The following is a 144,179-nucleotide window of genomic DNA, read 5'->3' as shown; positions in this document are numbered from 1 at the left end:
TCTCTCTCTCTCTCTGTCTCTGTCTCTGTCTCTGTCTCTGTCTCTGTCTCTGTCTCTGTCTCTGTCTCTGTCTCTGTCTCTGTCTCTCTCTCTCTCTCCCTCTGTCTCTCTCTCTCTCTCTCTCTCTCTCTCTCTCTCTCTCTCTCTCTCTCTCTCTCTCTCTCTCTCTCTCTCTCTCTCTCTGTCTCTGTGTCTCTCTCTGTCTCTGTGTCTCTCTCTCTCTCTCTCTCTCTCTCTCTCTCTCTCTCTCTCTCTCTCTCTCTCTCTCTCTCGGTGAGTGCGTGCGGGTGTGTGCCTCTTTGATCTGTCCGACTCCCCCTTTCCCTTTCCAACAGCAGATAGCCATTATACACACTTTGTGTACTGATACACTTGTCATGCAATGGCTACCTCAGATCCCAGGTGTATCAAAGGTGTGGATTCTACCTCCAGCCCTCCATCCCTCCAACCCTGCAGCGCTGCAGCCCTACCATCCCTCCAGCCCTCCAGTCCTCCAGCCCTCCATCCCTTCATCCCTTCATCCCTCCAGCCCTCCAGCCCTCCATCCCTCCAGCCCTCCAGCCCTGCAGACCTGCAGGCCTCCATCCCTCCAGCCCTCCAGCCCTGTAGCCCTCAAGCTTTACAGCCCTCCATCCCTCCAGCCCTCCAGCCCTCCAGCCCTCCAGCCCTCCAGCCCTCCAGCCCTCCAGCCCTCCAGCCCTCCAGCCCTCCAGCCCTCCAGCCCTCCATCCCTCCAGCCCTCCAGCCCTCCAGCCCTCCAGCCCTCCAGCCCTCCAGCCCTCCAGCCCTCGATCCCTCCAACCTTCCATCCCTCCAACCCTCCAGCCCTCCAGCCCTCCAGCCCTCCATTCCTCCAGCCCTCGATCCCTAAAGCCCTCCAGCCCTTCAGCCCTCCAGCCCTGTAGCCCTCCAACCCTGCAGCCCTCGATCCCTCCAGCCCTAAAGCCCTCCAGCCCTTCAGCCCTCCAGCCCTCCAGCCCTGTAGCCTTCCAACCCTGCAGCCCTCGATCCCTCCAGCCCTCCAGCCCTGCAGCCCTTCAGCCCTCCAGCCCTGCCATTAATATGTATGAGAGCCTTGCAGACCCAGTCCACCCTGTGATGTTATTGCAGTAGCGGGGAAGGTCAGTGCCTTCGACAACCCCACACAGACGCGGTATCAAAGCACAGATGTACACACACCACTTTGGCTTGTTTATCAAATAAAATAAAATTAAATGTTATTTGTCACATGCGCCGAATACAACAGGTGAAATGCTTACTTACAAGCGCTTAACCAACAATGCAGTTTTAAGAAAAATAAGTGTTAAGTAACAAATGGATAAGTAAAAAATTACAATTAAAAATAAATAAAGAGCAGCAGTAAAATAACAGTAGCGAGGCTATATACAGGGGGTACCGGTACAGAGCCAATGTGCGGGGGCACAGGTTAGTCAAGGTAATTGAGGTAATATGTACATGTAGGTAGCGTTAAAGTGACTATGCATAGTTAATAAACAGAGAGTAGTAGCAGCGTAAGAGAAGGGGTGGGGGGCGGGGGTGAACAATGCAAATAGTCCGGGTAGCCATTTGATTAGCTGTTCAGGAATCTTATGGCTTTGGGGTAGAAGCTGTTAAGAAGCCTTTTGGACCTAGACTTTGCGCTCCGGTACCACTTGCCGTGTGGTAGCAGAGAGAACAGTCTATGATTAGGGTGGCTGGAGTCTTTGACAATGTTTAGGGCCTTCCTCTGTCACCGCCTGGTATAGACGTCCTGGATGGCAGGAAGCTTGGCCCCAGTGATGTACTGGGCAGTATGCAGTACCCTCTGTAGTGCCTTACGGTCGGAGGCCGAGCAGTTGCCATACCAGGCAGTGATGCAACCAGTCAGGATGCTCTCGATGGTGCAGCTGTAGAACATTTTGAGGATCTGAGGACCCATGTCAAATCTTTTCAGTTTCTTGAGGGGGAATAGGCTTTGTCAAACCCTCTTCACGACTGTCTTGGTGTGTTTGGACCATGATAGTTTGTTGGTGATGTGGACACCAAGGAACTTGAAGCTCTCAACCTGCTCCACTACAGCCCTGTCGATGAGAATGGGGGCATGCTCGGTCCTCTTTTTCCTGTAGTCCACAATCATCTCCTTTGTCTTGATCACGTTGAGGGAGAGGTTGTTATCCTGGCACCACACGGCCAGGTCTCTGACCTCCTCCCTATACGCTGTCTCATCGTTGTCGGTGATCAGGCCTAACACTGTTGTGTCGTCGGCAAACTTAATGATGGTGTTGGAGTAGTGCCTGGCCATGCAGTCATGGGTGAACAGGGAGTACAGTAGGGGAATGAGCACGCACCCCTGAGGGGCCCCCGTGGGCCCCTGTGTTGTTACCTACCCTTAGTACCTGGTGGAGGCCCGTCAGGAAGTCCAGGATCCAGTTGCAAAGGGAGGTGTTTAGTCCCAGGGTCCTAAGCTTAGTGATGAGCTTTGAGGGAACTATGGTGTTGAAAACTGAGCTGTAGTCAATGAATAGCATTCTCATCTAGGTGTTCCTTTTGTCTAGGTGGGAAAGGGCAGTGTGGAGTGCAATAGAGATTGCATCATCTGTGGATCTGTTGGGGCGGTATGCAAATTGGAGTGGGTCTAGAGTTTCTGGGATAGGGGTGTTGATGTGAGCCATGACCAGCCTTTCAAAGCACTTCATGGCTACAGACGTGAGTGCTACGGGTCGGTAGTCATTTAGGCAGGTTACCTTAGTGTTCTTGGGCACAGGGACTATGGTGGTCTGCTTGAAACATGTTGGTATTACAGACTCAGTCAGGGACAGGTTGAAAATGTAAGTGAAGACACTTGCCAGTTGGTTAGCGCATGCTTGGAGTACATGTCCTTGTAATCCATCTGGCCCTGTGGCCTTGTGAATGTTGACCTGTTTAAAGGTCTTACTCACATCGGCTACGGAGAGCGTGATCACACAGTCATCCGGAACAGCTGATGCTCTCATGCATGCTTCAGTGTTGCTTGCCTCGAAGCGAGCATAGAAGTAATTTAGCTCGTCTGGTAGGCTCGTGTCACTGGGCAGCTCGCGGCTGTGCTTCCCTTTGTAGTGTGTAATAGTTTGCAAGCCCTGCCACATCCGACGAGAGTCGGAGCTGGTGTAGTATGATTAAATCTTAGTCCTGTATTGACTCTTTGCTTGTTTGATGGTTCGTTGGAGGGCATAGCGGGATTCCTTATAAGCATCCAGGTAAGAGTCCTGCTCTACCATTTAGCTCAGGGCGGATGTTGCCTGTAATCCATGGCTTCTGGTTGGGGTATGTACGTGCGGTCACTGTGGGGACGACGTCTTCGATTCACTTATTGATGAAGCCAGTGACTGATGTGGTGTACTCCTCAATGCCATCAAAAGAATCCCGGAACATATTCCAGTCTGTGCTAGCAAAACAGTCCTGTAGCTTAGCATCTGCGTCATCTGACCACTTCTTTATTGACCGAGTCACTGGTGCTTCCTGCTTTAGTTTTTGCTTGTAAGCAGGAATCAGGAGGATAGAGTTATGGTCAGATTTGCCAATTGGAGGGCGAGGGAGAGCTTTGTACGCGTCTCTGTGTGTGGAGTAAAGGTGGTCTGGAGTTTTTTCCCCTCTGGTTGCACATTTAACATGCTGGTAGAAATTATGTTTCCCTGCATTAAAGTCCACGGCCACTAGGAGCACCACCACTGGATGAGTGTTTTCCTGTTTGCTTATGGCCTTATACAGCTCATTGAGTGCGGTCTTAGTGCCAGCATCGGTTTGTGGTGGTAAATAGACAGCTACAAAAAATATAGATGAAAACTCTCTTGGTAAATAGCGTGGTCTACAGCTTATCATGAGATACTCTACCTCAGACGAGTAAAACCTAGAGACTTCCTTAATATTAGATTTTGTGCACCAGCTGTTTTTTACAAATATACACAGACCGCCACCCCTTGTCTTACCGGAGGCGGCTGTTCTACCCTGCCGATGCAGCGTATAGCCCGCCAGCTGTATGTTGTCCATGTCGTCGTTTAGCCACGACTCGGTGAAACATAAGATATTACAGTTTCTAATGTCCCGTTGGTAGGATATCTGTGATCGTAGTTTGTCTATTTTGTTATCCAGTGATTGTACACTGCTCAAAAAAATAAAGGGAACACTTAAACAACACAATGTAACTCCAAGTCAATCACACTTCTGTGAAATCAAACTGTCCACTTAGGAAGCAACACTGATTGACAATAAATTTAACATGCTGTTGTGCAAATGGAATAGACAACAGGTGGAAATTATAGGCAATTATCAAGACACCCCCAATAAAGGACTGGTTTTGCAGGTGGTGACCACAGACCACTTCTCAGTTCCTATGCTTCCTGGCTGATGTTTTGGTCACTTTTGAATGCTGGCGGTGCTTTCACTCTAGTGGTAGCATGAGACGGAGTCTACAACCCACACAAGTGGCTCAGGTAGTGCAGCTCATCCAGGATGGCACATCAATGCGAGCAATCATGGTGTGGGGTGGCATTTCTTTGGGGGGCCGCACAGCCCTCCATGTGCTCGCCAGAGGTAGCCTGACTGCCATTAGGTACCGAGATGAAATCCTCAGACCCCTTGTGAGACCATATGCTGGTGCGGTTGGCCCTGGGTTCCTCCTAATGCAAGACAATGCTAGACCTCATGTGGCTGGAGTGTGTCAGCAGTTCCTGCAAGAGGAAGGCATTGATGCTATGGACTGGCCCGCCCGTTCCCCAGACCTGAATCCAATTGAGCACATCTGGGACATCATGTCTCGCTCCATCCACCAAAGCCACGTTGCACCACAGACTGTCCAGGAGTTGGCGGATGCTTTAGTCCAGGTTTGGGAGGAGATCCCTCAGGAGACCATCCGCCACCTCATCAGGAGCATGCCCAGGCATTGTAGGGAGGTCATACAGGCATGTGGAGGCCACACACACTACTGAGCCTCATTTTGACTTGTTTTAAGGACATTACATCAAAGTTGGATCAGCCTGTAGTGTGGTTTTCCACTTTAATTTTGAGGGTGACTCCAAATCCAGACCTCCATGGGTTAATACATTTGATTTCCATTGATAATATTTGTGTGATTTTGTTGTCAGCACATTCAACTATGTAAAGAAAAAAGTATTTAATAAGATTATTTCATTCATTCAGATCTAGGATGTGTTATTTTAGTGTTCCCTTTATTTTTTTGAGCAGTGTACTGGCTAATGGGACTGATGGTAGAGGCAGATTACCCACTCGCCGTCGGATCCTCACAAGGCACCCCGACCTACGTCCCCAATATCTCTGTCACTTTCTCATGTGAATGACGAGGATTTGGGCCTTGTCGGGTGTCTGAAGAAAATCCTTTGCGTCCGACTCGTTAAAGGAAAAATCTTCGTCCAGTACGAGGTGAGTAATCACTGTCCTGATATCCAGAAGCTATTTTCGGTCATAAGAGACGGTGGTAGAAACGGTGGCAGAAACATGTACAAAATAAGTTACAAATAACGCGAAAAAATACACAGAATAGCATAATTGGTTAGGAGCCCATAAAATGGCAGCCATGCCCTCCGGCGCCATTTGGAACACTCCATTTGGAACACTCCATGCGTTTGAAGCTTGGAGGATGACTGGAGTGATACTGTACGAGAGCCAAACAGATGCAAATGTCTTGTTAGTAATGTTCGATTCAGTCACTGTCAAGTTCTGTCATGTATGGGTATAGTAACTAACAATATACTGTATCTCTCAATTCATTTTGGACCAACACCATTCTATAATTTATTGGGAGAATAAATTGTTTTCTCCCACTCTGTACTGTTTCTAAAAGACTCAAAACTCAATCAATCATATGCTATCATCTCTCTAATTTGTGGAGAACCATATTCAAATAATTTGTCTGTGTATGTGTGTGTGTGTGTGTGTGGGTTTATGTATGTGTGTTTGTGTGTGTGTGTGTGTGTGTGCGTGCGTGCGTGCGTGTGTGTGTGTATCAGTGATTCCCTCAGTGTTATTCTCTGGTTGTTATTGTCCTCCTATAACACTGCTCTTTGATCGTGATTGATAGAACCAGGACAGAGAAACAGTAAAGGAACACTGCTCACCGGAACACTGTGGACTGACTCACACCTAGTTCTGTCATTAACTTATAGACTTAAATAACAACAGTATCTATCAACATCTGTCAAAAATAAACTTTCTGGTATTGTGGGTGTGATGGGTGAGTTGAAGGAGTCAGGCGCAGGAGGGTAAATCACAAAATAACTGGATTTATTCCGGAAAACAGAGTTACGCAGTAATGCGTCAAAACTGTCCAGTGCGCAAAACAGGCGCACTGGAACCAACAAGGCACACAGGGAAAATAACCCGGCAATACAAAATACACGGAGCTCAACCGAGCTACACTCTCCTCACAACAAACAATCACACACAAAGACAAGGGGGCAGAGGGAACACTTATACAGGTACTGATGAGGGGACATGAACCAGGTGTGTGTAATAAACAAGACAAAACAAATGGAATGATGAGATGAGGAGCGGCAGTGGCTAGTGACAACGAACGCTGAAGCCTGCCCGAACAAGGAGAGGAGGCAGCTTCGGACGGAGTCGTGACAATGGGAGATTTTCCCTGAATGTTGTCGTTGATGCTTGCTACCAATCAATACTCTAAATCTGAGATATAGTCACAATGGGACAAATCCTAACTTGAGAGATGAACAAGTTCACTATCGACATCAATGCATGATTTACACAAACACTTGTATGCACATTTCATAAAAGTATATTTGGGCTAGTTTGGGTCTGTGATAGTTTCATGGTGCTGAGACATATATCAAACTTTTTAGAGTGCTGATTTAAGATCAGTTTGGCTGTTTAGATCTTAATAAATAAGGTTACATAGAAAATAAAGACCTGATCCTAGATCAGTACTCTTCTTCTGAGATGCTTGATACAGTGGGGAAAAAAAGTATTTAGTCAGCCACCAATTGTGCAAGTTCTCCCACTTAAAAAGATGAGAGCGGCCTGTAATTTTCATCATAGGTACAAGTCAACTATGACAGACAAAATGAGAAAAAAATTCCAGAAAATCACATTGTAGGATTTTTAATGAATTTATTTGCAAATTATGGTGGAAAATAAGTATTTGGTCAATAACAAAAGTTTCTCAATACTTTGTTATATACCCTTTGTTGGCAATGACACAGGTCAAACGTTTTCTGTAAGTCTTCACAAGGTTTTCACACACTGTTGCTGGTATTTTGGCCCATTCCTCCATGCAGATCACCTCTAGAGCAGTGATGTTTTGGGGCTGTCGCTGGGCAACACAGACTTTCAACTCCCTCCAAAGATTTTCTATGGGGTTGAGATCTGGAGACTGGCTAGGCCACTCCAGGACCTTGAAATGCTTCTTACGAAGCCACTCCTTCGTTGCCCGGGCGGTGTGTTTGGGATCATTGTCATGCTGAAAGACCAAGCCACGTTTCATCTTCAATGCCCTTGCTGATGGAAGGAGGTTTTCACTCAAAATCTCACGATACATGGCCCCATTCATTCTTTCCTTTACACGGATCAGTCGCCTGGTCCCTTTGCAGAAAAACAGCCCCAAAGCATGATGTTTCCACCCCCATGCTTCACAGTAGGTATGGTGTTCTTTGGATGCAACTCAGCATTATTTGTCCTCCAAACACGACGAGTTGAGTTTTTACCAAAAGGTCCTATTTTGGTTTCATCTGACCATATGACATTCTCCCAATCCTCTTCTGGATCATCCAAATGCACTCTAGCAAACTTCAGACGGGCCTGGACATGTACTGGCTTAAGCAGGGGGACACGTCTGGCACTGCAGGATTTGAGTCCATGGCGGCGTAGTGTGTTACTGATGGTAGGCTTTGTTACTTTGGTCCCAGCTCTCTGCGGGTCATTCACTAGGTCCCCCCGTGTGGTTCTGGGATTTTTGCTCACCGTTCTTGTGATCATTTTGACCCCACGGGGTGAGATCTTGCGTGGAGCCCCAGATCGAGGGAGATTATCAGTGGTCTTGTATGTCTTCCATTTCCTAATAATTGCTCCCACAGTTGATTTCTTCAAACCAAGCTGCTTACCTATTGCAGATTCAGTCTTCCCAGCCTGGTGCAGGTCTACAATTTTGTTTCTGGTGTACTTTGACAGCTCTTTGGTCTTGGCCATAGTGGAGTTTGGAGTGTGACTGTTTGAGGTTGTGGACAGGTGTCTTTTATACTGATAACAAGTTCAAACAGGTGCCATTAATACAGGTAACGAGTGGAGGACAGAGGAGCCTCTTAAAGAAGAAGTTACAGGTCTGTGAGAGCCAGAAATCTTGCTTGTTTGTAGGTGACCAAATACTTATTTTCCACCATAATTTGCAAATAAATTCATTAAAAATCCTACAATGTGATTTTCTGGATTTTTTTTCCTCAATTTGTCTGTCATAGTTGACGTGTACCTATGATGAAAATTACAGGCCTCTCTCATCTTTTTAAGTGGGAGAACTTGCACAATTGGTGGCTGACTAAATACTTTTTTCCCCCACTGTACATGCAGCCCATGGTATTAAAGATGCAGTCCGGGATCTTAAGCACAACAAATTCGTAACATATTGTACAAATTGGATTCCTCACATATCTAAATGGATGACGTAGTACACAGTTGGATGACGTGGTACACAAAAACTGGTACCCGTTTTGGCTCGTGAGCACCACTTTCAACACTACTGGCTGAAATTATACAAAAGTTCTGGGATATCACTTTAAACCCTATATACAGTAAATCCCATCCCTAGTTCCAGATAGAGAGAATCTGGGGAGACAGCAGGTTGTCGGTGCAGTGGGAGTCTAGGCCTACTGGGACAGTTTCACTACAGTGAAATTTAACCTAAGCAGATTAACCAGAGGCTATGTCAATGTTAATAACCACACTGGTCTCCCGGAGCACTCCCCTAGGGCCTGATGGACATGACAGGGAGGGCGAGAGAGAGGGAAGGAGAGAGAGAGAAAGAGAGAGAGACACAGAACCACAAAGAATTCGGGGAAAAAAATCTAATTTTGATAAACTCCCATATCTATCCCAGTGTGCAATTACAGCAGCAAGATTTGGGACCTGTTGCCACAAGAAAAGGGCAACCAGTGAAGAACAAACACCATTGAAAAATACAACCTATATTTATGTTTATTTATTTACCTTTTTGTACTTTAACTATTTGCACATCATCATAACACTATATATATACATAATATGATATTTGAAATGTCTTTATTCTTTTGGAACTTGTGTGAGTGTAATGTTTACTGTACATTTTCTATTGTTTATTTCACTTTTGTTTATTAACTATTTCACTTGCTTTGGCAATGTAAACATGTGTTTCCCATGCCAATAAAGCCCCTTAAATTGAAATTGAATTGAGAGAAAGAGAAAGAGAAAGAGAAAGAGAGGGATGGAGTAGACAGAGAGAGAGAGGGAGCGGGAGAGGGGGGGAGCGAGGTTAGGGTCTGCTGGGGTGCTCCTAGTGCTGACATCAGCCCCCATGGAGAAATAAGACAAGGAGGTTGGAGGGAAGGAGTCATAGAGGGGGGAGGGGGGAGACATACAGGGGGGAGGGGGGAGGGGGTACAACACTTGTAATCGGATCATTGGCTAAAGCGAGTTGAGTGGATGTGATCAATAGAAACTGCACATGCAGCAGAGAGCTCTTAATGACCCTTAATCTCCTTCACATCTGACAGGGAGGGAGTCACAGGAACAGAGGGGCTGCATCACATTTTACACATATTCTCACTTTACGCTCACACACACACAGACACACACACACACACACACACACACACACACACACACACACACACACACACACACACACACACACACACACACACACAGACACACACACACACACTCTGTCAGGTTTACAGACCACACACCACCAACATGCACACACACAGACAGATAGACAGACAGACAGACACACCAGCATCGGCGATCACTCGGGGTCGAGTATGATTGTCCTTCTGGTGGGTCCTGCTTGTGGGTCTTCAGATGGCTGAAGAGGTCGATCAGGGAGCCACATATTTTTATGCAGTGTGGGCAAGGGTGAATGGTGGTGGTGGTGGTGGTTGGGCCTTCTTGGTGAAAAGTCTCTCCTTTCGAAGTTGCCGCCTGTCCTCAGCAGCACGGCGGAGATCTTCCTCGTACCGTGCTACTCCCTCGTGGACAGCTTTCCTCCATGTCCACCTGTCTTTTGTTGTGTCCTCCCAGCTGGAGATGTTCGCCTCCTCCAGGACATTGGTGTTGGTGCGCCTGTCTTCCCAGCTGATCCTCATGATGGCATCTTTGGTGGTGAGACTCCAGTGCTTTAATTAAGGTGCCTGCTGAATGTGGCCCAATGTTTCTGACCCCTACTGTAGTGTGGGAGCACTACTGCTTTGTAGACCAGGATTTTAGTTCTGGCCTGGATGTCGTGATCCTCTAAGACTCTTTTCCTCATTCTTGAGAAGGCTCCACTGGCACAGCTTAGGTGGTAGTGCATTTTCGTGTCAATGTCGGCTTTGGAGGAGAGAAGGCTGCCAAGGTGGGTCCACATTTTCAAGAGTGGTAATGTCAACATGTATTGCTGGGGCCGGTGTATTTTTGTCAGGCGGTGGTTGATAGAAGATCTGGGTCTTTTTTAAGTTTAGGGCCAGAGCCAGGAGTATGTCAGACCCAGGAGCATGTCATACCTAGGAGCATATGGAGGCGAAAGAAACGCACACCTATTTAGGCGAGGTGCTGGCTAACGGAGTAGAACACTTGAAAAAGAAAAGGAGAGACGCACACTCTAGGAGCTCAGATGCAATAATTTTATAATCGAATAACCAAAGTTTCGACAGACAATCTGTCTTCATCAGGGTATAATGACAAACACTGCGGGTCACTAGTTTATATAGTGTCAAAGGACACACACAGGTGTCTGTAATCATGGCTGGGTGGGGCCTGATATCATTGGTTAATTCACAGGTAAACAGAACATACAAAAAACATGAATAGATAGCATACGATCATAGATACAACTTGGCTACATAGGCCCACAAACATTTACAATGAATAGCAAAATCACAATAATCACAAGAATGACTTCAAATCAAAGTCTACGTTGAGACCGAAGGGAGCAAGGGTCTTTAAATTAAAGATCCAGGCAGCCTCTCGTTTTAACAATAAGTTGTCAAGGTCACCCTCTCTGCTAGGGAGGGTGACATGTTTGATGCCGATATAACGTAGGGACGAAATCAAGTGGTTCGCTTCCAAAAAGTGTGCTGCGAGTGGGTATGTCGAGATTTTGCACCTAATGGTGCTACGATGCTCCGAGATTCGTACTTTTAATTCGCGCTTTGTTTTACACACATAATTTTTACCACAAGGACAAGTTACAGTGAAGGAAAAAAGTTTTTGATCCCCTGCTGATTTTGTACGTTTGCCCACTGACAAAGACATGATCAGTCTATAATTTTAATGGTAGGTTTATTTGAACAGTGAGAGACAGAATAACAACAAAAAAATCCAGAAAAATGTCAAAAATGTTATAAATTGATTTGCATTTTAATGAGAGAAATAAGTATTTGACCCCTATGCAAAACATGACTTAGTATTTGGTGGCAAAACCCTTGTTGGCAATCAGAGGCCAGACGTTTCTTGTAGTTGGCCACCAGGTTTGCACACATCTCAGGAGGGATTTTGTCCCACTCCTCTTTGAAGATCTTCTCCAAGTCATTAAGGTTTCGAGCCTGACGTTTGGCAACTCGAACCTTCAGCTCCCTCCACAGATTTTCTGACTGGCTAGACCACTCCAGGACCTTAATGTGCTTCTTCTTGAGACACTCCTTTGTTGCCTTAGCTGTGTGTTTTGGCTCATTGTCATGCTGGAATACCCATCCACGACCCATTTTCAATGCCCTGGCTGATGGAAGGAGGTTCTCACCCAAGATTTGACGGTACATGGCCCCGTCCATTGTCCCTTTGATGCGGTGAAGTTGTCCTGTCCCCGTAGCAGAAACCCCCCCCCCAAAGCATAATGTTTCCACCTCCATGTTTGACGGTGGGGATGGTGTTCTTGGGGTCATAGGCAGCATTCCTCCTCCTCCAAACACGGCGAGTTGAGTTGATGCCAAAGAGCTCGATTTTTGTCTCATCTGACCACAACACTTTCACCCAGTTCTCCTCTGAATCATTCAGATGTTCATTGGCAAACTTCAGACGGGCCTGTATATGTGCTTTCTTGAGCAGGGGGACCTTGCGGGGCTGCAGGATTTCAGTCCTTCACGGCGTAGTGTGTTACCAATTGTTTTCTTGGTGACTATGGTCCCAGCTGCCTTGAGATCATTGACAAGATCCTCCCGTGTAGTTCTGGGCTGATTCCTCACCGTTCTCATTATCATTGCATCTCCACGAGGTGAGATCTTGCATGGAGCCCCAGGCCGAGGGATATTGACAGTTCTTTTGTGTTTCTTCCATTTGCGAATAATCGCACCAACTGTTGTCACCTTCTCACCAAGCTGCTTGGCGATGGTCTTGTAGCCCATTCCAGCCTTGTGTAGGTCTACAATCTTGTCCCTGACATCCTTGGAGAGCTCTTTGGTCTTGGCCATGGTGGAGAGTTTGGAATCTGATTGATTGATTGCTTCTGTGGACAGGTGTCTTTTATACAGGTAACAAGCTGAGATTAGGAGCACTCCCTTTAAGAGTGTGCTCCTAATCTCAGCTCGTTACCTGTATAAAAGACACCTGGGAGCCAGAAATCTTTCTGATTGAGAGGGGGTCAAATACTTATTTCCCTCATTAAAATGCAAATCAAATTCTAACATTTTTGACATGCGTTTTTCTAGATTTTTTTGTTGTTATTCTGTCTCTCACTGTTCAAATAAACCTACCATTAAAATTATAGACTGATCATAATAATATCATTGTCATCATCATGTCTTTGTCAGTGGGCAAACGTACAAAATCAGCAGGGGATCAAATACTTTTTTCCCTCACTGTATAAGATAAATAACTGCCCTAGTGGAGCATGTAATACCACCATTGATTGGGATCTGTTTCCCTGTTTGGGGGTGTTTGAAGTATCTACATTTGTAAGTTCCATTGCATTGAGCGCAGCCATTACACTTGTCGTTTCCATCCGGTAGAGGCGCAAATAGACGTTGTGCAGGGATATTTAGAGGTGGTAAATCAGAGTTTACCAATTGATCTCTGAGATTTCTGCCCTGTCAGAATACGACCAAGGGAGGGTCAGAAAACACATTACCGCTCTGTCATCGGATCTTAGAATGTGCCAATGTTTGTGAACGATTCCCTTAATTTGTTCAGAGCCCTTTGAATAGCGTGTAGTTAGAACGCAATAATGCTTCTTTTTGCGAGACTGTCCTTGAAAGAGATCAAGTCTCAATTTGTTTTGAATTTTCTCAATGGCAGTATTAATCTGACCATTTTTGTACCCCCTCTGTACCCAGGAGCATGTCATACCCAAGAGCATTTCATACCCAGAAGCATGTCAGACCCAGGAGCATGTCAGACCCAGGAGTATGTCAGACCCAGGAGTATGTCAGACCCAGGAGCATGTCAGACCCAGGAGTATGTCAGACCCAGGAGTATGTCAGACCCAGGAGTATGTCAGACCCAGGAGCATGTCAGACCCAGGAGCATGGCAGACCCAGGAGAATGTCAGACCGAGGAGCATGTCAGACCCAGGAGAATGTCAGACCCAGGAGCATGTCAGACCCGGGAGTATGTCAGACCCAGGAGCATGTCAGACCTAGGAGCATGTCAGACCCAAGGTCCTCTTCTGAGTGGGCAGTGATGTCATTATCATCTGCATACTGAAGCTCCACATTGGAAGTGTTGATGAGTTTGCTCTTGGCCTTCAATCTGTTGAGGTTAAAGAGTTTGCAGATAGACAAACAGACAGACAGACTCTCTCACACACACACACACATATACACACACACACACACACATACACACACACCAACCCAACTCTCCTGACTCCTAGCCTGCTAGTATTTTATTTATCTGCATTTAATTTAATTTCAAATGCATTGTATTTCAGACCCCTCACAGTCATGGCCACCACCAGCCTCAATTCCAATCTCCCTGCTAGCACACATCCCAACACAGAAGATGCCTCTCCATTTCCCGCCGGGCTACTACCACTCCACAGGAGGCTGCTGAGGGGAGGATGGCTCATAATAATGGCTGGAACAGAGCGTTCCACCTCCTGTGTACCACTGTCATATCAATAGGAGGGACAGGAAGCAATGACGTCATCACTACGCTGCCTCCCATCGTGATGTACAGTACTACTCAGGCTCCAAGCCCCTTGACTAGTCCTGCTGAACTCACATCCCATCCACACTTCCTGTCTGAAGACTCAATCTGTCCCTGCTCTGGATTAAAGATACATGGTGGTGGGTCAACTGTGGTGGGCAATGTTGGGCCACCGCCTGTTCTAATATGCAGATAGAAATCTGGTGAAGTAAATACACTGGGAGTCCAGGACTGCATCCTAAAAGGCACCCTATTCCCTACATAGCGCACTACTTTTGACTAGAGCCCTATGGGCCCTTGTCAAAAGTAGTACACTATGTAGGGAATAGGGTCCCATTTGGGACGCACCCCAGGTCTTGCTCTCTCACCTCTAGCTCATAAATAAAAGAGGAGGGCAGAGCAGCAGAAAGGCATCAACCTGACACCTTAGGGCAGAGCAGAGCTGTGTGGATAGGCAGAGTTAATAATGATGGCCTGGACATGTTGAAGTCTCCTGAAATAACCATCCTACCTACCTGGAGACCGAATACAAGTGTGTGTGTCTGAAATGGGCTCTGGGCAAACTTTTGGGCTCTGGGCAAAACTACTGTAGTGTACTATATGGAGATTGTGGAATAGGGTGTCATTTGAGAGTCACAGGGAGTAGCCGAGAGAAGGATTCTGGGATGACAATTGAATGAACTGTTATTAGAACTGAGAGTAATGTGATCGTTGGCAGCGTTATTACAGTGTTCTCATTAGTTCTCACAGTGAAATGGATACAGTCATGTAGAAATGACACGGGAGACATATTGATTAGGATGACATGGCAAGTTTCTGTTGAATCACACTGGTAAATGTTGTTAAGGCCAGTGGTGGTGGTGTGTTGGTATATCAGGGAAGGTTATCAATGATATATATATATAAATATGTTTTCTACAGGCTATGGAAAGTCATGCAGTCTGTCTGAAAGATTTGAGATAATATTCCTTTCAGTTTTTCTTCAAATCATAAAGACAAATGTGTGACTTTTTGACTAGAAATGAATTCATAAGAGACACACAAAGAGATTCAGAGATTAAAGATTCTGTTTATGAAAAAGTTTACAAAACTCCATCTAAACTTGCAATAACATCAGATATAGACTCATTCCTTATGATGTTTGTGATTTGTTATTCCATTTCTGTTTCTCTATTTGTTAGTTTGCATTTGAGACTCAAGGCCACATGCTGTGAAAACTAAAAGCTGTGAATGGAATATTAACAAGCAGAGAGTGTACTAGAGGGGCCTGTCCTAATTTACAGAGTAGCAGAGAGAAAGGCAGCTAAACATTGGAGTCTTCTTCTGTTCGTGTCACAGAGGGTGCCTCCCCATGAAGACTAGCAGAAATACACCTCAGATATGAGTGCACTTGCTCTTTTGCTGTTTTGGGAAGATGTGGTCCTCTGTAGCTCAATTGGTAGAGCATGGCGCTTGTAACGCCAGGGTAGTGGGTTCGATCCCATACGTAAAAATGGGTTCGATCCCATACGGACCTCCCATACGTAAAAATGTATGCAAATGTGACTGTAAGTCACTTTGGATAAAAGCGTCTGCTAAATGGCATATTATTATATATATATATGTATTTTTATTTATTTTTTGGGGGGGGGGGGGTAGATCAGCTTAATATTGCAGATAGATTGTAACTTCCATCAATGTAATTGTCTGCATCACTTCCAATCCCCCATACAGTGGGGGAAAAAAGTATTTAGTCAGCCACCAATTGTGCAAGTTCTCCCATTTAAAAAGATGAGAGAGGCCTGTAATTTTCATCATAGGTACACGTCAACTATGACAGACAAATTGAGAGAAAAAAATCCAGAAAATCACATTGTAGGATTTTTTATGAATTTATTTGCAAATTATGGTGGAAAATAAGTATTTGGTCACCTACAAACAAGCAAGATTTCTGGCTCTCACAGACCTGTAACTTCTTCTTTAAGAGGCTCCTCTGTCCTCCACTCGTTACCTGTATTAATGGCACCTGTTTGAACTTGTTATCAGTATAAAAGACACCTGTCCACAACCTCAAACACTCACACTCCAAACTCCACTATGGCCAAGACCAAAGAGCTGTCAAAGGACACCAGAAACAAAATTGTAGACCTGCACCAGGCTGGGAAGACTGAATCTGCAATAGGTAAGCAGCTAGGTTTGAAGAAATCAACTGTGGGAGCAATTATTAGGAAATGGAAGACATACAAGACCACTGATAATCTCCCTCGATCTGGGGCTCCACGCAAGATCTCACCCCGTGGGGTCAAAATGATCACAAGGACGGTGAGCAAAAATCCCAGAACCACATGGGGGGACCTAGTGAATGACCTGCAGAGAGCTGGGACCAAAGTAACAAAGCCTACCATCAGTAACACACTATGCCGCCAGGGACTCAAATCCTGCAGTGCCAGACGTGTCCCCCTGCTTAAGCCAGTACATGTCCAGGCCTGTCTGAAGTTTGCTAGAGTGCATTTGGATGATCCAGAAGAGGATTGGGAGAATGTCATATGGTCAGATGAAACCAAAATATAACTTTTTGGTAAAAACTCAACTCGTCGTGTTTGGAGGACAAAGAATGCTGAGTTGCATCCAAAGAACACCATACCTACTGTGAAGCATGGGGGTGGAAACATCATGCTTTGGGGCTGTTATTTTTGTTATTGACCAAATATTTATTTTCCACCATAATTTGCAAATAAATTCATAAAAAATCCTACAATGTGATTTTCTGGAATTTTTTTCTCATTTTGTCTGTCATAGTTGACGTGTACCTATGATGAAAATTACAGGCCTCTCTCATCTTTTTAAGTGGGAGAACTTGCACAATTGGTGGCTGACTAAATACTTTTTTCCCCCACTGTACACACACACATACATACATACATACACATACATATCCTTTAAAAATATATATATATATTCCCCTTTATTACTTTCCAACCCCGCCACCCTTTCCCCACTTGGAGTAAACTAGTGAACAACAACGCCTAGGCCTCTACTTCCAGCCCATACCCACTATCTACATTTTATGGACACAGTCAATTTGACAGTAATTACATTTTGTTTGTTCTTTCTCCTGAACTTCTTCTACTCTCAACCTCTCTGATCATTTTCATGATGTCCATCCGGTTTGCTTCTATATGCCATATCTTTCTAACTGTGCTCCTTCACAAAAGCTCCCAAGCTACAACCCATACACTTATTATGGACACAGCGTGCCTACGTTATTAGTTATCTTGTTATTGTTTGTTGTTAGTTGTTATTAGTCCCATCCTTCAATTCCATTCAACACCTCTCATCTATATTTTAACACCATCCATATAGGATTTATATTTGCCATATGTATTTCAACTGTACTGTGATGTCTTACAAAAGTTCTGAACCTTTCTATTCTCATTGTTTCTACAGATTGTGAATTGAAAATAAAAAAATGTTGCTAATAGTATTATTATGTTATTGATCGATTGACTATGACTTTTCAGATCACCCAGTAGTGCTATCTGCAGGGTTAGCTCCAGGTAAATATTGCAATCCTTTAGCCATTCCTGGACCTGTGTCCAAAAACAAGCTACAAATGGACAGTACCAAAACAAATGATCTAATGATTCTGTCTCTTCGCAGCAAAATCTGCAGAGCTGGGAAGATTGTATCCCCCATATAAATAACATTCTATTGGTAGCAAGAATTTTAAATAATAATTTAAATTGAAAGATTCTAAGTTTTGAATCCGGTGTCGTTTTGCGTATCAGTTCATAAACACTATGACATGGGACCGGTACGTCAAAAATCTCTTCCCAACTATTTTGCAATCTATATGGGACGGCTGTCAATCCTTTGGTCCTTAAATGAAACTGATATACCTTTTTATTTATCACAGTTTTCCTTAACCAATTATGTTCTTTAATGCAAGGCCGGCAGACAAGTCTCTTACTTTCTCCTCCTTCCACTTTCCTCTTCCATTTTTGCGGTAAGGCTGCAATTATTTGGTTGTAATTTTGGGTAGAGTAGACATTTCCATATGTTTTTGTTAGCTGCATGTGCGACATAACTCCACCAGTCCTACCGATGATATCATTTACAAAGATTATACCTTTTTTAAACATTTTCTCAAAAAAAAAAGGTTTTTTGTCAATTAGTATATTTGAGTTTAACCACAATATTTGTTGCATTATTTGTTCTGTCGTTTCTGGAGGATTAAATTGAAATTGCCTACCAACGTTCTATGGCTTGTTTTAGAAATAGTGATATCTGGGAGATAATTTCCTTTCCAAATAACTGAAAGTGAGGGGTTGTAATCTGAATAAAGGGAAAAGGCCATTCTTGAACATTGGGTGAGACAATCTTACTAATTTGCTAGAGAACCAGTTCGGATTTAAGTAGAACTTTTGTATGACTGAAGCTTTTAGTGATAGGTCTAATGCTTTAATATGTAATCATTTCTGTCCTCCGAATTCATATTCATTATATAAATAGGCCCATTTAATTTTGTCTGGCTTGCCGTTCCAAATAAAATTGAATATTTTTTTCTCATATAATTTTAAAAACTGTTCGCTAGGCGTAGGCAAGACCATAAGCAAATAGGTAAACTGAGATAATACTAAAGAGTTAATCAGGGTGATTTTTCCACAAATTGACAGGCACCAACCTTTCCATGGTAGCAAGATCTTATCTATTTTTGCTAACTTTCTATTATAATTTATTGAAGTGAGATCATTTATTTCCTTTGGGATATGTATTCCGAGTATATCCACATCACAATCAGACCATTTTATTGGTAAACTACATGGCAATGTAAAAATTGTATTTTTTATTGATCCAATACGTAATATAGTACATTTGTCATAATTTGGTTGTAATCCAGAGAGGTTAGAAAATGTATCTAGATCCTCTATGAGGCTGTGGAGTGATTCTAGTTGTGGATTTAAAAGAAAACATGAATCATCAGCGTACAATGATACCTTTGTTTTTAAGCCCTGGATTTCTAATCCCCTGATATTATTGTTGGATCTGATTTTAATAGCTAACATCTCGATGGCCACAATAAATAGATATGCCGATAGTGGACAACCTTGTTTCACTCCTCTTGACAGTTTAAAACTTTCGGAGAAATAGCCATTATTTACTATTTTACACCTAGGGTTACTATACATGATTTTGACCCATTTTATAAGAGATTCACCAAAATTGAAATGCTCCAGGCATTTATATATAAACCCCAGTCATACTTTATCAAATGCCTTTTCGAAGTCTGCTATGAATAGCAGGCCTGGTTTCTCCGATTTTCCATAATGTTCTATTGTTTCCAATACTTGCCTTATATTATCTCCAATGTATCTTCCATGTAAAAAACCTGTCTGATTAGAATGAATAATATCCGACAATACCTTTTTAATTCTATGCGCTATACATTTTGCTAGAATTTTTGCATCACAACACTGAAGTGTAAGGGGCCTACAATTTTTTTAATGGACTGGATCTTTATATTTTACACTTGTATCCTGTTTCAGTAATAATGAGATCAGACCTTCTTCTTGAGTGTCAGGTAATCTACCATTTACATAGGAGTGGTTAAAACATGCTAATAGCGGTCCTCTTAGTATATCAAAAAAGGTTTGGTATACTTTGACTGGTATGCCATCCAACCCTGGAGTTTTCACAGACTTAAAGTCTTTAATTGCATCCAGAAGTTCCTCCTCTGTAATTTCACCTTCACATGAGTCTTTCTGTTTGGCTGTTAATTTTACATTATCAATAGAAAAAAATCTCTACAATTAGCTTCAGTTAGAGGAGATGGAGGCGACTGAAACGAAAACATATGCTTAAAGTACCTTGTTTCCTCCTTCAAAATATCATTTGGTGAATCATGGGTTACTCCGTCAATTGTAACCAATTTCATTAAATTATTTTTGGTAGCATTCCTATGTTGAAGATAAAAAAATAATTTGGTGCATTTTTCCCAATATTCCATCCAGTTTGCTTTATTTTTATAATATATTACACTTGATCTTTCTTGAATAAGTTTCTACATTTCTTTTTGTTTTTCCTCTAATTTATTCTGAGCCTCTATGTTACAGTTTTTATTGCCATCTATCTGTTCTGTTAGACTTTCTATTTCCTTTGTTAGTATAAACTATTTTGACCTAAATTGCTTTTGTTTTCGAGATGAGTACAGAATTGCATGGCCTCTAAAGGCACATTTAAAGGTGTCCCATACAATAAGGGGATTTGCTGTACCTATGTTATGTCGGAAAAAGTATATTATATATTATTATTATATTATTATTACATTTTTGTGGTCAACATTTTAATCATTTTCACAACTCTGCATTTATGTAGAATAGAGGGCAACAATGTGAGAAGACAATATAAACACAGACAAAACAACCAAAGAGCCACAAGTGGAGTGTACGCACAGTGTACGCACAGTGTACGCACAGTTCAATTACAGTTGCATTGAATATCTGATTCATCACTGCAGTTGTCGAGGCATTACAAGAGAGTGATAGTATAAATGCCAGACTCTCATGTCTGTCTTATTTTGTGTAGCATGATGACATCTTCAATGCTGTGATCTATATCATATCATTACTGTATGTTGGAGAGCATGTTCAGGCTCCACTTTCAATTCAAAGATAATGATATAACCATGGCAATGCAGATAGCATGTCAGCATGCCTAGAGGGAATCTACACATTAGTGTTACTCAAAGCACCATTCCAAAGAATAGGACATCAAATTCCATGGATTCATTCAATCAGGGTTGGAATTACTCATTGTTCCTTTGTGGGGTGCTCTGAACATAGTGTAATGAACCAATGTTAATATTATGAATGGTTATGGGGATTGGGGTGCCCATAGGGGTGCCCACGTGGATACTTCAATGCTTACTGGGGGGTTCCTGATTGAGTATTTTGGTATTTTATTAGGATCCCCATTAGCTGTTGCAAAAGCAGCAGCTACTCTTCCTGGGATCCACACCAAACATGAAACATGACATAATACAGAACATTAACAGACCAGAACAGCTCAAGGACAGAACTACATACATTTAAAACGTCACACATAGCCTACATATCAATACATACACACAACATATCTAGGTCAAATAGGGGAGAGGCATTGTGCCGTGAGGTGTTGCTTTATCTGTTTTTTTAAACCAGGTTTGCTCTTCACTTGAGCAATCTGAGATGGAAGGGAGTTCCATGCAATCATGGCTCTATATAATACTGTACGTTTTCTTGATTTTGTTCTGGATTTGGCGACTATGAAAAGACCCCTGGTGGCATATCTGGTGGGGTAAGTGTGTGTGTCAGAGCTGTGTGTAAGTTGACAATGCAAACAATTTCTAATTTTCAAGACATTAATGTTTCTTATAAAAAGAAGAAGTGATGCAGTCAGTCTCTCCTCTACTTTTAGCCAAGAGAAACTGGCATGCATAGGATTGATATTAGCCCTCTGGTTACAGTGAAGAGCAAGACGTGCCACCTTGTTCTGGGCCAGATGCAGTTTTTCTAGGTCCTTCTTTGCAGCACCTGACCATATGACTGGGCAATAATCAATTTAAGATAAAACTAGAGCCTGCAGGACTTGCTTTGTGGAGTGTGGTGCCAAAAAAGCAGAGCATCTCTTTATCACGGACAGACCTCTCCCCATCTTTACAACCATTGAATCAATATGTTTTGACCATGATAGTTTACAATCCAAGGTAACACCAAGTAATTTAGTCTCCTGAACTTGCTCAACAGCCACATCATTCATTATCAGATTCAGCTGAAGTCTAGAACTTATGGAATGATTTGTACCAAATACAATGCTCTTAGATTTAGAGATGTTCAGGACTAGTTTATTACTGGCCACCCATTCTAAAACTGACTGCAACTCTTTGATTAAGGTTGCAGTGATTTCACTAGCTGTGGTTGCTGACGCATATAGGGTTGAATCATCAGTATACATAGACACTAGTAAAAACAGAAAAGAGTAGCGGGCCAAGAGAGCTGCCCTGCAGTACACCATACTTTACATGTGTACACCATACAAACCCTCTGTGTTCTATTAGATAGATAGCTCTAAATCCATGATATGGCAGAGGTTGAAAAGCCAAAACATAAATGCATCAAGTGCAGCGTCTGGATGCTCCTCATTACACACCTCAGACCAAAAAACATGGACATCAGTACAAAACTTTTTGTATGATCTCTTATACATTATTTTAGGCCTAGCCTTTGCAGTTTAGACTTTTCTAGATATGGCCACTCTATTATGGTTAGTACATCCAATAGGTATTGATACAGCTTTAGAGCAGAGTGCTGCAGTATTGATAAAAAGGTGATCAATACATGTGGATGATATACAGTGGGGAAAAAAAGTATTTAGTCAGCCACCAATTGTGCAAGTTCTCCCACTTAAAAAGTTGAGAGAGGCCTGTAATTTTCATCATAGGTACACGTCAACTATGACAGACAAATTGAGAAAAAAAAATCCAGAAAATCACATTGTAGGATTTTTAATGAATTTATTTGCAAATTATGGTGGAAAATAAGTATTTGGTCACCTACAAACAAGCAAGATTTCTGGCTCTCACAGACCTGTAACTTCTTCTTTAAGAGGCTCCTCTGTCCTCCACTCGTTACCTGTATTAATGGCACCTGTTTGAACTTGTTATCAGTATAAAAGACACCTGTCCACAACCTCAAACACTCACACTCCAAACTCCACTATGGCCAAGACCAAAGAGCTGTCAAAGGACACCAGAAACAAAATTGTAGACCTGCACCAGGCTGGGAAGACTGAATCTGCAATAGGTAAGCAGCTTGGTTTGAAGAAATCAACTGTGGGAGCAATTATTAAGAAATGGAAGACATACTGATAATCTCCCTCGATCTGGGGCTCCACGCAAGATCTCACCCCGTGGGGTCAAAATGATCACAAGAACGGTGAGCAAAAATCCCAGAACCACACGGGGGGACCTAGTGAAGACCTGCAGAGAGCTGGGACCAAAGTAACAAAGCCTACCATCAGTAACACACTACGCCGCCAGGGACTCAAATCCTGCAGTACCAGACGTGTCCCCCTGCTTAAGCCAGTACATGTCCAGGCCCGTCTGATGTTTGCTAGAGTGCATTTGGATGATCCAGAAGAGGATTGGGAGAATGTCATATGGTCAGATGAAACCAAAATATAACTTTTTGGTAAAAATTCAACTCGTCGTGTTTGGAGGACAAAGAATGCTGAGTTGCATCCAAAGAACACCATACCTACTGTGAAGCATGGGGGTGGAAACATCATGCTTCGGGGCTGTTTTTCTGCAAAGGGACCAGGACGACTGATCCGTGTAAAGGAAAGAATGAATGGGGCCATGTATTGTGAGATTTTGAGTGAAAACCTCCTTCCATCAGCAAGGGCATTGAAGATGAAACGTGGCTGGGTCTTTCAGCATGACAATGATCCCAAACACACCGCCCGGGCAACGAAGGAGTGGCTTCGTAAGAAGCATTTCAAGGTCCTGGAGTGGCCTAGCCAGTCTCCAGATCTCAACCCCATAGAAAATCTTTGGAGGGAGTTGAAAGTCCGTGTTGCCCAGCGACAGCCCCAAAACATCACTGCTCTAGAGGAGATCTGCATGGAGGAATGGGCCAAAATACCAGCAACAGTGTGTGAAAACCTTGTGAAGACTTAAAGAAAACGTTTGACCTGTGTCATTGCCAACAAAGGGTATATAACAAAGTATTGAGAAACTTTTGTTATTGACCATTAAAAATCCTACAATGTGATTTTCTGGATTTTTTTTCTCATTTTGTCTGTCATAGTTGACGTGTACCTATGATGAAAATTACAGGCCTCTCTCATCTTTTTAAGTGGGAGAACTTGCACAATTGGTGGCTGACTAAATACTTTTTTCCCCACTGTAGTTCCTGTAGTGTTTGTAAACACCCTGGTAGGTTGATTAATAACCTGAACCAGATTACAGGCACTGGTTACAGTGAGCCGCTTCCTCTTGAGCGGACAGCTTGATGAAAACAGAAAATAGACCTTTCTGTTAACATCACACACATTATCAAGCATTGCACACATATTATCCACATAATGGATGTTAGTACTTGGTGGCCTATAGCAGCACCCTAAAAGAAGAGACTTTAGATGAGGTAGGTGAACGTGCAACCACAACACTTCAACAGCATTAGAGATGAGATCCTCTCTAAAATGTACAGGAATATGGCTCTGAACATATACAATAACACCTCCCCCATAGGCATTCCTGTCTCTTTTTTAAATGTTATATCCCTGTATTGCTACTGCTGTATCATCAAAGTAATTATCTAAGTGAGTCTCAGAGATGGCCAATATATGAATGTTATCTGATTTTATCAAGTTATTGATTTCATAAACCTTATTTCAAATTCTACATTTATTTTTAGCCCTTTCCTGGGTAGCTAATCGAAGGTAGACATCATATGAAGGGGGAAAAAACCCCAAAGCAAAACAAGAACATTGTTTGGCTAATAGAGTCAGTTGGTGTATGTGTGTGTGTGCGATGTGGCGCTGAAGCTACAGACCTGGAAGCTAAGCTCTCTCACTCCTCCCAGGCTTTTGGGAGGGAGGGTGGACAATGAGCCTGTCGTAGCCGATGTAAGCAATGTCCCCATGCTCTCTGGCAGCTTTCAAGGCTAGGATAAGTTATTTCCGCCTCTAACACACAGCTTCCGAGTAGTCCTCGTTAAGGAAGATGTTGGTTCCTCTTAAGTTCTTGGCTCTCTCCAGAACAGCCATCTTATCCTTAAACCTTAGGAACTTGACCACTATCGGCCTGGGTCTGTCACCTGGGCTGGTTACAGGTTTTCCAGACGTGTGGGCGCTCTCCACCTCAATCTTCCAATGATCCATCTGCAGTGTTTTAGTGATAATCTTTCGTACTTTCTCTTCATGTGAAGACTCTGGTATGCCATCCACAACGATGTTATTCCTCCTGGATTGTCCCTCTACATAGTCTGTTTTCCCAGTCATTGTTAATAATGATTCACAGACAGTGCTGATGTCATCTCGCGTGGACTTGTTGTCATATTGCTGCAAGTCTCTTTCAGGACATCCACCACTCCATCAAGATATGTAACTTTCAAAATACAGAAATCATCACCGTATGATGCATTTTGCATCATAGGATGCAAAATGCATCATACAGGGATTTATTTTGAAAGTTACATATCTTGAAAACTTGATTGCTGACAAGTAAAACATTTTGGGACTATGTTAACAATGGACTAATGAAACAAATACCAAAATATTGTTTTTGGGTGGAGTTTCCCTTTAAGATCCTTGACCTCTCTGGTCCATTCTTTTGTTAGTTGAGTCCATCAGTATTTGGACAAAGCTCTTGAAGCTATTTTCCGGTTGTTGTAACAAATGCTTGTAGAACCCTTTTTGTTCATTTAAAAGATCCTTCCCCTGTGATAGAGAAAAACTGTCCTCTCCGTTACTCTCCACCGGCTTTGGATGTCATGGTAGCAAACGTAGGCTAACGCTGGTACTCCACGCAGTTCTAGACGGCAGGTTGCAGGGTAGATAGAAACAGCAACAAACAGCAGGGATTTAGACAGCCACAAGCCCGGGACAATCCGCAGTCCCAGCCACAAGGGCTAACCACGTCGCGGGCTGAGTTCCACCTTTCAGGAAACATTGCTAGCTTGATAGCTAGTTAGCAGCTAGGCTACCTGCTATGCCAAGCATCTTTTCAGACTTTTGGTTGGCAGGATCCCTGGACAGATAGCTGCGGTCCCAGCAACTGATGCTAACCACGGCGTAGGATCCAAATTCAAAAGGTAGCTAGTAACCAAACTTTTTGAATAGAACACTTTTTCTGAGATTTTCAAAACTTTTAAAACAACAAACCGAGCTCTCCCTCGGTATTGGGTTTCCCAACACCCTTGGGCACCCTTTGACCCCCTGATTCTAACAGCTCTGAACTAACAAACAACAACATTCTTTGAAATAATGTCAGTTTATCACCCTAAGATCCCTAAATGTCACTGAGCATGGTCATCAATACGCCTCATGTCAAGGTTGGGCTTGTAGGAGAGACCAGACGTGCCGAGGCCGAGAGTGTGAAAACCTTCAAGACAGAATCAAGAGAAATGTCGGCAGTGCAGAGCATAGACGTGACCTAACCTTGCCCCCAGCCATGTCTTGACAAGTCTTCAATGCGACTGAAGCTTCAAAGGAATCAGAGAAATCCAGGAGACAAGTCTCCTTCCCTCTTATCTCATCTAATCCCCACGCTATAGGCTTTCTGCTCTGAAAATGACATTTTGGGGCTTGTTAAAGGCATCCCTTTGGAGCTGTTTTGACAACGAGTTCATTGGCAACACAACAGACTAATGAACACAACCAATTTTAGTCAAATATACACAAATACTGTATTATAGCTGCATAAACTCCACAAATACAATAAAGATAATGCACATTACAATACAAAAGCCTCAACAACATCATCATCAGGTATTAGCTGAGCTAATAGAGTTGAGGTCAGAGGACGTGCTCTCTATTGTTAGGCCTGCCGCAAGCTAATTCAACCTCTGAACGAACAAGGTGGGAATCACCCTCACAACACAATGGAGGTTTGAAATCAAACCACCATTAGCATATTTGGCCCTTTGTGCAATTCAACAACACTGCCATATGCAGCTAGCAACCGGTAATTGTGGTAAGCGTTCTGCTAATCTATTCTACAATTATTAGAGTGGCCTGCTTTGGCTGCCCTCACAGAGGAATGCAGGGAGAGAGTGCGCGGGTCTTTTCAGAGGCTGTCTGCAGAAACCCTGATGGATGTACAGGCAGAGGAGGACAGAGAGGAGTTCCAAACCAGAGCCTCCTCCGATATAATTACAACTCTTTGTCACACACAAATAGGGTTCTCTCTCTTTCCCCCTCTCTCTCTCTCTGTGTGTGTGTAAAGGACATCCTTGGCAAGCCGGCATTAATTGTTTAGACAAAGGTGTATATTAAACAACAAGTGGCTGTGCGCTCTGTATAATTGCATGTGGAGGGTTTGGAGGAGCTGTTGAATAACGAGGTGCTATTGTGCCTTTTATACAAGGGAGACAAATCACAGGACATGAAACACACAGCATTACTTTACATAGGACCACTACACACAGTAGTTCATGGGTCCAAGTTTCAAATAATACAATGGCGCTATCTAGTGGACATATACTGAAACACAATGCGCATGTACCTCATGGACTATATATATGGTCCCCTCCAACCCAACTCTGGACCTCCAAGCCAGTTCCACTGCATTTTCTAATTGTTCCTCTCTAATCAGGGACTTATTTAGACCAGGGACACCAGGTGTGCGCAATTAATTATCAGGTAGAACAGAAAACCAGCAGGCTCCGGAACTCGTAGGGTAAGAGTTAAGTACCCCTGGTATAGTCCATCTAGTGGCTTTTATGATACTGAAAATTGAGTTAGTGTGATGCAGTTTGAAATAAATTATACTTCCTTACTTCCATAAATAATTATTTAAGGTTATTTATTTTGGCACTTTGTATTAGAGAATGCAATAGTGTAGGGGCCGGCAACAGGCGGCCGGCCGGCAAGTGATTTCGTTTTTAGTTGTAAAAACAAATCTACGGTAAAATCACCAACAATTCAGCTAAAAATTAGTTTCATTTAGGAAATCTGTTCCCAAGTATTCACACAAATTTAAAAAATTGACGTAATTGTGTCTCAATGTAATCAAGGTATGAAATCACTGTTATTTTCAAATAATTCTAATTATTTTCCGGCCCCCGACCATTCGGCTGAATCTAGTTGCCTACCCCTGCAATAGAGTAGCAACTAAAGGAGGTCTATAGGTCAAACCACAGGGTAGAAAGGAAGAAATGGTTCATGGCTGACTGTTAATTCAACTGTCAAAGTTGCATTCTCCCTCCCAACGTCTAACACAACAGAAAACATGGGGATCAATGGAAAAGAGCCTTTATAGTGCACAAACAGGAAATGCCTTGGTGTGTAATTACAGTCTATTACTTACAGATGTCATCAGACAGACACACAGAGCAGATCATGGCTTTAAGTAGGATAGGAGGGCTGTTATCTAATGTAGTCATAGCTACAGTATGTCCTCATAATCTAAAATACTGCACTTTCCTTCCATTGTCTCCTGTCCTTCAGGACTATACTGATCCGCAAGGACTTGCTTTTGAAATATAATTAGTCATATTGAAGAACAGCGAATAAAGACGTCAAGTCCTTTCGCCTGCAGTATCAGTCACGATGAAGGAGAGTGGAAGAAGCCATGCTGTTGGGACACAGCCTATGATGTGTCAATGGTGGACATTTTATATTGGTGAAAGTTAAAAGCTGGGAAAAGTCTTAAGTGGATCCTTGAGACGTGCAACTCTGACGTCACCCCATTGAAGTTGAAATTTAAAACGGCTACAGTAAGGGTTAAGGTTAGGTAAGGGTTGAGGTTAGGGGTTTAGAGTAGAGACGTCCCAAGGATAGCAGATAGCACTAACCCTAAAAGCTGTTGTATTACAGGTTCATGTGCAGAAACATCAAATGGATGACACGGTACTAGTGTTAGTAACCTTTCATGCATTTCACTTGATTTGGTGTCAGTTTTGTACGAGAAGTTGAGTCTCAGCTGTGTCTCAGGTCTAACGTCCAGTGTGTACCCATTCAGCAGAGCTCCAAGCACTATGTTATGTTATGTTCAATCCCCAGGAAGTAACAACTCAGAAGCGTTTGTTTCGTTAAACATGGGTCATGTTTATTTTTCGCTAGCGAGACACCTTGAGGAGAAAATGCTCACTTCCTTGGTGATGTTCAGCTTTTAGGAAACCCCTCTGTTACACCAAGCAGCAATGGGCAGTAGGCTGAAGTCACTCCTAACCACTGATCTAGGAACAGATATATTTTCATCCCCCTAATGGTTTAGGTTAGGATGTGGGGTAAAGTATCTGATCCCAGATCTGTGGTTAATGATAACTTCTACCTGGAGCCAGGAACGCCAGGGGAGGAGGGTCATCCCAAAAGCGTTACAGAGACAGAGAGCCTGGGGCCTGCTCAGAAGGTGAAACGTTACACAACATTGCAGATGGAAACATAATGTATAGTAGAGCTGACAAGATTCCCTGATTCCCTACATAACAGAGAATCCTATCTATTCTACACAACGCATATGCTATCTGAATGTTGTGTAATGTTGCAGCCTCCTGAACAGGCCCCAGCTTTAGCCTGAGGTACGGTACAGTGCTTTAACAACAGAGTAAAAGACAAGTTACCGACAGCTACCAAGGCGACAGCTACCAAGGCGACTGTTACCGCGGAGCAGATTTCTCCTCAGACAAATGCACTTCAGAGTTACATATTAATCACGAGAAATGAAACAAACATGTGCATTAACTGGCGTTCACCCAGATCACTACATCATCAACCTCACCTTTTGGTACACAGAAACAGATGCAGAAATAAAGGGGCGGGAGTAAGGGGAGAGTTCGTCTAATGATTGGTATTCTTTTGGGCGTTTCCTGTCGTTTCTCTCACCTGTCAATCAATCAGAAGCCAAGTGCAGATTCAAGCAAAATATTTTGTTACACATGTTATACCTTTTTTAATCTCTTCTGAAGGCGCTAACGTTCATGGGGGGAGGGGAGCTACATTTTTCTTCCCCAAAATTTGGGAGGTATTAAAAACTTAACAAAAAACAACAAATAAGTCTGGTGAAAGCCTCAGAAAAATCAACTACACTGGTTAGTCAGTTAGTTATAACAAACAGAAGTCCAGAGAGAAAGAGATATAAGAGAGATATAAGAGAGATATAAGATAGTTATTAGAGAGTAAAGGGTATTGGTAGAGGCTGTTTTAGAAGGACTGAAAGTGCTTTAATAGAGAGTTTAAAGTGAGTAATGTTCTTTCTTTTTCTTCAGACAGGAACACAGGTACATCACCAGAGAACTGATACAGATGAGTCCGTCGTCGTGTTCAAGTCACGAGATACGTCATCGTCTTGTTGTTGTTGTCTTCAGCAGAAAAGATGGCAAAACCCTTTGTTCCGTGTGGTTAGGCTAATTATTTAAGGTCCTACGTCATTAGTGTTTCACTTCTAGCAGGGAGTTCTCTGTAAGGTTACTGTTGATTTCTATTCCGCTCCTGGGGAAAGAGAGAGAGGGGAAAAGGAACCAAATTAGAGGATGTACAATTGGGAGAAAAAACACATGGAATGCTGTTAAAAAAACATCCTCAGGGAAATGGGTCTTTTTTTGACTGAATCGTTTGTCCTACGTTTGTGATAAAAGTTCAGTAATGCAACATATTGTGAGTTAAACATCTAAGGGCCAAATCCCAAGGGAATACACATACATGTTGAAGTGAAGTGCATGTCTGTCACACAGTGGTGTCTACTGAAGATTTCCACCAAGATGAGAGTTTTTGCTTGTGGATCTCTGAGTGACGATTCAAACTCTCCTTTCCTTCAAAGGCTGGTTTCTGTCACTGTAATCCTCATAATGGCTGAGTGTTCCCTTAACTGTAAATGATGACGGGTGATTTTCATCAGCTGATGATGACTAGTGCTTGGAGCATGTGCAGACCAGCTGGCTGGAGTGTTTACAGATATATCCAAGCTCTCCCTATACCAGTCTGCTGTCCCCACTTGCTTATAGATGTCCACCATTGTTCCTGTACCCAAGAAAGCGAAGGTAACTGAACTAAATTACTATCGCCCTGTAGCACTCATTTCTGTCATCATGAAGTGCTTTGAGAGGCTAGTTAAGGATCATATCACCTCCACCTTACCAGTCACCCTAGACCCACTACAATTTGCATACCGCCCCGACAGATCCACAGATGACGCAATCGCCATCGCACTGCACACTGCCATATCCCATCTGGACAATAGGAATACATACAGTGGGGGAAAAAAGTATTTAGTCAGCCACCAATTGTGCAAGTTCTCCCACTTAAAAAGATGAGAGAGGCCTGTAATTTTCATCATAGGTACACGTCAACTATGACAGACCAAATGAGGGTAAAAAATCCAGAAAATCACATTGTAGGATTTTTAATGAATTTATTTGCAAATTATGGTGGGAAATAAGTATTTGGTCAATAACAAAAGTTTCTCAATACTTTGTTATATACCCTTTGTTGGCAATGACACAGGTCAAACGTTTTCTGTAAGTCTTCACAAGGTTTTCACACACTGTTGCTGGTATTTTGGCCCATTCCTCCATGCAGATCTCCTCTAGAGCAGTGATGTTTTGTGGCTGTCGCTGGGCAACACGGACTTTCAACTCCCTCCAAAGATTTTCTATGGGGTTGAGATCTGGAGACTGGCTAGGCCACTCCAGGACCTTGAAATGCTTCTTACGAAGCCACTCCTTCGTTGCCCGGGCGGTGTGTTTGGGATCATTTCAAACAACAAGTTCAAACAGGTGCCATTAATACAGGTAACGAGTGGAGGACAGAGGAGCCTCTTAAAGTTTTTTTAAAGAAGAAGTTACAGGTCTGTGAGAGCCAGAAATCTTGCTTGTTTGTAGGTGACCAAATACTTATTTTCCACCATAATTAGCAAATAAAATCATTAAAAATCCTAAAATGTGATTTTCTGGATTTTTTTTTCTCAATTTGTCTGTCATAGTTGACGTGTACCTATGATGAAAATTGCAGGCCTCTCTCATCTTTTTAAGTTGGTGAACTTGCACAATTGGTGGCTGACTAAATAATTTTTTCCCCCACTGTACCTATGTAAGAATGCTGTTTATTGACTACAGCTCATCCTTCAACACCATATTACCCTCCAAGCTCATCATTAAGCTCAGGGCCCTGGGACTAAACACTTCCCTCTGCAAATGGATCCTGGACTTCCTGACGGGCCGCCTCCAGGTGGTGAAGGTAGGAAACAACACCTCCACTACACTGATCCTCAACACTGGGGCCCCACAAGGGTGCATGCTCAGCCCCCTCCTGTACTTCCTGTTCACCCATGACTACGTGGCCACGCACGTCTCCAACTCAATCATCAAGTTTGCTGACAACACAACAGTGGTAGGCCTGATTACCAACAACGACGAGACAGCCTACAGGGAGGAGCTGATCGTGGACTTCAGGGGACAACGTCGACGAGGCCGCAGTGGAGAGGGTGAAAAGCTTTAGGGCTGTCCCCGACAAAAGAAAATCTTGGTCGACCGAGAGTTGTCCTGTTCTTTCGACCAATACATTGGTCAAATGTTTCAACTTAATTTTCCATATATAGACAGACACACCTTATGTGTTTGAATAAAATCAACTACATACAGTGAGGGAAAAAAGTATTTGATCCCCTGCTGATTTTGTACGTTTGCCCACTGACAAAGAAATGATCAGTCTATAATTTTAATGGTAGGTTTATTTGAACAGTGAGAGACAGAATAACAACAACAAAATCCAGAAAAACGCATGTCACAAATGTTATAAATTGATTTGCATTTTAATGAGGGAAATAAGTATTTGACCCCTCTGCAAAACATTACTTAGTACTTGGTGGCAAAACCCTTGTTGGCAATCACAGAGGTCAGACGTTTCTTGTAGTTGGCCACCAGGTTTGCACACATCTCAGGAGGGATTTTGTCCCACTCCTTTGCAGATCTTCTCCAAGTCATTAAGGTTTCGAGGCTGACGCTTGGCAACTCGAACCTTCAGCTCCCTCCACAGATTTTCTATGGGATTAAGGTCTGGAGACTGGCTAGGCCACTCCAGGACCTTAATGTGCTTCTTCTTGAGCCACTCCTTTGTTGCCTTGGCCGTGTGTTTTGGGTCATTGTCATGCTGGAATACCCATCCACGACCCATTTTCAATGCCCTGGCTGAGGGAAGGAGGTTCTCACCCAAGATTTGACGGTACATGGCCCCGTCCATCGTCCCTTTGATGCGGTGAAGTTGTCCTGTCCCCGTAGCAGAAAAACATCCCCAAAGCATAATGTTTCCACCTCCATGTTTGACAGTGGGGATGGTGTTCTTGGGGTCATAGGCAGCATTCCTCCTCCTCCAAACACGGCGAGTTGAGTTGATGCCAAAGAGCTCCATTTTGGTCTCATCTGACCACAACACTTTCACCCAGTTCTTCACTGAATCATTCAGATGTTCATTGGCAAACTTCAGACGGGCATGTATATGTGCTTTCTTGAGCAGGGGGACCTTGCGAGCGCTGCAGGATTTCAGTCGTTCACGGCGTAGTGTGTTACCAATTGTTTTCTTGGTGACTATGGTCCCAGCTGCCTTGAGATCATTGACAAGATCCTCCCATGTAGTTCTGGGCTGATTCCTCACCGTTCTCATGATCATTGCAACTCCACGAGGTGAGATCTTGCATGGAGCCACAGGCTGAGGGAGATTGACAGTTATTTTGTGTTTCTTCCATTTGCAAATAATCACACCAACTGTTGTTACCTTCTCACCAAGCTGCTTGGCGATGGTCTTGTAGCCCATTCCAGCCTTGTTTAGGTCTACAATCTTGTCCCTGACATCCTTGGAGAGCTCTTTGGTCTTGGCCATGGTGGAGTTTGGAATCTGATTGATTGCTTCTGTGGACAGGTGTCTTATATACAGGTAACAAACTGAGATTAGGAGCACTCCCTTTAAGAGTGTGCTCCTAATCTCAGCTCGTTACCTGTATAAAAGACACCTGGGAGCCAGAAATCTTTCTGATTGAGAGGGTGTCAAATACTTATTTCCCTCATTAAAATGCAAATCAATTTATAACATTTCTGACATGCATTTTTCTGTATTATTTTTTTGTTATTCTGTCTCTCACTGTTCAAATAAACCTACCATAAAAATTATAGACTGATCATTTCTTTGTCAGTGGGCAAACGTACAAAATCAGCAGGGGATCAAATACTTTTTTCCCTCACTGTATGCACTGAGCTTGTCTGGTGCTTTTTTCATTAAATAATGAAGACGAACAAATGACTCAAGAAAGAGCCCGATGGTCACACGGTGTAAAAATAATAATACAGTGAGTGTCTAAGTGACTGCCGCACGTTGTCTCGCTCTCCTCCCTACTGCAGTGAAAGGGCACCACAGCACAGCAAGTATATATTGTGCTGTCCGTGCTGAAGCTGCAACATCATTTCAGCCATTTAGTTTCTTATTCGTTTCTGACTGAAAAGTTATGTTACTGAAATCCCTCATTTGTTTAGGAAAAACATTCCCCTTGCTCTCTTTACGTGAAACATGCACTGCATGCATGTGACCAATAGGGCCTGACCTATAGCTTATCATAATCACGTCGATAAATTGGTTGTAACAAACTCAGAACACAGTAACACGGACGTGAAAGGGGACCTGAAAAAGAAACTTAAAACGGGCGAATGTTTACTGGTTGCTCAGGAGGGAAAGGGGAAGTCAGATCTGTGGAAGACATTTTACTTAGTTGTGAAAACTACTGGAGATCAAGAAAAAGGAGGGTATAGGAGCAAGCGTTGCATGAGTATTATGTGTGCCAAACAGTTGCTGTTAGAGTACAATATTATTATTTTTTCTGACCATTTGGAAGTGTAAACAACACTAAATAAATAAGTGTACCAGAGAGTCTATTCTAACGAGAAAAAATATATATAAAGCCTTTATTACAGCAGACTAAAAACAGTTGCATGCATTCGTGAATTGCAGTTTATTTATTGTTTAAGCTAATTATTCAAATCTCCCTTTGTTATTTATGCTTGATTGCATTTCAAAGCATGAATGTCTCGTATGCTGTGTGATGGCATGAACAAATTAATGATTGATACAGTAGCCTATATATTGAAATATAGGCCTAAGTAAGTTATGGTATTAAGACTAAACAGGCCGCGCTCTTAGGCCTACAGCTTGATGGTGGTTATACAAGGCTACTATACAAAGCCTACTAATGATGACGACATTACTTATTATTACAATCATAATAATAATAACAATAAGAAGGAGATCAAGAAAAAGAAGGGTATAGGAGCGAGAGCTGCATGCATATTATGTGTGACAAACCTGTGCAGTTACATGACAATATTATTTTTTTGCCTGTTTCGAAGTGTACACTAAATAAATGATTAGTAATACCAGTCTGATCAAACAAAAAACACATTTTTTAAAGCCTTCATTACAGCATAGCAAAGATTACAAACAGCTGAATCTTTGAAATTTCTTTATCCGACATTTTGCCGTTGCATGAGGCTTGGTGCTCACGCATATGCCTACTCACCAAACAGATGTCGTGGCCCTAATTCATCACAATGCTGTGTTTAATGTGGAATTGTTCATCCATTTACAAAATTCCAAAGAACAGGTAGAACAAACTAAATCGAACGTCTGTATATCGAAAATAAAACAGATTTTGGTTTGTAACCCTGAAAAAAATTGTCTTTCAACTCGCCAAATTGAGCCCCACTTAATATGTACAAGTCGGAGGTTTACATACACCGTAGCCAAATACATTTAAACTCAGTTTTTCACAATTCCTGACATTTAATCCTAGTAAAAATTCCCTGTCTTAGGTCAGTTAGGATCACCACTTTATTTTAAGAATGTGAAATGTCAGAATAATAGTAGAGAGAATTATTTATTTCTGCTTTTATTTCTTTCATCACATTCCCAGTGGGTCAGAAGTTTACATACACTCAATTAGTATCTGATAGCATTGCCTTCAAATGGTCTTCTTGTCTGCCACCCAGACAGCTGGCGTCGGGTAAGTTTGGCTTTATACATAGCTTGGGCTTTGTCGAGTAAGGCTTAAACTATGTATTTAGATTGTAGTTAGGTATTATAGGTAGGCATCGTGGGCTGTATATTATTAGGTATTATAGGTAGGCATCGTGGGCTGTTGTGGGTAGTTATTGTAGGTTAGCATTGTATTCGGCGGTGCCGGGTTTAGCACGAAGCTAGCTAGCTAGCTAACTCACCTCCTGGACTAGCTGGCGAGTAGCTATTAGCAACGGTAGCAACTAAATACAATATCCTTTTAGCCAGCTACATTTGTTCGCTGCGCCGCCGTTTTTCAAACAAAGTCAACACAGCAGCCATTGCTAGCTAGCCAACACGACCAGCTAGCTGTACTGTAGCAGCTAAATACAATATATTTGTGCTAGCCAGCCAACGTTTAATTATTGCTGCGTTATGAAAGGAACTAGACACGGACACAAATTATCTGTTTAGTGTGTTAACACACTATTGGTAGTTTGTTGTAACCAAGTATTGGTGCTAAACTGTGTGTTATTGGATGCTAGCATGCTAGTTAGCTATGTCGTCATAGTTAGCTAGCTGAATAAAGTAAGTTGAGTCTATTCCTTGAAACATTGAACCGCTGTAGTTCACAACAATTCTAATTTCTAAAGTGGAAGTTGGGAGAGTTTTATTCGGGTGGTTCAGTGAAACAATTATAGTTTCTGAGGTGGAAGTTGGGAGAGTTATATTTGGGAGTTTTGGTTTTTACTCTCTCCTTTCCCAGATGTTTAGTTCATTTCATTCCGATCTCCTCTGCATTATTGTAGCCATTTGCTACAGCCTGTCAACTATGCCTCTGCCTATCCCTGTTCTCTCCTCTCCGCACAGGCTACACAAACGCCTCACACCGCGTGGCTGCTGTCTCTCTAACCTGGTGGTCCCTGCACGCACCCCACACCTGGAGTTCCAGGTCTCAGGCAGCCTCTGGAACTGCCGTTCTGCTGCCAACAAGGCTGACTTCATCCCAGCCTATGCTACCCTCCAGTCCCTCGACTTCCTGGCGCTGACGGAAACATGGATTACCACTGAAAACACTGCTACTCCTACTGCTCTCTCCTCGTCTGACCATGTGTTCTCGCATACCCCGAGAGCATCTGGTCAGAGGGGTGGTGGCACAGGAATCCTCATCTCTCCCAAGTGGACATTCTCAATTTTTCCCCTAACCCATCTGTCTATCTCCTCATTTGAATTCCATGCTGTCACAGTCACTAGCCCATTTAAGCTTAATATCCTTGTCATCTATCGCCCTCCAGGTTCCCTTGGAGAGTTCATCAATGAGCTTGACGCCTTGATAAGTTCCTTTCCTGAGGATGGCTCACCCCTCACAGGGATTTCAACCTCCCTACGTCTACATTTGACTCATTTCTCTCTGCCTCCTTCTTTCCACTCCTCTCCTCTTTTGACCTCACCCTCTCACCGTCCCCCCCTACTCACAAGGCAGGCAATACGCTTGACCTCATCTTTACTAGATGCTGCTCTTCTACTAATCTCACTGCAACTCCCCTCCATGTCTCCGACCACTACTTTGTATCCTTTTCTCTCTCGCTCTCCTCCAACACTACTCACTCTGCCCCTACACAGATGGTAATGCGCCGCCGCAACCTTCGCTCTCTCTCTCCCACTACTCTCTCCTCTTCCATCCTATCATCTCTTCCCTCTGCTCAATCCTTTTCCCTCCAATCTCCTGATTCTGCCTCCTCAACCCTCCTCTCCTCCCTTTCTGCATCCTTTGACTCTCTGTGTCCCCTATCCTCCCGGCCGGCTCGGTCCTCCCCACCAGCTCCGTGGCTTGATGACTCATTGCGAGCTCACAGAACAGAGCTCCGGGCAGCGGAGCGGAAATGGAAGAAAACTAAACTCCCTGTCGACCTGGCATCTTTTCACTCCCTCCTCTCTACATTTTCTTCATCTGTTTCTGCTGCTAAGGCCACTTTCTACCACTCTAAATTCCAAGCATCTGCCTCTAACCCTAGGAAGCTCTTTGCCACATTCTCCTCCCTGCTGAATCCTCCCCCCCCCTCCTCTCTCTCTGTGGATGACTTCGTCAACCACTTTGAAAAGAAGGTTGACGACATCCGATCCTCGTTTGTTAAGTCTAATGACACTGCTGGTCCTGCTCACACTGCCCTACCCTATGCTTTGACTTCTTTCTCCCCTCTCTCTCCAAATAAAATCTTGCGACTTGTGACTGCAGGCTGCCCAACAACCTGCCCGCTTGACCCCATCCCCTCCTCTCTTCTCCAGACCATCTCCGGTGACCTTCTCCCCTACCTCACCTCGCTGATCAACTCATCCTTGACCGCTGGCTATGTCCCTTCCGTCTTCAAGAGAGCGAGAGTTGCACCCCTTCTCAAAAAACCAACACTCGATCCCACTGATGTCAACAACTACAGACCAGTATCCCTTCTTTCTTTTCTTTCCAAAACTATTGAGCGTGCCGTCTTTAGCCAACTCTCTTGCTATCTCTCTCAGAATGACCTTCTTGATCCAAACCAGTCAGGTTTCAGGACTGGTCATTCAACTGAGACTGCTCTTCTCTGTGTCACGGAGGCTCTCCGCACTGCTAAAGCTAACTCTCTCTCCTCTGCTCTTGTCCTTCTAGACCTGTCTGCTGCCTTTGATACTGTGAACCATCAGATCCTCCTCTCCACCCTCTCCGAGCTGGGCATCTCCGGCGCGGCTCACTCCTGGATCGCGTCCTACCTGACCGGTCGCTCCTACCAAGTGGCGTGGCGAGAAGCTGTCTCCGCACCACGTGCTCTCACCACTGGTGTCCCCCAGGGCTCAGTTCTAGGCCCTCTCCTATTCTCCCTATACACCAAGTCACTTGGCTCTGTCATATCCTCACATGGCCTCTCCTATCATTGCTACGCTGACGATACACAACTAATCTTCTCCTTTCCCCCTTCTGATAACCAGGTGGCGAATCGCATCTCTGCATGTCTGGCAGACATATCAGTATGGATGACGGATCACCACCTCAAGCTGAACCTTGGCAAGACGGAGCTGCTCTTCCTCCCGGGGAAGGACTGCCCGTTCCATGATCTCGCCATCACGGTTGACAACTCCGTTGTGTCCTCCTCCCAGAGTGCGAAGAGCCTTGGCGTGACCCTGGACAACACCCTGTCGTTCTCCGCTAACATCAAGGCGGTGACCCGATCCTGCAGGTTCATGCTCTACAACATTCGGAGAGTACGACCCTGCCTTACACAGGAAGCAGCACAGGTCCTAATCCAGGCACTTGTCATCTCCCGTCTGGATTACTGCAACTCGCTGTTGGCTGGGCTCCCTGCCTGTGCCATTAAACCCCTACAACTCATCCAGAATGCCGCAGCCCGTCTGGTGTTCAACCTTCCCAAGTTCTCTCACGTCACCCCGCTCCTCCGCACACTCCACTGGCTTCCAGTTGAAGCTCGCATCTGTTACAAGACCATGGTGCTTGCCTATGGAGCTGTGAGGGGATCGGCACCTCTGTACCTTCAGGCTCTGATCAGTCCCTACACCCAAACGAGGGCATTGCGTTCATCCACCTCTGGCCTGCTGGCTCCCCTTCCTCTGCGGAAGCATAGTTCCCGCTCAGCCCAGTCAAAACTGTTCGCTGCTCTGGCACCCCAATGGTGGAACAAGCTCCCTCACGACGCCAGGACAGCGGAGTCACTCACCACCTTCCGGAGACATTTGAAACCACACCTCTTTAAGGAATACCTGGGATAGGATAAAGTAATCCTTCTACCCCCCCCCCCCCTAAAAAAATAAAAAATATTGTAAAGTGGTTATCCCACTGGCTATAGGGTGAATGCACCAATTTGTAAGTCGCTCTGGATAAGAGCGTCTGCTAAATGACGTAAATGTAAAATGTAAATGTCAAACGTTTCAGGTAGCCTTCCACAAGCTTCCCACAATAAGTTGGGTGAATTTTGGCCCATTCCTCCTGACAGAGCTGGTGTAACTGAGTCAGGTTTGTAGGCCTCCTTGCTCGTACACGCTTTTTCAGTTCTGCCCACACATTTTCTATAGGATTGAGGTCAGGGCTTTGTGATGGCCACTCCAACACCTTGACTTTGTTGTGCTTAAGCGATTTTGCCAAAACTTTGAAAGTATGCTTGGGGTCATTGTCCATTTGGAAGACCCATTCGCGACCAAGCTTTAACTTCCTGACTGATGTCTTGAGATGTTGCTTCAATATATCCACATAACTTTCCTTCTTCATGATGCCATCTATTTTGTGAAGTGCACCAGTCCCTCCTGCAGCAAAGCACCCCCACAGCATGATGCTGCCACCCCCGTGCTTCACGGTTGGGATGGTGTTCTTCGGCTTGCAAGGTACCCCCTTTTTCCTCCAAACATAACGATGGTCATTATGGCCAAACAGTTATATTTTTGTTTCATCAGACCAGACATTTCTCCAAAAAGTGTGATCTTTGTCCCCATGTGCGTCTTTTTCATGGCGGTTTTGGAGCAGTGGCTTCTTCCTTACTGAGCGGCCTTTCAGGTTATGTCAATATAGGACTCGTTTTACTGTGGATATAGAAACTTTTGTACCCGTTTCCTCCAGCATCTTCACAAGGTCCTTTGCTGTTGTTCTGGGATTGATTTGCACTTTTCGCACCAAAGTACGTTCATCTCTAGGAGACAGAATGCGTCTCCTTCCTGAGCGGTATGACAGCTGCGTGGTCCCATGGTGTTTATACTTGCGTACGATTGTTTGTACAGATGAACGTGGTACCTTCAGGCGTTTGGAAATTGCTCCCAAGAATGAACCAGACTCGTGGATGTCTACAATTTTTTTTCTGAGGTCTTGGCTGATTTCTTTTGATTTTCCCACGATGTCAAGCAAAGAGGCACTGAGTTTGAAGATAGGCCTTGAAATACATCCACAGGTACACCGCCAATTGACAAATGGCGTCAATTAGCCTATCAGAAGCTTCTAAAGCCATGACATAATTTTCTGGAATTTTCCAAGCTGTTTAAAGGCACAGTCAACTTAGTGTATGTAAACTTCTGACCCACTGGAATTGTGATACAGTGAATTATAAGTGAAATAATCTGTCTGTAAACAATTGCTGGAAAGATTACTTGTGTCATGCACAAAGTAGATAACCGACTTGCCAAAACTATAGTTTGTTAACAAGAAATTTGTGGTGGTTGAAAAACGAGTTTTAATGACTCCAACCTAAGTGTATGTAAACTTCCGACTTCAACTGTAACTACTGCTGTACACACCTTCTCTATTCATATACTGTCTATACATACCATCATATACATCTGACATTGCTCGTTCTGATATTTCTTAATTCCTCCATTTTTTTTGGGGGGGGGGGGGGGGGGAGGGATTTGTTTTGTATTGTTCAGTATTACTGCACTTTTGGAGCTAGAAAACATAATCATTTCGCTGCACCTGCGATAACATCTGCAAAATATGTGTACGCAACCCCTCCTATCTACATCTCTGCCCCCACCTCCCCCTCATTACACAACTCTGGTTGTGCTCTATTGACTCCATAAAGCCATGAGAAAGAGGGAGAGAGAAAAAATCAGAAGAAGGACTGGATGTTTGTGCTTTATTGACTCCATAAAGCCATGAGAAAGAGGCAGGGAGAGAGAGAGAGAGAGAGAGAGAGAGAGAGAGAGAGAGAGAGAGAGAGAGAGAGAGAGAGAGAGAGAGAGAGAGAGAGAGAGAGAGAGAGAGAGAGAGAGAGAGAGAGAGAGAGAGAGAGAGAGAGAGAGAGAGAGAGAGAGAGAGAGAGAGAGAGAGAGAGAGAGAGAGAGAAAAAAATCAGAAGAAGGACTGGATGTTTGTGCTTTATTGACTCCATAAAGCCATGAGAAATGCAGGCCTGTCAGTTTACTCCCTCAACCATTCCTTTACTGACATTCACAAATACGGGCCTGGCTGCACAGTGCACTGACAGCGCATTTCTCTCTCTCGTGCGCACACACACACACACACAGCTGGGTTGATATAGCTGGGTTAATATAGCTGGGTTTATATAGCCAAGTTAATATAGCCAGGTTGATATAGCCGAGTTATTATAGTCGAGTTGATATAGCCGGGTTGATATATCCGGGTTAATATAGCTGGGTTGATATAGCTGGGGTAATATACAGTTGCTTGCGAAAGTATTCACACCCCTTGGAGTTTTTCCTATTTTGTTGCCTTACAACCTGGAATTAAAATTGATTTTTTTGGGGTTTGTATAATTTGATTTACACAACATGCCTACCACTTTGAAGATGCCAAATCTTTTTTCTTGTGAAACAAACAAGAAATAAGACACAAAAAAAACAGAAGACTTGAGCATGCATAACTATTCACCCCCCCCCCCCAAAGTCAATACTTTGTAGAGCCACCTTTTGCAGAAATTACAGCTGCAAGTCTCTTGGGGTATGTCTCCATAAGCTTGGCACATCTAGCCACTGGGATTTCTGCCCATTCTTCAAGGCAAAACTGCTCCAGCTCCTTCAAGTTGGATGGGTTCCACTAGTGTACAGCAATCTTTAAGTCATACCACAGATTCTCAATTGGATTGAGGTCTGGGCTTTGACTAGACCATTCCAAGACATTTAAATGTTTCCCCTTAAATCACTCGAGTGTTGCTTTAGCAGTATGCTTAGGGTCTTGTCCTGCTGGAAGGTGAACCTCCGTCCCAGTCTCAAATCTCTGGAAGACTGAAACAGGTTTCCCTCAAGAATTTCCCTGTATTTACCACCATCTATCATTCCTTCAATTCTGACCAGTTTCCCAGTCCCTGCCGATGAAAAACATCCCCACAGCAAGATGCTGCCACCACCATGCTTCACTGTGGGGATGGTGTTCTCGGGGTGATGAGAGGTGTTGGGTTTGCGCCAGACATAGCGTTTTCCTTGATGGCCAAATAGCTCAATTTTAGTCTCATCTGACCAGAGTACCTTCTTCCATATGTTGGGGAGTCTCCCACATGCCTTTAAGCAATGCCTTTTTTCTGGTCACTCTTCCGTAAAGCCCAGCTCTGTGGAATGTACAGTTTAAAGTGGTCCTATGGACAGATACTCCAATCTCCGCTGTGGAGCTTTGCAGCTCCTTCAAGGTTATCTTTGGTCTCTTTGTTGCCTCTCTGATTAATGCCCTCCTTGCCTGGTCCGTGAGTTTTGGTGGGCGGCCCTCTCTTGGCAGGTTTGTTGTGGTGCCATATTCTTTCCATTTTTTAATAATGGATTTAATGGTGCTCCGTGGGATGTTCAAAGTTTCGATATTTTTTTATAACCCAACCCTGATCTGTACTTCTCCACAACTTTGTCCCTGACTTGCTTGGAGAGCTCCTTGGTCTTCATGACGCCGCTTGCTTGGTGGTGCCCCTTGCTTAGTGGTGTTGCAGACTCTGGGGTCTTTCAGAACAGGTGTATATATACTGAAATCATTTGACACTTAAATAAAGTCCACCTGTGTGCAATCTAACTAATCATGTGACTTCTGAAGGTAATTGGTTGCACCAGATCTTATTTAAGGGCTTCTTAGCAAAGGGGGTGAATACATATGCACGCACCACTTTTCCGTTATTTAATTTTTAGAAACAAGTTATTTTTTTCATTTCACATCACCAACACTATTTTGTGTATGTCCATTACATGAAATCCAAATAAAAATCCTTTAAATTACAGGTTGTAATGCAACAAAATAGGAAAAACGCCAAGGGAGATGAATACTTTTGCAAGGCACAGTAGCTGGGTTGATATAGCTGAATATACACTCTTTCCCAGGTGAAACAGTAGTCAGTGTCAGTAGGCACAGCAGGGGAAGGCCCCAGTGAGACCTGGGCCTCCAGTGTAACTCTATCCACAGTAGGGAGGGCTATTCTGTCTGGGGCTGGGGCTGGAGCCTGACCTGGCCTGGGTGGCTGGGGAAACAAAGGCCTCCTCAGTGTGTCTGTGTCCACACAGACCAGCCTTTATCCTCTCACCTAAGGCTACCAGATCCACCCACTCACAACAGCCCACTCACTCACGTCAACCCACTCACTCACATCCACCCACTCACATCCACCCACATCCACCCACTCACTCACTCACATCCACCCACTCACATCAACTAGGGATGGGCTTGAGTAATCAAGTACTTGAATGGACGTCAAAGCTCGATCTTTAATCAGAGATCACTTTTTTTCTTCTTCTTTTTTACTATAAAATTATTTGGTGGAATGTGCTTTGTGGCTGCCTGAACGGGCAAGTTAAATTTTGTCTTGAAGACAACGTTAATTTGCTTTTACTCTAGTGTTCCATTTGTAGATTTGCATTTGCGGGGCACAACATAAAATATAATAAATAACACAGTGCACACAGCTGTTCTCCCTAAATTCCTTTTCCCCTCTGTGTCTCATTCACTCAATTGCGTTCTGACCGCTCTCTACAGAAATAAATGCCTATAAAAACGTATCTAACCGATGGGATACACAAGCTACATTCCTTGCCAAATGATGACAGTTCTATCACAAATTCTAAATGGACTGGTTGGTTGAAGTAGAAAAATGTGTTCCAACAACGAGCTGCAGTTTTGGATGAATTGCGTCCCATCTGCTTTCCACTTAAGATACTTTGCAAACTGCTAGTGCCATTTAGAATTGGCTAGCCTAGGCTATAACCCCCCTAAACATAGACAGGTTCCACTCTGAAAACAGGCAAAAACATTTGTTTGATAAAGACAGAGCGTATTTTCATCAGAATCATTAAGCATATGCATACTTACCAAACACATGTCGTGGCCCTAATTCATCACAATGCAGTGTTCAATGTGGAATTGTTCATCCATTTAGAGAATTCCAAAGAACAGATAGAATAAACTAAATCGAACGTCTGTATATCGAAATTATTCCAACTCGCCAAATTCAGCCCCGTTTCAAATGATCACTCTTTGAGAACAACTGCTTCAGGCACAAGATGTGCATCACTTCACATTGGCAACTTTTTTCATTTTGAAAAATATTCTGTTCTATTTTATTCATGTTTTATTTACTATAAAATAGGTGTGTCTTGACTGTCATAAGGGCTCGAGAAATAAGAGGGTCTTGTCTGCTAAATTAACAAAACATGGCTGTCATTGCACTGCCATACATGCTGACCAGACCGCCCGCATGTTGATTTTGTCCACCACACCAGACGAGATCAGGACACACAGGTTGAAATATCAAAACGAACTCTGAACCAACTATATTAACTTCGGGACAGGTCGAAAACCATTAAACATGTATGGCAATTTAGCTAGCTAGATTTGCTGTTGCTAGCTAATTTGTCCTGGGATATAAACATTGGGTTGTTATTTTACCTGAAATGCACAGGGTTCTCTACTCTTGACAATTAATCCACAGATAAAAGGGTAAACCGAGTGAGTTTCTAGTTCTCTCCTCCTTCAGTCTTCTTCTTTGGACTATATAATGGCGGTTGGCAACCAACTTTAAGGTGCATTACCACCACCAACTGGACTGGAGTGTGGACATCTTTCGATCACCCACGTGGGTATATGCTCCTAAAAACCAATGAGGAGATGGGAGAGGCGGTACTTGCAGTGCATCGAGTGTCACAAATAGAACCAAGTTATATTTTAGCGCATGGCTACGCAGACGCTCGTTGACGCAAACGAGCAGTGTGGGTGCAATGATTGAATAACATGCATGTGTACATTTCTTTTGCAACGCTCGCGCACGCAATGCGGGCGGTCTGGTCAGCCTGATATGCTTCTACAAGCAAGAGCCACTGCTGAGGTTACTACCTTTTTGAAGACCGTGTCCCACGATATAATATAACCAATTGATATTACGGTTTCAATAAATTAATCTTAAAATGGCACTTGCTTTTTTATTGACTGAATCTATATGGGTCAATTTAACAATTAGGATTTGTTATCTGTAGTGGTTATGATTAATTAGGCATTGCTGCGATCTGTTGGCATATAGATAAATGTGCCATTTTTTTGTTCCATTAACAGATTTCTTTCTTCCATTCGAGTACTCGAAAAAAAAAAGTAATGCGAGTACTCCAACAGTCTCAATTTCTAAACGCCCATCCCTAACATCAACTCACTCACATCCACCCACCGAATGAACTCATCCACCGAAGCGTTAACTTAGGGCACTGAAGGGTTAACTTGGGGGACTGCCATATTGACACTGACAAACACACCTGTCCACATATTCCAATCCACTGATCTAGGTCTATACTGTTCATCCTGTATCCTGTCTCAGTCTCCACAGTTAGCTTAGCATGGTAAGCTTCTGCATAGCATTTAATAGCATCAACCCTCTATCTGGGACGACATGCTAAAGACCGCTCCGCTTGACAGCCCTCAGAGTGAGAGGAGATAGGCCTAACAATGGAGGTCAATTAACCTTGTCAGGCTGGGGAGGGTGAGGCAGCGAGGGTTCTGTCAGGACCTGGGTTGTCATATAGCGGGGTCAGGGCTACAACAGCAGAGCCTCGCACCTGCCCCACACTAGGCTACACAACGCTGCCTCAGCAACATTCAAAACGCTTCCTACTGACAGATTGTTTTCAGTGCTCCTGAAAACATGGACTTCAAATATTTATGAGTGTTACCCAGTGAAACCAAGAGTCAGTACACCAGCATCAATGTAGAGGCAGTGGGAGGGAGAGAGAGAGAGAGAGAGAAGGAGCGAGAGAGAGAGAAAAAGAGAGAGTGAGAGAGAAGGAGAGAGAAAAGGAGAGAGAGAAAGAGAGAGAGAAGGTTGTGTGGGGAGTTTCTTAATGTAATAAGATTAGCATATTTCGTTTTACTTAGGAATGTGTGCAGTGTTATCTTAAGATAGAAGGTTTTAATGTTTTCCTCACTGGTCCATCCTATAACAATCCTTGTTTTAGTTTTCCGCCTTCAATATGTTGTATGTATATTATTGCTCAAAGTGTGTCTGCCTGCGCAAGGAAGAACCAGAGAATAATGTTCTTTTTTTCCAAATCGTTGCGGAATAACCCTGAAATATAAACCGTTGAACCATGTTGAAACATAACCCATAAAATCCCAGTGAAACACATTAGACACACAGAGTGGGGCTGGGGCTGATGTAGAGAACAGCTAATGAAGCAAGAGGAGCCTGTGTCTGCCAGAGGCCTGGTGTTCAAAGGTAGATCAGAGCCACTTCTGCCTTTGTCTGAGGGGAGGTATGTGAGGAATGCAGTCTATTTCAGGAAACCCCGGTGTGTCCCACTCTCCAGTTTGCTCTCATAGAAGCACTCAGCCACACAAGATGGCTGCCTAATCAGACAGGGTTTCCTGATTGGACCCATGCAGACCCACTGGTGGGCAGAGATGGTAGTGATGATGGGCTGATGACAGGCCTGAGGGTTGGGCTGCTAATTCAACACATCAACCTACATCACCACCTTGGACTAATGACACTGGTTGAACCCACCCCCTTGGACTAATGACACTGGTTGAACCCAACCCCTTGGACTAATGACACTGGTTGAACCCACCACCTTGGACTAATGACACTGGTTGAACCCACCACCTTGGACTAATGACACTGGTAGAAATGGAACATGGGATTAGACTAGAGGCCTATGAACTAAGATCCCAGATGATAGACACTGACCACTACTACACTGTGTGATTGACTGACTAGTGACCATCTAACTCACATACACACTCTGCTGCTGTCAGCTGTTAGGATAGGGGTATGTATGTATTTATGTATGTGTGTATGTGTGAGCAGCACGGTTCTCTCACCCTCCGCAGGGCCTCTTCCTCCTCCTGGCGGATCTCGTAATGTGCAAAGTCATCAAAGATTGAGGTAGTATGCTTGAAAGTTGCGATAATTTTAAGCACTTGCTTGGCCTTCTCCAGAGGCACCTCCTGAGTGTCCCTAGAGTTAGTGACAGGCTTGTTGTCATTGTTCTCCAGCCTGATGTGCCTCAACTGGTTGTTGGGCACGTCCTTCACAAACGCCCACTTCACCTCAAACTTGCCCTTCCACTTGTCCTGAGACCAGACGCCTGCGTAGGCGTTGTAGTCCACGGGTGAGCGCATCTCCGCCACACCGCAGAAATGGCCGCTGCCGTTGACGCTGAACAACAGGTAGAGGGGCCCCTTGGCCCCCAGCGAACGGTAGGCACCGTCCAGGCGCTTGTTGCCATGCTCGGTGCTGCACCAGATGGAGTACTTGATGGAGCGGTGGATGTCGTCCTCAGAGTAGCTCTTGATGATAAACACGCGGCCGTTCTTCAGGTTCCAGTCAAAGTCTTTGGGGTTGTAGTTGTTGAGGGCCCGCAGTTTCTCCAACACGGGGTGCACCTCCCCGGAGCAGGGAGAGGCACTGAGGGGGACCCCACCAACACCCATCCCAAAGCCCTCCACCCCTCCCTGGTTGAAGGTGCCCCTGTTCCGGGGAGCCACCCAGCGGTTCTGGGGTGGGAGCTGGGAGTGTTGGTGTTGATGTATGGGTTGAGGGGGGCCGGGCTGGGAAGAGAAGTTCTGGTGGGGATGTTGGTGGGGGTGAGGGGGGCCTGGAGGAATCTGCTGGGGGTGTTGGGGGGACTGGAGTGACTGCAGCTGAAAGGGTTGGTGGTGCTGCTGGTGTTGGTGCTGGTGTTGGTGCTGATGTTGGTGCTGATGTTGGTGCTGATGTTGGTGCTGATGTTGGTGGGGCAGAGGGCTCTGCAGCAGGGGCTGGGGCTGGCCCATCAGGGTCTGCTGCACCATGGTCTGAGGGGGCATCATGGCCTGAGCTAAGGGGGGCTTGTTGAGGGAGCCCTTATCATCCCAGGTGCCAATGTTCATGTTGTGCTTGATGGGCGGCGGGGGAATGGCAGGGCCCCCCATCCCCATGTTGGCTTTGGGCTTGACCTTGGGCTGGGGCTTGGCCGGCTTCCTGGCGATGGCTGCCCAGGATGTGGGTGTGGGGGCGGAGGAACTAACCAACGGTGGCATGCTATTGGCCGCCATGCTACTCATGCCCAACGTGCCCCCGAGGGGCGAGCCGACAGTCTTGGTGACGGCGGCGCCCATGTCCGTGCCCAGTTTTAACCCCGTCATGCCCTGCTCGATGCTGCTCAGCACTGGGACCTTACTGAGCTGGGTGTCACTGCTAAAGCCCGCCTGTCCGTCAGCTATAGCCCTCCCCAGGGAACTAGGTGTGTAACCATAACTATTACTATAGACGCTGCTCTGTGTGGACTGGCCCTGAGAGACACTAGTGCCCCAGGTGGAATAGTCTGCGTTTCCAGGGAAGAAGTTGAAGCCGTGCTGGCTGAGGAAGGGAGGGGTGTTGCCCAGGGCGCCCGGCTGGCTGAGGAAGGGAGGGGTGTTGCCCAGGGCGCCCGGCTGGCTGAACACCCCGTCGGGGAGAAAGTGGTGCTCGCCGTTGCTCATCTGTCCGTAGGTGGTCAGGTAGGGCATGGGGGGATCCCCCGCGGTGGACCAGGGGGCCTCCCCCAGGGAGTAAGGGAAGCCTATGGAGGGAGCATAGTAGCTGGGCATGTAGGGGTCGGACATTGGTGGGTAGCTGTTATTCTGTAGATGGGGAGAACAAGGGTCAGTTAATGGATGACCTTAATGATAGAAGCTAAGACAAACCTAATCTTGCCCATCGCTCTTCAAAACTGTAACCAAGAAATACATCCGCGTTCATTTTAAGGAGCAAGATTGGCTTTCAGTGGAAATGATGGATACCAGCTCTATCAAATATGTTTCCCATAGCAACAAGTGAAGACAGCAAAGTGTTATAATAATCTGTCAGTTGTTGTTGTAATAATTGTCAGTTTGCAAGGATTTCTTTTATAAGTAAATTGGCGTGGGTGATAGTGGGTTTGTTCTTGGTTACATTTCACTAGAATTCTGTAAGAAGAAGTAAGCTCGTCACCCTGGCACAAGATGATGAACACCACCCAGAGTGTTTTTTTTAATCAACAATAATTCCACTATCAAAGGTCATTTTTTAAACTTTTCCATTTCAAAATGAGTGTCAGTCATCTATCAATAGCTCCTTATTCACGTTGGCTACTATACAGTGACTTTAGGTTAACCCTCTATACACCCTATATACATATATCACTATCAGACCCAATTATGAGGGTTCAAAAGGTTCAATAAGTCCCAAAACACACATATCCCCTCTATGCTATGGAATGTCAAGCTGGATGGCTGAAAGGCTTGGGCAGAATGGGTACACTCACTCACCTGATTTGTCTGGCTGCTTAGGTAAGGTTCAAAGTCTTCATCATTTACTCCATCCTTCTGATGCATTGAGCCGTTTTGCACTGGAGAGGGAAAATGTTTTTCTTAGGTTATTCTTTAGATGTGATATAACCAAAAAGGGCTCTCAGCTAAATTAAACCAGTGTTTTAACAGATGTATAAACTAATAATTAACAGTTGATAAACCCCTTTATATTGCCTTTAAGTAGTTGGGGTATAACAACATAGATGGTAACACCCAAGAATATGACAGGCACAGTGGTGTATGGGTATATTTAGTTAGTTTACCTACTTTTGACTGATGACACCAGGTCACCAAAAGGTGGTGGAAGAGTGATCAAAGCAGTGATTTAATGACACTCTTTTGTTATCACAGTTTTTACATAAAGTATTTCCCTAGTCAGACAACATTTTGGCTGTCATCAAACTCCACAACAACCATGCAATAGTAAAAGAATACGGTGACAGGAATACCTTTATTTCCTTGTCCTTTGGGTCTCTGACATCAGAATGGGCGAGTGCCAACAAAAATAAAAAGGGAAGAGAGATGTATCAGATTGTGCATTTAGGGAAATGTTTGATAGGAAGAAGAGTGATGGTACCATACATGCGAGGTGAGCTAGGCCTAGGCTACTGAAATACAAGCAATGATTCCCTACCAGTAGCTGTATATCACTAAAATGTTACGCACATTCAGCCCTAGACTAGCCTATAGACCTACGGCTTCCTTTGAATTATTGACCGGATGTCAAACGCACACTGACATCCAGTAAACGTGCCGCATAGTACAGAATACAGCAACCGGCTCAAGGTGGAGCTTGTTGCCGCCGCTGCGCAGCCGGTAGGCTACTTCAAGGTTCGGCCTACATAGCAGCTAATAGCTATCATATATCAAATACTTTTGCCTGTGTTATATGGCATGCCTACCGCACTGAATGATAGCAGCTGACAAAGGGGTTGACAATGTTCAAATTGCAACGACACACATGTCACGACAGTGGGTTATCAAAAATACGCACCTGATCGACTGTGGTTGCAGACATCCTCCAGGAGCCGAAACGGATTGCTGTTTGTGACTGTCCACGGTTTCTCCTGCTTCTGCACTCCGGTATTTTTCTCAGCTCGTCTCGGGTTATCCAATCTCTCTCTGTATGTAGCGGCGGTGTTTTTCTCCAGTCGTCAGATCTTTCCCTACAATGTTTTCTCGAGCGCCGAGGATCGCGACTTTGTATCTGTCGGTGGTATTAAATGTTTCCGATCTAGCTGACGTTCGGCTACAATTTATCACTCACTCTGAAACTGCCTAATGCCAGATTGGAATATCCCTTACTCTATTCCACAATGGCGGATAGGCTATTATGCCGCGTTCACACACTAGTCGGAACTAGGAAATTTGGAAATGTCCGACTTGCTAACTGGTTGTAGTTATACACGTGCCGCGTTCAACGAATCAGCAAGTCAAACATTTCCGAGTTTCCTAGTTCCGACTAGCATATGAACGCGGCATCTATCTCGCTTCCGTTCTATTGCTCCATGACCTTCCGCCTGTGACGCTCTGAGTCATGTTACTACAGACTGACAGTCACATTTCACATGACATGTCTCAGAAGATTTACCCTTTATTCTACAATACAACATACTTTTGTTTCCCTTGTTAAAATAAATTATGTGTGTTCACTGTGATGTGACAAAAAAAAAATATGTATGCACGCATGACTGTAAGTCGCTTTGGATAAAAGCTTCTGCTAAATGGCATATTATTATTATTATTATTATTATTATTATTACAAACTGTGTCACTTCAGGCAGATCTGTCTCTGTCTGCCTGCTCAACATCCTCTGAATTGGTCTCTCTCTGCAGTGTAGCAGACCATTAGGCTACATGGAATGCCCTGCCTAAAGATCACTGTCATGTGACATTTTTATTGCAAATTACATTAATGGAAGGATTCATTTAATAATTTGCCTACCAGCACATACAGGTCTCCTCTCATGGACTTGAATGGCATCCTTGAATGTAGATGGAATTGTAGGCTATTGTGGATAGATGAGCAGGTGCAATAGCATATCTCAAGCTCTTATACCAAACCTAAAGACCCACAGATCAAGGTTTGCTAAGTTTGCCACATACAGAGAGTTTGGGAGTTATGTCCTTAAAACAGGAAAATTAACCCAGGGTGCATGCTACAATAATAATAATAATAATAATGCATTCCATTTGTAGACCACTTTTCATGTACACACACACACACACGAATGTATTGGGGAACCCCCCAGCACCCCTCACTTTAGCAGGACACATTTATTTACAATACTTGTGCTGATGTCAACAGACTTCTATTATAAAATAATACGGCAGAACCATGACCAGAGGTAACATCACTTACTCAGGATTCTGTAGACTAGCCTATTGTATGGGGCGGCAGGTAGCTTAGTGGGTAAGAGCGTTGTGCCAGTAACCGAAAGGTCGCTGGTTCTAATCCCCGAGCCGACTAGGTGAAAAATCTGTCGATGTGCCCTTGAGCAAGGCACTTAACCCTAATTGCTTCTGTAAGTCGCTCTGGATAAGAGCGTCTGCTAAATGACTAAAATGTAAAATGTACGCATCTGTCAACATTGAGGTGGCGGTAATGCACCATAACGTTGGATGCCAACCGCCGATAAACCCCACCAAAGAAGAAGATCTGGCAACGTTTGTCTTCTCGCGATATTTCCGCAGTGGGTGGTGGAGCCAGAGATATGGCAGCCGTCGTGCTGAGGTTCTGCCGTAAAGGACTGTCTCACATTTTGAGGAATGGAGCAGTCGCTACTTTCTCGCCAAAGACTTTGGGAGGTGAGTATGATACCACGGTTCGATGTGTACCTGTTCACGGGAAAGCTTACAGGCTACGATATAAAAATAAATAGAGGAGGGGGTGTGGCAGAGGCAGGGTCGCCACTTGGTACCACAAACACAAAGTCATAAACCCCGCCTATTTCTACAATTTATCTTCTTAAAATAATGTTAAACTTAACCCTAACTACACTACTAACCGTATGCTTAACACTATCCTTAAATTAAGACCAAAAAGCACATTTTTATTTTCATACATTTTTACGATGTAACCAATTTTGACTTAGTGGCAGTGGTACCTAGTGACAACACAACGGCAGGCCCGGTCATCTGAATGTATTTGTTTGCTCATGCACATATAAACTGCGCAGCACTTGCGTATTCTCAGATATCGCACAATCAATGCTGGTAAGGAATGGGCACAGTGTGTTGCATTATGGGTATAAAAATGGTCCTACTTGCGACTACATGTCGACTGCATGACCATTACAACAACCATGCGATCAAAGGTCAAGAACTTTCGACTGCAGTTCCTCCTTACCAACTGCAAGTAGGAACCAAATCATTATGGGAGACAAACCTATTATGTTGTTTTGGAAGTAAAAGGCGCTACAGTACATTCGAAAAGTATTCAGACCCCTTTTTCCACATTTTGTTACGTTACAGCCTTATTCTAAAATGGATTAAATCGTTTTTTCCCCTCATCAACTACACACAATGACATAATGACAAAGCGAAAACAGGTTTTTAGAAATGTTTGCAAATGTATAAAAAAATTATAATACTGAAATACCTTATTTACATAAGTATTCAAACCCTTTGCTATGAGACTCGAAAATTGAGCTCAGGTGCGTCCTGTTTCCATTGATCATCCTTGAGATGTTTCTACGACTTGATTGGAGGCCACCTGTGGTAAATTCAATTGATTGGACATGATTTGGATAAGGCACACACCTGTCAATATAAGGTCCCACAGTTGACAGTGCATGTCAAAGCAAAAACCAAGCCATGAGGTTGAAGGAATTGTCTGTAGAGTGCTGAGACAGGATTGTGTCGAGGCACAGATCTGGGGAAGGGTACCAAAAAATGTCTGCAGCATTAAAGGTCCCCAAGACAACAGTGGCCTCAATCATTCTTAAATGGAAGAAGTTTGGAACCACCAATAATCTTTCTAGAGCTGGCCGCCCGGCCAAACTGAGCAATAGGGGGAGAAGGGCCTTGGTCAAGGGAGGTTACCAAGAGCCCGATGGTTACTCTGACAGAGCTCCAGAGTTCCTCTGTGGAGATGGGAGAACCTTCCAGGTGGACAACCATCTCTGCGGCACTTCACCAATCAGGCCTTTATGGTAGTGGCCAGACGGAAGCCACTCCTCAGTAAAAGGCACATGACAGCCAGCTTGGAGTTTGCCAAAAGGCACCTAAAGGACTCTCAGACCATAAGAAACAAGATTCTCTGGTCTGATGAAGTTGGAGTTTGCAGACGACACAACAGTAGTAGGCTTGATTACCAACAATGACGAGACCGCCTACAGGAAGGAGGTGAGGGCTCTGGGAGTGTGGTGCCAGGAAAATAACCTCTCACTCAACATCAACATAACAAAGGAGATGATCGTGGACTTCAGGAAACAGCAGAGGGTGCACCCCCCTATCCACATCGACCGGACCGCAGTGGAGAAGGTGGAACGCTTAAAGTTCCTTGGCGTACACATCACCAACAAACTGAAATGGTCCACCACGCAGAGAGTGTGGTGAAGAAGGCGCAACAGAGCCTCTTCAACCTCAGGGGGCTGAAGTAATTCGTCTTGGCACCTAAAACCCTCACAAACTTTTACAGATGCACAATTGAGAGTATCCTGTCGGGCTGTATCACCACCTGGTACGGCAACTGCACCCGCCGCAACCGCAGGGCTCTCCAGAGGGTGGTGCGGTCTGCCGAATGCATTATCGGGGGCAAACTACCCGCCCTCCAAGACACATACAGCACCCGATGTCGCAGGAAGGCCAAAATGATCATCAAGGACATCAACCACCCATGCCACTGCCTGTTCACCCTGCTATCATCCAGAAGGCGAGGTCAGTACAGGTGCATCAAAGCTGGGACCGAGAGAATGAAAAACAGCTTCTATCTCAAGGCCATCAGGCTGTTAAATAGCCATCACTAGCACATTAGAGGCTGCTGCTGCCTATTGAAATCACTGGCCACTTTAAGAAATGGAACACTAGTCACTTAAATAATGTTTACATATCTTGCACTACTCATCTCATATGGATATACTGCATTCTATAATATTCTACTGTATCTTAGTCCATGCCGCTCTGTCATTGTCATTGCTTGTCCATATATTTTCTTAAATTCCATTCCTTAGTAGTTTTGTGTGTATTAGGTATATGTTGTGAAATTGTTTGATATTACTTGTTAGATATTACTGCACTGTCGGAGCTAGAAGCACAAGCATTTCGCTACACCCGCTATAACATCTGCTAAACACGTGTATGTGACATATAAAATTTGATTTGATTTATTTGAAACCAAGATTGAACTCTTTGGCCTGAATGCCAAGCGTCACGTCAGGAGGAAACCTGGCACCATCCCTACGGTGAAGCATGGTGGTGGCAGCATCATGCTGTGTTTTTCAGTGGCAGGGACTGGGAGACTAGTCAGGATCGAGGGAGAGATGAACGGAGCAAAGTACAAAGAGATCCTTGATGAAAACCTGCTCAGGACTATATTTTTAGGTGAATAATAACAACAATAATAATAATACTCAATAGGCAAATATCACAGCCAATCACAACACTGGCGGGTAAGTAATACTGTGAAACACTGTCATTCCTCTATAAGCGGCAGATATGTTATGGACATTTTCAGAAATTACAATTCAAAAATTCTAAGAAATCCTATGTGTAGCAACTTTAAGGTTGACGCTCACAGGCAGGAGGAAAACAACTACATCGACCATGATCCTTTGCTAGTTACGGCCACTTTCACCATGATCCTAAACAAAAAAAATGTTTGTCCATTCAGCAATATGGCCAGAGATATTAGAGAAAGGAGGACACCGGAATCCCATTGGGCAATGACTGGAGGAACGTATAACACCTCACCCAGCATACTGTCGACCAATCGCGTTCATGTTGTCATGCTGCGTCACATGGTTGCTAACCTAATCATCACGCAATTCCTTCTCAAAGTAAGGGTATGAGTCGAGTCCTTGTCCCAGAATCGCCCAGAATGGACCATGCGGCCCATTGATGATGCATGGGCAACGTACACAATGGGCGTTAATATGATTCCAATGGAGTTTTACATCTCCTCAAAAGTAACTTAGTGGTTAAAAGCGTTGTGCCAGTAACCGAAAGGTCGCTGGTTCTAATCCCTGAGCCGACTAGGTGAAAAAATATGTCAACGTGCCCTTGAGCAAGGCACTTAACCCTAGTTGCTCCTGTAAGTCGCTCTGGATAAGCGCGTCTGCTAAATGACTAAAAATAAAAAATAAATAATCTCTGATATGGCATGCTTCAAATTCAAATACTTCCGGCTTCATGCGCCATCGGGAGTTTTCCATAGGAATACTGTATGTGGATGACATCAGCGCTATCACTATCTACTGGTTTTAATGTCTATGGTTTGCACAGTCGCCCAGTGTAAAACGCAGGAGTAGCTGCTTTTTGCAATGCTAGTATTTACCATAGAGAATGATAGAGGCCTCAAGTAGCCAAAAGGCTGTATTAGCATTGGCAGCGTCATTGAGAGCTTTCACCATTTTGAATGTAGTCAAACTGAGTGGGACTTTCAACTTCATTGGCTAATCACTCATGGTGACCCTGTTGGAGTCATGTCCAACCGGGTCACCTGGACGGATCAGCCAATCGTGAAGAAATTTGACTACTTCAAAATGGAATTTGCCTCAATGGCGCTGCCCATGCTTGCAGAGACGCTATAATGGCACAGATACAAAGAGGAGTCCTCTATCTATCTCTATGGTATTTACACACTAGCTTTGCTGGGAATTGTCTTGCAAAAAAAAAAAAGACTAGTCTGCCGAAAGCTAGCAATTTACTCTGTTGATTGTCTGTTGGCTTGGTCCTTATGCAAGGGGGAATTAGAGAAAAGCATCTAATGGAAAGTATAATTAAACAGAATTTCCAAACTTGGGTCTGTTGTTGACCCATGCAGTTTCTCAGCGAGGTCAGTTCCTCTCTGCTTACCTCATGTCAAAATAAAAGTCCCCCACAAGTTATTGCTTCTTTGGGCAGGTATGGTGCACGTGCAGGACTTTTATTTTGACATGAGGTAAGCGGAAAGGAACGTGGGTCTACAACAGACCCACGTTTGGAAAGTCTGTTAAATTTATGTTCTACAGAACATCAGGGAAACTGGGCAGAAGGGAGTGGTACTTCAAATACAGCAGATCTGCAACATCTTTAATTGAGCCTCTCATTCTCCTTAATTGCCGCCTCAACACATTATGGAAAGAGATTAACTGTATAGGAAGTTCTGGGGACATGTCGTCTGGATACTGGACAGCCAATACATTGGCATATGGAAACAGATTATCATCTTTAACAGACAGCTGTTCTTGAGGGCTCAAACTAAAAAAGCGGTGTGTGATTTTGTTCATACTGGTGAACTGCCATTTGAGTTGTGTGGTTGCAATATCAACAGTCCTTTATCTCTGGTATATATTGGCATGCATCAAGTTTAAATTGTGTGCAGCGTAATGGACATATAATGCACAATGTCTCAGGAAAGACTGTCTTGGTTGTCAATACTCAGTATTGAAAAGAGTCGGCCCCGCAACCTGGACCTACAGGTCATGGTGGAAACATTTGAACACAAAAATGCAAGGCAACACAGTCGCATACTGTAGCTACTATAGGCCTCTACATAGAAAAACATAGTGCCATTAATAGACTGGTTTAACGCACAACAACTTTCTATCCATGCTGGAGAGAGCGCGAGGACGGCTCATATCATGCAGGCTCAGGTAGCCTATACAGGACAGCTGTATATTCTAAACCAATACATTGGTTGCTGATTAGTATGCTGTTGTATCGAATATTTATTTTACAATCTGCAACTTTAATTACCGCCAGCCAGCAGCCTAAATGGACGCCCTGCGACACCATGTATAGCTTCGTGAAATGTTAGGCTTTTCATGAGAAAATGACAACCAAATAGTTCTACCAATAAACATTTATTCATTAGCTAAAGCAAAGCTATAGGCTGCATGCCCTGGCACCACAGAAAGCCTATCATCAATTCGATAGGCAGCCGCATAGACATGTCGCAGTTTCAGCACAATGGACAGCGATCTGTAATCTATACTTTGTGTCTGGCTGACTCATTAGATTGTAATAAAATGTTTTTAGGGGGGCGCAAACTCAGACCTTGCAGGGGTCCAGAGAAACTGCGTTATGCCAGTGCTAGCGTTGCTAAAAGCAGCTAGGGTAGCCTAGTTTTTAGACATCAATGCAAATGCTGTTAAATTAAATATAACCTTTTGCGTTATAATTTTCTAGGCTGGTAATGTTATTCTGTTTTAATTGTTTTTATATTGTGATAAGTAACACGTTTCCACCTGAATTGCATCATGTCAGAGTCTGCTGTATCAGGGTCTGTTCGGTAGGTTTCACTCTGGTGATGTCAACAAAGCCTTGTCCCACAGCACTGGCCCAGATCTATTTTCAAAATGTTACATAAGAATGCCTCAGCTGATCATTCCTTGCCTTGACTTCACCCTGATTTTAGCTTTCAGGGGGGTTGCACCAATCACCCAAATACAACCTACATTTTACATGACACACACCATTCTTAAAGACACACACTCCTTTCTCACCTTTTGCATTAAATCACTTATTCTAATTCTGTCATAGTCAATTGGCACCTATTGTGTGTGTGTGTGTCCTACAGGGGTGAGACAGAAGTCCTCTGTACAGTATGCAACGAGGCCAGAGCTCCCTAAGCTGGCCTACCGCAGGATAAAGGGGAAGAGTCCAGGCGTGGTCTTCCTGCCTGGGTATGGATCCAACATGAACGGCCAGAAAGCTGAGGCCCTGGAGGAGTTCTGCAGATCGCTAGGACACTCATACCTTAGGTACTGTACTCTACCTGCCGCTGTGTAACGCAATACACAGCGGCAGGTAACCTAGCGGTTAAGAGCGTTGGGCCAGTAACTGAAAGGTCGCTGGTTCGTATCCCGAGCCGACTATGTGAAAAATCTCTGTGCCCTTGAGCAAGGCACTTAACCCTAATTGCTACTGTAAGTCACTCTGGATAAGAGCGTCTGCTAAATGACTCAAATGTAATTAAATGTTTGACAGATGTCCCTCTTCATATTTCTCACAAATATAAATACAAATAAATAAAATTGCATGATTATGGCATAACTAATTTCTTCAAGCTTCCAGTAAAGACATACTGGTAAACAACTAACTTTCAAATTATGGCTGAACTTTGCCTCTTTTAGCCTCCCCAAGTTGCTAAAATCTCTTGATTAGGTTATAGGTGTTGAACAAAGGTTGCTATAGTATTTTAACAAGAGGGTCTACTTGATTTAAATTTTATTCGCTCTTGCTCGCCTCACTTTTCAGAAAATGAAATCGAGTACACGTTTATTAAAATTGCATGGCCTAATAAACCATGTTATAAAAATACCATGTTTATAACGTCCTTTAAACCGTGGTACATTACCCAAATATACCCCCTGAATCTGAATATCTGAGGTAGGCATACCTTAGCCAAACCTTTATCCTGATGTTCATTGCCTGAATAGACCCCCGAGCCTATATGTTAGGTATGTTACGCAAATACCACCCTTTAACTCATGTTACCCAAATAGACTGTGTTCTCTGAGTTATTATGCTAGCTTAGCCAGAATTTGTCCCATGTTTTATTGTATGTCTGACTGTGGTCCTCCAGGCTCATGTTGTGTTTGTGGTTCCCCAGGTTTGACTACACAGGCCATGGGTTATCAGAGGGAGTGTTCACTGAAGGGACCATCGGCACCTGGAAGAAAGATGTCCTCTTCGTGTTGGATGAACTAGCAGAGGGTCCACAGGTGAAAGAACTCTCCACTGGTGGATCTAGAATCATACCTAAACTAGCCTTTAGATAACTCTCGTATCCATATGTGTGTATTTATTGGGATTGAAATTGGTATTTGATTTTGTTCATTATTAAAGTGTTTTGTATTTTCAGATCTGCGTTTAAGAGCTCAAAGACTAGTTTGACTTTATAACCCAGTTATAAACCGTCCCTTTCAAGTCTCTTACATGACATTGATATTTCAAAATATGCTCTGTTCATTTTGCCCTCCATAATATTTACTCAATTTGTTGTGGAAGATTTCAGTTAGAATCTGTATAAAAAAAGAAATGTGGTACTGTATTAATGTTGTTGAATTCAAACTGTGGTGTTAGTGGGCACTGTCACACAAATTAAATAGCATCTCACACCACCATGTAACGTTCACGTCACACACCGTTCAATCATTACCTGAGTAGCATAGCCTCCCATGCCAGACTTCAAGGCTCTTCTGGACATTCATCAGACACACAGTTAGTGAATGAGACCATTAGCAGGGCCAGAGTCACCAATGGCCGATATTACTCCCTATGTGCCTGTGATGGTGATGATGATTTGGAACCAATTCAGGGAACAGAACCAAAAACCGAAAACAATAAAAAAATTCCAGGAACGGAAACAGAACTGGGAACGAAAGTGATCTTTGTACCGTTATTTTCAAATCTTGAGAACCAGTTAATAATGTAATTTTTTGTTCCGAAAATATTCTTAATATCTTGTATATAATTATGTCATTTAGTGACATTATGATGCTAGTAATAGCCTAAACACATTCCAATTCACATCATACATGTAAACAACTAGCTTACTGTTCCATAGCAAGCTTCTCTATCCACATTAATTGGTGGAGTAAATGAATGGCATAAATGTAAAAGCCATGTTGAGTTCACGGGGGGAAAAATTAACTAAAAGGCACTATATGAACCGTTACTTTTTCTGGATCAAACCAGTTCAGAACTTTATTATGCTGGTCGGAACACTCGAACGGAATGAAATACTGAGGGGTTGTGCTCGGAACGGAACGATTGGAAAATAATTTCCCCTGGTTAGAATCACATCTGTTTTTAGAAACTACCTCTGTCCATTGAAACTAGACGACCATGGTGCTTCTCTGCAAAAGAGTCAGTTCAAATGGAAGAAAGGAGACAAGGATAGGAGACGAGGAGACAAGCGAAGCAATCCATATCAAACTATTGGTATTTCTATGTACCATTGCTCCCTATCCTAGATCTAGGCATCTTTAACATAATCATGTATTTCCCCATGGTCTCTGTTTTAGATCATGGTGGGATCCAGTATGGGAGGCTGGCTCATGCTGTTGGCAGCTATCGCCAGGCCGGAGAAGACTGCAGCTCTGGTGGGCATCTCCACGGCAGCAGACCACATCGTCACATCCTTCAAGTCAATGTCTCTAGAGGTGAGAGAGGATATCATTAAATAATGTATGTGTGGTTATGACCAGGGTTGTTGCTAATTCCATTTCTATTCAAGGGGTGGTGAATTGAAATTCAATGTTCTATATGAATGTCAATTCATTATTTGATTTAAAATGGAATTGATCCCATTTCACCACAGGTGCGTAAGGAGATTGAAGTGAAGGGTGTGCTGACGGTGCCCACCAAGCACAGCGAGGAGGGCGCCTACACGTTCACCATTGGCTTCCTGAAGGAGGCGGAGAACCACTGTGTCCTCCAGAGCCCCATCCCCATCACCTGCCCTGTGAGGCTCATCCATGGCCTGAAGGACGACGACGTGCCCTGGCACATCTCCATGCAGGTGGCCGAGCGCGTCCTCAGCCCCGACGTGGACATCATCCTCCGCCGCCACGGCCAGCACCGCATGTCCGAGAAGGACGACATCAGGCTCATGGTCTACACCATCGACGACCTCATAGACAAGCTGACCACCCTCGTTTGAGTTGGTGGGGGGGAAATGCACCCCATTGGAGAGGCAGGAGCAGCCATATATGATCCCAGCTATCCCACTCTCCCCTTACCCTACCTTCCATTCTGCCCCTGGTCAGTTTGTCCTCAATATGCTGTTACAAAGCAAGAGAGAGAGACGAGGATTATCAAAAGTACAAACTGATGGAACGAGGAACTCATCTGTCAGAAACCTCAGCCAGGTCCCTGATGCCTGCCTTGGGGAGGGAGTGTGTCTTTTACCAGTTTACGCAGTGTTGTTTTGGTAAACCTTTCTACGGGCCATGCTGCGCTGCTAATGCTGCCACTGTTTGTTTGACAGAACGTCCTGGTCCTTTTGCCATACCCCAATAGTTCTACTGTGCCTTTTTTACCATGTCTCCCCGTTGGGCCAATAAAGCCTCTGCACACCAGAGTGGAGCGCAGGTCTCATCTGTCACTGCATGCAGATATTATGAGGTAATCGCAGCACCCACAGGTAGAATACACACAAACAACATGCTCCATCAAACTGCCTCCTACGCAGAAGCACTGAAATAGTGTGGTGACCGGTCTAAACTGTATTTCCACACTGTGTCCATGCCATACCTACCAAAATGACCGTACACTGTATCTCAAAATAGCTAAAGAAAAGTCAAGAGGAAACATAAGGTTAAAGGTTATATTTACGAGCACCACATCCCAGAGGTCCCATAGAATGTTAAAATAACCACCGAAGATCACTTAAAGATCGCCTTGTTTGATTTATTTTCATAATCTACTGTACATCCACCCCCCATCTCCATGGGTCTGTTGTAGTGAAACGCCCCGCCCTGTCTGAGCCACTGGGCTGTTGATTAACACGTGGTTGGTCATTGGACTGTGTTCAATGGGGCAGAAAGCCAGTCCTGCTGCAGCAGACACAGTAACTATCTCTCTCTGATCCCTTAACTGCTGCTCTAACCTTTCACTCTTCGACAGAAGGTATGCAATCAGTCACCTCCGCATCACACTTAAACTTAAACATGAGCACGCATCGGGGTGTAAAACAAAACGCCTGAGTTATGTATGTACATTACTGGTGAGGAATTTACTAATATGTAGTGCTAGACCATATATCCTAATGACAAGGACTGGAAGTGCATACACTCAGATACAGTGATGGTGAGAATACTCCTGAATTTATTTTAGCCTGACAGTCAAATGGTACAGTATTGCGATGATGATAGGATTCAAAAGCTTATCGGACATTCTGGAAAATCATCTCTATTTCCCGTATTTCAACACTTTCTGGATACTTTTTCCAGCTTGTGATGCATGTTGTCATTTCAGTACTGTAGCCTTCACAGCACCCAGACCCTCTTTCCAGATCTATCTGGCATCCACCTCTATAACTCTAACCCAATTAAAGCAGAGCAATGGCTCTCATTATTGAAATTGAGAGACAAGCTGCAAGTCAGACACTAATGGGCTGTTCTGTGCCTTCCAAATCTGCAGATACATTTAAGGTTGGCATGATGTTAAAGGTGAAAACATGGTTTTATTTATCTGGTTCTATAAATTGTGAGTCTGGGCTCCATCCGGTGTGAGAGTACTAAACACTTTTATGTCATGTGCCTTTTAGATCTCGTCCATGGGCATGATAAGTGGCGACCCGTCGTTCAGGGCAGATGGGGCAGAGCCCCACCTGTTTAGCAAAAAATATAACTATATATAACTAAATAAAAATAAAAAGTTTGCCATGTTATTTTGGCATTAATACGTGTCACATATCAGTTTGCAAACAATGTAAAATAAAAAAATCATGTTTGTATGCGGCTTTATTAACTCAATGGTCTCCTTTTTTGCTTTCTTGAGTAAGGCGGCTCCAAAATGCAGGTGTTTCAGCCTAGCTCAGTGCTTTCTGTGGTGGTGGGGCAGCCAGCGGAAGATACGGAGCGAAGGGGTTGGTAATGTTCTCTAGTTGCGCCGTGATTGACTCAGTGTTCTGTCACTCATGGGGACACTACGTCACAGCAAAATCTACAGGGAGAGCTCAAATTCAAGCCCCTTGGGTGCTGCCATAGTTACATTAGAGGTGCCCATCCAAGAAGGCTCAAGGTCATTGGCCACAGATAAAATGAAGTCAAATCACGTTATATCTACAATAGCTTATATCTACAGTAGCTTCAAAAATCTTAGCTAGCAAGCTAGCAGTCATCATCATGAATCAAGTTGACAATCTACTGGCAAATCCTTTTCAATCCTTGTCATATGAAGAGAAATTATAGATAAAACGTATCAGTGCTCATTGGACATAAACATTACACAACAAGTTGGAAATCGCAAATTCAACAATGAGGGGTTTGGAAGTAGTCAGTGGCTAACTGCAAGCATTGCAAAGCAATCACTAGCCTGCTATTCAGTGGAGTGGATGTGTGGTCCAAGTCTGGGTTTAAGGGTCTCTTTTCCATGCTTAAAATGATAAACATTCAACATTGGCCATGCTATCAATCCAGCATGACTTCTGCCGCTTTCAAAACAACTGGGAAATCTCAGACTTTCAGTGAGTTGAAGACAACTGGGAACTCTGAGAAAAACGAGCTCCGACTGGGAAAATATGTTTTGAATGGTCATCCAACTCAGAATTCCAAGTCTGGAATTCTGGCCTCTTTCTAGAGCTCCAACCTGAAGATCACTAACATCATGATTCAACCTTGTGTTTTTTAGAGTTTCCAGTTGTCTTGAAAGCACCATAAATCCAGAGAATGCCAGACTTTGATGACAAAATCCAAAAATGTCCAAAAATGTATTGTATGCTGCTGCATAAATGATGTAATATGCCAGGGAGATACATATACTGTAGCTAAGAAAGTACTACCAAGTGTATGTTGCTTAGTAAGCTGTTAGTAGCCCGTGTGCCTCACCCTAATAAGTTGGTCCCTTTTCCCCTCATAATTTAGCCTACTGTTCTGACTTGGTGGTGCACACACAGCCTATAGCCTGTTTTAGAGAAATGTCATCATCGAATATTGTAAGAGCTTTCATTGTCTGCTTATATGCCCCCTTTATTTATCCAACGGTTCTGACTTGGTGTACAGGGAGAATACTGTTAGAACGGCCCATGTTCTGAATTCTGTTGCAGTACATTTCAAAAGTGCTGAACAAATTGTTATTTTGACTATGTCTGTCCTAGCGCGCTCATTAATATCTTCATCGAAATTACGGATTGCCTCTTATCTGCTCGTCATCCCGTTATGCCATAGTTTGTAAATATCAATTGTCAGTAGAAACCACATTTGTTTAAGCAAGTCAGCCGTAGCAGCTATGTTTTTATAAAAGGCTGTAAATGAGGCTGAATGAACTGTTTTGCTGCCAGACAAGGCTCTGCTGATAGCCAGGTGTAACAGTGGTAATGTGTTGGGACAGTTTTATGTAGACTTTAATAACAGTTTGTGGTCACCGTTTGTCACGTTAAAGTCCAATTAATGTATTGGTTAGTGTTGTGTAGTGTAGTGGCTTTGCTGGCATGCATCTATAAAAAAAACTGGGGGAGTTTGACCCACCAAGATTTACATGCTAAAATCGGCACTGGGCGTGATGATAATGATGGTCAGTCCACATAGCCTTAAAGCTGGGCGTGGGCTCACCTCGCCTTCTCCTCTTCTATCTGCTGGCCTGTTGCATTCTTAATCAGAGATCTCGAGGGATCCTCCTCGTGTTGCCCGCACATATAAAACCCGTGGCGTGCCACTCCCGGACACTGTGTCCAGAGCCTCGCCCACGCACGCGCCGCCGCCACTGGATACAGTTCAGCATCCTCTGCGCTGACCAGCTCAGCGGAATTAACGGCACGGCAGCTACCAGACGAAAAGGACTTTCTCTCCTCTTTTTTCTAGTAAGTGTGCCCGGAGTTTATATTCGTCCATTTTTTTTTTTTATCAGCGCATGATTTTTGTTGTTGTGTGCATTAATAATTAAACGGCACTGCTAGTTTATTCAATTGCCTATGAGATATTCGGAAAACTTGCGTTAGGCTTTGAGACAAATCTTATACATTTCCTAGAAAGTACATGATTCAAATTCATAATCCGATTTGCTAATTTCTAATTTTTCTTTTTTTGTATTGTGAAAAAAGTAACTATTTTTTCTAATTCATGGTAGGCTACATAATCAATGCAATGCGATTTCTTTTCGATGTTATGCTCAACACGCACACAGTCTAGGATACCATAGGCTACCTCATTAGAATGTGCCCAGGACTGTTGCCAAGGACCACACCCATTCCTGTAGAGCTCTGGTTCTGGGTCTCTGGGGGATGTGTCTGTGCTGTAAGGGACACAGGTGCCATTAGGGAGAAAGCAGAGGATAGGGTGTGAGGAAAGAAAAGGAAATCAAGTAAACAGGTGATGTAGCTAATCATAGAAAAATATATATATGTTGTCCCTTATAATGCACAATTAACAATGTGACTACTTTGCATTAGTTAATGTTCTGATGTCAGGAATTGGATGTTAATACAGTAGCATTGCTTTAACAGTGCTTGATAACGTTCAGTTTTCTACATGATGTATTGCCTTTCTGTAGCGGGTGTAGGCTGCCAGTGCTGTGACTGCTCCAGGGTGTTGGTCAGTGGAGCTGCAGACTACTGGTCCGTGGGTGTCTGTCTGGCCTGTGTCTGTCTGTCTGTCTGTCTGTCTGTCTGTCTGTCTGTCTGAGTGAGCAGGACAGGAGGAGCCATGGCTAACAGGGGACCCAGCTACGGGCTGAGCAAGGAGGTGCAGGAGAAGATAGAGCTGAAGTATGATCTGGAGCTGGAGGCCCGGCTGCTGGACTGGATCGTAGCTCAGTGTGGAGGGAACCTGGAGAGACCACAGCCAGGCAGACAGAACTTCCAGACCTGGCTGATGGATGGAACAGTGAGTCTGAATGAGAATGAACAAGCTCAATAAGATTAACTGATTGACTGGACCGCAGTCAGTGATATAGAACGACCGCTTATATAAGCTAACAATGACACCAATTTATGTCCTCTGCCTTTTTCTTTGTCTCTCTCTCTTTTCATTGATCAATCTCTTCCTTTCTCCCTCTCTACTTCTCTTCTTTATCCATGTATCTGTATTCTTCTTCCTCCCTCTTCCTCCTCCTCCTCCCTGTAGATTCTGTGTAGGCTCATCAATAGCCTGTACCCGCGTGGTAATGAGCCCATCAAGAAGATTCTGGAGACCCAGATGGCCTTTAAGCAGATGGAGAAGATCTCCCAGTTCTTGCAGGCTGCCGAGGTCTACGGAGTAATGACCACAGACATCTTCCAGACCGTGGACCTGTGGGAAGGTGGGCTGCACGTTCACTGGCACATATAAAGTCTCCATAAATCCATGTGACATTGACATGCTTCTCCAATGACGCCGAGTCACACACTCGTGTCTCTGCTGAGCTGTCTGCCTGTACATTACCATCAATACTCACATTGAATTTACAAGAGTCTTTATAGTCCAGTAGCGGTGCATGGGTAAAACCACTGGGGAAGCCAAGCCAGATGATTGTGTTGTTTGCTCTATAACCTGTTAGTTCATATGCCTTACCACCATAATATATAGGCCTAAAGGCAGAGACAATAAGAAGACACAGTGGCAGAATAAATTCAACCACACCTTTTGTTTCATCACAAAACCGGAGAGCAACATCAGTCGGTGAAGTCCACGAAGCATATTGCATGTAAAAAAACAAACAGTTACATGACCTACTGCATGGTCAATCAACTTAATGTTTCCAACATTTTCGGACTACTAAACACCAGAGTTACAGCAAGTCGCAAAGAAAACAGGGGCTGCCTCCACTATTCCAGCACCATTTCAACTTCAACATTTCAACATCATCAAATCACCTATACTTAGTCTAAAACAGTGACAACTAAAAGATACCAAAACCGATTTAGTCCAATCAACATAAGCTAAATATCATGTGGCTGTCCATGGGACTGATTTCTGTGTGTGTGTGCTCGTGCATGCGTAGAAAAAACACGTTGACTCACCCTACTTGTAGAGAAATGCAAATGCCATCCTCCTCTCTTTCATGTTGCCAATACAACCTATCACTCTGTCATATAGTACACGCTTTTAGTTTTTGTTGTCCTTGGCTACCTGACTAAAATGCTTGCTCACTAGCCTAACTTCCGTTCATGGGCAACGATTAGCCAGCTAGTTAACATTAGCCTACTACATCTAGCTACATATTGAACTTCCATTTTCTCAGGCCAGGGGCACAATGTATACATTGATGGTTGGATCAGAATCGCATTATAATCATTGGCCAGTACGGAGAATTAAGTAAAACCACAAGTCCAAATCCCTGTCTCCATCCATGGCTAAAATGATGTTTTAGCTTTTGATGTGATTGGTGTGAAGTCAAATCCAAAACTGGCTTCCCTTGACACTTTTTTTGGGGGGGGGTGCGCCAGGACCATGCACAGTTGAGCTCACTCAGTTTAACTCAACGCTAATTGGCTAATATTGTATACATTTTTTATCAAGGGAGGCCAAATTCTCGCTGTCTTCCCTTGCATTCAATGCTACGGGCGGCAACAATATCATACTCTTTTTGACCAGACAGCATCAGATAGATGGGTTACACATACAGAGACAGAGGGGCGCTGTTTCTCTCGCTCGGATGCTTTCTCCAGTGAGATACATTCAACCTCTTGTGAATTGAAGGAAAATTATTAAACACAGAGAGACAAAATATATATTATATATTTTTTTCTTGGTCAATTATTTGGTGAATCCTGGCATATCTTGGCATCCATGAATACACACCACTGTTATAGTCATCTATACAGGTCATACATACTCCCATGGAAACATTTCAAATATTTTTTGACACATTACTCAAGAGGTAGCTCTGTTTGTAGTTAGTTTTATTTGGAACCTGTTTGCCTATTTGATACCCTGCCTGTTCTTTGCTGTCTGGATGGGGTCCAGTGTTTGTGAGGTTCTGTTCTGTTATGGTTACAGGGCAGGACATGGCCGCGGTGCAGAGAACCCTGATGGCCCTAGGAAGTGTTGCCCTCACCAAGGACGACGGACATTACCGTGGCGACCGAGACTGGTTCCACAGGTAAGGACTGGCCACGACCCCTTAATTGGGAAACTCTGTGAAAGTGTTATCTGAATGTTGTGTGAGTGTTCTACATCTCAACTCTCCTGTCTGTCCTGGTCTGTGTAGGAAAGCTCAGGGTTACCGGCGGGAGTTCTCTGAGGACCAGCTTCGTCAGGGCCAGAGTCTGATTGGTCTACAGATGGGCAGCAACCGCGGGGCCTCTCAGTCCGGCATGACGGGCTACGGATCGCACCGACAGATCATGTAGAGACACCAGCCAGCCGCTCAGCCAGCTGCTAGCCACTCCCTCAGCCTGGTGGTGTACTCCAGTTACTGGACCTCCAGAAGAGAGCTCCACCACACCTCCTGAACCTCATGAAATGACCCAACCACTTTTCCCCCTTCCCCAGCAGCACAAGCCATTCTCTCACACACACAAACACACACACACACATACACATACATACACATACACATTCACACACATATACACACACACACACATTTCTACTGTTCGCCCCCAACCCAAACAGTGTTCCTTATACCCCAACCACACCATGATTCCTACAGACGTCAGTGGTTTCTGCTTACCCCATCCCCGCTCTCCAGTCCTCCTTGGTCCTGCTCTCTCCATCCATATGGTCCTGCTAGCCATTCCCTTCAGTGGATGAAGTCTTAGTAATTCAGTCGATACAGAGAACCCAATATTGGAGTCGTCCTTCTACAAAACAAGCAAATAGTATTTTACACTACTACCAAATATAACAGCAAGACAACATTATAGCATGTTACATATTTAAATTATTTAACTCTTTGTTTGTTTGTTTGTACAGTAGATGTGTCCGAGTCATTGTATGGTCATGGAGGGTTTGCTTTACCTCATGATGTTTCATGTATAACCGAATGGAATCAATGAGCGATGATGCCTCTGCTGTCTTGTGTGAACATGTGAAGACTTTGCAGTAACTTCTGTAACCAAATGACCATCACGTTGTTCCTGGTTAATACAGTAAAGGGACCTTAAACTATGCCTTGTATAAGAAATGTAACCCACCCTAATGCAGAGGAATTCATAGGCCTAAACTCAGTTCAGTTTTTTTTTACTAACGTTCTGTGCGGAACTAGAAGCACAAGCATTTCTCTACACTTGCAATAACATCTGTTAACCATGTGTATGTGACCAATACATTTGATTTGATTTGATTTATAACATATGTATAATTATAATGTATGTAACGTACATCTATGTGTCCATGTGTGTTTGAGCCAATCCCATGATTGTTAAAGAGCCACCTTGTATGAAAGTGACACTGGGATCATTCTGTTCCTGGCCTGATATTGCTTCTATTCTTTTTCTAATCTGTGAAATATACTAAAGTCATTGCTCTTGAACATCTTTATATTTGGTTGGATAATATCTTTTCCAATGGATTTCCATCATAAGAGATGTACCAGACTTCTAAGGAATGCTATCTGTGAAGATAATGTTGCTTAAAACAAACACTCCTCCTAGGCATTCCGTTGGGGTTAGGGATGGCTGTGTAGGTTCTAGAACACTAACCGGAAAGGTCAGAGTTTATGGCAATGGTGTAATTTATGGGGTCAAGCGTTTAACAACAATGCGCTGTTTATGTTTCAGATGCAGAAGACAAACACGCATGTGTTAACATCTCCCCATCCGGAGTGTCCCTTGTCTTGTGTTCTGTTGCTAATGATTTCAGCCGCTAACTAAGGGACATTTTATCATACATTGACATTCAAAAGAAATCACTGATGAAAAATTAGGCATCTGACATTCATCTTACTCTTTATCCCTGATACCCCCTTCACCTTTTAGTTTTAGGACCTCATTCGGGAGGAGCTAGACAGCCATCATACAGGCCAGGATTGAAATCCTGCATGTACAGTGGCTTGCGAAAGGATTCACCCCCCCCTTGGCATTTTTCCTATTTTGTTGCCTTACAACCTGGAATTAAAATGGATTTTGGGGGGGTTTGTATCATTTGATTTACACAACATTCCTACCACTTTGAAGATACAAAATATTTTTTCTTGTGAAACAAGAAACATTCACCCCCCCAAAGTCAATACTTTGTAGAGCCACCTTTTGCAGCAATTACAGCTGCAAGTCTCTTGGGGTATGTCTCTATAAGATTGGCACATCTAGCCACTGGGATTTTTGCCCATTCTTCAAGGCAAAACTGCTCCAGCTCCTTCAAGTTGGATGGGTTCCGCTGGTGTACAGCAATCTTTAAGTCATACCACAGATTCTCAATTGGATTGAGGTCTGGGCTTTGACTATGCCATTCCAAGACATTTCAATGTTTCCCCTTAAACCACTCGAGTGTTGCTTTAGCAGTATGCTTAGGGTCTTGTCCTGCTGGAAGGTGAACCTCCGTCCCAGTCTCAAATCTCTGGAAGACTGAAACAGGTTTCCCTCAAGAATTTCCCTGTATTTAGCGCCATCCATCATTCCTTCAATTCTGACCAGTTTCCCAGTCCCTGCCAATGAAAAACATCCCAACAGCATGATGCTGCCACCACCACGCTTCACTGTGGGGATGGTGTTCTCGGGGTGATGAGAGGTGATGGGTTTGCGCCAGACATAGCATTTTCCTTGATGGCCAAATAGCTCAATTTTAGTCTCATCTGACCAGAGTACCTTCTTCCATATGTTTGGGGAGTCTCCCACATGCCTTATTTTTTTCTTTAAGCAATGGCTTTTTTCTGGCCACTCTTCCGTAAAGCCCAGCTCTGTGGAGTGTACGGCTTAAAGTGGTCCTATGGACAGATACTCCAATCTCCGCTGTGGAGCTTTGCAGCTCCTTCAGGGTTATCTTTGGTCTCTTTGTTGCCTCTCTGATTAATGCCCTCCTTGCCTGGTCCGTGACTTTTGGTGGGCGGCCCTCTCTTGGCAGGTTTGTTGTGGTGCCATATTCTTTCAATTTTTTTTATAATGGATTTAATGGTGCTCTGTGGGATGTTCAAAGTTTCAGATATTTTTTTATAACCCAACCCTGATCTGTACTTCTCCACAACTTTGTCCTTGACCTGCTTGGAGAGCTCCTTGGTCTTCATGGTGCCGCTTTCTTGGTGGTGCCCCTTGCTTAGTGGTGTTGCAGACACTGGGGCCTTTCAGAACAGGTGTATATATACTGAGATCATGTGACACTTAGATTGCACACAGTTGGACTTTATTTAACTAATTATGCGACTTCTGAAGGTAATTGGTTGCACCAGATCTTATTTAGGGGTTTCATAGAAAAGGGGGTGAATACATATGCAGGCACCACTTTTCCGTTATTTATTTTGTAGAATGTTTTGAAACAAGTTCTTTTTTTCATTTCACTTCACCAATTTGGACTATTTTGTGTATATCCATTACATGAAATCCACATAAAAATCCATTTAAATTACAGGTTGTAATGCAACAAAATAGGAAAAACGCCAAGGGGGATGAATACATTTGCAAGGCACTGTACTACTACAGGAAAGTAACACAAAACACCACCATTTTGTTGCCTTGCTACCATCCCTATGGTAACATATACTGTAAGCTCAGCACAGTCCAAGCTGATCATTACCCTGCCAGAGAATGGGGAATATTCTAGAAGGGGACAGGTGATGTGGAACGGAGAGGGCTGGATAGACAGAATAAGTAACCTAAAATAGCCGTTATCCTTGTCGAACCAATGGGATGCCTGGCTTGGCAGTTGGCATGGTGATGTCACCAGCTTTCAAGTCCTTAGTAAGGTTTGTGTGGCCTTTTTCGGTGTCTTGGCTCTACAAACATTCAGCTGTGTTCATTCTCCTGCGCTCAGTTTGTATGCATGTGTCTGAATATATATGTGTGTGAGTGTGTATTGGACTTCATGTGTTGAGCTGGATTACCCTCTTCTGTATTGTGCATCAAGTGCTGAGAATACTCAATTGGACTGCTGTGAAGCGTTGGCCCTTGAGGGACAATGGTGTGGGTCAAACTCAGCGTCTCTCTCTTGCTCCTCCTGCTGGCTGTGAGATGCGTAGCACAGGAAGAACCCAAGAAGAACGGATGTGTTTGTGGACATCCAGGAATACCAGGAGACCCAGGCCACAATGGAATGCCAGGCCGAGATGGACGAGACGGGTTCAGAGGTGACAAGGGAGACCGAGGTAAGACTAAGGCACAACCTCCTCAGTGTTTTGCCGCGGTCATCCCCCTCTTCAAAGGGGCTGACACTCTAGATCCAAACTGTTACAGACCCATATCCATCCTGCCCTGCCTTTCAAACGTTTTTGAAAGCCAAGTTAACAAACAGATCACCGACCATTTCGAATCCCACCGTACCTTCTCCGCTATGCAATCCGGTTTCCGAGCTGGTCATGGGTGCACTTCAGCCACGCTCAAGGTCCTAAACGATATTATAACCGCGATCGATAATAGACAGTACTGTGCAGCCGTTTTCATTGACCTGGCCAAGGCTTTCGACTCTGTCAACCACCGCATTCTTATTGGCAGACTAAATAGCCTTGGTTTCTCAAATGACTGCCTCGCCTGGTTCACCAACTACTTCTCTGATAGAGTTCAATGTGTCAAATCGGAGGGCCTGTTGTCTGGACCTATGGCAGTCTCTATGGGGGTGCCACAGGGTTCAATTATTGGGCCGACTCTTTTCTCTGTGTATATCAATGACGTCGCTCTTGCTGCTGGTGACTCTCAGATCCACCTCTACGCAGACGACACCATTTTGTATACATCTGGCCCTTCATTGGACACTGTGTTAACAAACCTCCAAACGAGCTTCAATGCCATACAACACTCCTTCAGTAGCCTCCAACTGCTCTTAAACACTAGTAAAACTAAATGCATGCTCTTCAACCGAACGCTGCTTGCACCCGCCCACCCGACTAGAATCACTACTCTCGACGGGTCTGACCTAGAGTATGTGGACAACTACAAATATCTAGGTGTCTGGTTAGACTGTAAACTCTCCTTCCAGACTCACATTAAGAATCTCCAATCCAAAGTTAAATCTAGAATCGGTTTCCTATTTCGCAACAAAGCCTCCTTCACTCATGCTGCCAAACATGCCCTCTTAAAACTGACTATCCTACCGATCCTTGACTTCGGCGATGTCATTTACAAAATAGCCTCCAACACTCTACTCAGCAAATTGGATGTAGTCTATCACAGTGCCATCCGTTTTGTCTCCAAAGCCCCATACACTACCCACCACTGTGACCTGTACGCTCTTGTTGGCTCGTCCTCACTACATATTCGTCGCCAAACCCACTGGCTCCAGGCCATCTATAAATCACTGCTAGGCAAATCCCCGCCTTATCTTAGCTCATTGGTCACCATAGCAACACCCACCCGTAGTATGCGCTCCAGCAGGTATATCTCACTGGTCATCCCCAAAGCCAACACCTCCTTTGGCCGCCATTCCTTCCAGTTCTCTGCTGCCAATGACTGGAACAAATTGCAAAAATCTCTGAAGCTGGAGACACTTATCTCCCTCACTAACTTTAAGCATCAGTTGTCAGAGCACCTTACCGATCACTGCACCTGTACACAGCCCATCTGAAATTAGCCCGCCCAACTACCTCATCCCTATATTGTTATTTATTTTGCTCATTTGTACCCCAGTATCTCTATTTGCACATCATCTCTTGCACATCTATCATTCCAGTGTTAATACTAATTGTAATTATTTTGCACTATAGCCTATTTATTGCCTTACCTCCATAACTTGCTACATTTGCACACACTGTATATATATTTATTTCTGTTGTATTTTTGACTTTGTTTTGTTTTACCCCATATGTAACTCTGTGTTGTTGTTTTTATCGCACTGCTTTGCTTTATCTTGGCCAGGTCGCAGTTGTAAATGAGAACTTGTTCTCAACTGGTTTACCTGGTTAAATAAAGGTGAAATAAAAATAAAAATAAAAAAAATAGCAAGGTCTCAATAGAAACCAGCCTTTCTGGTCCCATGCTGATGAGTTCTTGAAAGTTCTTGGTCATTTTATTCATTAAAGGTGAAATCGGTGTCACTGGACCAACAGGACAGAGTGGCCCCATAGGAAACAAAGGGGATCTGGGTAAGACTGCATTTTATAATGAAAAATACTTTGTACAGTTATCACTACTGGCTTTCTCTGACAAGCAATATAAACATAATTCCTTTCTCCTTGCATCTGCAGGTACAGCTGGCCTGGCAGGAATTAAGGGCAGACGGGGTGAGAATGGAGAGAAGGGGCCACCAGGGAAGATGGGGCCCCAAGGAGTCTCAGGGCCCATGGGCCTCAAGGGCCAGAAAGGGGAGCTCGGGTTACCGGGAACCCAGGGGCCAAAAGGGGATTTGGGGCCTCTGGGACCTGAAGGGCAGAAGGGGGAGATCGGGCTCCAGGGAGACCGAGGCATCCAGGGGCCCTTGGGACCCCCAGGCCGACCAGGACCGAAGGGGAACCTCGGCCCCCCAGGGTTCAAAGGCAACATTGGTTACCGTGGAGAGCGAGGGAATCTGGGCGAGACAGGGGAGAAGGGAGAGAAGGGGGACACATTCTTCATCCCAAAAAGCGCGTTCTCAGTGGGTTTAACTGAACACACCAAACTCCCACCGGCTAATGCACCGATCAGGTTCGACAAGGTGATCTACAACCGACAGGACCATTATGACCCACAGACCGGACGGTTCACCTGCGCTGTGGCTGGGGCCTACTACTTCACCTACCACATCACTGTGTTCTCCCGTAATGTTAAAGTAGCATTAGTGAGGAACGGAGTGAAGGTGATCCACACCATGGATAACTACCAGAGCAGTGAGGACCAGGCGGCAGGCGGAGCTGTGCTGCATCTGGAGAAAGGGGACAAGGTGTGGCTGCAGGTGGCTGGAGGAGAGCTCTTCAACGGGCTGTTTGCTGATGAAGATGATGATACAACCTTCTCTGGGTTCCTTCTCTTCGGTGCAGATTAGGGGTTAGGTCCACATGGCTCAGTGAAGTAACGTGGGAAAGTTACAATACCTTATTACCAACTGTTACATATTACTTTAATATGACTTTAATAGTCTATTGTGTACAGTAATTCTAGGCAATGACAAAAGCATTGTTTAAATGGTTTGTTATCAAATACAAATATAAACGAAACAACAATTGTGTGTAATATTTTGATGCTACAACTGATTTCACCTATCATTTAAGATCATCTCTCCTCTGATAACTCACCAAACTATGACATATTTACTGTGCCTGTAAGTGTTCTTGTATCTTGTGTGATTTCAATACACTGTAAACAGTTCACTGTGTTTTAATTTACTCCTATGTACAAAGTAGTAGGCTACAAAATTCTGAAGAATATATCAGCTGGTGTAATGTGATATGAATTTCTGGGTGCGGGCATGAATAGAAAACACTTAGGCATGAGGAAACAGGCTGAGCTTTGCAATGCCACAAACAACTGGAAGGTCCTGTACTTTTTCAAAGGCATGCCAAATGTCAGTGCCAGAAATGACGTCAGAGAAGAAGCTCGCATTTATTAATCCACGGCTGTTTTTTTTCAATGAAGCGCAACCTACTATGGGCGTGCTTCACTGCCGTGGTCACGTTTTGGTTAACTGTGATTGGCTTTTGGCGGTGTGGTCCTCTTTCCGTCAGACCGCAAATTTTTTTTAGCAAAACGTAGTTTGAGTGAATGTGGGGTCGTCACTAGTTACCACAACCACAAAGTCATAAACCCCAACTATTTCTACAATTTCTCGTCTTGATGTGATTATTGTGATGAATGTGATTTTAAACATTTAATCCTAACCACACTGCTAACCTTATGCCTAACCCTAACCTTAAATGAAGACCAAAAAGCTCATTTTTGTTTTAATTAATTTGTAGGATATAGCCTATTCTGACTTCGTGGCTGTGGTAACTAGTGGAAACCGTGAAGGTCGAACGCAAACTCCACCCCCAACAAGTGTACTGATGCTGCCCACAGAAACGACAGCTCGAGCTGCAAAGAATCGAGCAACCTCACACACTTGAGTATGAGTACCAACGGATTTCTGAGGTTGCTTGAACAACTTTTTTAGTTATTGACTCCCTCTTTTCCCATTTATTCACTTGCATAACCAACGCTGGATGTTTTGTCGCCCGCAACCTTTTACCAAGCCAGCTTTCAGTTTTGTAAATATTTTAGAACTTATCGGTTAGCTAGCCAGCTAACTAGCCTACTGTTAGATGTTGCAAGGTGCCACAGCCATTTGTCACGAGATGTTGCAAGCCAGTTTATCCAGCAGTAGCCCGCAACTTCCGACATGTTTTCGTGTGTAATCATCGATTGCAGGACCCAAAAGACATTTGGACCTCCAAGTAGCTTGCTAACCCTTTTTGTAAAGCGTTTATCGATTATGGCTATTTAATCAACAAAAATAGCTACTGCTCTGTTGATGAGAAATACCGGTGGCACAGGACAACATCAACGACAATGAGAAGGGTAAGTTAAGCAAACGTAACCAACTTGCATATGAATGCAATATCAATTTGTTGCGTCATAAACAAATGTATGGCTAATATCAAACGGGTAAACTTTTTTTTTGTGGATCGGGTAAACTTTTTTTTTGTGGATACAAATGTGTCATTCACAGTCAATATTGATTACATTTGTTTGGGTTCTAGCATTGGTTTGTTCCTTTAACGTTAACGAAAAAGAGGGGGATTATTGTAGTGCATTACTCCCCTGGTTGTTATAGTGATGTAGGGGATGCCATTCTTTGGGAGCTGAGGGGTGGGGGTCTCGGTCAACTACGAAGTAAGAGGTTTATGCCGAAACTAAGTTAATTAAATACACAAATAAATAAGCACTTTTTCCTCGGGGGTGTTTTGCTGGCTTACGCGAAAGAACAGGAACAAAATGGTCCTCTGTGGCTCAGCTGGTAGAGCACGGCGCTTGTAACGCCAAGGTAGTGGGTTCGATCCCCGGGACCACCCATACACAAAAAATGTATGCACGCATGACTGTAAGTCGCTTTGGATAAAAGCGTCTGCTAAATGGCATATTATTATTATTATTATTATTATTATTATAAAATCGCCTTTACCATCTAATTCTCCAGCTCTTTTTCATTTTGAAACATTCCCTGTTATACTTATACTTACTTTTTAGTATGAATTTGTAGGAGTAGTAGATTGTTTTCCAGAGAATTACATATTTGTAGGATTCCAACTAGCACGCGCCCATACACCAGGGAGATGGAATACCAGAACAGTTCTATCTCTATGGATGATGGAACGCCAGGTGCAGGTGCACATTCGGGCAAGTGTTCTATACTGTGTCAGGGGAAACACTTAATGTCAGCAAGATGTTCTGTTGTTCAGTAGTATATCTGAACATATCACACAAACTTTGCTATTTCATTCCAGTATTCAAGTATCCACATATACTGAACAATAATATATAGGCAACATGCAACAATTTCAGTTCATATAAGGAAACCAGTCAATTGAAATAAATAAATTAGGTCCTAATCTATGGGATTTCACATGACTTGGCAGGGGCACAGCCATGGGTGGACCTGGGAGGGCATAGGCCCACCCACTGGGGAGCCAGGCCCAGCCAATCAGAATGAGTTTTTCCCCACAAAAGGGCTTTATTACAGACAGAAATACTCCTCAGCACCCCCCTGACGATCCCACAGGTGAAGAAGCTGGATGTGGAGGTCCTCGGCTGGCGTGGTTACACGTGGTCTGCGGTTGTGAGGCTGGTTGGACGTCCTGCCAAATTCTCTAAAACAACATTGGAGGCGGCTTATGGTAGAGAAATCAACATGAAATACTCTGGCAACAGCTCTGATGAACATTCCTACAGTCAGCATGCTAATTGCACGCTCCCTCAAAACTTGAGACATCTGTGGCATTGTGTTCTTGATATGCCACACCTGTCAGGTGGATGGATTATCTTGACAAAGGATAAAATGCTCACTAACAGGGATGTAAACAAATTTGTGCACACAATTTGAGAGAAATAAGCTTTTTGTGCGTATGGACATTTTCTGGGATCTTTTTTTCAGCTCATGAAACATGAGACCAACACTTTACATGTTGTGTTTATATTTTTGTTCAGTGTATTTACACTGGTATAGGAGACTGTTTCTGTTTCACACAGTTGTAATTCCACTCCAGTCACAGGAGTGGCAGTTACATGGAGTGCTTATGTTTGAACTTTGCCTCATATAAATGTCCTTGTTCTCAGAGAAGCTTATGTCAAAGGTCAATCAGTGGGATTGATTTGATACCCAGCTATAACTGGTTCTGTCTCATCCTGGAAAGAGGTTGCCCGGGCCCCTCAAGGGTTAGTAACTTCACCCCCCACTAACTATATGTGCAGTGTCCCAGACCCGTTTTACTGCAGGCTATTTGTATGTAGCCCACATCTGTAGAATGCTAGTGTCTTGTTAGGTCAGATATTTGTGTGTTTAGCATTCCTACAAGTCCTAGTGTTCATAGTAGTGTTTTGTCCTGTGTTAGCTGTGGTTGGTGTTGGGTTTCCCATTAAGGGCTTTCTGACAGACCACAGACATATATCTGGTGCGTGAATGAATGAGACGGAGAAAGTGGGTGACACTCTTCGCAATACCTGGCTTCCCACAATCAAAGGGGGGCGCGGTCTCTCTGTATTCCCTCTGTCATTGGACAAAAAGAAGAGGAACTGGGCCATTGTGAGATATGAGACTTCAACAAGCTGGCAACACGCAACAGGTGCCTAGTTAGGAGGGTGTAATGTTACAGAACATTCAGACAGAACTAGGCTATATTGTGTAGATAAAATATACATTCTACTTTGCTACAGAGAATAGGCTATCGTGTCAGCTGCTCTATACAGGTCACTTCTATCTGCAACATCCTGAATGTCTAGGAGTAGGCCACTGCTTGTTCACACACAGGACTCGGCCTGAGCTAGTCAGACTAGCCACCTGAAATGCCAAACAACTGGGAAATAGGACATCCTGGCATGTCTTCAGAGATGAGTGAATCTGAACAGCACCAGGTTTAGAATGAATTCTTGTGAACAAGCACACAGACAAGGCTGCCAGGTCCCAATCTCTGGAAATCACTTTCTCAGAATGTAGATGAGGTTCGGTTCCGTTGCATAGGCTAGATGAGTTAGAGACAGTGTAACAGTTACAAAGACTAGACTATGTGATGGGAGGAAAGTGCATTCTTCTGTCTTCCTCTTTCCCTACCTAATAGTAGATCAATCTACTATTGACACTGTGCAGGCTCTCTCTCTGTGTGAACTAGAGATTCCATCAGATTCCTTGTATAGATGGCATCCAGTGATAATAGTTAGTATTCAACTTTATATAGCCTAGTAACACACATGGTTCTAAATTCCATGTGATTTTACATGGATCCACCAATATAGCGGAATAATCACGTTATCCATTCCAATAATCTGGAGTCTATAGAGTGGGATTTCAGCAGCTGTAGAGTGGTGCTAAGGTCCTCTGTAGCTCAGCTGGTAGAGCACGGCGCTTGGAACGCTAAGGTAGTGGGTTCGATATCCGGGACCACCCATACACAAAAAAAAAAATATGCACGCATGACTGTAAGTCGCTTTGGATAAAAGCGTCTGCTAAATGGCATATTATTATTATTATTATTATTATTATTATTATTATTATTAGTAAGGCTTCCCTGACTTAAGAGTACTATAATGTATGACTAACTCATAGTGTATGTTGCTGACTAGTAGTCTTAATGGCTGCGCCGTAGATGAAACCAGTGCTGCACAGACTGGTAAAGCCCCTTAATCTGATTAGTCCTGGGAGAGGAACACACACACACAGATACACACAGATACATGCTGGACGGGGCTTGGTGATGGGAGCCATTCGTGTTTCCTTCAACATTTCCTCAGAGAAACTCAGCTTCTCTTTGGACCACAGACTGGTGAGTTTTACACGCACGCGCACGCGCACACACACACACACACACACACACACACACACAGAACCACCCTTTGTGCTGTCCACTTATGTCTGTTTCATGCTGCGTGGTCCCATGGTGTTTATACTTGCGTACTATTGTTTGTACAGATGAACGTGGTACCTTCAGGCGTTCGGAAATTGCTCCCAAGGATGAACCAGACTTGTGGAGGTCTACAATTCTTTATCTGAGGTCTTGGCTGATTTCTTTTGATTTTTCCATGATATCAAGCAAAGAGGCACTGAGTTTGAAGGTAGGCCTTGAAATACATCCACAGGTACACCTCCAATTGACTCAAATGATGTCAATTAGCCTATCAGAAGCTTCTAAAGCCATGACATAATTTTCTGTAATTTTCCAAGCTGTTTAAAGGCACAGTCAACTTAGTGTATGTAAACTTCTGACCCACTGGAATTGTGATACAGTGAATTATAAGTGAAATAATCTGTAAACAATTGTTGGAAAAATTACTTGTGTCATGCACAAAGTAGATGTCCTAACCGACTTGCCAAAACTATAGTTTGTTAACAAGACATTTGTGGAGTGGGTGAAAAACTAGTTGTAATGACTCCAACCTAAGTGTATGTAAACTTCCAACTTCAACTGTACGTCTCAGAGTGGCTAACATGGAAGGTCTCCTACATGCGTATCAGAGTGGCTAACATGGAAGGTCTCCTACATGCGTATCAGAGTGGCTAACATGGAAGGTCTCCTGCATGCGTATCAGAGTGGCTAACATGGAAGGTCTCCTACATGCGTATCAGAGTGGCTAACATGGAAGGTCTCCTACATGCGTATCAGAGTGGCTAACATGGAAGGTCTCCTACATGCGTATCAGAGTGGCTAACATGGAAGGGACAAACGGGATAAACAATTCTCTCATTCTTTCACAATTTCAATAAGTTGTAGTGTGTTAACAGTTATTTACCCTGAACGTGTTTGTCTCTCTGGTCAGGACACTGTTAAACCTGGCTTGCTAGATTCGATCACTCAGATAACAACAGACAACATGTAAACGAGCAGGCTGAGCAGCTTACCATAGAATCATGGCAGTGTTAATGCTTTTGGGGAGGTTCTGTCTGGGTTCCATGGCTTAGCTACCAAATGAGAGAACTGCTAGAGAAGTGCCTTTCCCTTAATATTCTCTGTCTAGCCGTCTATTTAGTTTAACTCTCCGTTTATATTTCTGCCCAATTAGCCTGAGCCTGGCCCGGGGCAGGACATGACTCTGCTCTGTGTAGGTGAATTGGGGGCTGGAGTTTACTAATGATTACAGGTTTATGACCCCTTACATAAGTCTGTGACTTTACCAACCCAAAGAGAAGGTAGTTGATGACCAAGAGAATGTGCACCTCCCTCCCTGTCCCCTACTGCAGGGTTTCCCAGTGTGTGTGTATAGGTCTACACAGTCTTCAACAGTATGTGTGTATGTTTTTCAATATATTGTGGGCCGTCTTAGTGTATTTGTGTGTGTGTGTAGCCCCAGTCCTCCTCTCTCTGGGAGTCTAATCAGAAGCTAGCTCCAGCTGGCAGCCGTGTGGGGGGGCTCCTCTGCTCTCCTCTCTCTGAGCTCTTAATTAACTCTGGGCCTGAGAGCCAGAGCACCGCTTGCTCCCAGACTTCACATGCAACCATGCGGGAACACTGACCTGACCTGTAGTAGCACCACTGGAAAAGTAGCCCCAGAGAAGCACTCTCATACAGCTTCCATATTGTTGAAGCATAACTTGAAGGAAAAATCCACTCAAAACCACTTATTCCTTTAATGTGCAGTGTTAAATAACACTAATATGTGAGAACAATATTTTTTGTGAACAAATGTTTCATTTTGGCGTTATAATAAGGTTGGTATCAACATGGGAAATCATTGTGGAAATCTGTTGCAGCTCAAGTAAACTACAAAATCCACAATGCAATGCTCTCTCTATGGGCTGGCTGGCTCACAACGGCAGATATACTTTTGATGAGATGGGAAACGTTGCCCATGCTACGTCAATGGGCCGCATGGTGCATTCTGGGCAGTTCTGGGTCAAGGAGCGCTCTCCTTCAAGGAGTGAATGGGAGTCTATTGGGCGCTAGCTCAAAAACCCAAGATTAGCACGAATTTCGTCAACAAGAAGTACAACATTACAAATCTTTTCCGAGATGTGAGATAATGAACTTGCTATCTGAAGTATCGCAAAGCTTTGGAAACATGACATTACGTACTTTCGAGGAAAATAGGCACGTTTCTCGACATATACACTGACTTTGAGAAGGGATTACGTGACGATTATCTTAGCAACCGCGTGACGCAGCATGACAACATGAACGTGATAGGTCGACAGTCTGCTGGGTGGGACGTTGTACGTTCCTTCATCCATTGGATTCCTATCTCCTTTCTATAATATCTCTGGCAACTGCACCATGCAATGCACCCTGGACTAAAGAGGCAGACAAATAGGAAAAATGTGATAGACCAACCGTTAAATTACACATTTCTTGAGGTAGGAATATTGCAAAAATATGATCAATGGCTCATTTGAGAGAAGACATCCTCCTGAGTCAGTATTGAAATCTGACATCGTTTTCGCGATCTAAAAGTTGTATTCCCATTAACTTACGGTGTAGTGAGAGCAAAAAGGCAATTTCAGAATGTGGGAGGGACATGTCCCCCCCCGTCCCCAGTGAAAGTTGCACCCCTGGAGGTTCCACTGTTCTACACAGCTTATTGTGCTGGCCAGGGTAAAGCTACACACACTCATTTAGTTGATCTCTAGATGTGAGGTACTGGCAGGCAGTAACTCCAACTCCTTTGAAACAGAACCCTGTGGTGTATCCTGCCTAGTGTAGCAGGTCCCAACTGGGTTGTGAATGTTGGCGCAAGGCATAGGGGTAGTGGGCATTGTGCAAGGTAGAGTTGGCAGAGTGGAGCGGGTGGTAGGTTAGGAAGATAAGATCAGTTTATGAGGTAATACATTGGATAGAGGACTGCCTTGGTGTGCCTGTTCAGTGCTAGAGTAGTCTCTTTCATTCACCAACATTGTTTTACTGGAGTACCTAGAAGCCTTCAAGGGTGGTGGCAAGGCTAGTACGAGTGGAGTAGGAATGGTGATGGTGATTTTCTTCTGTTTAGTGATGGAACGAGGTTGGTGAACTGTCAACAGAGAAGAAGGTTTAGCATTGAGATAATCCATATGGTGGAAGAGAATGCTAACAGCACGTAGTCTAACTCTCACTCACTGGAGCTAGAGAGGGAGTGGAAAAGCTCTGAGCAGGTCTGGCCAGACAGAGGCAGTCTAATCTATGATAGGCAAGTTAGGTCCTCCATGTAGTATGAATGTCCTGAAATTTTGCCATTAAATCTGTATTTGATTAAAAGGTCTATAGCGGAGCCACTGTAAGTCAATTGGGTCAGTGTGAAACTACTCAGATCTCAGGATGGAGATGGAGAGGCAGGGATCACACCCCCTCTCCCCCTCTTTCCCTCTCTCACCTCTCTCCATCTGCCAAATCTGGAGAACATGGGCAATTTGTTGCATTAATCACAATGGATTAGTGATTCTCATTGCTTAGTCATGCTCACAAAGCCCCTCATCAAAGACTGGCCTGCATTAACCGCTGCCCTACACACACACACACACACACACACACACTGGTGCCCACTGCTCCTTGGCCATAGAAAATACACACCGCCAAGGAGAAATATACACTGAACAAAAATATAAACGCAACGTGCAACAATTTCTACGATTTGTACTGAGTTACAGTTCATATAAGGAAATCAGTCAACTGAAATATATTAATTAAGCCCTCATCTATGGAATCCACATGACTAGGAATACAAATATGCATCTGTTGGTCACAGATACTTTTAAAAAAGCCCACTGAAGTCAGTTACGATGCCGAACTGCAGTCAGGTCAAGACCTTGGTGAGGATGACGAGCACGCAGATGAGCTTCCCTGAGACATTTTTCTGACAGTTTGTGCAGAAATTATTTGGTTGTGCAAACCAACAGTTTCAGCAGCTGTCCGGGAGGCTGGTCTCAGACAATCCCGCAGGTGAAGAAACCGGATGTGGAGGTCCTGGGCTGGCATGGTTACATGTGGTCTGTGGTTGTGAGGCCGATTGGACGTACTGTCAAATTCTCTAAAACGATGTTGGAGGCGGCTTACGGTAGAGAAATGAACATTGAATTCTCTGGCAGCAGCTCTGGTGGACATTCCTATAGTCAGCATGCCAATTGCACGCTCCCTCAACTTGAGACATCTGTGGCATTGTGTTGTGTGACACAACTGCACATTTTAGTGGCCTTTTATTGTCCCCAGCACAAGGTGCACCTGTGTAATGATCATGCTGTTTAATCAGCTTCTTAAATATGCCACGCCTGTCTGGTGGATAGATTATCTTGGCAAAGGAGAAATGCTCACTAACAGGGATGTAAATAAATTTGTGCACAAAATCTGAGAGAAATAAGCTTTTTGTGCGTATGGAAAATGTCTGGGATCATGAAACATGGGACCAACACTTTACATGTGGCGTTTACATTTTTGTTCAGTGTACATAGGATAGCTGTCACAGAGAGAGAGACTCCCAGACACGGTCTTCCTCTTTCTCGCTCTCTTATTCTTTCACTCAAAGCTCAGAAACACATGCTATTGACAAAGGAGAGCAATTTGTTCTTGCACTCACATATACACAAAGGTTTAGGTCACTATACTTAGTCAGCAATAATACCGTACTCCACTCAAGATACATTTTATTCATACGTCACAGCAACATACAAATTTGCACAGTCATAAATGCATAGTAGTTATTGGCTAAACCTTACACTGGCAGTGGCACCCATTCATTTGTAATATACAAATAATTAGGCCTACTTTACTTTTTTAGCATGAAGTCATAGTGTTTATTTGCTTTTGTTTCTTTGAATTACATTCTGAATTCGAAGTGTGTTTTTATGTGCCTCTGTAGCTGCCTCTGGTGTAAATCACTTCCTGAAAGTCCTTTCGAGTGGACAGTGTACACCTCACATGTGTGCCACCTTCAGGGCTGTGTGTATGGTAGCGGGCAGTCTAGTGTTAAGGCAGTCTGTATGGTAGCGGGCAGTCTAGTGTAAAGGCAGTCTGTATGGTAGCGGGCAGTCTAGTGTAAAGGCAGTCTAGTGTTAATGGTAACGGGCAGTCTAGTGTTAATGGTAACTCTGGCTGAGTTGTACTAGTGTGCTTTAAGGATAGGCTAAAGAAACCGCTCTTATTTTCACTTGCACAAGTTCTCTGTGTTTTAGAATGGTAATAAAACATTGAAATCAAAGTGCCTTTCAAAACAACCAAGGACACTGTAGTAAGAAGTGTAATATAAAGTTATGATATGTTATAAAACAAGATGTTACATGTCTTGTCTCTTTAGGCGGGGCAGAGCGATGGAGCCCCGTCCACCAGCGATGACTCCCTCTCTTGCCGCCATGGCTCCTCCGCCGACCCTGACCTTCAACCTCTATCCCGGCCCCGACCCCCTGGCGACCTTTACCCTATCCAGGGTAATGTGGAGGGGGCGACGCCCCCGTCCCTGCTGTCTGGGTGTGGTGCCCAGGTACAGCCGGTGACCTCTGACCCCCACAGTGAGGAGAGTAGACTGAACGGGCTCAACATGGCCGCCTGGTCCAGCCCTGTGATAAGCCACCCTGAGATAAAGCCCTACCCCTCCAGGATCATGAGGCTCTTCTCTACCCAGAGGAAGTTCACCGTTCCTGGGGACAGTCCGGGCCCTACCAGGCCCCTCTCCTTCCAGGGCCCTCCATCCAGTGCCGGGGGCCCGCAGGCTTTGCCAGGCCTGTCAGGGCTGGCCGTCATGGGCTCCTTTAAGAAGCTGCGCTCCTCAGTGCTCCAAGGCATCCAGAACCGAGGGACAGCCAATCTGGATGGAGAGTACATCTCAGCAGCCAACCAGGGTGGAGATAATGGAATGGTCACAACCAATCAGAGCCTAAGACTAAGGTGTGGGGAGGGCTATAGAGTGTCCAATGGGGTTGGGATGAGCCCTTATGGTTCTGACAATGAAAAAGAGGAGGAGGAGGTAGTAGATGAGGAAGATGGACTGCAGAGAAACACACGCTTCTCTAGGAGTATTCGGAGAGCGTATGGGGCGGGGCGCATCTCACTGCTGGTCACCGGGCAGAACCAGAACGGGGAACGAGGGGAGGCTCCAGAACAGGGGGTTTCAACCAATCAGAGGCCAGTTTTTGGCTCCGGTTCAGGGTCAGAGGTGAACCTCCATTCGGAGGAGAGTGTGAATGTCAACGTGCTGAGCAGACTGAGCAAGAGCGCAGACAACCTACACCTCTTTAAGACCCCTTTCAGACGCAAAGCCCCTTCTCCCTCTCCCTCTCCGATAAACTCACCAGGTACCGATGGCTCTGTAGGGGCCAATGGGGGCCCCAGCATACAGAGATCAGCCAGTGCCTCGTCCGTGGACCTTAGGGACCGCAGCCAGAGCCCTGGACGCCTTAGGAGTCCCCTAGGGGCCAAGGGCCACATGTTGAAGCTAGTGGGCAGCATGACTGACCTGACCGTGAGACGCAGGCCTAACCCGTCCCCCGTCACTTCCTCAGGCTCCCCCGTGACTCCCCTGTCCCCCCTCAGCCGTCTCCACGACGACTACTCCCGCCGCACGCCCTGCCTTCCCGCCAGCGACCGTCAACGGCGGCCCTCGCCCGCCAGGACCAGGAACGTCACTCCGGTATCACTGGAACACACGCCAACCGTCCACCCCCAGGAAGGACCAGACCATGTCTTCAGTTTCCCAACCTATAGTGAACCTCTCGCTACAACCTCATCTCCCCTGAGGAGCAGCCTGTGTGAGGGGGGCAGGTCTCAGGAGGGACGGGGAGACGGGTGGAGAGCACAGTGTGACTCCGCTCCACTCCCCCAGGGGGAGCCCTATGAGAGCCACAGCAAACACAAGCCGGAGGTCAACGCAGAGGTCAAGACGGAACCAAAGCAGGTAAGAGAATACTTTGATGCTCCAATCTGCTACACTGGCTCAGTCCTACTGTAGTGCTTTGGAATGGTTGGACTACTGATCTGAAAGGCATCAGGTGAAAGCGATATGCTGGTAGTGACACCATCATTTTATCACATATTCCTATTGATCAGCGGGCTCAAAGGGAAGGATATTGGGTAATTTGGGGAGTAGGTTTTAGATAGTGAAAAGTCGTCATGGGGGTGAAGGCAGACAGTCTCATCCTTATCAATTGGAGCCGAATGATCCGTTGTAAGGCCTTTATCCTAATAATTTGATCTTCTGGCAGTGACCTTTGTCTTATGAAATGGAACGTAGCAGTGGAGGTATCTGGTGGTTTATGAAGGGATCTTTCATTGGTCTCTTAAAGTCATTTAGATAAGTGAGTGGAGGCGCGTGTCTCTAGCTTACCAAAGAATCCAAAGCTTGCATGCCCCAGCCTAGTCCAAAGTTCCTGTCCAACATGATTGGTCAAGTCAGTTGTCAATCAGGCTCTACAGCCTAGCTGATTGGCCCCAGCCCCGTGTCACATCTACTGTCACTTTCTCTGTGTGTTATAAGCGTCGGTCTAGTGTATTTGTCCACACTGTGATTGCGTGACTCCCAGCAGCGTCACGTGTAGGCCAGCTGTAGAGGCCATCCACTCTGAAGGAGCAGAACAGGCACAGTTAATCATTAGGTATTGTTTATGATTGGTGGTGGGATTGGTTGCGTAAGCAAGCAGGGCTCCCGTTCCAGTGTGCTATGGCTGGCTGGCTGGTTATCAGTAAGAGCAATGCTGTCCTCTCCCCTCCTTCTCCCAAGCCCTCCCTTCCCCACTCTGCCCTCAACGACAGGCAGGCAGGCAGGCCACAGGGACAAAGTCCACTAGTCACGCTGGGCCTTGGAGAGTTTACAGAGCGAGATCTAGGAAAACGCTACCGACACAACCAGGAATAATACACTGTCTGGGTTGTTAGAGGACTGAAGATTGATCAGAAGAGTGGTTTATTTGATTGAGGACCATGATGGCAGATTTGAGTTGATAAGATGGAGAGAAAGGAGCTGATTTTCATTGCTTGAAGAGAGAGAAGCAGGCAGGGGAACGTGTAGTAGAGGACTAAAGGAGAGGGGGACCCAGGCCTCGGGACAGAGGCCTGTGAGTGTGTTGTTTGACCATGGTGCTGATCCACTGTGTACCTTTCCAGTGCATATGGACCAGACCAGCCCAAGATCAGGAGGAGCAGGAGGTAAGAGAACATCTCTCTCTTCTGACAAACCAATACCAATGACAAACAAACTGAACCAGTTCAGTACACAGTATAGTAGTAAGCTCTATGGTCAGTTACAGACAAACCACATCCTTTCGAATGGGCAGAAATGTGTTCTCTTCTGTCGCTCCTCCTTGTGTTTACACATACAATTTGATAAGACTTTTTACATTTCTTGAGGTGATGTGATATGGGAAAAGAATGTGCAAAGATAAATATTCCATATTAGTGACATTAGTACTGACCTTCCACATTTGACACGTCAGTTAAACAACATGCTCTGTTTTTGATTAACAGACGTTCTTTCCTGAGGATGTGTTAAATGTTAGGAGCAGGCGTTGTGGGACATCTCATTGACCTTTCACCTTTTCTCTTACCCTCAGGGCACGTCAGACGAACAGGGCAGAGAGGCACTATTAAAGGGTGAAGAGAAGCCCTCTCCTTCAGCCACCGGTACCCCTCTCACCCAAACATGTTCCCTAGACTCTCCCACATCACCCATGTCACCTACATCATCCACGGCAACAGGCGCAACGGAAACATCCACGTCCGTCACCCCCAGGCGGAGGACGGGCCGATCGAGGCCTCGGCCAATCTCTGACTACGCTCAGCTGGTTGCCAGGAAGTACGCCATCCCCGAGGAGGAGGTGGAGCTACATCCTGAGGAGAGGACTACAAATGGAACTCCCTGTCAGGACTTCAAAAGTAATGGAGGCTCGCAGGACAGAGACAGCCCAGAGAATTACAATATGAATGGAGATCTCCAGTGCCGGAGGAGACGGCCCATGTCTGTGATTGGAGGAGTGGATCTGTACGCTTCAGCTGGACCTGAGGAGAGAGAGGACCGCCTGCCCTCTGTAAGCACCTCACTGTTAAACAATGGCTAGATATACTGAGATAAAATAAAATAAAATACAATTTTATTGGCCACATGCGCCGAATACAACAGGTGTAGACATTACAGTGAAATGCTTACTTACAGCCCTTAACCAACAGTGCATTTATTTTTTATAAAAAAGTAAAATAAAACAACAAAAAAGTGTTGAGAAAAAAAGAGCAGAAGTAAAATAAAATAACAGAGAGATTTGTAACACCTGTTATATTCCAGAGGAAATGCCCAGTATGTCAAATAATGTCCTGTTTGTGATTGACGTGCAAAACCCCTGGACGTTCCCAAAGGCCCCTAACACTGTCCTCTCCATGTCTCTCTAGCCCCTCTCACGCCCCCCTGTCCCGTCCCACCAGGTGCCCTCCTACAGGGCGGTGTCGGCCAGGTTTCGCCCCTCCACCTTCTCCCAGAGCACCCCCATCGGACTGGACCGCCTCGGACGACGCAAACTACACAGAGTCCTCAGTGGTACGGGAGGGAGTGTGTGTGAAAGGGAGGAGGGAGTGTGTGTGAAAGGGAGGAATAAAGATGGAGAGAGCATGTTTGTGTGTGAAAGGGAGGAATAAAGATGGAGAGAGCATGTTTGTGTGTGAAAGGGAGGAATAAAGATGGAGAGAGCATGTTTGTGTGTGAAAGGGAGGAATAAAGATGGAGAGAGCAGGTCTGTGTGTGAAAGGGAGGAATAAAGATGGAGAGAGCAGGTCTGTGTGTGAAAGGGAGGAATAAAGATGGAGAGAGCAGGTCTGTGTGTGAAAGGGAGGAATAAAGATGGAGAGAGCAGGTCTGTGTGTGAAAGGGAGGAATAAAGATGGAGAGAGCAGGTCTGTGTGTGAAAGGGAGGAATAAAGATGGAGAGAGCAGGTCTGTGTGTGAAATGGAGGAATAAAGATGGAGAGAGCATGTTTGTGTGTGAAAGGGAGGAATAAAGATGGAGAGAGCAGGTCTGTGTGTGAGAGGGAGGAATAAAGATGGAGAGAGCAGGTCTGTGTGTGAAAGGGAGGAATAAAGATGGAGAGAGCAGGTCTGTGTGTGAAAGGGAGGAATAAAGATGGAGAGAGCAGGTCTGTGTGTGAAATGGAGGAATAAAGATGGAGAGAGCATGTTTGTGTGTGAAAGGGAGGAATAAAGATGGAGAGAGCAGGTCTGTGTGTGAGAGGGAGGAATAAAGATGGAGAGAGCAGGTCTGTGTGTGAAAGGGAGGAATAAAGATGGAGAGAGCAGGTCTGTGTGTGAGAGGGAGGAATAAAGATGGAGAGAGCAGGTCTGTGTGTGAAAGGGAGGAATAAAGATGGAGAGAGCAGGTCTGTGTGTGAGAATGAGGAATAAAGATGGAGAGAGCAGGTCTGTGTGTGAAAGGGAGGAATAAAGATGGAGAGAGCAGGTCTGTGTGTGAAAGGGAGGAATAAAGATGGAGAGAGCAGGTCTGTGTGTGAGAGGGAGGAATAAAGATGGAGAGAGCAGGTCTGTGTGTGAAAGGGAGGAATAAAGATGGAGAGAGCAGGTATGTGTGTGAAAGGGAGGAATAAAGATGGAGAGAGCAGGTCTGTGTGTGAAAGGGAGGAATAAAGATGGAGAGAGCAGGTCTGTGTGTGAAAGGGAGGAATAAAGATGGAGAGAGCAGGTATGTGTGTGAAAGGGAGGAATAAAGATGGAGAGAGCAGGTCTGTGTGTGAAAGGGAGGAATAAAGATGGAGAGAGCAGGTCTGTGTGTGAAAGGGAGGAATAAAGATGAGAGAGCAGGTCTGTGTGTGAGAGGGAGGAATAAAGATGGAGAGAGCAGGTCTGTGTGTGAAAGGGAGGAATAAAGATGGAGAGAGCAGGTCTGTGTGTGAGAATGAGGAATAAAGATGGAGAGAGCAGGTCTGTGTGTGAGAGGGAGGAATAAAGATGGAGAGAGCAGGTCTGTGTGTGAAAGGGAGGAATAAAGATGGAGAGAGCAGGTCTGTGTGTGAGAGGGAGGAATAAAGATGGAGAGAGCAGGTCTGTGTGTGAAAGGGAGGAATAAAGATGAGAGAGCAGGTCTGTGTGTGAGAGGGAGGAATAAAGATGGAGAGAGCAGGTCTGTGTGTGAGAGGGAGGAATAAAGATGGAGAGAGCAGGTCTGTGTGTGAGAGGGAGGAATAAAGATGGAGAGAGCAGGTCTGTGTGTGAAAGGGAGGAATAAAGATGGAGAGAGCAGGTCTGTGTGTGAGAGGGAGGAATAAAGATGGAGAGAGCAGGTCTGTGTGTGAGAGGGAGGAATAAAGATGGAGAGAGCAGGTCTGTGTGTGAAAGGGAGGAATAAAGATGGAGAGAGCAGGTCTGTGTGTGAAAGGGAGGAATAAAGATGGAGAGAGCAGGTCTGTGTGTGAGAGGGAGGAATAAAGATGGAGAGAGCAGGTCTGTGTGTGAGAATGAGAGGCAGAGTGGGGTAGGATATCTGTAAAAGAAGAGCAAAGCAGAGGAGAGCTTTGAAAGTTACTGTGTGAAATGAAAGTGTGTTTACCATCTTTCCAGAGTGTAATGTGTAGAGCAGGGTTCCCCAACTGGCGGCCCGTGGGTGGTTTTATTTGTCCCCCCAAGTTTTTCATTTTGTTTTTATTGTTGGACATAAAAGACTAAAACAGCAGGAAATCAGCAAGTGATTTCAATTTAAGAAATCTGTTCCCAAGTATTCCCACGCATAATAGAGTGAAACGTGATCGAATACAAATGTAAGCAATGTTTGAAATGATTATGTTTTAGTCAAACATTATATCTGTTTGGGCTACTTGCGGTCAATTTGCCTTCTACAAATTATTTGTAATCATGTCGCGGCCCCCCGACCATCCTCTCAAGAAAAAATCGGCCCCACGGCTGAATCTAGTTGATGATCCCTGGTGTAGAGAGTGCTGTTATGTGTGTGTGTGTGTGTGTGTGTGTGTGTGTGTGAGTGAGAGAGCATGTCTGATGTGTGTAACTGTACTAACTCTCTCCTCCCCACAGCAGACGGAGGCTCAGAGTGTTGTGCAGCGGTGGATGGTGACAGTGTGAGTGAGGAGGAGGGGAGCTTCGATGAGCTCAGTGATGTCACAACGTACCTGCAGCCTGGGGTGGGGCTGTCTGCTCTCAGCCAGGTGAGCTTTTTATCTACCTGCCTGCCTGTGTGTTAACCTGCAGGATTTGTTCAGCATCGCCAATGTTCTGCAACCGTTCCTGGCAACAGATGGAACCAATGTTCCCTCAAAAAAAGGTCTGCTGAGCGCAAACTTGAATGCTGGGAAAATTCAGTGCAACTTTCAGCGTGCGTTTACTGTGAACACTGAGGCTGTACCCGCTTTAAGTTACTGTTATAACAGTGGCCAAGTAGGCTGGTGTGGCTATTTTATCATAATGTAGGCCTAACAGAGTGGCCTATCATCAAAAACAATGGAGAAAATGCATCCCATAACATTTTAACATGGAAATAGCTGTTCTATCATTCAGCCTACAGTAGCAGCCAATGTGTGGTGTTCAATGTAGGCGTACATTCCATGAGACTTTGGAAAAAACAAAACATGCAGGGCTTGACATTAACCTTCAGATAAGGAGGTGACTGAAAATGTTGTGTTGTTTGATGCAAGAAACCACTTTACAAAATAAAATACATTATTATTCCCATACCATTATTAGAGAATCAGACAAATGATGCTGCCTATTGGCTACTTAGCTTATTCAAGCCTGTCTCAAAATACAAATCAAATTTTATTGGTAACATACACATGTTTAGCAGATGTTATTGCAGTTTTAACGAAATGCTTGTGTTCCTAGCTCCAACAGTGCAGTAGTATCTAACGGCAGGTAGCTTAGAGGTTAAGAGCGTTGTGCCAGTAACCAAAAGGTCGCTGGTTCTAATCCCCGAGCCGACTAGGTGAAAAATCTGGCGATGTGCCCTTGAGCTAGGGACTTAACCCTAAATTGCTCCTGTAAGTCGCTCTGGATAAGAGCGTCTGCTAAATGACTAAAATGTAAATGTAAAATTCACAACAATACACAAATCTAAAAGTAAAAGAATGGAATTAAGAAATATATAACTATTAGGACAAGCAATGTCGGAGTGGCATTGACTAAAATACAGTAGAATAGAATACAGTATATACATATGAGATGAGTAAAGCAGTATGTAAACATTATTAAAGTGACTAGTGTTCCATTATTAAAGAGGCCAGTGATTCCATGTCTGTATACAGGGCAGCAGCCTCTAAGGTGCAGGGTTGAGTAACCTGCTGGTAGCCGGCTAGTGATGGCCTTTTAACAGTCTCATGGCCTTGAAATAGAATATGTTTTTCAGTCTCTCGGTCCCAGCTTTGATGCACCTGTACTGACCTCGTCTGATATTTTTGGCCTTCCTGTGACATCGGGTGCTGTAGGTGTCCTGGAGGGCAGGCAGTGTGCCACAGGTGATGTGTTGGGCAGACCGCAGAACCCTCTGGAGAGCCCTGCGGTTGCGGGCGGTGCAGTTGCCGTACCAGGCGGTGATACAGCCCGACAGGATGCTCTCAATTGTGCATCTGTAAAAGTTTGTGAGGGTTTTAGGTGCTAAGCCGAATTTCTTCAGCCTCCTGAAGTTGAAGAGGCTCTGTTGCGCCTTCTTCACCACACTGTCTACGTGGGTGGACCATTTCAGTTTGTCGGTGATGTGTATGCCAAGGAACTTGAAGCTTTCCACCTTCTCCACTGCGGTCCCGCCGATGTGGATAGGGGGGTACACCCTCTGCTGTTTCCTGATGTCCACAATCATCTCCTTTGTTTTGTTGATGTTGAGTGAGAGGTTCTTTTCCTGGCACCACACTCCCAGAGCCCTCACCTCCTCCCTGTAGGCGGTCTCGTCATTGTTGGTAATCAAGCCTACTACTGTTGTGTCGTCTGCAAACTTGATGATTGAGTTGGAGGCGTGCTTAGCCACACAGTCATGGGTGAACAGGGAGTACAGGAGGGGGCTGAGCACGCACCCTTGTGGAGCCCCTGTGTTGAGGATCAGCGAAGTGGAGGTGTTGTTTCCTACCTTCACCACCTGGGGGCAGCCCGCCAGGAAGTCCATGACCCTGTTGAACAGGGCGCGTCGGTGACACTGTGTTATCCTCAAAGCGGGTGAAGAAGGTGTTTAGCTTGTCCGGCAGCAGGACGTCGGTGTCCGCGATGTGGCTGGTTTTCCCTTTGTAATCCGTGATTGTCTGTAGACCCTGCCACATACAGTCATGGTCAAAAGTTTTGAGAATGAAACAAATATTAATTTTCACAAAGTCTGCTGCCTCGGTTTTTCATGATGGCAATTTGCATATACTCCAGAATGTTATGAAGAGTGATCAGATGAATTGCAATTACTTGCAAAGTCCCTCTTTGCCATGAAAATGAACATAATCCCTAAAAAACATTTCCACTGCATTTCAGCCCTGCCACAAAAGGACCAGCTGACATCATGTCAGTGATTCTCTCGTTAACACAGGTGAGAGTGTTGACGAGGACAAGGCTGGAGATCACTCTGTCATGATGATTGAGTTAGAATAACAGACTGTAAGCTTTAAAAGGAGGGTGGTGCTTGAAATCATTGTTCTTCCTCTGTTAACCATGGTTACCTACAAAGAAACACATGCCGTCATCTTTGCTTTGCACAAAAAGGGCTTCACAGGCAAGGATATTGCTGCTAATAAGATTGCACCTAAATCAACCATTTATCTGATCATCAAGAACTTCAAGGAAAGAGGTTCAATTGTTGTCAAGAAGGCTTCAGGGCGCCCAAGAAAGTCCAGCAAGCGCCAGGACCGTCTCCTAAAGTTGATTCAGCTGTGGGATCGTGGCACCACCAGTACAGAGCTTGCTCAGGAATGGCAGCAGGCAGGTGTGAGTGCATCTGCACGCACAGTGAGGCGAAGACTTTTGGAGGATGGCCTGGTGTCAAGAAGGGCAGCGAGGAAGCCACTTCTCTCCAGGAAAAACATCAGGGACAGACTGATATTCTGCAAAAGGTACAGGGATTGGACTGCTGAGGACTGGGGTAAAGTCATTTTCTCTGATGAATCCCCTTTCCGATTGTTTGGGGCATCCGAAAAAAGGTGAGCGCTACCATCAGTCCTGTGTCATGCCAACAGTAAAGCATCCTGAGACCATTCATGTGTGGGGTTGCTTCTCAGCCAAGGGAGTGGGCTCACTCACAATTTTGCCTAAGAACACAGCCATGAATAAAGAATGGCACCAACACATCCTCCGATAGCAACTTCTCCCAACCATCCAAGAACAGTTTGGTGACGAACAATACCTTTTCCAACATGATGGAGCACCTTGCCAAAAGGCAAAAGTGATAACTAAGTGGCTCTGGGAACAAAACATCGACATTTTCGGTCCATGGCCAGGAAACTCCCCAGACCTTAATCCCATTGAGAACTTGTGGTCAATCCTCAAGAGGCGGGTGGACAAACAAACACCCACAAATTCTGACAAACTCCCATTGATTATGCAAGAATGGGCTGCCATCAGTCAGGATGTGGCCCAGAAGTTAATTGACAGCATGCCAGGACGGATTGCAGAGGTCTTGAAAAAGAAGGGTCAACACTGCAAATATTGACTCTTTGCATAAACTTAATGTAATTGTCAATAAAAGCCTTTGACACTTATGGAATGCTTGTAATTATACTTCAGTAAACCATAGTAACATCTGACAAAAATATCTAAAAACACTGAAGCAATAAACTTTATGAAGACCAATACTTGTGTCATTCTCAAAACTTTTGACCACGACTTTACGTCTCGTGTCTGAGCCGTTGAATTACGACTCCACTTTGTCTCTGTACTGACGTTTTGCCTGTTTGATTGCCTTACGGAGGGAATAACTACACTGTTTGTATTCTGCCATATTCCCAGTAACCTTGCCATGGTTAAATGCGGTGGTTTGCGCTTTCAGTTTTGCGCGAATGCTGCCGTCTATCCACGGTTTCTGGTTTGGGTAGGTTTTAATAGTCACAGTGGGAACAACGTCCCCTATACACTTCCTGATTAACTCAGTCACCGTGTCCGTGTACACGTCAATGTTACAACACTGCCCTTTATGACAAAAAAAGCTATGTACCTGACTCACTTTTCAAAGATTCCTAGAAATGTACATGTTTTGTGCTCTTGTAGGAAGCAATCCTCTATTGCTGACTACAAATGATCTATAACTGGGCTAATAACTCACTAACTAGGAAAGGATATGAACAAAATGTGCACACGTGGCTACATGCAGCTCTCGTTTTGATCTCAAAACAAGCGAATCTACTCATGACCGCTCATGCTGTAAACACAGTCCAGTTCAAAGTAAATGGCACAGATCCATATACGGTAATGGTCTGTTTACATATAGGCCTGCCGCAGCTCTGATTGGTTTTGCCGCACAGGTCTGTGTAGAGTATGGGCTGAGTCATGCCTGTCAATGCAATAGAATCCTACTCCGATGCGTTCTGCCTACAACAAAATCTGTTGCATAGTTTTTGTTTCGGTATGTTGCATTGAAAGTGGCGAACATTGTGTTGATTCGATCACAATTGCCACAGTAAAGGGAAACGTTGGTAGTGTTAACAGGGAAAACTCTAGAACGGTGGTCACTAACCCTTTCTGAGTCGAGATCACTTTCTGAATCTAAATGCAAGCCGAGATCTACCGCTCAGATTTGAAAAAGTAAGACTATACATTAGCCAATTAAAAACAGTCCTGTAGCAATGAGGATTGTGCAGTAAGCTATAGGCCCAATACATTGTCACTGCATATTGGCTTTGCTTGAATTGCCCTGCCAATGCAATTTTTTTGTTTGGGCAAGTATGATCACACCGGTGATAGATCCGTTGTTGTAAAACATGTGAGGCACATCCGAGTGAGCATACATTTAAATAATGAGCTTTTTATTTTACTGGGCTGATGGTGCCTGTATCTGATGGTCAGTCTCAGCGGAGGGAGAGAGCAGCAGACTGACGGTCCGCCTCTCAACATCTCTCCGCTCTCCCTTTCCTCCACTGACACTGACCAAAAAGGGACACCGTCTTCCAGCTGATGGGGAAACTCGAGTCGCACCGCATTATTTCTGCCTCATGCACAAATTCATGTTGTTACTCCTATGAACAGAGAAAGTGAAATATTCCTCGATATTAAAAAATTCCGCTAATAATAACAACAACGCAAGCCTATAAAAATACACTTTCCTACTCATTCATTACTGCTGCACTGCTTGATGTAGCGCTGAGTGGAAATACGAAGAACGTGCATTTTACGGCTTATAAAAGTGTTGAATACAAAGTGTTGACAGTGCTGAGTAAGAACTTAAACATGAACTCACTCATACAAACAGCAGCTCTTTGCTGTATTCGTTGACAGTCTCTCTCATGGTTTTAAACGTTTTGAAATCTCACAGTATCAACTTTGCTGTAGCTTTCTTTTATGCCTGCTACGTTACTGCAGACAAGGTCATCTGAGCCATCTGATTGGCCAGCGGTAGTCCTATAGTGCACTTGATTTGCTCTCTGGGCCCGCCGGGAAGGAAGAGTTTGTACTTTCAGACACATGAAATGGTTCAAAATGGCAACAGTTTGCCTACCCGGCACGCAGGGCAGTTGAATCGGGTGCACCTACTGCCAACAGCCCAAGACTAATAAAAGAAAATAGGAACACAATACTTTATTGTTTTTTTTTTTTACAGAAATGTTTGGCGTTAGGCCTCCCGAGTGGCGCAGCGGTCTAAGGCAATGCATCGCAGTGCTAGAGGCGTCACTACAGATCCGGGTTCGATCCCGGGCTGTGTCGCAGCCGGACGCGACCAGGAGACCCATGAGACGGCGCACAATTGGCCCAGCATCGTCCGGGTTAGGGTAGTGTTTGGCCGTCTGGGATGTCCTTGTCCCATCGCGCTCTAGCGACTCCTTGTGACTTCAGGTCGCCAGCTGTACGGTGTTTCCTCCGACACATTGGTGCTTCTGGGTTAAGCGAGCAGTGTGTCAAGAAGCAGTGCGGCTTGGCGGGTCGTGTTTCGGAGGACGCATGGCCCTCGACCATCGCCTCTCCCGAGTCCGTAGGGGAGTTGCAGCGATGGGACAAGACTGTAATTACCACTAGGATAAAAAAGGAATAATAATGAAGACTAATGTTCCACCAGTCGTTGAGTGATGTTCAGACTCCTACTTCTCTTTGTGGGCTGATATTTCAGTCCCGGGCAGCTGCGAGGCAGTCTTGGGGCTACTGTGCACGCGCGTAGCTTAGAGGGAACATTGGATGTAATGTCTCTCCAAGTCAATATGCCGTTTCTGCCAGGTCATCCCTGATGTGTGTGTGTGTGTGTGTGTGTGTGTGTGTGTGTGTGTGTGATCCGTTTTGGTCTGAGTTTCCCATGTCCAAGCGTAATCTGTGTGTTGGACATGAGTATGCTGTGCATGTAATTCTGTAATTATCTGTGCGCGTCTGTCATTACATAAGCTCGGTAACCCTCCCCGTTCTCTCTTCCCCCTCTCTCTTCCCCCTTGCTCTCTCAGTGGATCAGCCAGGGTCAAGCAGTGTATGCAGAGGCCCTGTGGGACCATGTGACAATGGAGGAGCAGGAGCTGGCGTTCAAGGCAGGGGATGTGATCCGGGTGCTGGAGGCCCCTCACAAGGACTGGTGGTGGGGCATGGGGGCAGACAGGGAGGCCTGGTTCCCTTCCAGCTTCGTCAGGGTAAGACAACACTGAGTCAACACATTTGTGCACTAGCCTTGTTGCATTGAAAAGAAAGAAAAATCAATCAAATTCAATTATTTAAGTTTTTATTGATATTTTTTCACAACAACAAGATACAAACAAGTCAGGTCATGAAGCAAACAGAGGTCACAAACAAAACAACTTCTGCACAAGACACCATAGTTGGGTCATTGAAATGATCAGCTCAGCTCAGGAAATACAAGAAAATACAAGAGGCTTCCATGTTTTGTCTTAAGTAGACATTCTGTGTAATTGATGTTTACGCTAGACCCTGCCAGCCAAAGGCCCTGAAACTGTCTTGGATCCAACCAAGCACCTTAGTAGTGTGTGTTCAAGGGTAGTGTGGGTTCAGAGGTTTCGGTGGTTTCCCTGGTGACTTGCGTTGATTTACAGTTGCATCTTAATTAGGGAAGCTATGGTGAAGCCAGTTGATTGACAGGGGGGGTGACCGCTTGATAATTGCCCCTGTTGGTGATTGTTGATGACGGACAGGGGCTTGTTAACCATACATGGTGTTTTTTTGTTTGTTTATTGTTTATTAAAATTGTATTTATTTATTAAAGGGTAGATCAGCTTTAATATTGCAGATATATTGTAACTTCCATCAATGTAATTGTCTGCATCACTTCCAATCCCCCATATGGTTTTTTTCTCGCAAATATATATCTCTATAGATATCTCTCTATATATCTATATATATATATATATATATATATATCTCTATATATATATATATATATATATATATATACAGTGAGGGAAAAAAAGTATTTGATCCCCTGCTGATTTTGTACGTTTGCCCACTGATATAATATCTATAATTTTAATGGTAGGTTTATTTGAACAGTGAGAGACAGAATAACAACAAAAAAATCCAAAATAACGCATGTCAAAAATGTTATAAATTGATTTGCATTTTAATGAGGGAAATAAGTATTTGACCCCTCTGCAAAACATGACTTAGTACTTGGTGGCAAAACCCTTGTTGGCAATCACAGAGGTCAGACGTTTCTTGTAGTTGGCCACCAGGTTTGCACACATCTCAGGAGGGATTTTGTCCCACTCCTCTTTGCAGATCTTCTCCAAGTCATTAAGGTTTTGAGGCTGACGTTTGGCAACTCGAACCTTCAGCTCCCTCCACAGATTTTCAATGGGATTAAGGTCTGGAGACTGGCTAGGCCACTCCAGGACCTTAATGTGCTTCTTATTGAGCCACTCCTTTGTTGCCTTGGCCGTGTGTTTTGAGTCATTGTCATGCTGGAATACCCATATACGACCCATTTTCAATGCACTGGCTGAGGGAAGGAGGTTCTCACCCAAGATTTGAAGGTACATGGCCCTGTCCATCGTCCCTTTGATGCTGTGAAGTTGTCCTGCCCCCTTAGCAGAAAAACACCCCCAAAGCATAATGTTTCCACCTCCATGTTTGATGGTGTTCTTGGGGACATACGCAGCATTCTTCCTCCTCCAAACACGGCGAGTTGATGCCAAAGAGCTCCATTTTGGTCTCATCTGACCACATCACCCAGTTCTCCTCTGAATCATTCAGATGTTCATTGGCAAACTTCAGACGGGCATGTATATGTGCTTTTTGAGCAGGGGGACCTTGCGGGCGCTGCAGGATTTCAGTCCTTCACGGCGTAGTGTGTTACCAATTGTTTTCTTGGTGACTATGGTCCCAGCTGCCTTGAGATCATTGACAAGATCCTCCCATGTGGTTCTGGGCTGATTCCTCACCGAGGTGAGATCTTGCATGGAGCCCCAGGCCGAGGGAGATTGACAGTTATTTTGTGTTTCTTCCATTTGCGAATAATCGCACCAACTGTTGTCACCTTCTCACCAAGCTGCTTGGCGATGGTCTTGTAGCCCATTCCAGCCTTGTTTAGGTCTACAATCTTGTCCCTGACATCCTTGGAGAGCTCTTTGGTCTTGGCCATGGTGGAGAGTTTGGAATCTGATTGATTGCTTCTGTGGACAGGTGTCTTTTATACAGGTAACAAGCTGAGATTAGGAGCACTCCCTTTAAGAGTGTGCTCATAATCTCAGCTCGTTACCTGTATAAAAGACACCTGGGAGCCAGAAATCTTTCTGATTGAGAGGGGGTCAAATACTTATTTCCCTCATTAAAATGCAAATCAATTTATAACATTTTTTACATGCGTTTTTCTGTTGTTTTTTTTGTTATTCTGTCTCTCACTGTTCAAATTAACCTACAATTAAAATTATAGACTGATCATTTCTTTGTCAGTGGCCAAACGTACAAAATCAGCAGGGGATCAAATACTTTTTTTCCCTCACTGTGTATACATATATATATATATATATATATATATATATATATATATATATATATATATATATATATATATATATATATATATATATATATATATATATACATATCCTTAAAAAAAAAAAAAAATCTTTATTACTTTCCAACCCCACCGCCCCTTCCCCAATTGGAGCAAACTAGTGAACAACAACGCCTAGGCCTCTACTTCCAGCCTATCCACACTACACACATCTTATGGACACAGCCAACATGGTGTTTCTAATGTTACCATAGGAATGTAGGTTGGGTTAACTGCATTTAATTTACAGGTGCTAGTATAGGCGAACTGTGCGTGACTGTGGTTCACCTGGTAATATGTGTGTGTGTGTGTGCGTGCGTGTGTGTGTGTGTGTGTGATTTGACAGGTGCGTGTGAATCAGGAGGAGGACTCTGGAGCGGAGAGTGTAGGGAGTTGTGCTCTGGACCAGGAGGACCCACACACTGCCCCCCGGGACACACACAGCGCCGAGCACCGAGACCAGATGAGGACCAATGTGGTCAAAGAGATCATGAACACGGAACGCATCTACATCAAACACCTCCGGGACATCTGTGAGGTGGGTGGAGGCTCGACCATAAACGTTATCCGACCCTAACCCATGTCTCCCCTCCTCCATCGTCACTGACATTACAACTAGGGTAGAATTTCTATTGGTTTTGCTCTCCTCCTCCTGCTCTCCTCCGTCCTCTCCTTGCCTCTTTTTGAAAAAGGTCAAAGGTAATCGAGGAGCGGAGGAGAGGAAATGTGGAAACTAATGCGCTTGTATGAAATTAAACTCTCCTTCTCCACTCACGCGTCACCCGGCAAATGATCCACTTCGCTGATCCTCAACACTGGGGCTCCACAAGGGTGCACGCTCAGCCCCCTGCTGTACTCCCTGTTCATCCATGACTGCGTGGCCACGCACGCCTCCAACTCAATCATCAAGTTTACAGACGACACAACAGTAGTAGGCTTGATTACCAACAATGACGAGACCGCCTACAGGGAGGAGGTGAGGGCTCTGGGAGTGTGGTGCCAGGAAAATAACCTCTCACTCAACGTCAACAAAACAAAGGAGATGATCGTGGACTTCAGGAAACAGCAGAGGGTGCACCCCCCCTATCCACATCGACGGGACCGCAGAAGGTGGAAAGCTTCAAGTTCCTTGGCGTACACATCACTAGCAAACTTAAATGGTCCACCTACGCAGACAGTGTGGTGAAGAAGGCGCAACAGAGCATCTTCAACCTCAGGAGGCTGAAGAGATTTGTCTTGGCACCTAAAACCCTCACAAACTTTTACAGATGCACAATTGAGAGCATCCTGTCGGGCTGTATCACCGCCTGGTACGGCAACTGCACCGCCCGCAACCGCAGGGCTCTCCAGAGGGTGGTGCGGTCTGCCGAACGCATTACCGGGAACAAACTACCCGCCCTCCAGGACATCTACAGCACCCGATGTCACAGGAAGGCCAAAAAGATAATCAAGGACATCAACCACCCGAGCCACTGCCTGTTCACCCCGCTATCATCCAGAAGGCGAGGTCAGTACAGGTGCATCAAAGCTGGGACCGAGAGAATGAAAAACAGCTTCTATCTCAAGGCCATCAGGCTGTTAAATAGCCATCACTAGCACATTAGAGGTTGCTGCTGCCTATTGAAATCACTGGCCACTTTAAGAAATAGAACACTAGTCACTTTAATAATGTTGACATATCTTGCATTACTCATCTCATATGTATATACTGTATTCTATAATATTCTACAGTATCTTAGTCCATGCCGCTCTGTCATTGCTTGTCCATATATGTATTTTATAGATAAAAGGATAAGTAGCATATAATTTTATATGTATGCATGCTCTTCTCCTCTGAGAACACCTGATTCAAAGGAGGCATGGCACTTCCGCGCTACCTGCCGCAAGGACACTCTTGTGCGTCCTCTGTCGAAGTTGGAAATGGAGGAGAGGAGCAGATGCCTTTGTTTTCACCTACTAACCATTTGACACTCTTCTCGACCACTTATCAGTTTCCGGGTCAAGGAGGAGAGGAGGACAGAGGAGCCAAGGAGAGAAGAGGACTGACTTTTATTCAAATGAGAATCTCCCTAGTGCTCTGGATCTCCACCAGCTTCATTGGCTCTCCCCCTGCTGGTCAAACCTTGCATTGACCACAACTCAATAGTAACGGTTATTCCTTGTTACAACTTAAACATCTGACTATGTCTAATGCTTTTCCCAGGGCTATATCCGTCAGTGTCGTAAAAACCCGGGCATGTTCACTGAGCTGCAGCTGAAGACCATTTTCAGTAACATCGAGGACATCTATAAGTTCCAGAGACAGTTCCTCAAAGACCTGGAGAAGAAGTACAACACAGACCAGCCTCACCTCAGTGAGATAGGAGCCTGTTTCCTCTCACAGGTACTTCTACCTTTCTACACACACAGTCACACACATACACAGATTGTATTACTACATACAGCATTTTTCCAAAACATTTTTCCTGTAAACATTTCACTGTATACATTGCAAAACAGTCACATCCCTATTTGGTAAGGTTTTATTTAACTCTCTTGCCCCCTCTCTCCCTCCTTTTTTCCCTCTCCCCTCTCTGTATCCCCTCTCTCTCTCAGGGGGAGGGTTTCTCCATCTACTCTGAGTACTGTAACACCCACCCTGCAGCGTGTGGGGAGCTGCAGCGCCTCATGAAGCTGGGCAGGTACAAGCACTTCTTTGAGGCCTGCCGGCTGCTGCAGCAGATGATTGACATCTCCATCGCTGGCTTCCTGCTCACGCCCGTCCAGAAGATCTGCAAGTACCCCCTGCAGCTGAGAGAGCTGCTCAAATACACCCCCAAAGACCACAGGTAAGTCACAACACACACACACTTTACAAACTTCACAACATATACTGTACCCACACATGCACCTATACACACACCTATACACACACACACGGATACACACACAAACCTTTTCACACTCTCAAATGCTGTTGATGTTGTGTGCTGTAGTGACTACGGTGGAGTGAGTGATGCGTACGAGGCGATGAAGAACGTGGCGAGCCTCATCAATGAGGGGAAGAGGCGGCTGGAGAGTGTTGACGCCATCGCTCACTGGCAGGTGGCCATCCTACACTGGGAGGTGAGAGAATCTTCTACTTGTGTTATTACTGTAGCAGAAAGATGTTATACCTATGCTATTGCCATCGTAGCAGGAACTCATGTTGTCTACCTGGCTCAAAGTAATGCACTGAGTGGGGTGATTTGAGATGTAGCTAGTGGATCAATCAATGATCTAACAATGACTGCAACTCAACCTAATGAATGTCTCTCTGTCATTGTTCCTTTCAGGGAGCAGACGTGTTGGAGCGCAGCTCGGAGCTGATCCACTCTGGAGAGCTGACCCGGATCATCTGGCAGGGCAACAAGACACAGCAGCGCAGCTTCTTCCTGTTTGACCACCAGCTGGTGTTCTGTAAGAAGGACGTACTGCGCCGCGACCTGCTGCACTACCGCGGCCGCCTGGACATGGACCACACGGAGGTCCTGGAGATGCCCGACGGCAGGGACCCTGAGCTGGGCATCTCGCTGAAGAACGCCCTGCGGCTCCGCAACAGCTCCACCCTGGAGACCCTGTGTTACCTCTGCTGCAGAAAGCCCAAGGACAGACAACGCTGGCTGCAGGCCTTCGCCAGGGAGAGACTGAGAGTACAGGAGGACCAAGAGATGGGTGAGGAGGGGTGGGATGGAGAGATGGAGGGGAAGGGAAGGAGACTAGAAGAGGGGAAAGGTGTTTCACCAGAGGAGAATGTGTAAGTGTTGAATGACATTTGATTGGCTGTTTTTTTCTTTATTTTATTTTTAAGGAATGAAGATCAGTGAAACGCAGCGAAAACAAGCAATCTTCAATGCAAGGAAATCCAAACAAGGGAAAATGAAGAGTAAGCGTTAAATACATCATGCTTTTTTATTCTTACAGTTGCTGTGCATGTGGTATTGGATTCATTTTATGCTCACTATTGTAAAGAATGTTTTAAAAACGTTGGTTGTGTGTTTTGTATTTCCTCCACAGCCATTGGCTACTCTGGCACTGTCCCGCCACACCACCAGCCCCTGCATCCAATTCACCAGCGCCACGTTACCGTGCCAACCAGCGTGCCTCAGCAGCAGGTGTTCACATTGGCCGAGCCCAAGCAAAAGCCCGCCCACCTGTGGTACACCTTCACCCGACACGCCTTCTTCAGGAAATGAGGATCCACCCCCCCCTCCTCTCGCCTGTTCCTGACTCTAAATGTTCTGACCACGCCTAGAATTGTCCTAATGACTCAAAGAAAAACGTACAGTTATGGACCCACATATTTCAGGACAGTATCTGTGCACATACTACTTTGTGTAATGTGTGTTTTATCAATGTGTTTGTGTGCCTCTTAAAGTGGGTCTATATGTCTGTGTGTTTTATCAATGTGTTTGTGTGCCTCTTAAAGTGGGTCTATATGTCTGTGTGTTTTATCAATGTGTTTGTGTGCCTCTTAAAGTGGGTCTATATGTCTGTGTGTTTTGTTTCTGTGTTATATGTGCATTATTTTTATATCTGTGTTTTTATTTGTCTATTAAAATCAGTGCCTGGACTTGTTAATATACATACAGCCCAGAAGTGTTAATATACATACAGACGGACTCCCTCCATGTTGCTGGTGTGGTGAAGATGCTGCTTTGGTAGTCTGAGATTCCTTTATACCCAACCGCCCAGCAGAAACCTGTATTATAGTAATTATGGCAATGATGTACTGCACGTTCAGATTTTAAATTACCAGTCGAATACTTACCTGCTACCTTGGTTTTAGTTTATTTCTCTGAGGCTGGACCCTGTTGGAGTTAGACTGGTAGTGAAAGTACAACACACACACACAGGTCTACACACGCACTAACTCTGTTAACACTGTTGTAAATAAACTCTTGTACCAAATGCAAGTGATGTAACTCTCAGTCATTTTCTTGGTTGGTTGTGAGAAAACGTGCCTTGTTTTGAAAATGATCTCCAAGTGGAATAGAATTCTATCTGATCCCACCAGACAAATGATCAGACTTTATTTTCAAGGTAGGTCCCCCCCAAAAAACTCAGTCCGGCTTTCAACTTAATCTTGAAAGTTGTAATAGTCGAATGCACTAGTAGAATCCGCTTGTCATGTCAGTCATTGCATACCTTAGAGAGCTATTTATAACTTGTCAGAAATGTCCAGATCAACTAGCCCATGTCGGCTAATGTTTTTTAGCTACGAGATGTTCCACAATGCTAGAAGGGGGGCCTGAGTGAAAAAGTTTGATCCTGTTTTGTAATAAACGCCTCTGGTGCTTAGGTTACTGTGGAAATGTAACATACACTTACAGTTGAAGTCGGAAGTTTACATCAACTTAGGTTGGAGTCATTAAAACTTGTTTTTCAACCACTCTATAAATGTCTTGTTAACAAACTGTAGTTTTGGCAAGTCGGTTAGGACATCTACTTTGTGCATGACACAAGTAATTTTTCCAACAATTGTTTACAATTCTAGTGGGTCAGAAGTTTACATACACTAAGTTGACTGTGCCTTTAAACAGCTTGGGAAATTCCAGAAAATTATGCCATGGCTTTAGAAGCTTCTGATAGGCTAATTAACATAATTTGAGTCAATTGGAGGTATACCTGTCGATGTACACTGCTCAAAAAAATAAAGGGAACACTTAAACAACACAATGTAACTCCAAGTCAATCGCACTTCTGTGAAATCAAACTGTCCACTTAGGAAGCAACACTGATTGACAATACATTTCACATGCTGTTGTGCAAATGGAATAGACAACAGGTGGAAATTATAGGCAATTAGCAAGAAACCCCCAATAAAGGACTGGTTTTGCAGGTGGTGACCACGACCACTTCTCAATTCCTATGCTTCCTGGCTAATGTTTTGGTCACTTTTGAATGCTGGCGGTGCTTTCACTCTAGTGGTAGCATGAGACAGAGTCTACAACCCACGCAAGTGGCTCAGGTAGTGCAGCTCATCCAGGATGGCACATCAATGCGAGCTGTGCCAAGAAGGTTTGCTGTGTCTGTCAGCGTAGTGTCCAGAGCATGGAGGCGCTACCAGGAGACAGGCCAGTACATCAGGAGACGTGGAGGAGGCCGTAGGAGGGCAACAACCCAGCAGCAGGACTGCTACCTCCGCCTTTGTTTAAGGAGGAGCAGGAGGAGCACTGCCAGAGCCCTGCAAAATGACCTCCAGCAGGCCACAAATGTGCATGTGTCTGCTCAAACGGTCAGAAACAGACTCCATGAGGGTGGTATAAGGGCCCGACGTCCACAGGTGGGGGTTGTGCTTACAGCCCAACACCGTGCAGGACGTTTGGCATTTGCCAGAGAACACCAAGATTGGCAAATTCGCCACTGGCACCCTGTGCTCTTCACAGATGAAAGCAGGTTCACACTAAGCACATGTGACAGACGTGACAGAGTCTGGAGACGCCGTGGAGAACGTTCTGCTGCCTGCAACATCCTCCAGCATGACCGGTTTGGCGGTGGGTCAGTCATGGTGTGGGGTGGCATTTCTTTGGGGGGCCGCACAGCCCTCCATGTGCTCGCCAGAGGTAGCCTGACTGCCATTAGGTACCGAGATGAGATCCTCAGACCCCTTGTGAGACCATATGCTGGTGCGGTTGGCCCTGGGTTCCTCCTAATGCAAGACAATGCTAGACCTCATGTGGCTGGAGTGTGTCAGCAGTTCCTGCAAGAGGAAGGCATTGATGCTATGGACTGGCCCGCCTGTTCCCCAGACCTGAATCCAATTGAGCACATCTGGGACATCATGTCTCGCTCCATCCACCAACGCCACGTTGCACCACAGACTGTCCAGGAGTTGGCGGATGCTTTAGTCCAGGTCTGGGAGGAGATCCCTCAGGAGACCATCCGCCACCTCATCAGGAGCATGCCCAGGCGTTGTAGGGAGGTCATACAGGCACGTGGAGGCCACACACACTACTGAGCCTCATTTTGACTTGTTTTAAGGACATTGCATCAAAGTTGGATCAGCCTGTAGTGTGGTTTTCCACTTTAATTTTGAGGGTGACTCCAAATCCAGACGTCCATGGGTTGATAAATTTGATTTCCATTGATAATTTTTGTGTGATTTAGTTGTCAGCACATTCAACTATGTAAAGAAAAAAGTATTTAATACGATTATTTCATTCATTCAGATCTAGGATGTGTTATTTTAGTGTTCCCTTAATTTTTTTGAGCAGTGTATTTCAAGGCCTACCTTCAAACTCAGTGCCTCTTTGCTTGACAACATGGGAAAATCAAAAGAAATCAGCCGAGACCTCAGAAAAAAATTGTAGACCTCCTCAAGTCTGGTTCATCCTTGGGAGCAATTTCCAAACGCCTGAAGGTACCACGTTCATCTGTACAAATAATCGTACGCAAGTATAAACACCATGGGACCACGCAGCCGTCATACCGCTCAGGAAGGAGACTCCTAGAGATGAATGTACTTTGGTGCGAAAAGTGCAAATCAATCCCAGAACAACAGCAAAGGACCTTGTGAAGATGCTGGAGGAAACAGGTACAAAAGTATTTGATCCCCTGCTGATTTTGTACGTTTGCCCACTGACAAAGACATGATCAGTGTATAATTTTAATGGTAGGTTTATTTGAACAGTGAGAGACAGAATAACAACAACAAAAATCCAGAAAAACGCATGTCAAAAATGTTATAAATTGATTTGCATTTTAATGAGGGAAATAAGTATTTGACCCCTCTGCAAAACATGACTTAGTACTTGGTGGCAAAACCCTTGTTGGCAATCACAGAGGTCAGACGTTTCTTGTAGTTGGCCACCAGGTTTGCACACATCTCAGGAGGGATTTTGTTCCACTCCTCTTTGCAGATCTTCTCCAAGTCAGTAAGGTTTCGAGGCTGATGTTTGGCAACTCGAACCTTCAGCTCCCTCCACAGATTTTCTATGGGATTAAGGTCTGGAGACTGGCTAGGCCACTCCAGGACCTTAATGTGCTTCTTCTTGAGCCACTCCTTTGTTGCCTTGGCCGTGTGTTTTGGGTCATTGTCATGCTGGAATACCCATCCACGACCCATTTTCAATGCCCTGGCTGAGGGAAGGAGGTTCTCACCCAAGATTTGACGGTACATGGCCCCATCCATCGTCCCTTTGATGCGGTGAAGTTGTCCTGTCCCCTTAGCAGAAAAACACCCCCAAAGCATAATGTTTCCACCTCCATGTTTGACGGTGGGGATGGTGTTCTTGGGGTCATAGGCAGCATTCCTCCTCCTCCAAACATGGCGAGTTGAGTTGATGCCAAAGAGCTCCATTTTGGTCTCATCTGACCACAACACTTTCACCCAGTTCTCCTCTGAATCATTCAGATGTTCATTGGCAAACTTCAGACAGGCATGTATATGTGCTTTCTTGAGCAGGGGGACCTTGCGGGTGCTGCAGGATTTCAGTCCTTCATGGCGTAGTGTGTTACCAATTGTTTTCTTGGTGACTATGGTCCCAGCTGCCTTGAGATCATTGACAAGATCCTCCCGTGTAGTTCTGGGCTGATTCCTCACCGTTCTCATGATCATTGCAACTCCACGAGGTGAGATCTTGCATGGAGCCCCAGGCAGAGGGTGATTGACAGTTATTTTGTGTTTCTTCCATTTGCGAATAATCGCACCAACTGTTGTCACCTTCTCACCAAGCTGCTTGGCGATGGTCTTGTAGCCCATTCCAGTCTTGTTTAGGTCTACAATCTTGTCCCTGACATCCTTGGAGAGCTCTTTGGTCTTGGCCATGGTGGAGAGTTTGGAATCTGATTGATTGATTGCTTCTGTGGACAGGTGTCTTTTATACAGGTAACAAACTGAGATTAGGAGCACTCCCTTTAAGAGTGTGCTCCTAATCTCAGCTCGTTACCTGTATAAAAGACACCTGGGAGCCAGAAATCTTTGTGATTGAGAGGGGGTCAAATACTTATTTCCCTCATTAAAATGCAAATCAATTTATAACTTGTTTGACGTGTTTTTCTGGATTTTTTTGTTGTTATTCTGTCTCTCACTGTTCAAATAAACCTACCATTAAAATTATAGACTGATAATTTCTTTGTCAGTGGGCAAACGTACAAAATCAGCAGGGGATCAAATACTTTTTTCCCTCACTGTATCAGGAAGTGTATAGGTGATGTTGTGCCCACTGTGACTATTGAAACCTACCCTAACCAGAAACCGTGGATAGATGGCAGCATTCGCGCTAATCTGAAAGCGCGAACCACTGCATTCAACCATGGCAAGGTGACTGGGAATATGGCAGAATACAAACAGTGTAGCTACTCACTCCGCAAGGCAATTAAACTGGCAAAACATCAGTATAGAGACAAAGTGGAGTCTCAATTCAATGGCTCAGACATGAGACGTATGCGGCAGGGTCTACAGACAATCACGGACTACAAAAGGAAAACCAGCCACGTCGCCGACACCGACGTCTCGCTTCCAGACAAGCTAAACACCTTCTTCGCCCGCTTTGAGGATAACACAGTGCCACTGACGAGGCCCACTACCAAGGACTGTGGCCTCGCCTTCTCCATGGCCAACGTGATTAAGACATTTAAGCAGGCCCAGACGGCATCCCTAGCCGCGTCCTCAGAGCATGCGCAGACCAGCTGGCTGGTGTGTTTATGGACATATTCAATCTCTCCCTTTCCCAGTCTGCTGTTCCCACATGCTTCAAGATGGCCACCATTGTTCCTGTACCCAAGAAAGCAAAGGTAACTGAACTAAATGACTATTGCCCTGTAGCACTCACCTCTGTCATCATGAAGTGCTTTGAGAGACTAGTCAAGGATCATATCACCTCTACCTTACCTGTCACCCTAGACCCACTTAAATTTGCTTACCGCCCCAATAGATCCACAGACGATGCAATCGCCATCACACTGCACACTGCCCTATCCCATCTGGACAAGAGGAATACCTATGTAAGAATACTGTTCATTGACTATAGCTCAGCATTCAACACCATAGTACCCTCCAAGCTCATCATTAAGCTTGAGGCCCTGGGTCTGAACCCCGTCCTGTGCAACTGGGTCCTGGACTTCCTGACGGGCCGCCCCCAGGTGGTGAAGGTAGGAAACAACATCACCACTTCGCTGATCCTCAACACTGGGGCCCCACAAGGGTGCGTGCTCAGCCCCCTCCTGTACTCCCTGTTCACCCATGACTGCATGACCAAGCACACCTCCAACTCAATCATCAAGTTTGCAGACGACACAACAGTAGTAGTCTTGATTACCAACAATGACGAGACCGCCTACAGGGAGGAGGTGAGGGCTCTGGGAGTGTGGTGCCAGGAAAATAACCTCTCACTCAACATCAACAAAACAAAGGAGATGATCGTGGACTTCAAGAAACAGTAGAGGGTGCACCCCCCTATCCACATCGACGGGACCGCAGTGGAGAAGGTGGAAAGCTTCAAGTTCCTTGGCGTACACATTACCGACAAACCGAAATGGTCCACCCACGCAGACAGTGTGGTGAAGAAGGCGCAACAGAGCCTCTTCAACTTCAGGAGGCTGAAGAAATTCGGCTTAGCACCTAAAACCCTCACAAACTTTTACAGATGCACAATTGAAAGCATCCTGTTGGGCTGTATCACCACCTGGTATGGCAACTGCACCACCCACAACCGCAGGGCTCTCCAGAGGGTGGTGGGTCTGCCGAACGCATTACCGGGGGCAAACTACCCGCCCTCCAAGACACATACAGCACCCGATGTCACAGGAAGGCCAAAAAGATCATCAAGGACATCAACCACCCGAGCCACTGCCTGTTCACCCCGCTATCATCCAGAAGGCGAGGTCCGTACAGGTGCATCAAAGCTGGGACCGAGAGAATGAAAAACAGCTTCTATCTCAAGGCCATCAGGCTGTTAAATAGCCATCACTTGCACATTAGAGGCTGCTGCTGCCTATTGAAATCACTGGCCACTTTAAGAAATGGAACACTAGTCACTTTAAGAATGTTTACATATCTTGCACTACTCATCTCATATGTACAGTGAGGGGAAAAAGTATTTGATCCCCTGCTGATTTTGTACGTTTGCCCACTGACAAAGAAATGATCAGTCTATAATTTTAATGGTAGGTTTATTTGAACAGTGAGAGACAGAATAACAACAAAAAAATCCAGAAAAACGCATGTCAAAAATGTTATGAATTGATGTGCATTTTACTGAGGGAAATAAGCATTTGACCCCCTCTCAATCAGAAAGAGTTCTGGCTCCCAGGTGTCTTTTATACAGGTAATGAGCTGAGATCAGAAGCACACTCTTAAAGGGAGTGCTCCTAATCTCAGTTTGTTACCTGTATAAAAGACACCTGTCCACAGAAGCAATCAATCAATCAGATTCCAAACTCTCCACCATGGCCAAGACCAAAGAGCTCTCCAAGGATGTCAGGGACAAGATTGTAGACCTACACAAGGCTGGAATGGGCTACAAGACCATCGCCAAGCAGCTTGGTGAGAAGGTGACAACAGTTGGTGCGATTATTTGCAAATGGAAGAAATACAAAATAACTGTCAATCTCCCTCGGCCTGGGGCTCCATGCAAGATCTCAACTCGTGGAGTTGCAATGATCATGAGAACGGTGTGGAATCAGCCCAGAACTACACAGAAGGATCTTGTCAATGACCTCAAGGCAGCTGGGACCATAGTCACCAAGAAAACAATTGGTAACACACTACGCCGTGAAGGACTGAAATCCTGCAGCGCCCGCAAGGTCCCCCTGCTCAAGAAAGCACATTTACAGGGCCATCTGAGGTTTGCCAAAGAACATCTGAATGATTCAGAGGAGAACTGGGTGAAAGTGTTGTGGTCAGATGAGACCAAAATGGAGCTCTTTGGCATCAACTCAACTCGCCGTGTTTGGAGGAGGAGGAATGCTGCCTATGACCTCAAGAACACCATCCCCACCGTCAAACATGGAGGTGGAAACATTATGCTTTGGGAGTGTTTTTCTGCTATGGGGACAGGACAACTTCACCGCATCAAAGGGACGATGGATGGGGCCATGTACCGTCAAATCTTGGGTGAGAACCTCCTTCCCTCAGCCAGGGCATTGAAAATGGGCCGTGGATGGGTATTCCAGCATGTCAATGACCCAAAACACACGGCCAATGCAACAAAGGAGTGGCTCAAGAAGAAGCACATTAAGGTCCTGGAGTGGCCTAGCCAGTCTCCAGACCTTAATCCCATAGAAAATCTGTGGAGGGAGCTGAAGGTTCGAGTTGCCAAACGTCAGCCTCGAAACCGTAATGACTTGGAGAAGATCTGCAAAGAGGAGTGGAATAAAATCCCTCCTGAGATGTGTGCAAACCTGGTGGCCAACTACAAGAAATGTCTGACCTCTGTGATTGCCAACAAGGGTTTTGCCACCAAGTACTAAGTAATGTTATGCAGAGGGGTCAAATACTTATTTCCCTCATTAAAATGCAAATCAATTTATACCATTTTTGACATGCGTTTTTCTGGATTTTTTTGTTGTTATTCTGTCTCTCACTGTTCAAATAAACCTACCATAAACATTATAGACTGATCATGTCTTTGTCAGTGGGCAAACGTACAAAATCAGCAGGGGATCAAATACTTTTTTCCCTCACTGTATATACTGCATTCTATTCTATAATATTCTACTGTATCTTAGTCCATGCCGCTCTGTCATTGCTTGTCCATATATGTATATATTCTTAAATCCCATTCCTTACTAGTTTTGTGTGTATTGGGTATATGTTGTGAAATTGTTAGATATTACTTGTTAGATATTACTGCACTGTCGGAGCTAGAAGCACAAGCATTTCGCTACAACCGCTATAACATCTGCTAAACACGTGTATCTGACAAATAACATTTGATTTGATTTACTTTTACTCAAGTATGACTTTTGGGTACTTTTTCCACCACTGATAACCCATAATTTACTAGCTAAATATAAGGCTAATACTTCATTTAATGTATTACCTGAAAGAGGTAGGCTAGGACATCTATATATAGGGCTATATATCAATCTAGAACAGAATTATCTATTTTGGATGCAATTTGAATGGAGTTGATGAGAGAGAGAGAGACTGCCAGAGTGCTCGGGCTTGCACTGATTTAAAGCAACGATATTCGAGTGATAGGCTGTTTTAAAACTCTGCAGCTGCAAAAACAATTTTTTACATCTTTACAATTAAAAAACAAGGTGATCCCCGAAAGCCAGATGGAGATGTGTAAATTAGATGTGCATTCGGTCCTTATATTACTGTAGCAAAGGCTATGCTGTAGCAAATGTAGGCCTACCTGTCACATGGAAAAAGTTACCATGATGAGATGATACTGTAGGTCTACATGCATTGTGAACTGGACTCCATACTGAGATGGGCTGTCTGCCCCCACCCTGAGCGTTGATTCATCATGCAGAGGCCAAAAACAAGCCAGATTTAGACATCCATATAATTTAACAGTTCCATTTCACGCCATGTTGTTCATATAAATAATGTATTATAATTTACAGTTTTCTCGCAGTTATTTATCCCGGGAAAAGGTAGTGGTTTTTGGGCGGTAAATCCCGGTAACCGGGTTCCCGCCATTCAACCCTATGACCGTGCCCTCAATTGTTTTGGCCAAACTGCACAGGGGAGCAAGTTTGCCGCAATTTCTGTTGTACGGATGGTTGTGTGGATTATACCCTTTCATAGTGGTCCCATTGTGCCGTACTGCATTCCGGGGCTTCGTGTGACACCTGCCTGCACAGGTATACCACAGAGTGAGTAAATGCTCCCGCCGCATCCGACCCGCTCAGGTCGGGTTTCTGTGCTTTTTCAAAGGAGCTTTAGGCTCGCAAAAAGGGTCTCCTCTCTCCGTCATTTCTATGCCTAGGGTATCATTGCATATCGCCTTCACGCAGACAAACGGGACAGTGCCATGAGGGTTCTCCCTAAAAGCAGAACTTGTGAGGTTTACAGCGCCTCGGGATATGGGCATTGTTCTGCTGTCGGTTCACCTGCACAGGTAAGAGAGATGGCTTCAGCGCTCACCGCACTTTTTACCCTGCCCGAGCACAAAGGGTAGATAAAAGGATGCTGTTCAGGCTGCACAATCAAAGCAACGGTCTTTGCAGGTATAGATTTTTATCAATGTACTTTTCATCATATTAGGCCTACTTTAAACTGTTAGAACTCGTTTCTCGTTATATCATTGGATGTGCTGTATTTCACCGGTAATGGATGTGAGTCAGTGACCAGGTTTCCCCTCATAGAACTTATGGTTTATCCTAATTGTAAAGTTGGTTTCTAGGGGTGTTGGGTTCTCACTCTCATGAATGTCTGTTCAGAGTGCGCGGCTTGGTTGAGTGCTGACACTGCTGCGCAAGGCCATGGGAAAGCAGACCCCTCAAGCCACGCTTTGTGTGCTCCCTCGGGGAATCCTGCCAAGACGCCAAATGTTTTACTGGTACTTCAATTTCTTCAGAAACAAAGGACGGTTCGCTGCTGTTGTCGCTCTCTGTAACGGGATTTAGTCGTCTGTTTATCCTACTGCACTTAGTAAACAGTACATGGTGGAATGGAAAGGTGTGTACTGGGTAGTCTACATTTAGGATAAAGTACCTTTTGAATTTGAACTTGAAACATACTTTTTTAAAGTTACTGTTAGGCGTCTGGTTAAACCTTTGTAATGCTGACCCCTCACCTGAATATACTAAGACAGAGAGCGAGAGGGGGGGGGGGGAGATGGAGGGAGGGAGAGAGAGAGAGAGGGGGGGGGGGGGGGGAGAGAGACCATACAGACATAGCCTACACACGGGGGGCCAGTATTAAAAATGTATGCACTCACTAACTGTAAGTCGCTGCTAAATGACTAAAATGTCAATGTAAAGAGGAGTGTGTTGTGATGTAAAGAGGAGTGTGTTGTGATGTAAAGAGGAGTGTGTTGTGATGTAAAGAGGAGTGTGTTGTGATGTAAAGAGGAGTGTGTTGTGATGTAAAGAGGAGTGTGTTGTGATGTAAAGAGGAGTGTGTTGTGATGTAAAGAGGAGTGTGTTGTGATGTAAAGAGGAGTGTGTTGTGATGTGCTGCAACATGCTCTCACAGTCTCACATCAGAATTAGATGTTCATCCATGTTTCTCAAACATCACATTTCAAAGTTGTTCCAAACGTCACATTTCAAAGTGTTTGGTTACTTCTCTGTATCGCTCCAAAGTTAAGTTTAGGCATTAACTCAGAATTCTAAATGTTAGGCATTAACTCAGAATGGTTAAGGTAAGGGTTAAGGTTTAGGATAGGCTTAAAACAAAATTACCAAAACCAGAGGCAGATGCTTACGCCCATCCGCCATCCCTGTCCACAACGCCCTAGCAAAACCAAAGTCTACTTGAGGTAACAGCGCTCACTGTTTCCCCTAGTGGCTGGTTTCTACGTCATGTCCCGACATCCTCAGACATGGATGGACGTCGAATACTGACTTGTATCATGGGTGACCTGCCTGGATGTGAGTAAGTGAAGCACATGCACACATACACAAAAACACATGTACACACACACATACACACATGCACACAGACATGCACATGGGCGTACACACACACACACACATATACACACACACACGAGAAAGAACAGGGCTTTTGTGTTCAGGTTGCAGGTTCCACTAGGTGCTCTGGTGTTGTGATGTCACTGTGACGTCACATCACTGTCACGTTCAGAAGGAAAATTGAATAAATAATTTCCTCAATTAAAGGCTTGTCATATTGTTTGTTTTGTTTCTCTCTCTTTTCCACTTGGTGTTTGTCTCAACATTGGGATACCGTTATAACAACGTTGAGATCAGTTCTCAGAGCTGTATGAGTCCTCGCCCTGGAGGTCCTACTACCTGCGTTCAGGAATTACTGTCTTCATGTGAGCCCTTGAATGTGGAACACCACACATGAAACACTTCCTGAATCACTTTTTGAAAAATCACTCTTAATGTAGTACCTTTGTAAATGTGTTTGCTTCCGTGTGTGTGTGTTTAATTGACTGTGTGTGTGTGTGTGTGTGTGTTTGTTTGACTGTGTGTGTTTGACTGTGTGTGTGTGTGTGTTGACAGGGAAGGAGCAGAAGGACTGAACTTGTTCTACTGGAGTAAGTTCTCGGGCCCGGACGGCGTTGCCATGGAGATCCAGCGGTGGAGTCCTGAGCTTGTGCAGTGGCGTCTCCCTGCCAACAACAAGCTGCTGTACAGCCGCAACGAGGACCAATACTACTGGAGAGAGATGACAACACACTCCACCTGCTGGGTACTGTAGTGACTGTTCACTCCCTCTGGACTACAGCTCCCAGAATCCTTTAGTAGTGTTTATTCTTGATTCTCAGGCCCTTTAAAACTCCATTCTGTATCTCTGTTCAGGTTTAGTCTCTGATGACTATGATTCTGAAGACAAGGCAGATTAAATCAAGAACCCCAACTCCCTGCAGAAATCTCTACAGAGTGGTAAGTGGCAGCTGCGGTTCCAACGTGAGGGAGTCAGAACCGTTCTTAAAACATCATTATACAGGCATGATCATTTATCAGACACTTCACCCAAAGACACTTCCAGATAACATAATGTGTTAATAACATACATGGTATAACGTAACATATTGTGACCTATACATGTGAGAACCCACAACCTTGGTGGTGCCAACCCCACACCGATCTTTCCCTCTCCATAGTGATGTCCTTTGATCTCTATGCAAAGTACGATAACAACCGTACCCTGAGCCTGGTGAGTCCCAAGAAGCCGTACTACCAGTGGTGCCTGCGGGTCCCGTCGGGTCAGGTGGTGCGTCTGGTGGTCCTCACCCTGCACGGAGCCACGCCCGGAAGCTGCTCCACCCACAAACTGCCTGCTTACGACTTCCTGTTGCCACTACAACATGTCTGTTCCCGGTGGCGTGGTCTGCCTCGTCTACTGTAATGAAGCTGACGTCTTCTGGTAACATGATGCTGGTCACCTTCTCCTTCAGCAGACAGAGTGATGGAGACATCTTCAAGGCCTACTTCAGACACACTATTACTGCGCATTAGACCTCTGTAACATGGTGCTATTGTTACTGGCCAGGTACAGAACTACAGTCATCTGTGCTCAATACCATGTTAGCCCACTGAGCTAAAGCTTTGGCTTAGGGAGCTAACACAAGTCACCAAGGTTATCTGTGTTATCCTATTCAATATTTACAATAGGTCTTATTACATGTCTTATGTAATAACTTGTCTATTAAAGCAGTAGTAGAGCTCCCTGTTGATGTCTGTGTCACCGTCGCCCCCTGTAGATTGTGGAGGGTCTCTGTCCTCCTGGAATGACTCCCTGTCCTCACCCTACTACCCTGCCCAACCTGGACTGCAGCTGGACCATACGGGTGAGTACACACCCCAGCATCTGAACCACTGCTTCTCTCTCAGGTGTTTCTTTCAGACGCCGTTGCCTGGATACCTGATCTCCATGACGATCGTTGGAATACGTGGTAGCATTTACCTGATGGGGGGACAGCAGAGTGAACACCTGGCCTTGAGCACACACACCCTGACCCAGAAATGGGGAGAGGGGCCGTCCTTACCACAGACTAGTCTTCCATGCAGCTGGCATAAGGAATACAACAAAGCTACAAACAACAACCCTTACACAATCTTGAACAAGCAATGAAATTATGTTTATAAGCAGTTTATAAGCACTTTATAAGCAGTTTATAACCAGATTATAACCAGTTTTTAAGCAGTTTATAAACAGATTATAAGCAGTTTATAAGCAGATATTTGAATAAAGGGTTAGTGTGTGGTCCAGATGTGTGTGTATGGTACTCACCACAGTTGGCCTCCTCGCTGCTGTCACCACATTTACTCTGGCTGTTACACTGGCTGCTGTGAGGCCGGCACTGACCGTTCGTTCCCACAATACACCTCACCTGCACACAGGCTACGTTTGAATAGTCTGAAACATCTTCCCACTGTACATAGTTATTTCTGTAGATGACATGACATGAGGTATAGAGAGGTGAAGTGTACAGTACTGTATGTCTAGGAGGTTTAACAGGTAAGATACACTATATGACCAAAAGTATGTGGACACCTGTTCGTCGAACATCTCAATCCAAAATCATGGGCATTATTATGGAGTTAGTCCCCCCTTTGCTGCTATAACAGCCTCCACTCTTCTGGGAAGGCTTTCCACTAGATGTTGGAACATTGCTGAGGGGACTTGCTTCCATTGAGCCACAAGAGCATTAGTGAGGTCAGACACTGATGTTGGGCGATTAGGCCTGGCTTGCAGTCGGCGTTCCAATTCATCCCAAAGGAGTTTGATGAGGTTGAGGTCAAGGCTCTGTGCAGGCCAGTCAAGTTCTTCCACACCGATCTCGACAAACCATTTCTGTATGGACCTCGCTTTGTGCGTGGGGGCATTGTCACGCTGAAACAGGAAAGAGCCTTCCCTAAACTGTTTTCAAAAAGTTGGAAGCACAGAATCGTCTAGAATGTCATTGTACAGTCGTGGTCAAAGGTTTTGAGAATGACACAAATATTAATTTTCACAAAGTCTGCTGCCTCAGTTTTTATGATGGCAATTTGCATATACTCCAGAATGTTATGAAAAGTGATCAGATGAATTGCAATTAATTGCAAAGTCCCTCTTTGCCATGAAAATGAACTTAATCCCAAATAAACATTTCCACTGCATTTCAGCCCTGCCACAAAAGGACCAGCTGCCATCATGTTAGTGATTCTCTCGTTAACACATGTGAGAGTGTTGACGAGGACAAGGCTGGAGATCAATCTGTCATGCTGATTGAGTTAGAATAATAGACTGTAAGCTTTAAAAGGAGGGTGGTGCTTGAAATCATTGTTCTTCCTCTGTTAACCATGGTTACCTGCAAGGAAACACGTGCCGTCATCATTGCTTTGCACAAAAAGGGCTTCACAGGCAAGGATATTGCTGCTAGTAAGATTGCACCTAAATCAACCATTTATCAGATCATTAAGAACTTCAAGGAGAGAGGTTCAATTGTTGTGAAGAAACTTCAGGGCGCCCAAGAAAGTCCATCAAGCGCCAGGACCGTCTCCTAAAGTTGATTTAGATGCGGGATCGGGGCACCACCAGTGCAGAGCTTGCTCAGGAATGGCAGCAGGCAGGTGTGAGTGCATCTGCACTCACAATGAGGCAAAGATTTTGGAGGATGGCCTGGTGTCAAGAAGGGCAGCGAGGAAGCCACTTCTCTCCAGGAAAAACATCAGGGACAGACTGATATTCTGCAAAAGGTACAGGGATTAGACTGCTGAGGACTGGGGTAAAGTAATTTTCTCTGATGAATCCCCTTTCCGATTGTTTGGGGCATCTGGAAAACACCTTCTCCGGAGAAGACAAGGTGAGCGCTACCATCAGTCCTGTGTCATGCCAACAGTAAAGCATCCTGAGACCATTCATGTGTGGGGTTGCTTCTCAGCCAAGGGAGTGGGCTCACTCACAATTTTGCCTAATAACACAGCCATGAATAAAGAATGGCACCAACACATCCTCCGAGAGCAACTTCTCCCAACCATCCAAGAACAGTTTGGTGACGAACAATACCTTTTCCAGCATAATGGAGCACATTGCCATAATGCAAAAATGATAAGTGGCTCGGGAACAAAACATCGAAATGTTTGGTCCATGGCCAGGAAACTCCCCTGACCTTAATCCCATTGAGAACTTGTGGTCAATCCTCAAGAGGCGGGTGGACAAACAAAAACCCACAAATTCTGACAAACTCCAAGCATTGATTATGCAAGAATGGGCTGCCATCAGTCAGGATGTGGCCTAGAAGTTAATTGACAGCATGCAAGGGCGGACTGCAGAGGTCTTGAAAAAGAAGGGTCAACACTGCAAATATTGACTCTTTGCATAAACTTAATGTAATTGTCAATAAAAGCCTTTGACACTTATGGAATGCTTGTAATTATACTTCAGTATACCATAGTAACATCTGACAAAAATATCTAAAAACACTGAAGCAGCAAACTTTGTGAAGACCAATACTTGTGTCATTCTCAAAACATTTGACCACGACTGTATGCTGTAGCATTAAGATTTCCCTTCACTGGAAGTAAGGGGCCTAGCCCGAACCATGAAAAACAGCCCCAGACCATTATTCTTCTTCCACCAAACTTTACAGTTGGCAGTATGCATTGAGGTGGGTAGCGTTCTCCTGGCATCCGCCAAACACAGATTCGTCCGTCGGACTGCCAGATGGTGAAGCGTGATTCGTCACTCCAGAGAGTGCGTTTCCACTGCCACGGAGTCAAACGGCGGCGAGCTTTACACCACTCCAGCCGACGCTTGGCATTGCGCATGGTGATCTTAGGCTTGTGTGCAGCTGCTCGGCCATGGAAACCCATTTCATGAAGCTCCCGACAAACAGTTATTGTGCTGAGGTTGCTTCCAGAGGCAGTTTGGAACTCGGTAGTGAGTGTTGCAACCGAGGACAGTTGATTTTTACGCGTTACGCGCTTCAGCACTCGGTGGTCCTATTCTGTGAGCTTGTGTGGGCCTACCACTTCGCGGCTGAGTCGTCAGTAAGGCCATTCTACTACCAATGTTGGTCTGTGGAGATGGCTGTGTGCTCAATTTTATACACCTTTCAGCAATGGGTGTGGCTGAAATAGCCAAATCCACTAATTTGAAGGGGTGTCCACATACTTTTGTAAATATAGTGTATCTGTGTGTATTTATGTCTGCTTACATGTGTTTGTCCCTGCTAACGTGTGTGTGTGTGTGTGTGTGTGTAGGTATTCAGACGTGCGGTCGTGGCGGGACTACATGGGCATGCGTGTGATGAACACGGCCAGTAACTCTGCAGCCACCAGACAGATTCATCATATCATCCTCCACTCCCAGTATGACCAGTTCAGCTCTGACTACGACATCGCCCTGCTGGAGCTCAGCACCCCCTGTCTACATCAACGACTTGTTACAGCCCATCTGTGTCCACGCACCCTCCCACGCCTTCACCATCAGGACCATCTGCTACGTCACAGGCTGGGTGGTCATGATACAAGCATTTCGCTACACCCGCAATAACATCTGCTAAATATGTGTATGTGACCAATCAAATTTGATTTGATTTGATGGAGGATGGTAAGGGCTGCCCAGGGATAATGGCTGATGTTGGATACCTGGCAGTAAACAAACAACTACTGAACTTTGGTCTCTTTGGAATACGGGTATGATCTGCCAGCTAGATACAATTAATGCAACATTCTTTGAATAATTTTCTGTTGAATTCCAGGTGCTGACATCATTCTTAACTGTTACCCCCCCCCCCCCCCCCCCATCATACCAGTCCCCCTGACACTAACATCATTATTAACCCCCCATCATACCAGTCCCCTGTCACTGACATCATTATTAACCCCCCATCATTCCAGTCCCCTGTCACTGACATCATTATTAACCCCCCATCATTCAAGTCCCCCTGTCACTGACATCATTATTACCCCCCCCCCATCATACCAGTCCCCCTGTCACTAATATCATTATTAACTGTTACCCCCCCCCCCATCATACCAGTCCCCCTGTTACTGACATCATTATTAACTGTTACCCCCCCCCCCCCCCCATCATACCAGTCTCCCTGTTACTGACATCATTATTACCCCCCCCCATCATACCAGTCCCCCTGTCACTGACGTCATTATTAACTGTTACCCCCCCCATCATACCAGTCCCCCTGTAACTGACATCATTATTAGCCCCCCCCCCCATCATACCAGTCCCCCTGTCACTAACATCGTTATTAACTGTTACCCCCCCTTCATCATACCAGTCCCCCTGTAACTGACATAATTATTAACTGTTACCCCCCCCCATCATACCAGTCCCCCTGTCACTGACATCATTATTAACTGTTACACCCCCCATCATGCCAGTCCCCCTGTCACTGACATCATTATTAACACCCCATCATACCAGTCCCCCCTGTCACTGACATCATTATTAACCCCCATCATACCAGTCCTCCCTGTCACAGACATCATTATTAACCCCCATCATACCAGTCCCCCCTGTCACTGACATCATTATTAACCCCCATCATACCAGTCCCCCCTGTCACTGACATCATTATTAACCCCCCCATCATACCAGTCCCCCTGACACTAACATCATTATTAACCCCCCATCATACCAGTCCCCTGTCACTGACATCATTATTAACCCCCCATCATTCCAGTCCCCTGTCACTGACATCATTATTAACCCCCCATCATTCCAGTCCCCCTGTCACTGACATCATTATTAACTGTTACCCCCCCATCTTACCAGTCCCCCTGTCACTGACATCATTATTAACTGTTACCCCCCCCCCCCATCATACCAGTCCCCCTGTTACTGACATCATTATTAACTGTTATCCCCCCCCATCATACCAGTCCCCCTGTTACTAACATCATTATTAACTGTTACCCCCCCCATCATACCAGTCCCCCTGTCACTGACATCATTATTAACCCCCCCATCATACCAGTCCCCCTGTCACTGACATCATTATTAACTGTTACCCCCCCATCATACCAGTCCCCCTGTAACTGACATCATTATTACCCCCCCCCCCCCATCATACCAGTCCCCCTGTCACTGACATCATTATTAACTGTTACCCCCCCCCCCCATCATACCAGTCCCCCTGTTACTGACATCATTATTAACTGTTATCCCCCCATCATACCAGTCCCCCTGTCACTGACATCATTATTAACTGTTACCCCCCCCCCCCATCTTACCAGTCCCCCTGTCACTGACATCATTATTAACTGTTACCCCCCCCCCCCCTATCATACCAGTCTCCCTGTTACTGACATCATTATTACCCCCCCCATCATACCAGTCCCCCTGTCACTAATATCATTATTAACTGTTAACCCCCCCCCCCATCAAACCAGTCCCCCTGTCACTGACATCATTATTAACCCCCCCCCCCCCCCCCCCCATCATACCAGTCTCCCTGTTACTGACATCATTATTACCCCCCGCCCCATCATACCAGTCCCCCTGACACTAACATCATTATTAACCCCCCCATCATACCAGTCCCCCTGTTACTGACATCATTATTACCCCCCCCCCCCATCATACCAGTCCCCCTGTCACTGACATCATTATTAATTGTTACCCCCCCATCTTACCAGTCCCCCTGTCACTGACATCATTATTAACTGTTACCCCCCCCCATCATACCAGTCCCCATGTCACTAACATCATTATTAACTGTTACCCCCCCCCCCCCATCATACCAGTCCCCCTGTTACTGACATCATTATTACCCCCCCCCCATCATACCAGTCCCCCTGTCACTGACATCATTATTAATTGTTACCCCCCCCATCTTACCAGTCCCCCTGTTACTGACATCATTATTAACTGTTATCCCCCCATCATACCAGTCCCCCTGTCACTGACATCATTATTAACTGTTACCCCCCCCCCCCATCTTACCAGTCCCCCTGTCACTGACATCATCATTAACTGTTACCCCCCCCCCCCCCCCCATCATACCAGTCCCCCTGTCACTGTCATCATTATTAACTGTTACCCCCCCCCACCCCATCATACCAGTCCCCCTGTCACTGTCATCATTATTAACTGTTACCCCCCCCCCCCCATCATACCAGTCCCCCTGTAACTGACATCATTATTGACCCCCCCCCCCAATCATACCAGTCCCCCTGTTACTGACATAATTATTAACTGTTACCTCCCCCCCATCATACCAGTCTCCCTGTCACTGACATCATTATTAACCCCCCATCATACCAGCCCCCCTGTCACTGACATCATTATTAACCCCCCATCATACCAGTCCCCCAGTCACTGACATAATTATTAACCCCCCATCATACCAGTCCCCCCTGTTACTGACATCATTATTAACCCCCCCATCATAACAGTCCCCCTGTTACTGACATCATTATTAACCCCCCATCATACCAGTCCCCCTGTCACTGACAACATTATTAACCCCCCATCATACCAGTCCCCCCATCACTGACATCATTATTAAACCCTCATCATACCAGTCCCCCCTGTCACTGACATCATTATTAACCCCCCCCCATCATAACAGTCCCCCTGTTACTGACATCATTATTAACCCCCATCATACCAGTCCTCCCTGTCACTGACATCATTATTAACCCCTCATCATACCAGTCCCCCCTGTCACTGACATCATTATTAACCCCCCCCATCATAACAGTCCCCCTGTTACTGACATCATTATTAACCCCCATCATACCAGTCCTCCCTGTCACTGACATCATTATTAACCCCCCCATCATACCAGTCCCCCTGTCACTGAATCATTATTAACCCCCCCATCATACCAGTCTTCCTGTCACTGAATCATTATTAACTGTTACCCCCCCCCCCCCCCATCATACCAGTCCCCCTGTCACTGACATCATTATTAACCCCCCATCATACCAGTCCCCCCTGTCACTGACATCATTATTACCCCCCCCATCATACCAGTCCCCCTGTCACTGACATCATTATTAACTGTTATCCCCCCCCATCATACCAGTCCCCCTGGTACTAACATCATTATTAACTGTTACCCCCCCCCCCCCCCCCATCATACCAGTCCCCCTGTCACTGACATCATTATTAACTGTTACCCCCCCCATCATACCAGTCCCCCTGTCACTGACATCATTATTAACCCCCCATCATACCAGTCCCCCCTGTCACTGACATCATTATTAACCCCCCCCCCCATCATACCAGTCCCCCTGTCACTGACATCATTATTAACTGTTATCCCCCCCATCATACCAGTCCCCCTGTCACTGACATCATTATTAACTGTCACCCCCCCCCCCATCATACCAGTCCCCCTATCAATGACATCATTATTAACCCCCCATCATACCAGTCCCCCCGTCACTGACATCATTATTAACCCCCCATCATAACAGTCCCCCCTGTCACTGACATCATTATTAACCCCCTCCATCATAACAGTCCCCCTGTTACTGACATCATTATTAACCCCCCATCATACCAGTCCCCCTGGCACTGACATCATTATTAACCCCCCATCATACCAGTCCCCCCGTCACTGACATCATTATTAACCTCTCATCATACCAGTCCCCCCTGTCACTGACATCAATATTACCCCCCCCATCATAACAGTCCCCCTGTTAATGACATCATTATTAACCCCCATCATACCAGTTCTCCCTTTCACTGACATCATTATTAACCCCCCCATCATACCAGTCCCCCCTGTCACTGACATCATTATTAACCCCCCATCATACCAGTCCCCCTGTCACTAACATCATTATTAACCCCCCCCATCATACCAGTCCCCCTGTCACTGAATCATTATTAACCCCCCCCATCATACCAGTCTTCCTGTCACTGATATCATTATTAACTGTTACCCCCCCCCCCCCATCATACCAGTCCCCCTGTCACTGACATCATTATTAACCCCCCATCATACCAGTCCCCCCTGTCACTGACATCATTATTACCCTCCCTCCACCATACCAGTCCCCCTGACACTAACATCATTATTACCCCCCCCATCATACCAGTCCCCCTGTCACTGACTTAATTATTACCCCCCCCCCCCCATCATACCAGTCCCCCTGTCACTGACATCATTATTAACTGTTATCCCCCCCCCCCCATCATACCAGTCCCCCTGTTACTGACATCATTATAAACTGTTACCCCCCCCATCTTACCAGTCCCCCTGTCACTGACATCATTATTAACTGTTACCCCCCCCATCATACCAGTCCCCCTGTCACTAACATCATTATTAACTGTTACCCCCCCCCCCATCATACCAGTCCCCCTGTAACTGACATCATTATTACCCCCCCCCCCCCATCATACCAGTCCCCCTGTCACTGACATCATTATTAACTGTTACCCCCCCCCCCCCCCCCATCATACCAGTCCCGCTGTCACTGACATCATTATTAACTGTTATCCCCCCCATCATACCAGTCCCCCTGTCACTGACATCATTATTAACTGTCACCCCCCCCCATCGTACCAGTCCCCCTATCACTGACATCATTATTAAACCCCCATCATACCAGTCCCCCCGTCACTGACATCATTATTAACCCCCCATCATACCAGTCCCCCCTGTCACTGACATCATTATTAACCCCCCCATCATAACAGTCCCCCTGTTACTGACATCATTATTAACCCCCCATCATACCAGTCCCCCTGGCACTGACATCATTATTAACCCCCCATCATACCAGTCCCCCCGTCACTGACATCATTATTAACCTCTCATCATACCAGTCCCCCCTGTCACTGACATCATTATTACCCCCCCCATCATAACAGTCCCCCTGTTAATGACATCATTATTAACCCCCATCATACCAGTTCTCCCTGTCACTGACATCATTATTAACCCCCCCATCATACCAGTCCCCCCTGTCACTGACATCATTATTAACCCCCCATCATACCAGTCCCCCTGTCACTAACATCATTATTTACCCCCCCCATCATACCAGTCCCCCTGTCACTGAATCATTATTAACCCCCCCATCATACCAGTCTTCCTGTCACTGATATCATTATTAACTGTTACCCCCCCCCCCCCCCCCATCATACCAGTCCCCCTGTCACTGACATCATTATTAACCCCCCATCATACCAGTCCCCCCTGTCACTGACATCATTATTACCCCCCCCCCATCATACCAGTCCCCCTGTCACTGACATCATTATTAACTGTTACCCCCCCAAACATACCAGTCCCCCTGTAACTGACATCATTATTAACTGTTACCCCCCCCCCCCATCATACCAGTCCCCCTGTCACTGATATCATTATTAACTGTTACCCCCCCCCCCATCATACCAGTCCCCCTGTCACTGACATCATTATTAACCCCCCATCATACCAGTCCCCCCTGTCACTGACATCATTATTAACCCCCCCCCCCATCATAACAGTTCCCCTGTTACTGACATCATTATTAACTGTTATCCCCCCCCCCCCATCATACCTGTCCCCCTGTCACTGACATCATTATTAACTGTTATCCCCCCCCCCCCCCATCATACCTGTCCCCCTGTCACTGACATCATTATTAACTGTTATCCCCCCCACCACCCCATCATACCTGTCCCCCTGTCACTGACATCATTATTAACTGTTATCCCCCCCCCCCCCCATCATACCTGTCCCCCTGTCACTGACATCATTATTAACTGTTATCCCCCCCCCCCCCCATCATACCTGTCCCCCTGTCACTGACATCATTATTAACCCCCCCCATCATACCAGTCTTCCTGTCACTGATATCATTATTAACTGTAACCCCCCCCCCCCCCCCATCATACCAGTCCCCCTGTCACTGACATTATTATTAACCCCCCATCATACCAGTCCCCCCTGTCACTGACATCATTATTACCCCCCCCCATCATACCAGTCCCCCTGTCACTGACATCATTATTAACTGTAACCCCCCCATCATACCAGTCCCCCTGTTACTGACATCATTATTAACTGTTATTTCCCCCCCATCATACCAGTCCCCCTGTAACTGACATCATTATTAACCCCCCATCATACTAGTCCCCCCTGTCACTAACATCATTATTAACCCCCCCCCCCCCATCATAACAGTCCCCCTGTCACTGACATCATTATTAACTGTTACCCCCCCATCATACCAGTCCCCCTGTTACTGACATCATGATTAACTGTTACCCCCCCATCATACCAGTCCCCCTGTCACTGACATCATTATTAACTGTTATCCCCCCCCCCCCCCCCCCCCCATCATACCAGTCCCCCTGTCACTGACATCATTATTAACTGTTACCCCCCCATCATACCAGTCCCCCTCTCACTAACATCATTATGAACTGTTAGCCCCCCCCCATCATACCAGTCCCCCCGTCACTAACATCATTATTAACTGTTACCCCCCCCATCATACCAGTCCCCGTGTCACTGACATCATTATTAACTGTTACCCCCCCATAATACCAGTCCCCCTGTAACTGACATCATTATTACCCCCCCACCCCCATCATACCAGTCCCCCTGTTATTGACATCATTAGTAAATGTTATCCCCCCATCATACCAGTCCCCCTGTCACTGACATCATTATTAACTGTTACCCCCCCCATCTTACCAGTCCCCCTGTCACTGACATCATTATTAACTGTTAACCCCCCCCCATCATACCAGTCCCCCTGTAACTGACATCATTATTAACTGTTACCCCCCCCCCCATCATACCAGTCCCACTGTCACTGACATCATTATTAACTGTTACCCCCCCCCATCTTACCAGTCCCCCTGTCACTGACATCATTATTAACTGTTACCCCCCCCCATCATACCAGTCCCCCTGTAACTGACATCATTATTAACCCCCCCCATCATACCAGTCCCCCTGTTACTGACATCATTATTAACTGTTACCCCCCCCCCCCCATCATACCAGTCCCCCTGTTACTGACATCATTATTTACCCCGCATCATACCAGCCCCCCTGTCACTGACATGATTATTAACCCCCCATCATAACAGTCCCCCCGTTACTGACATCATTATTAACCCCCCATCATACCAGTCCCCCCTGTCACTGACATCATTATTAACCCCCCCATCATAACAGTCCCCATGTTACTGACATCATTATTAACCCCCATCATACCAGTCCCCCTGTCACTGACATCATTATTAACTGTTACCCCCCCATCATACCAGTCCCCCTGTCACTGAATCATTATCAACCCCCCCCATCATACCAGTCTTCCTGTCACTGACATCATTATTAACTGTTACCCCCCCCCCCCCATCATACCAGTCCCCTTGTTACTGACATCATTATTAACTGTTATCCCCCCCATCATAACAGTCCCCTTGTCACTAACATCATTATTAACTGTTACCCCCCCATCATAACAGTCCCCTTGTCACTAACATCATTATTAACTGTTACCCCCCCATCATACCAGTCCCCCTGTCACTGACATCTATATTAACTGTTACCCCCCCCTCATCATACCAGTCCCCCTGTCACTGACATCATTATTAACTGTTACTTCCCCCCCATCATACCAGTCCCCCTGTCACTGACATCATTATTAACCCCCCATCATACCAGTCCCCCCTGTCACTGACATCATTATTAACCCCCCCCCCCATCATAACAGTCCCCCTGTCACTGACATCATTATTAACTGTTATTCCCCCATCATACCAGTCCCCCTGTCACTAACATCATTATTAACTGTTACCCCCCCATCATACCAGTCCCCCTGTTACTGACATCATTATTAACTGTTACCCCCCCATCATACCAGTCCCCCTGTAACTGACATCATTATTACCCCCCCCCCCCCCCCCCCCATCATTCCAGTCCCCCTGTTACTGATATCATTATTAACTGTTATCCCCCCATCATACCAGTCCCCCTGTCACTGACATCATTATTAACTGTAACCCCCCCCATCATACCAGTCCCCCTGTCACTGACATCATTATTAATCCCCCATCATAACAGTCCCCCCGCCACTGACATCATTATTAACCCCCCATCATACCAGTCCCCCCTGTCACTGACATCATTATTAACCCCCCCATCATAACAGTACCCCTGTTACTGACATCATTATTAACCCCCCATCATACCAGTCCCCCTGTCACTGACATCATTATTAACCCCCCATCATACCAGTCCCCCCGTCACTGAATCATTATTAACTGTTACCCCCACCCATCATACCAGTCCTCCTGTTACAGACATCATTATTAACTGTTACCCCCCCCCCATCATACCAGTCCCCCTGTCACTAACATCATAATTAACTGTTACCCCCCCCCATCATACCAGTCCCCCTGTCACTAACATCATAATTAACTGTTACCCCCCCCCCCCCATCATACCAGTCCCCCTGTCACTAACATCATAATTAACTGTTACCCCCCCCCCATCATACCAGTCCCACTGTCACTAACATCATAATTAACTGTTACCCCCACCCCATCATACCAGTCCCCCTGTTACTGACATCATTATTAACTGTTACCCCCCCATCATACCAGTCCCCCTGTAACTGACATCATTATTAGCCCCCCCCCATCATACCAGTCCCCCTGTCACTAACATCGTTATTAACTGTTACCCCCCCTTCATCATACCAGTCCCCCTGTCACTGACATAATTATTAACTGTTACCCCCCCTTCATCATACCAGTCCCCCTGTCACTGACATCATTATTAACTGTTACCCCCCCCCATCATGCCAGTCCCCCTGTCACTGACATCATTATTAACACCCCATCATACCAGTCCCCCCTGTCACTTACATCATTATTAACCCCCATCATACCAGTCCTCCCTGTTACTGAATCATTATTAACCCCCCCCCCATCATACCAGTCTTCCTGTCACTGATATCATTATTAACTGTTACCCCCCCCCCCATCATACCAGTCCCCCTGTCACTGACATCATTATTAACCCCCATCATACCAGTCCCCCCTGTCACTGACATCATTATTAACCCCCCCATCATACCAGTCCCCCCTGTCACTGACATCATTATTAACCCCCCCCATCATACCAGTCCCCCCTGTCACTGACATCATTATTAACCCCCCATCATACCAGTCCCCCCTGTCACTGACATCATTATTAACCCCCCCATCATACCAGTCCCCCTGTTACTGACATAATTATTAACTTTATCCCCCCCATCATACCAGTCCCCCTGTCACTGACATCATTATTAACCCCCCCGTCATACCAGTTCCCCTGTCACTGACGTCATTATTAACCCCCCATCATACCAGTCCCCCTGTCACTGACATCATTATTAACCCCCCATCATACCAGTCCCCCCGTCACTGACATTTTTTTTAACCCTCATCATACCAGTCCCCCCTGTCACTGACATCATTATTAACCCCCATCATACCAGTCCTCCCTGTCACTGACATCATTATTAACTGTTACCCCCCCCCCATCTTACCAGTGCCCCTGTCACTGACATCATTATTAACTGTTACCCCCCCCCCCCCATCATGCCAGTCCCCCTGTCACTGACATCATTATTAAGCCCCCCATCATACCAGTCCCCCCTGTCACTGACATCATTATTAACCCCCCCCCATCATACCAGTCCCCCCTGTCACTGACATCATTATTAACCCCCCCATCATACCAGTCCCCCCTGTCACTGACATCATTATTAACCCCCCCATCATACCAGTCCCCCTGTTACTGACATAATTATTAACTTTATCCCCCCCCCCCCATCATACCAGTCCCCCTGTCACTGACATCATTATTAACCCCCCCGTCATACCAGTTCCCCTGTCACTGACGTCATTATTAACCCCCCATCATACCAGTCCCCCTGTCACTGACATCATTATTAACCCCCCATCATACCAGTCCCCCCGTCACTGACATTTTTATTAACCCTCATCATACCAGTCCCCCCTGTCACTGACATCATTATTAACCCCCCCCATCATACCTGTCCCCCCTGTTGCTGACATCATTATTAACTGTTTCCCCCCCCCCCATCATACCATTCCCCCTGTCACTGACATCATTATTAACTGTTACCCCCCATCATACCAGTCCCCCTGTAACTGACATCATTATTAGCCCCCCCCCCATCATACCAGTCCCCCTGTCACTAACATCGTTATTAACTGTTACCCCCCCTTCATCATACCAGTCCCCCAGTCACTGACATAATTATTAACTGTTACCCCCCCCCCCCCCCATCATACCAGTCCCCCTGTCACTGACATCATTATTAACTGTTACCCCCCCCCCATCATGCCAGTCCCCCTGTCACTGACATCATTATTAACACCCCATCATACCAGTCCTCCCTGTCACTGACATCATTATTAACCCCCCCATCATACCAGTCCCCCTGTTACTGAATCATTATTAAACCCCCCCCCCCCCCCCATTATACCAGTCTTCCTGTCACTGATATCATTATTAAACCCCCCCCCCCCCGTCATACCAGTCCCCCTGTCACTGACATCATTATTAACCCCCATCATACCAGTCCCCCCTGTCACTGACATCATTATTAACCCCCCCATCATACCAGTCCCCCCTGTCACTGACATCATTATTAACCCCCCCCATCACACCAGTCCCCCCTGTCACTGACATCATTATTAACCCCCCATCATACCAGTCCCCCTGTCACTGACATCATTATTAACCCCCCATCATACCAGTCCCCCCTGTCACTGATAAGAAACTAGCTCCCTGGTATACAGAAAATACCCGAGCTTTGAAGCAAGCTTCCAGGAAATTGGAACGGAAATGGCGCCACACCAAACTGGAAGTCTTCCGACTAGCTTGGAAAGACAGTACCGTGCAGTACCGAAGAGCCCTCACTGCTGCTCGATCATCCTACTTTTCCAACTTAATCGAGGAAAATAAGAACAATCCAAAATTTCTTTTTGATACTGTTGCAAAGCTAACTAAAAAGCAGCATTCCCCAAGAGAGGATGGCTTTCACTTCAGCAGTGATAAATTCATGAACTTCTTTGAGGAAAAGATCATGACCATTAGAAAGCAAATTACGGACTCCTCTTTGAATCTGCGTATTCCTCCAGGGCTTAGCTGTCCTGGATCTGCACAGCTCTGCGAGGGCCTGGGATCAGGAGAGACACTTAAGTGTTTTAGTACTATATCTCTTGACACAATGATGAAAATAATCATGGCCTCTAAACCTTCAAGCTGCATACTGGATCCTATTCCTACTAAACTGCTGAAGGAGCTGCTTCCTGTGCTTGGCCCTCCTATGTTGAACATAATAAACAGCTCTCTATCCACCGGATGTGTACCAAACTCACTAAAAGTGGCAGTGATAAAGCCTCTCTTGAAAAAGCCAAACCTTGACCCGGAAAATATAAAAAACTATCGGCCTATATCGAATCTTCCATTCCTCTCAAAAATTTTAGAAAAAGCTGTTGCGCAGCAACTCACTGCCTTTCTGAAGACAAACAATGTATACGAAATGCTTCAGTCTGGTTTTAGACCCCATCATAGCACTGAGACTGCACTTGTGAAGGTGGTAAATGACCTTTTAATGGCGTCAGACCGAGGCTCTGCATCTGTCCTCGTGCTACTAGACCTTAGTGCTGCCTTTGACACCATCGATCACCACATTCTTTTGGAGAGACTGGAAACCCAAATTGGTCTACACGGACAAGTTCTGGCCTGGTTTAGATCCTACCTGTCGGAAAGATATCAGTTTGTCTCTGTGAATGGTCTGTCCTCCGACAAATCAACTGTACATTTCGGTGTTCCTCAAGGTTCCGTTTTAGGACCACTATTGTTTTCACTATATATTTTACCTCTTGGGGATGTTATTCGAAAACATAATGTTAACTTTCACTGCTATGCGGATGACACACAGCTGTACATTTCAATGAAGCATGGTGAAGCCCCAAAATTGCCCTCGCTAGAAGCCTGTGTTTCAGACATAAGGAAGTGGATGGCTGAAAACTTTTTACTTTTAAACTCGGACAAAACAGAGATGCTTGTTCTAGGTCCCAAGAAACAAAGAGATCTTCTGTTAAATCTGACAATTAATCTTGATGGTTGTAAAGTCGTCTCAAATAAAACTGTGAAGGACCTAGGCGTTACTCTTGACCCTGATCTCTCTTTTGACGAACATATCAAGACTGTTTCAAGGACAGCTTTTTTCCATCTACGTAACATTGCAAAAATCAGAAATTTTCTGTCCAAAAATGATGCAGAAAAATTAATCCATGCATTTGTTACTTCTAGGTTAGACTACTGCAATGCTCTATTTTCCGGCTACCCGGATAAAGCACTAAATAAACTTCAGTTAGTGCTAAATACGGCTGCTAGAATCCTGACTAGAACCAAGAAATTTGATCATATTACTCCAGTGCTAGCTTCCCTACACTGGCTTCCTGTTAAGGCAAGGGCTGATTTCAAGGTTTTACTGTTAACCTATAAAGCGTTACATGGGCTTGCTCCTACCTATCTTTCCGAGTTGGTCCTGCCGTACATACCAATACGTACGCTACGGTCACAAGACGCAGGCCTCCTAATTGTCCCTAGAATTTCTAAGCAAACAGCGGGAGGCAGGGCTTTCTCCTATAGATCTCCATTTTTATGGAACAGTCTGCCTACCCATGTGAGAGACGCAGACTCGGTCTCAACCTTTAAGTCTTTACTGAAGACTTATCTCTTCAGTAGGTCATATGATTGAGTGTAGTCTGGCCCAGGAGTGTGAAGGTGAACGGAAAGGCTGGAGCAACGAACAGCCCTTGCTGTCTCTGCCGGGCCGGTTCCCCTCTCCACTGGGGTTCTCTGCCTCTAACCCTGTTGCAGGGGCTGAGTCACTGGCTTGCTGGTGCTCTTTCATGCCGTCCCTGGGAGGGGTGCGTCACTTGAGTGGGTTGAGTTACTGACGTGATCTTCCTGTCTGGGTTGGCGCCCCCCCCCTTGGTTTGTGCTGTGGTGGAGACCTCTGTGGGCTATACTCGGCCTTGTCTCAGGATTGTAAGTTGGTGGTTGGGGATATCCCTCTAGTGGTGCGGGGGCTGTGCTTTGGCGGAGTGGGTGGGGTTATATCCTTCCTGTTTGGCCCTGTCCGGGGGTTTCTTCGGATGGGGCCACAGTGTCTCCGGACCGCTCCTGTCTCAGCCTCCAGTATTTATGCTGCAGTAGTTTATGTGTCGGGGGGCTGGGGTTAGTTGGTTATACCTGGAGTACTTCTCCTGTCTTATCCAGTGTCCTGTGTGAATTTAAGTATGCTCTCTCTAATTCTCTCGTTCTCTCTTTCTCTCTGAGAACCTGAGCCCTAGGACCATACGTCAGGACTACCGGGCATGATGACACCTTGCTGTCCCCAGTCCGCCTGGCCTTGCTGCTATTCCAGTTTCAACTGTTCTGCCTGCGGCTACGAAACCCCTACCTGTCCCAGACCTGCTGTTTTCAACTCTTAATGATCGGCTATGAAAAGCCAACTGAGAGACCTGAGCCCTAGGACCATACGTCGGGACTACCGGCCGTGGTGACTCCTTGCTGTCCCCAGTCCGCCTGGCCTTGCTGCTATTCCAGTTTCAACTGTTCTGCCTGCGGTTATGGAACCCCTACCTGTCCCAGACCTGCTGTTTTCAACTCTTAATGATCGGCTATGAAAAGCCAACTGAGATTTATTCCTGATTATTATTTGACCATGCTTGTCACTTATGAACATTTTTGAACATCTTGGCATGGTTCTGTTATAATCTCCACCCGGCACAGCCAGAAGAGGACTGGCCACCCCTCATAGCCTGGTTCCTCTCTAGGTTTCTTCCTAGGTTTTGCCTTTCTAGGGAGTTTTTCCTAGCCACCGTGCTTCTACACCTGCATTACTAGCTGTTTGGGGTTTTAGGCTGGGTTTCTGTACAGCACTTCGAGATATTAGCTGATGTAAGAAGGGCTATATAAAATAAAATTGATTGATTGATTGATCATTATTAACCCCCCCATCATACCAGTCCCCCCTGTCACTGACATCATTATTAACCCCCCCCATCATACCAGTCCCCCCTGTCACTGACATCATTATTAACCCCCCATCATACCAGTCCCCCCTGTCACTGACATCATTATTACCCCCCCCCATCATACCAGTCCCCCTGTTACTGACATAATTATTAACTTTATCCCCCCCATCATACCAGTCCCCCTGTCACTGACATCATTATTAACCCCCCCCATCATGCCAGTCCCCCTGTCACTGACATCATTATTAACCCCCCCATCATACCAGTCCCCCTGTCACTGACATCATTATTAACCCCCCCATCATACCAGTCCCCCCTGTCACTGACATCATTATTAACCCCCCCATCATACCAGTCCCCCCTGTCACTGACATCATTATTAACCCCCCCATCATACCAGTCCCCCTGTTACTGACATAATTATTAACTTTTCCCCCCCCCATCATACCAGTCCCCCTGTCACTGACATCATTATTAACCCCCCCGTCATACCAGTTCCCCTGTCACTGACGTCATTATTAACCCCCCATCATACCAGTCCCCCCGTCACTGACATTTTTATTAACCCTCATCATACCAGTCCCCCCTGTCACTGACATCATTATTAACCCCCCCCCATCATACCAGTCCCCCTGTCACTGACATCATTATTACCCCCCCCCCCCCCGTCATACCAGTTCCCCTGTCACTGACGTCATTATTAACCCCCCATCATACCAGTCCCCCTGTCACTGACATCATTATTAACCCCCCATCATACCAGTCCCCCCGTCACTGACATTTTTATTAACCCTCATCATACCAGTCCCCCCTGTCACTGACATCATTATTAACCCCCCCATCATACCAGTCCCCCCTGTCACTGACATCATTATTAACCCCCCCCCATCATACCAGTCCCCCCTGTCACTGACATCATTATTAACCCCCCATCATACCAGTCCCCCCTGTCACTGACATCATTATTACCCCCCCCCCCCATCATACCAGTCCCCCTGTTACTGACATAATTATTAACTTTATCCCCCCCATCATACCAGTCCCCCTGTCACTGACATCATTATTAACCCCCCCGTCATACCAGTTCCCCTGTCACTGACGTCATTATTAACCCCCCATCATACCAGTCCCCCTGTCACTGACATCATTATTAACCCCCCATCATACCAGTCCCCCCGTCACTGACATTTTTATTAACCCTCATCATACCAGTCCCCCCTGTCACTGACATCATTATTAACCCCCATCATACCAGTCCTCCCTGTCACTGACATCATTATTAACTGTTACCCCCCCCCCATCTTACCAGTGCCCCTGTCACTGACATCATTATTAACTGTTACCCCCCCCCCCCCATCATGCCAGTCCCCCTGTCACTGAAATCATTATTAACCCCCCCATCATACCAGTCCCCCCTGTCACTGACATCATTATTAACCCCCCCCATCATACCAGTCCCCTCTGTCACTGACATCATTATTAACCCCCCCATCATACCAGTCCCCCCTGTCACTGACATCATTATTAACCCCCCCATCATACCAGTCCCCCTGTTACTGACATAATTATTAACTTTATCCCCCCCCCCCATCATACCAGTCCCCCTGTCACTGACATCATTATTAACCCCCCCGTCATACCAGTTCCCCTGTCACTGACGTCATTATTAACCCCCCATCATACCAGTCCCCCTGTCACTGACATCATTATTAACCCCCCATCATACCAGTCCCCCCGTCACTGACATTTTTATTAATCCTCATCATACCAGTCCCCCCTGTCACTGACATCATTATTAACCCCCCCCATCATACCAGTCCCCCCTGTCACTGACATCATTATTAACCCCCCCCATCATACCAGTCCCCCCTGTTGCTGACATCATTATTAACTTTCCCCCCCCCCCATCATACCAGTCCCCCTCTCACCAACATCATTATGAACTGTTACCCCCCCCCCATCATACCAGTCCCCCTGTCACTGACATCATTATTAACTGTTACAGCCCATCATACCAGTCCCCCTGTAACTGACATCATTATTAGCCCCCCCCCCCCATCATACCAGTCCCCCTGTCACTAACATCGTTATTAACTGTTACCCCCCCTTCATCATACCAGTCCCCCTGTCACTGACATAATTATTAACTGTTACCCCCCCCCCATCATACCAGTCCCCCTGTCACTGACATCATTATTAACTGTTACCCCCCCCCATCATGCCAGTCCCCCTGTCACTGACATCATTATTAACACCCCATCATACCAGTCCCCCCTGTCACTGACATCATTATTAACTGTTATCCCCCCCATCATACCAGTCCCCCTCTCACTAACATCATTATGAACTGTTACCCCCCCCATCATACCAGTCCCCCTGTCACTGACATAATTATTAACTGTTACCCCCCCCCATCATACCAGTCCCCCTGTAACTGACATCATTATTAGCCCCCCCCCCATCATACCTGTCCCCCTGTTACTGACATCATTATTAACTGTTATCCCCCCCATCATACCAGTCCCCCTGTCACTAACATCGTTATTAACTGTTACCCCCCCCTCATTCATACCAGTCCCCCTGTCACTGACATCATTATTAACACCCCATCATACCAGTCCCCCCTGTCACTGACATCATTATTAACCCCCATCATACCAGTCCTCCCTGTCACTGACATCATTATTAACCCCCCATCATACCAGTCCCCCTGTTACTGAATCATTATTAACCCCCCCCCCCCCCATCATACCAGTCTTCCTGTCACTGATATCATTATTAACTGTTACCCCCCCCCATCATACCAGTCAACCTGTCACTGACATCATTATTAACCCCCATCATACCAGTCCCCCCTGTCACTGACATCATTATTAACCCCCCCATCATACCAGTCCCCCCTGTCAATGACATCATTAATAACCCCCCCATCATACCAGTCCCCCCTGTCACTGACATCATTATTAACCCCCCCCCATCATACCAGTCCCCCTGTTACTGACATAATTATTAACTTTATCCCCCCCCCATCATACCAGTCCCCCTGTCACTGACATCATTATTAACCCCCCCGTCATACCAGTTCCCCTGTCACTGACGTCATTATTAACCCCCCATCATACCAGTCCCCCTGTCACTGACATCATTATTAACCCCCCATCATACCAGTCCCCCCGTCACTGACATTTTTATTAACCCTCATCATACCAGTCCCCCCTGTCACTGACATCATTATTAACCCCCATCATACCAGTCCCCCCTGTCACTGACAGCATTATTAACTGTTACCCCCCCCCCCCCCCCCCCCATCTTACCAGTGCCCCTGTCACTGACATCATTATTAACCCCCATCATGCCAGTCCCCCTGTCACTGACATCATTATTAACCCCCCCGTCATACCAGTTCCCCTGTAACTGACATCATTATTAACCCCCCCCCCCCCATCATACCAGTCCCCCTGTCACTGACATCATTATTAACCCCCCCATCATTCCAGTCCCCCTGTTACTGACATCATTATTAACTATTACCTCCCCCCCATCATACCAGTCCCCCTGTTACTGAATCATTATTAACCCCCCCCCCCTTCATACCAGTCTTCCTGTCACTGATATCATTATTAACTGTTACCCCCCCCCATCATACCAGTCCCCCTGTCACTGAATCATTATTAACCCCCCCCCCTTCATACCAGTCTTCCTGTCACTGATATCATTATTAACCCCCCATCAAACCAGTCCCCCCTGTCACTGACATCATTATTAACTGTTACCCCCCCCCCATCATACCAGTCCCCCTGTCACTGACATCATTATTAATCCCCCATCATACCAGTCCCCCCTGTCACTGACATCATTATTAACCCCCCCCCATCATACCAGTCCCCCTGTCACTGACATCATTATTAACTGTTACCCCCCCCCCCCCCCATCATACCAGTCCCCCTGTCACTAACATCATAATTAACTGTTACCCCCCCATCATAACAGTCCCCCTGTTACTGACATCATTATTAACTGTTACCCCCCCCCCATCATACCAGTCCCCCTGTTACTGACATCATTATTAACTGTTACCCCCCCCCATCATACCAGTCCCCCTGTCACTGACATAATTATTAACTGTTACCCCCCCCCCCCATCATACCAGTCCCCCTGTAACTGACATCATTATCAGCCCCCCCCCCCCATCATACCTGTCCCCCTGTCACTGACATAATTATTAACTCTTACCCCCCCCATCATACCAGTTCCCCTGTCACTGACATCGTTATTAACTGTTACCCCCCCTTCATCATACCAGTCCCCCTGTCACTGACATAATTATTAACTCTTACCCCCCCCCATCATACCAGTTCCCCTGTCACTGACATCATTATTAACTGTTACCCCCCCCCCATCATGCCAGTCCCCCTGTCACTGACATCATTATTAACACCCCATCATACCAGTCCCCCCCTGTCACTGACATCATTAATAACCCCCATCATACCAGTCCTCCCTGTCACTGACATCATTATTAACCCCCCCATCATACCAGTCCCCCTTTACTGAATCATTATTAACCCCCCCCCCATCATACCAGTCTTCCTGTCACTGATATCATTATTAACTGTTACCCCCCCCCCCATCATACCAGTCCCCCTGTCACTGACATCATTATTAACCCCCATCATACCAGTCCCCCCTGTCACTGACATCATTATTAACCCCCCCATCATACCATTCCCCCCTGTCACTGACATCATTATTAACCCCCCCCATCATACCAGTCCCCCCTGTCAATGACATCATTAATAACCCCCCCATCATACCAGTCCCCCTTGTCACTGACATCATTATTAACCCCCCCCCATCATACCAGTCCCCCTGTTACTGACATAATTATTAACTTTACCCCCCCCCCCATCATACCAGTCCCCCTGTCACTGACATCATTATTAACCCCCCCGTCATACCAGTTCCCCTGTCACTGACGTCATTATTAACCCCCCATCATACCAGTCCCCCTGTCACTGATATCATTATTAACCCCCCCATCATTCCAGTCCCCCTGTTACTGACATCATTATTAACTGTTACCTCCCCCCCATCATACCAGTCCCCCTGTCACTGAATCATTATTAACCCCCCCCGTTCATACCAGTCTTCCTGTCACTGATATCATTATTAACTGCTACCCCCCCCCCCCCATCATACCAGTCCCCCTATCACTTACATCATTATTAACCCCCCCCATCATACCAGTCCCCCTGTCACTGACATCATTATTAACTGTTACCCCCCCTTCATCATACCAGTCCCCCTGTCACTGACATCGTTATTAACTGTTATCCCCCCCATCATACCAGTCCCCCTGTCACTAACATCGTTATTAACTGTTACCCCCCCTTCATCATACCAGTCCCCCTGTCACTGACATAATTATTAACTGTTACCCCCCCCCCCCCCATCATACCAGTCCCCCTGTCACTGACATCATTATTAACTGTTACCCCCCCCATCATGCCAGTCCCCCTGTCACTGACATCATTATTAACACCCCATCATACCAGTCCCCCCTGTCACTGACATCATTATTAACCCCCATCATACCAGTCCTCCCTGTCACTGACATCATTATTAACCCCCCCATCATACCAGTCCCCCTGTTACTGAATCATTATTAACCCCCCCCCCCATCAAACCAGTCTTCCTGTCACTGATATCATTATTAACTGTTACCCCCCCCCCCATCATACCAGTCCCCCTGTCACTGACATCATTATTAACCCCCATCATACCAGTCCCCCCTGTCACTGACATCATTATTAACCCCCCCATCATACCAGTCCCCCCTGTCACTGACATCATTATTAACACCCCCCCCATCATACCAGTCCCCCCTGTCACTGACATCATTATTAACCCCCCCATCATACCAGTCCCCCCTGTCACTGACATCATTTTTAACCCCCCCATCATAACAGTCCCCCTGTTACTGACATAATTATTAACTTTATCCCCCCCATCATACCAGTCCCCCTGTCACTGACATCATTATTAACCCCCCCGTCATACCAGTTCCCCTGTCACTGACGTCATTATTAACCCCCCATCATACCAGTCCCCCTGTCACTGACATCATTATTAACCCCCCATCATACCAGTCCCCCCTGTCACTGACATTTTTATTAACCCTCATCATACCAGTCCCCCCTGTCACTGACATCATTATTAACCCCCATCATACCAGTCCTCCCTGTCACTGACATCATTATTAACTGTTACCCCCCCCCCCCCATCTTACCAGTCCCGCTGTCACTGACATCATTATTACCCCCCCCCC

The 144,179-nt window shown here is 45.3% G+C and overlaps 5 protein-coding genes across 9 annotated transcripts; 4 read left to right on the top strand and 1 right to left on the bottom strand.

The window, feature by feature from the left end:
• Nucleotides 1-28,922: 28,922 nt before the first annotated feature.
• Nucleotides 28,923-51,585, bottom strand: LOC311145551 (YTH domain-containing family protein 3-like). 2 transcript variants are annotated; one of them, XR_014614612.1, is made up of 6 exons: nt 51,240-51,585; nt 50,695-50,719; nt 50,204-50,283; nt 47,756-49,537; nt 29,948-30,462; nt 28,923-29,365 (listed from the first exon to the last, which is right to left on the bottom strand). XR_014614612.1 is itself a non-coding variant. In XM_084181820.1 (5 exons), the coding sequence occupies exons 1-5, from the start codon at nt 51,261-51,263 to the stop codon at nt 30,439-30,441; spliced, it is 1,935 nt and encodes a 644-aa protein (XP_084037946.1). In that variant the 5' UTR covers nt 51,264-51,569; the 3' UTR covers nt 29,062-30,438. The 2 variants fall into 2 exon arrangements, 1 of the variants encoding a protein (XP_084037946.1); XM_084181820.1 differs by having other exon boundaries at nt 29,062-30,462; nt 51,240-51,569.
• A 1,350-nt stretch (nt 51,586-52,935) lies between these two features.
• LOC311105649 (palmitoyl-protein thioesterase ABHD10, mitochondrial-like) lies at nt 52,936-62,477 on the top strand. The gene is made up of 5 exons (XM_084147862.1): nt 52,936-53,053; nt 58,968-59,151; nt 60,003-60,114; nt 61,420-61,557; nt 61,716-62,477. Exons 1-5 carry the CDS (start codon nt 52,960-52,962, stop codon nt 62,055-62,057), a joined length of 870 nt encoding a protein of 289 aa, XP_084003988.1. The 5' UTR covers nt 52,936-52,959; the 3' UTR covers nt 62,058-62,477.
• Nucleotides 62,478-62,567: 90 nt separating this feature from the next.
• On the top strand, nt 62,568-70,360 carry LOC311105661 (transgelin-3-like). Its single transcript, XM_084147876.1, has 4 exons — nt 62,568-66,939; nt 67,180-67,354; nt 69,034-69,136; nt 69,245-70,360. Exons 1-4 carry the CDS (start codon nt 66,760-66,762, stop codon nt 69,384-69,386), a joined length of 600 nt encoding a protein of 199 aa, XP_084004002.1. The 5' UTR covers nt 62,568-66,759; the 3' UTR covers nt 69,387-70,360.
• A 2,723-nt stretch (nt 70,361-73,083) lies between these two features.
• Nucleotides 73,084-76,074, top strand: LOC311099827 (uncharacterized protein; the record flags this gene model as incomplete). The annotated part of the gene is made up of 3 exons (XM_084140568.1): nt 73,084-73,270; nt 75,137-75,199; nt 75,302-76,074. The coding sequence occupies 3 exons, from the start codon at nt 73,084-73,086 to the stop codon at nt 76,072-76,074; spliced, it is 1,023 nt and encodes a 340-aa protein (XP_083996694.1).
• Nucleotides 76,075-77,113: 1,039 nt separating this feature from the next.
• On the top strand, nt 77,114-107,186 carry LOC311101904 (uncharacterized protein). Of its 4 annotated transcripts, XM_084143141.1 has the most exons (15): nt 80,805-81,037; nt 81,184-81,326; nt 86,463-88,055; nt 89,261-89,302; nt 89,707-90,180; nt 90,536-90,680; nt 93,177-93,307; nt 99,698-99,877; nt 102,599-102,790; nt 104,456-104,635; nt 104,848-105,080; nt 105,228-105,357; nt 105,567-105,945; nt 106,082-106,156; nt 106,288-107,186. In XM_084143141.1, the coding sequence occupies exons 2-15, from the start codon at nt 81,294-81,296 to the stop codon at nt 106,464-106,466; spliced, it is 3,966 nt and encodes a 1,321-aa protein (XP_083999267.1). In that variant the 5' UTR covers nt 80,805-81,037; nt 81,184-81,293; the 3' UTR covers nt 106,467-107,186. The 4 variants fall into 4 exon arrangements, with proteins under 4 accessions (XP_083999268.1, XP_083999267.1, XP_083999265.1 ...); XM_084143142.1 differs by lacking the exons at nt 80,805-81,037; nt 81,184-81,326 and adding an exon at nt 77,114-77,582; XM_084143139.1 differs by having other exon boundaries at nt 80,805-81,326.
• The last annotated feature ends 36,993 nt before the right edge of the window (nt 107,187-144,179 follow it).

This window comes from Coregonus lavaretus (genome assembly GCF_964263955.1).
Source record: "Coregonus lavaretus genome assembly, chromosome: 2".
In the NCBI taxonomy this organism is placed as follows: Eukaryota; Metazoa; Chordata; class Actinopteri; order Salmoniformes; family Salmonidae; genus Coregonus; species Coregonus lavaretus.
This window is presented reverse-complemented; position numbering and strand designations above follow the sequence as displayed.

Bases quoted from the DNA above. Each gene is read 5' to 3' on its own strand.
- LOC311145551 (XM_084181820.1), bottom strand. From the start codon at position 51,263: ATGTCTGCAACCACAGTCGATCAG. The intron at 50,720-51,239 runs GTGCGTATTTTT...TTCTGATGTCAG, and splicing joins CTGCAACCACAGTCGATCAG to AGACCCAAAGGACAAGGAAA. The intron at 49,538-50,203 runs GTGAGTGAGTGT...CCCCATCTACAG, and splicing joins TAAGCAGCCAGACAAATCAG to AATAACAGCTACCCACCAAT.
- LOC311105649 (XM_084147862.1), top strand. From the start codon at position 52,960: ATGGCAGCCGTCGTGCTGAGGTTCTGCCGTAAAGGACTGTCTCACATT. The intron at 59,152-60,002 runs GTACTGTACTCT...GTGGTTCCCCAG, and splicing joins CTAGGACACTCATACCTTAG to GTTTGACTACACAGGCCATG. The intron at 60,115-61,419 runs GTGAAAGAACTC...TCTCTGTTTTAG, and splicing joins AACTAGCAGAGGGTCCACAG to ATCATGGTGGGATCCAGTAT.
- LOC311105661 (XM_084147876.1), top strand. From the start codon at position 66,760: ATGGCTAACAGGGGACCCAGCTACGGGCTGAGCAAGGAGGTGCAGGAG. The intron at 67,355-69,033 runs GTGGGCTGCACG...TTATGGTTACAG, and splicing joins GACCGTGGACCTGTGGGAAG to GGCAGGACATGGCCGCGGTG. The intron at 69,137-69,244 runs GTAAGGACTGGC...TGGTCTGTGTAG, and splicing joins GACCGAGACTGGTTCCACAG to GAAAGCTCAGGGTTACCGGC.
- LOC311101904 (XM_084143139.1), top strand. From the start codon at position 81,123: ATGTCTGTTTCATGCTGCGTGGTCCCATGGTGTTTATACTTGCGTACT. The intron at 105,358-105,566 runs GTGAGAGAATCT...TGTTCCTTTCAG, and splicing joins TGGCCATCCTACACTGGGAG to GGAGCAGACGTGTTGGAGCG. The intron at 106,157-106,287 runs GTAAGCGTTAAA...TTTCCTCCACAG, and splicing joins CAAACAAGGGAAAATGAAGA to CCATTGGCTACTCTGGCACT.